Raw genomic sequence first — 108,382 nt, 5'->3', positions numbered from 1 at the left:
TCCCCAGCAACCTGTAAACCAGTAATTTGGTTGGGATTATTTGTCAACCTTTTCAAAAAGTTCACAAAAACAATACATATACAGTATAAATGTAGAAAGGATAGGCAATTATGTTAAAACTATTTGCATTCTAACACAACTATTCATCCAATGCCATTTCTTCCCTCTCATCCACTTCTTTCTTGTTACCAAGGACCCTATACCACTCATGGAATATCCAAATCTCCCATCCCTATTTTACCTATCCCCATCACATTAATTATCTTTAATGGACCTTCACAAACGCCACACAATTACTTAATCTTATTTCTTGCCCAATAATGCCACTCATATCCCATTCTCTCCGTCCACGTCAAACCTACCCACCATGCACATAAAACTTTATTTCACCTTTCCTTTTCACTCAGTGCTAAACAAATTCTATCTTTCTTTTCACAAAACATACTTTGGTACTACCAATTACTTCCCCTTTACTCTCATTTTGTACCACACCTCCACAACACTTAATGACCCAATTATTAGGATTCTGGCTAGCATTCTCCCAGACCCTCTTATCCATTGAGTTTTCCCCAGGAGAAAAAAATAAAAATGTATTATAGACTTTAAGTCCCCTTAACTTCCATCCCCTCTCAATTGCCTCCTAAAATATGCATAGGGACATGTTGATGACCATTCTTATTCTCCCCTAACCACACAAAAAACATTCACCATAAAACCCACCATCAGGAGGATTACAGAAGAGAGGCAAAGACACAGATGTGGTTAAAGAACCAGGGTCAAAGGGCCATGTAGTAGTGCAAATCATCCTCATTTTTTTTATGAAATAAAAGTTTTTGCTTTAGGCATAGGATGAACAAAGACTCTGGTCTGTAAGTCCCCATAAAGTCCCCTAAAGTGCATGATTGGCATTTCATCATTACCTGTCAATACCCCTAGGAAAGATAGTAATTATGGTAAAATTGCCTCATGCAAGGATACTAAAACCTCTTGAGATTTGTTTAAATATTGATATTAATGACTACATTTCTCAAGCCTGACAAAAATGTCAAACTATAAACATTCTATCTTTGATTGGTTCTGATTAGGACAAAGAACCACTTTCTAAAATGTTTAGAAAATGTGTATAAAGGTTTCAAGAAGATATTTGTTTGTATAAATTTATTATGTTCAGAGAGCAACAAACCTAGTACAGTAGGTAATTTCTATTTTTACATAGTGTGCGTGATGTGTAGGTTACGTTACTACATACAGTGAAGCTTTACAGCAATTATAAGAACATAAGAGCAAAAGAGAGAAAGGAAGACTGCATGAGACCATAAGGCCCACACTTGGCAGTTGGCTGCCTTTGAAAGACGAGACCACCTCTTTCAGCCTTCTTTTCCGCCTGTAGGATGCATCGGTCCAGCATCCAGGCATGGACCCTCGCGGCATCTTTTGATGTGGGGTCTTGTGATGTAACAGGTGTAAAAATCATGAGTTGAAGCACCGAGGGATGAGTACAGATTCTCAGGTGACTGGAGATCAAATATTGGTACACAGAGTGGAGATATAAGAGACATAATTGGGGTAGTACTTCGGAGGAATGGAGATGCGGAGTCAGGTGTGAAGAGGGGAAGGCCCTCTACTGTAGGTAGGTAGTATTGTAGTCCAAGTGCAATGTGGTCAGAGAAGAGCATCTGTTTGGGAAAGCACTTAACGTATGTCACTGCTAGACCAGATGTGATGATGTGGTTAAGCATGCCTCCTCTGGAGTATGTGGCACCCCCAGTGGGCCAGTGAGTGAGGAGGTGGCAGTGGATGTACTCGAGAAGAGGTAGCCCACTGCGGTTCGGGGAGGGAGAGACATCTAGTGCAGGGTGCCGAGCGTTGAAGTCCCCCCACCGTGGGACGTGGGTGGGGGGAGGGCAGAGAGATTGATTTTTCCTGGAGCAGAGTGAACATTGCAGAGTCTCAGTTTCCCATTGCCTATGGATATCTCAAACAGTTGAAATGTCATGTCATCATGGATAGAGCAGCGCAGGAGTTGATGGGGGATGGAAGAGTGAATGTAACTTAGAAGGCCATTCCTGACATGATGGACATACGAGACGTAGCCTGAGAGCGGAGGTGCCTCTGTCCCAGGATCGTGGTGGCCAACAAAAGCTTCTTGGATAAATATAACTTGTGGTTGGTGGCGGCCTACATAGGTCTTGAGGGAAGTAATTTTCGGATAACTGTTGATGCCATAAGCATTCCAGCCAATTCCAGCTAATTGTGGATCAAGTCTGAATGACTTGGTAATTTCAGCAAACCAGCGAAGTTTCATATCCACTGTCGGGTTCTCACGGAAGATGAGTTTAACATAAGCAGTTCTGGGGGCGAAAGCAGGAGAGGTATTGGTAACTAGGGGTCGGGGAGGTGAGCTGCGGGGGAGAGGGAGAGGGTGAGGGTGAGAGGAGGAGTTATCGGAAGCCGTGCATTGGGAGTACTCGTCGTGCCTGAACGACTTGAGGGCTGGAGAATAGGATCCACTTGTGTTGGAAGTGTGGTCCGCAGATCGTTTGGTGGCGGTGGTGTGGGTGTGGGTGGTGGCAACAGCTGCAACAGTGGCTGCAGTGGCAGCTGTTGTGGCAATAGTGGTGGTGGTAGGCTGGGTAGCTGAGAGCAGCGGCTGCCATGGTGTGCTACTAATGTGTTGCTCGTGCACTGGCAATGAAGGCCAATGTTGTTCAGCAATATCCTCTTCCATGTTTAGGGCAAGGTCAGCATCTATATCGGTGAGGGTGGCCGGTCCTGAATAAGCCATGTTGCCTCAGCAATATGGCAGAATGGGGACAAATGGTGTTAATGGGGCTGCAGTGACATGGGTATGACGTTAAGATACGTCATACTCCTCATACTGCGCATGCACACAAGGATGGAGCACTGGACAGAGGGGTTTTTATTAGCCAAGGATAGGATTGTCTTGTGGCAAATATTGACTAAGTTCTTTATTCCTCATAACTACTTATACCACAAAGACTGATGTCTGGTGCTTACTGCTGTGCTCAGCTAAGGCTGGAAGACAGTAGCTCGCTGGATCTTCTATAATTACTTAGAATTGTAGGTCAATTGCGGTTGTATTTACACTCACAGTCAGCAATGGCCAATCCAGAGAGTGAGAGATACAAACTTGCACATACCAAAAATCTTTTTTCCTTCATTAAATGGGGTGGCCAAGCCAAAGTTACACCCCTCAAAAACCCAAATACTGTCCCTCCATTTTAGGTCATTTCTGTCCCCTGCCACACTGCTTGGGTCAAAGACAATGCAGTTAGACACAGTACTTCCAATTCAGGTTTACTTCCACCTCTTCATTATATGGCAAACTCCCCGCACCACGCGCTCCTTGTCCACTTGAGAAATTTATTATCTATCTATACACCAAGGGTTTTTTCTCCCTTACATGGGAGGTAGCCAAGTTAAAGACATGCACCCACTACCATCCACCACCCATGTTTTTCTCTCATCTTAGCTCCTCGTGGATGATGGGTCATTCCTGTCTCCTGTCCACTGCCTGGGTTAGAGACAATGCAGCAAGACACAGCACATTCACAATAAGGCCATTTCATTTAATGACAAACCCTTTTCTAAATTCTCTCAAGCAGACATTACAGAAAACACACACTTAATCCCCACTTCCCCCATCCTCCCCCTTCTTTGCTTGACAGACATTACACAAGAAATTTATACAACAGACTAAACCTTCCCTTTGGGCTGCATCATTCCTTCATCTATCCACAACCACTCTCCATTCACTCCTATCTTTTATACTTTCTCTTCCCTGCCTGACAAGACATTCCTCTTACATCCAGTGTCCTCTTCATTTCCATTTTCCAGTCTTATTTACTAGTCTCCCCCACTCATTCCTACCATGTGCTTAAACCATTTCAGCACTCCATGACTAACCCAATCCACCAAAAAATAAAATGTAAAGAACCATGTCATGCTTATCTTAGGAACTCTAACAATACTGTTTTTTCATTTTGTATACTTCAATGCACTTATTCTATCCATGTGCCTAAACCATCTCAACACTCTCATCAACCCGATCTATCAAAAAATTAAATATAAATAATCATGTCATGCTTATCTTAGAAACTACAACAATACTGTTTTAATCATTCTGCTTGAATTCCAATGACAGCTACAAAAATGAAGGTAACAATAACAAACAAACAAATCTTCTATGTTATACCTTTCCCCAAACCCCTAATTTTTTACCTTATCTGGAATCCTACCTGGAATGATAAGACTGGATACTCCACCGTAGGCCCCTACCCCAAGAACATCTTCATAAGGGCAAAACTGAAGAGATGATATATAACCTTTTCCATTGTGATGCATGTATGGATCCAATGCTCCATCAGTAGTTATATCCTTATAGACCTGTGATTATCAAAGAACAAAAATGTGAATTACTATGGTATCACATATATTTTTGGATGCTTGCTGGCTGAGTGTTGCTATTTATGGCAGAGGTTGAGGTTTTGGCAGTTCCAACCCAGCTGCCAGTGAGTTGGACTAAGGGTATGATTTATTAAATACCACACTACAAAGTCTTCTGTAAAGGGTACTGTTCTAGCCTCTTGATTAGGGGAGTTTGTAATGTTAAACTAAATCATCACATACATTTGTGTTTTGAAGTAGCTGAGACATTAAGGGGGGACTGAACACATGAAATTTTCATCCAAAAATTGAATTTTAGATATGGGCAAATTTGAATCATATAAACATCCTAAAAGCAAAATATGAATGAATTTTTTTCCCCCTAGCATAATGGAGGGAGTTTAAAGGGCCCGGAAGGCATGTCAATTTAAATGGCTCACACATGAATAGGCCTTAAATATCTATATATGTCTTGTTTTCGCTTGCACAATTCCATGAAACAGCTATATTTTTGTACATCTGGCATCAGCGTGACTTCTTCTTCCATGTGGTGTGCACAGCACACCTCAAGCCAGTTATCCATCAAACATCAGAATAGACTGATGCATAAACACATCACTGACTATGGCAATATTGTGTTCCTGTGCCACTGTTTGCCTTATATCCTGGACATTACTACACTTACTAGATATCCAATCATCAACTACATCATGATGAAGAGGAAAAACCAAAGAAATTATGAAAAAATTGAGCCAAAATTGGAATGAAAGTTGTGCTAGAAGGAGAGCAAGCCATGAGAGGCCTGGAGGAAGGGACATCACTCCCTTGCTCGTCACCACCACCACCTCCACTGCCAACACTATCTCCACCACCAAATACCACCACACCTGACAACACAGCTGACAAAGTGCTTTCTTCCAGATGTAGAGAAGAAGATGAGGAAAATTCAGGAAGAGGAAGAGAAAATAGCTGGCGAAGGAGAAACATATGGGGCTGGGATTGCGCCTGTATAGGAAAAGCAAACATATTTGATTAGCTTTGTCATCTAGCATAGAGAAGGTGCTCATTGCTAGTAAAAATGAACCACTCAGCAATGATTTGAGAAAGTGATGACACCCCAGCAGTGAGGTTTCAAGTAAAAGCGCAAAATCTTCAATTATGAAAAACACTGCTTGGCAAGTAACAAAAACATTTTAATGTACAACCACTCCTCATTTAACGACGACAATTGGGACCAGTGCGCTGTCGTTAACCGAATTGGTCGTTAAGCAAAAGTGTATACATATATGTACATGTACTGTATGTACAATGTCCAGCAATACATGTGTCTTTATTTTCGTGTATTTTCCCTCTTTTATACAGTACATTAAAGCTTTGTTTACTGTTTATTTATGGTGGTTAGGTTCCTGAAATTACCGTATATGACCAAATCCGCGTATGCTGACATTCCATATTAAATACTGGGGTATTTTTTTTGTTTCGACCATGGGCGCAATATAGCAATAGAAAATTAATTATTAATTTTGTAAATTAAAATGTATCAACGTAATATGCAATTTTGTGGGCGGAAATGAAAGTAAAAAATACCATGCTACAAGAAAATATGCTAATAAACGAAGTCGGTAGCATAGGATTGGGACGCCATCTTGTCGTCTGCCAACGTCTCTCACGACGACGACAACGAGGACGAGCCGGATGACATTTAATTTGCAGGTAATGATTTATCAAACACAGGTTAGGTTAGTTTAGTTTAGGTTGGAGGAATTTATCATCCTTTTATTTCTTCGACATCGGCATCTATCATAACAAACATGGTGTACCATTCGTCCGACATGACTTCGTCACTTACGAAATTTGTTTTTAGCACCTTTTTTTTATTTCCGCTCACAAAATTGCATATTACTTTGATACATTATAATTTACAAAATTAATAATTAATTTTCTATTGCTATATTGCGCCCATGGTCGAAACTAAAAATTTACCACTACCGGTATATACTGTACCCCAGGTAGTTTTTGCAGCTTGCAGGATGGTAACGTAGACCTAAGCTTCAGAACATTTTACCTCACAGCTAATATCCACCATACAAGTTCAATTATAACATCATACAAATTTGCCTCAGCCAACTTAATTATCGTACACGACGCCGTAACTTCGGGAGATTTATGTTAAACAAATATTGGTCTGTCATAAGGCCCGTCGTAACTCCGCGTCATCGCTAACCGAGTAGGTCGTTAAACAAGGAGTGGTTGTAATGTATAGTAGATATATATATACACTCACTATCCGAATTACGACCTAGATTGGTTCCGACCAACCGGTCGTAAGTCGAAACGGTCGTAACTAGGGGGATCCCTTGGTATCCGCTGGTCGAGGCATAATTAATAAAAAGAGGTTGAAGTAATAAAGGCTTAATAACATTTAAAATAATTCCCTCAAATGTACATGAAAACAAGTACAAGATTCGCTTCTATGCACTGGGCTCAATTGTCGCCTCCCATGCGAAAACGTTTGGTCTCTCTTTCATCAAATAAATATTCTATGCATGGAATAGTACAGTGAGATATATTGTCTTATTGAATATAAGATATTATACTTCAGAACTCCAGGAATATCATAGACTTGGGTTAAAGCTATTTATATCCCTGTTCGTACACTACAGCTTTCGACTTTCGACCAATAGAGAACTCGAACCAGAATGAAAAGTACGAATGCAGGACTACTGTAAACCGACTCTCTGTCTTGGCTTTCGGGGAAGCGTGTATCACCGATCTGGCAAAACTGCTCTTTCTGACCATTCCCACCTGCCCTGATTATCGGTGGGAACTGGGAATCGAAATACGGTATAATATCAATTCCAATAAAATTATGGCATATGGTAGACATCGTATGGTAGATGGTAGACACACACTAAATTATGGTAGAAATACCATAATTATGGCAGACAGCGCAACCTTGGTGAGATGCTGTGCTGCCGTTACTGTCGTACGGGATGCTGGACGCCACGTGCAAACGTACAGTAAACCAGTAAACTCATAATATGTGCATGTAGGCATCTGCTGAATGTGGTCATAAGTACGGGTGGACGTAAGTCGCACAGGTCGTAACTCGGATATATATATATACATACATATATATATATATATATATATATATATATATATATATATATATATATTTTTTTTTTTTTTTTTTTTTTTTTTTTTTTATTCAACCACAAACAACTTTTAATTCCATGCCATCGCAATCGAAACTGAAGAATCGCTTGATGGAGACATTTTGTTGGAAATTGAAACGTGGACGAGCCGAGGATTCGAACCCAGCCAACCCGTAACAAAGTTACAGTGTCTTAAACCAATGCGCTAACAAGAGAGACATAGCGCATTGGTTTAAGTCACTGTAACTTTGTTACGGGTTAGCTGGGTTCGAATCTTCGGCTCATCTACCTTTTAATTTCCAACAAAATGTCGCCATCGAGCGATTCTTCAGTCTCGATTGCGATGGCATGGAATTAAAAGTTGTTTGTGGTTGAATAAAGATATCAATTGATCGTTGGGAACCATTCAGTGTAGATATATATATATATATATATATATATATATATATATATATATATATATATATATATATATATATATATATATAAATATTTACTGACAACTTATTCAATATACATTACATAATAATGTGTGTTAATATAATAAAAATCACACAATAAATAACAGATATACAATGCTGAAAACTATAAACGCTCGTATCTCAAAACCAAATATTTACATACATACATATACCAAGGCTTTTTCCCCCTTACAAGGGGGGTAGCAAAAAAGAAAATGGCATAAAATCATTCCCACCCATTCCATCCCTGAATACACTCCACACCACCCCTCCACCCTCCCTCTTATCTTAGCACCTCCTGAATGACGGGTCATCCCTGCACCTTGTCCACTGCCCTGGGTCAGAAGCAGTGTCGCAAGACACAGCACATCCACAGCAAGGCTGCTTCATTAAATCGGCAACCCTCCCTCTCCATCCCCCCATTGCATAAAAAGGAGAGGACGGGGAGAAATCCCTTCGGGCTGCGTCAAATTTTGCTCACACATACTACCTCACCCCTCATCCACCCGCCCATTCCACTTCATGCAATCACAACATCATCCATATACAACCATTCTCCATTCACCCGTCTTCTGTCCTCTCCCGTCCTTCCTCAACAGACATTCCCCTCTTCCCCAAAGCCTCCTTCACCCCATTCATCCACCTCATCCTAGGACGTCCCCTCATGTTCACTCCCTCCACATCTGCCTTCCATACCTCTTTTACTAGTCTTTCTTCACTCATTCTTTCCATGTGTCCAAACCATCCTAATATTCTTTCATCAACCCTATCTCCCAGCTCCTTTTCCACCCCTGTTCTCCTCCTCACCTCCTCATTTCTCACTCTATCTAGCCTAGTAACCCCCATCATACTTCTCAGACACCTCATCTCAAACACATTCAAAAACCTTCTCTCTTCTTCTCTTATGTTCCATGTTTCTGCCCCATACAGTGCTGTTGGCACAATCACTCCTTCATACAGTCTCCTCTTAGCATCCATTCCCAAATGTCTATTCCTCATTACACTCTTTAATCCACCAAGGCATTTACTCGCTTCTCTCAATCTACATTTTACCTCCACTTTCACTCCACCTTTCCCTGCCACATTTTGCACCCAAGTATCTAAAACTATCCACTTCCTCCAGTCGCTCTCCCTTAATGCTCACTTCCAGTCTACTGCCACTTTCACCCCTTGTACATCTCATCACCTTACTTTTACCCACATTTATCTTTAGCTTTCTTCTATCACATACTCTCCCAAACTCTGCCACCAACTTCCTCAATCCCTCCTCCGATCCTGCCACAAGCTCAGTGTCGTTCGCAAACAACAGTTGGCTCACCTCCCACTTTTCTCCATTTTCTTTAACCATCTCCAATCCCTTGCCCACTACCCTTGCATTTACCTCTCGCACCACCACATCCATGTATAAGTTGAACAGCCAGGGCGACATAACGCATCCTTGACGAAGTCCCACCTTTACCTCGAACCACTCACTCTCTCCATTTCCAATCCTGACACAAGCTCTTCTACTCTCATAAAAACTCTTGACAGCTCCCAGAGGCTTTCCTCCTATCCCGTATATCTGCATAACCTCCCACAGTGCCTTCCTGTCTACCCTATCATAAGCCTTTTCCAGATCCATAAAAGCCCAAAAAACATCCTTCCCCTTTCCTATAGCTTTCTCACATATCTGTCTTACCACAAAGATCTGATCTACACAACCTCTACCTGTCCTAAATCCACACTGTTCCTCACCAATTACTCCCTTCTGTTCCTCTCCTAATCCTCTCAACCAAGATCCTCCCATAAGCCTTCCCAACTACACTCAACAAGCTAATCCCTCTGAAACTACTACATTCACACTTGTCCCCTTTTCCCTTGTAAAAAGAAACTATAAAGGCACTCCTCCAGTCCTACAGCACTCTACCCTCTCTCCAACAAACATTAAATAATCTCACCAACCAGTCCACCATCACTGTACCTCCCTTTTTCAGACATTCTGCATGGCATCCATCCAACCCAGGTGCCTTACCTGCTTTCATCATCTCAACAACTGCCTTCACCTCATCCTTCCTTATTTCTCCTCCATTCTCCTCATTCATCACTCTCAATTTCTTCGCACTTCCCACTGCAGCAATCTTTCCTTCCCTATCCTCCTTCACATTTAGCAACTCCCTAAAATATTCTGCCCATCTTCCCCTTACTGCCTTCTCTTCCATTATCATCTCTCCATCTGCACCTTTTACCTTTTCTTCTCTACTTGATTCGCCTCCTCTTCCTCTCTTAACCCATATTGGACACGGAGCCGAGATATCGGTTTGTTCGACAGTGTCCTAATGACGATATTTCGGCTCCGTTTAAATTTCGCGCGGTTCTTAAAGATATTCGTCTTTGTTTACACTGAGCCGAGACTTGATGTATCTAGACCAACCATTGGCCTATCATTTCCACGAGGTGGTCCAGCCAACCAATCACAGGGTGGCTTATAAATTGAATCTTATCAGCAGTAGCGGCACATTCGCTTTCCTGATCAAAGTGCGTCGGAAACGTTTACATATTTTGCCCATTTTTTTTCTTGTGATTAGTGCCGTAATCAGAAAAATTTTTTTATAGAAAAATAGATAAGTATCTGAGGAACAATACTTATAATAGATATTGTTATACAGTGCGTAATACCTTTGAAATAGGCAAATATAAGACGGCCTCATTGCAAAAGTCATGGCGTCTGCGTGTTTTAGTGGTGAAGATGAAATTGTCTTTCAACTTTCTGATTCGTTTGAAGTGTTTCCAATGGATGAGTGCCTTACAAGTGAGGAAGAATCTAGTGATGATGAAGGTGATGCGAGTTGTGATACGCTTAGTGCAAGTGAATGTGAAAGTGATGGTGATGATAGAAGTGCAGTGTTGTCGAGTGGAGCAGATGAATGGATGCTTGTCCCAGGAAATGATCCAGGCCCTGCAACAGTGCCTTTTACAGGTGTTAGTGGGCTGAAGCATCCCCCTAAAACTGATGCCAAGCCTGTGGAGTATTTCAAACTTTTTTTCAACGAGCAATTCATGAATGGAATTGCTACGGAGACTAACAGGTATGCAGATCAGTGGGTTGAAAGTAACAAACAATATTTGAAGGATAAACCCAGGTCTCTTGTACATCTTTGGTTGAAGCAAGGTAAGACATTATATGCATTTCTGGCAGTTATTCTAAATATGGGGATTGTAAGAAAACCTACTATCAAATCCTACTGGAACACCTCAGATCTTTCTATGGCCACACCATGGTTTGGAACCAATTTTAGTAGGGGGCGTTTTGAACTTCTCCTGAAATTCTTGCACTTCAGTGATAATAGTAAGATGCCTGACCAGCAAGACCCTGCATACAAGTTGTATAAAGTGCAACCACTACTGGATCATTTTATAAAAGCATTCAAAGCCCATTATAATCCTGAGAGGGCCATCTCAATTGACGAAAGTATCATTGGGTATCGAGGTAAGACCCCTCACTTACGCCAGTATATGCCTAATAAGCGCCATGCTCGTTTTGGTCTGAAGTTATGGTGCTTGTGTGAGGCAGCAACAGGCTATACTGTGACATTTGAACTGTACAAAGGGTTCTCCAAGAGTGTACAAGGTGCAACATATGACCTAGTGATGCACCTACTGACCCAGGCAGACCTCCTGCATCATGGATATCATCTGGGCCTAGATAACTATTTCTCCTCCTCGCCCAAACTTTTTTTACATCTCTGGGAAAAGCAGACAACAGCAACAGGGACTGTCAGAACAAACAGGAAAGGCCTGCCACAGGAAGCAGTAAAGGAAAAATTAGAAAACCATCATGTATCACAGCGCAGGAAAGGACCTTTACTGTGTGTTGCCTATACAGATGGAAAAAAGACTCCTGTACTCCTGTCAACAGTTACCAAAGGTGGCGGCTACACTACTGTAAAGACAGAGAGGAAACCTGAAAAGGAGTTGCCTTGTATTGTTGCTCATTATAATCAAGTAATGGGTGGCGTCGATCTGAAGGATACCCAGCTCTACACCTATCTATCTTGCAGAGAGAAAGACCATCAAATGGACGACTAAAGCTGCCTTTTCTCTCTTTGGCACAGCTACTCTCAACAGCTATATTCTGTACAACAAGAATACATCCCAGAGACCTATTCTAACCAGGCTCCAGTTCATCAACTCTGTCATAAGGGACCTTGTTCAAAAAAATTCTCCTCCAAAATTCCTCAAGAGGCCACGTACTCAAGAGCAGATTCAGGAAAGCAGAAATATAACAACATCGATATCGTCTCCATCACATTCACTACGTGCAGTGAGTGTACACCAGCTCAAACAGGTGCCAGATGGTAAAGAGTGTGTGTGTGTAGGGGACCATAGCAAGCGTGTACGATCCCGCAGGTACTGTCCTAAATGTGACAGTGGATTTTGCATAGATTGCTTCTTCAAGCACCATGTATTTTCATCCAAGTAAAGTACAAACACTCTACAAGCCTCTAATCATCACTGCCTTCAAATAAATGTAAGTACTTTCCCTACAGTCAGTTACATAAAATGTACGTTTTCTTTTCCAGATTTAGTGTCGTATTTAATTTTTTTTTTTTTCTTTTCATTATCCATATCAATTTTTCTTGGTTTCCTTTTCATCAAAATAAAATAGACTCTAAGCTTTATTTTGATGTATAATCATCCATATTATGTTTGATAACAAGTACATTTGTAAATAAAATTAAAATGAGAGTCTATGGGCCATTGTATCCATTGTTTTTATGAACGCATAGCAAATCCTTTGTTTACATATGTGCTCCGGGCAATATTGGTTAATTTCTTTCCAAAACATCTTTTTATTACTTTCAAAATTTTCTATCAAACTCTTACCCCATTTCACATCTGCTCTCCTCTTTGCAACCTTTACCTTTTGCTTTACTTCTCTTTTCTTTTCTTTGTACCTCTCATATGACTCCCTCATCCTATTTTGTAACCAATCTGTGAAAGCTCGCTTCTTCTCTTCTACAACCTTCTTTGTTTCCTCATCCCACCATTCACTACCCTTTCTTCTATTTCCCCCTGTCCTTCTTGTTCCACACACCATCCTTGCACACTTTATGACTCCCTCCTTGAACCATCCCCATTCCTCCTCCACACCCAGCTCTACTCTACCCTTTACTCCCTCCCACTCCTTCAGCTTCTTTCCGTACTCCTCCTTTTCCTTCTCATTCAAAGAGTTCACTCTAAGAACCTCCCTACCTTCTGTCCCTTTCCTCTTCCTCCATCTATCCTCCACTTTCAACTTACCTTCCACCAAAAAATGATCTGATATTCCCCCACCCTCTCCCCTTAGCACATGTACATTCTTAACTCTTCCTATCATAATCCTATTTACCACTACATAATCCATTAGCGCTCTATCTACCACCCTTCCCTCCACCACCCTCTCCCATGTGTACTTATGCTTGACTTTCTTCCGAAACACTGTATTTGCTATCATCAACTCTCTAGACACATTTCCACTATCAACTCTCCACTACGATTCTTTCCTGGAACTCCACATTTCCCAACCACTCCATCAATTGGACCATTTCCCACCCTAGCATTAAGGTCTCCCAGTACTATCACATTGACATTTCTTCCCAAATCCTCTATGCACTCATTTAGATCTATCCAAAAGGCCTCCCTTTCTTCTACACTCTTCTCACTGCCAGGCCCATATGCACTTACAAAGACCCACATCTCCTTCCCCAGTTTCACCTTCATCCACATTATCCTTGAGGAAACCTCCTTCCACTCCACTACCCGTTTACCTATCTCTTCACTTACTAAAATAGCCACCCCTTCCCTCCCTCACCCTCTCTTCACTCCTGATAACCTCCCACTTACACTCCCAAACTTACACTCACCCTTCCCTTTCAACTTAGTTTCACTCAAAGCCAACACATCCATCTTTCTTCTCACAAACATACTACCTATCTCTTCCCTTTTACTCTCAAACTGTACCACATCCACACATATTAAAAGACCCAAACCTTAGGGTGCTGGTCCGAGGATTTCCAGCCCCTCTTATGCCTTCTTTTTTTCTTTTAGGAATTTCCCCTGTGGGGCTACAAGGAAAAGGATGCCTAGTCCCAATCCCCGTCCCTTTCTTCTCACCTCTTACGATCCAAGTGGGAATACTTGGTGGCAGTATTCTTTTCCCCCACCACAGGGAATTCCATCACAGAAAAGGAATACTCAGAGAAATGGTACAGTACAGCAACAAGGGGCTGGAGGACAGCATAAAGGAGGGAGAGTCGTAGTATAAAAGTGTCATCATTTCTCTATGAACAGAGTTTTCCTCTATCATAGACAAAATGCTGTGTGGCTCTGGTCCGTAGGGGCGCCCCATATAGACCCTAAAGTATCAACTGCATGCTACTTTGCCACAATAACAAGCAGCCAATACCACAGATGGGTACCAAATATTTGCAATTAAAAATATGCCAAAAAAATTTAATCAATTGTAGCAGCCTGAAAATGCTTCTCTTAGTGTATAATAGGTATATTTTTATTTCCATATCTGGTTTTTTTTTTTTTTTTTTTTTTTTTTTTTTTTTTTTTTTTTTTTTTTTTTTTTTATCTTGAAAAACAGCGATGGGCTCCATCTAAGTGGGAAAAAAACGAGGAAAAAAGGGGTGACGTAAGTGACCATACTTATGACACCTATATCTCACGTTCTATAGCAAAATTTTAAAAAAGCAGGCATGAAAGTGCTTATAGGATAAAAAAGTAGAAGTCTGTAGTGCAAAAAATACGACGTACGTATTCGATTACGCAAAAAAAAACAAAAAAAACGTTATGACGTCAAAACGTAGCAAGTTCTTGGGTTCACAATATATTTCTATCTATATTCTAAATAAGACCTGAAAGTTTCAAGTTGAAAGATCATAAACTTTTTTATGTGATTTTTTAAGGTGTTCAGTCCCCCCTTAAAATATATCTTTCCTTCTGACCTTCCTCCACATCTCCCTTAATATTCTTATTAGTGTTTTAAAGCCAAGAGGCTCCTCTTTCTATGAAGATATAGGTCATTACCTGCAAAGCAAGGTGACTATCATCTGTGTGCCCCAAAGAGTCCATTCAGGGTGACTTACATCGCACCAGATCAACCCTCTCTTTTTCTTTCTTATTTCCCATGTATGTGCTATTTTTCTTTTTTTTTTATATATATTCTGTATACAGTAGAGGATGCTCTACAGTATGAGTATCATTTTTAGGATTATAATAATGATTACCCACTCCATGCCACTTGTCTCACCAGTAAAACCTTGATATGGCAACATGGGGGAACAGCACTGTCACATGTCATCATTTATTCTAATGAAAATTCAAATTTCTAATCCTAAAAAATTATACTCATTGTACTATACAGTTTCCTTTACTATACATAGATAAATATACACACATACACAAGCACAATAGCAAAAATATGTGAAAAAGTTATCAAAAGTTGATGGGTTACATCTGGAAGAAAAAATATACTGAATCCAAATCAATTTGGATTTAGACAAGGAAGATCATGTACAACAAACTTGATCTGCTTCTACTCGAGACTAATAGAAATAATAAAAGAAAAGGATGGATGGGCGGACTGTACTTTTCTAGACCTACAAAAAGCATCTGATAAAGTACCACACAAAAACCTAATAAGAAAAATAGAATCAATAGGTGGCATCGAAGGAAAATTATTGGAATGGAGGATGAAGTGGCTGAACATCAGTTCTTGGTGGTGGGGGACTCCATGGTGTGAGACTATCCTACAGTAGAAGACTAAACGAAGTTGCAATCTTTATGTCAACTGGGCAGTGGGATCGCCGATTGTACCCAGACCATCAGGAAGCAAAGGCGGACAAACACGGTTACGATTGTTCATACGGAAAGTAAAGATATGGGTAGGGTGAGATCAGAGGAACTTGTTCAGAATTACAAAGTCCTTCTTCAGGATATAAAGGAGCATGGGAGTTGTCACGTAGTCTGTGGGATCCTTCCAAGGATCTAAGCAGGCTTGTGTCAGAACAGTAGAACCATAGGGATCAATGAGAGGATATCGTGATTGTGCACGCAACTGGGATACCACTTTCTTGATCCTTGGTATCTCTTTTCCAGGCGTCATCACCTTTACGCTTCTGATGGCATCCACCTTACAGAGGCAAAGATGTTCTTAAAACCTCATTGTGGGAGTTTGTAATAAACTCGTTCCTTTTTTGGGGTAGAAACTAGAAGGCAAGGGGAAATAGGGTGTATTGGGGAAACTAGAGTAGGGTATAGCAATAACGTAGAGCAATACGTCAGTGTAGGACAAAATATCAAGATGGGATGTAATAATAATGGAGGACAAAATATCACAATTGGATATAGTGGACAAAATATCATGACGGTATGGAATGTTAGTGGTGGACAAAATATCACTGTAGGATAATAGTAGACAAAATATCATGACGGTATGGAATGTTAGTGGAGGACAAAATATCACTGTAGGATATAATGTTAGTGGAGGGCAAAATATCACGATAGGATATAATGTAAGTGGAGGACAGAATATCATTTTAGGAAGGGATGCCAGACAGAATGTCAGTGAACAACAGGTGGCCGGTGTGGAACGCGGTAACATATGGGGGCAAGGTATATAAAGAGATTGAATGACCGTGAGGGACCAGATATCCGTGATGAGGCAAATGTCCATGAGATACTGAATTCCAATGAAGGACCAAATGTCAATATAGAGCAAGGTGTCAATAAAGAACAAAATTATAATGTAAGGCATGATGTTGAAATACAAATACCATGTACTTTAATACTCATAGTATTAGGAATAAATTTCAAGAAATACTGGTGTATGTCAAAAGGGAAAATCTTGATATGATAGGAATAACCGAGACATGGTTGAATGGTAAAGAGTTTGAAGCTGAATTTAATATTGCAGGATATAAACACTTTCATCAGGAGAGAAACCACAAGAAAGGTGGGGGTGTTCTGTTGTATGTTAAAAACAATGTCCATGCTTGTGTTTTAGAGAAAGTGAAACAGGATGCATATGATAGTTTGTGGGTAGAATTAATCCAAACAAATGGTGTAATGTATAAGCCAAGAACATTATCGTTAGCAGACGACAAACTGTTTCAAGAACTCTCTAGTTTCTGCAACCGGGACCTATTGATAATGTGTGATTTCAATTTTACTGACAATGATTGGATGACCCTTGAACATGGCCATATAGGTAGTCGCTTGATGGATTTTCTTGGCGACAATTACTTAGTTCAGCATGTAAAAGAGCCCATAAGACATGGAAACTTACTCAATCTATTGATCACTAGCCATGAAAGCACGATAACCGATGTAGAAGTTGGTGAAACTATTGCAAATAGCGATCACAACTTTGTTATATTCAAAGTGCTAAAAAAAAATTTAATAGATACTTGTGTACCTAAAATACCCAATTTTAGTAAAGCTCAGTTCATATGACTATGTCAGGAGCTTCAGCTTACAGATTGGAAGGTAAAATTAAGTGAAAGACCTGTAGATCAGATGTGGGAAATATTTCAAAATATACTTACTAAGATGATTCATACTTACATCCTATTTGAGGACAAACGTCCCCAAATCGGGCTTGCAAAAAATAGCTCAACAAAGAAACTGAAAAAAGTATTGATAAAAAGAGACTGGCTTATAAAAAATACAAGTGCTCGGGTTCACTTCATGACTATCAAACTTATGTAATAATACAGATTTAAAAAAGGCAATGAAATACGAAAATGACAATACAAAATGAATATTGCTAATAAATCCAACGATAATCCCAAAGAATTCTATAGTTACATTACAGATAAAAAGGTTATCAGGAGTCACATTGGCCCACTAATATCTGCTGAGTCAACTTGAATATTCAAATGAAGGAATGTGTAATATTTTAAATAACTATTTTAGCTCAGTATTCATAAACAAAACACCTCAAAGTGAACTCCAAACTGAAACCTGTGAAAAGTCTAGGGTAACCTTACTACAGTAAATATAACAAAAGAAAAAATTAAAAGGTGTATAGAAAAACTCAAAATTAATAAACCACGGGCCTGATGGTTGGCATCCATGAATCTTAAAGGAAATGAAAAATAAGTTGTTGTTCCATTAAAAGTTATTTTCAAGAACTCCATCATATCCGGAGATGTGCCAAGAGAATGGATGCTAGCTAGCATCATTCCGATATTCAAAACTGGTGACAAAAAGAAACCAAATAACTACAGGCCTATAAGCTTGACTTCAATCTAAGGAAACATTATGTAAACTATCATCAGAGATGCTATCGAACATCATTTAGAAAGTAACTGTTTGATAAATGATAGCCACCATGGATTCAGACAGAAACGTTCTTGCATGACTAACTTACTTGAATTCTACAACACAGTTATCTCAAATTATGGCAAAGTTTTTGATACTGTTCCCCACAAAAGACTACTTACTAAATTAGCTTCACACGGAGTAAGTGGTAGCCTATTAAGTTGGACTAGAAATTGGTTGAATGATTGAAAACAGAGTCGTTTTAAATGGCAAAACATCTAGCTGGAAAAATGTTACAAGTGGAGTTCCTAAGGGTTCCGTTCTTGGGCTACTTCTATTTATAGTATATATTAATGATATGGACCACAAACTAAAATCTAATGTCTCCAAATCTGCTGATGATACAAAATTGTGCGGAATGGCAAATGATCACTTAAATTAATTAGATATTCAAGATTTAGATAAATTACAGCAATGGTCTGAAAAGTGGATAATGAAATTTAACACAAGTAAATAAAAGGTTATGCACATAGATAAAAATAACAGTATGATTACAAGTTATTTGGCAATTCTTTAACAAAAGTGGATAGTGAAAAGGATCTCAGCATAATTATCAGTAACAATCTCAAATCATCTAAGCAGTGTATTTCAATCTCTAAGAAAGCAAATAAGATTCTAGGACTGATTGAGCGATCTTTTGACTTCAAAAGTTCATCTCTCATTAACAAGCTATATAAATTGTTAGTTCGTCCACATCTGGAATATGCTGCTTCCATATCATCACCAAATCTCATTTAAGACATCGACAGATTGGAAAAAGTACAACAGCCAGCCACAAAACTGATTCCAAATATCAAAAATAAATCTTATGAAAATTGACTAAAACACATTAATCTGTTTTCCCTAAAAAATGTAGACTCAGAGGACTTGATACAGGTCTTTAAGATTCTAAAGGGAATTGACAACATCAAAAGTGACAAAATTTTCACATTGAATGAGAATCCAACAAGAAATAATGGCCTCAAACTGTCAGGAAATAGATTTGATTTGGAAGTGGGTAGAAACAACTTCACCAACCATGTAGTTAAAGAATGGAACAAACTTTCTGCAGAGGCAGAGCAATGTAGTTCAGTTTGAAGCTTCAAGATTCATTTAAACACCTAAGCAAGATGCTGTAATGACTGCCATTTATTTTATATTGTTTATTTATTATTATTATTATTAATGCTAGGGTAGGAAACGAACCAATAGACGGAGTGATTGGGAAGTATGGAGTACCAGATAAAAATCGTAGTGGAGAAATGATGGTGGAGATGTGTCTAGAAAGAGAGTTGATGATAGCAAATACAGTGTTTATGAAGAAAGTCAAACATAAGTACATATGGGAGAGGGTGGTGGCTGGAAGGGTGGCAGATAGAGCATTAATGGACTATATAGTGGTGACCAGGAGTATGGTAGGAAGAGTTAAGGATGTACATGTTCTAAGGGGAGAGAGTGGGGGAATATCAGATCATTTTCTGGTGGAAGGTAAATTGAGAGTGGAGAATAGGTGGAGAAAGAGGAAAAGGGCAGAAGGTAGAGAAGTACTTAGAAACTGCTTAAATGAGAAGGAAACAGAGGAGTATAAGAAGCTGGGAGAGGAGTGGGAGGGAATGAAGGATAGAGTAGAACTAGGAGTGGAGGAGGAATGGGGATGGTTCAAGGAGGGAGTCATAAGGTGTGCAAAGATGGTATGTTGAACAAGTTGGGCAGGAGGAAATGGAAGGAAGGAGTGAATGGTGGGATGAGGAAGCAAAGAAGGGTGTAGAAGAGAAGAAGCAGGCTTTCATATATTGGCTACAAATTAGGACAAGGGAATCATATGAGAGGTACAAAGTAAAGAGAAGAGAAGTCATGTATAAGACAAAGGAGGCAAAGAAGAGAGCAGATGTGAAATGGGTTAAGAGTATGACAGAAAACTTTGAAAGTAATAAAAAGATGTTTTGGAAAGAAATTAAAAGAAGGAGAGGAGGCAAATCAAGTAGAGAAGAAAAGGTAAAAGGTGCAGATGGAGAGATGATAATGGAAGAGAAGGCAGTGAGAGGAAGGTGGGCAGAGTATTTTGGGGAGTTGCTAAATGTGAAGGAGGATAGGGAGGGAAAGGTAGTTGCAGTGAGAAGCACTAAGAAAATGAGAGAGATGAGTGAGGAAAATGTAGGAGAAATAGGGAAGGATGAAGTGAAAGCAGCTGTTAAGATGATGAGAGCAGGTAAGGCACCTGGGTTGGATGGATGCCAAGCAGAATGTCTGAAGAAAGGAGGTACAGTCATGATGGACTGGCTGGTGAGGTTATTTAATGTTTGTTTAAGAGAGGGTAGAGTGCCAGAGGACTGGAGGAGTGCCTGCATAGTTCCTCTTTACAAGGGAAAGGGGAACAAGTGTGAGTGTAGTAGTTTCAGAGGTATCAGTTTGTTGAGTGTAGTTGGGAAGGCTTATAGGAGGGTCTTGATTGAGATGATTAGGAGAGGAACAGAGGGAGTAATTGGTGAGGAACAGTGTGGTTTTAGGACAGGTAGGGGTTGTGTAGATCAGATTTTTGTGGTAAGACAGAGATGTGAGAAAGCTATAGGAAAAGGTAAGGATGTTTTGGGGGATTTTATGGACTTGGAAAAGGCTTACGACAGGGTAGACAGGAAGGCACTATAGGAGGAATCATAGATATATGGGATAGGAGGAAAGCTGTTAGGAGCAGTCAAAAGTTTTTACAAGAGTAGTAGAGCTTGTGTTAGGATTAGAAATGGAGAGAATGAATGGTTTGAAGTAAAGGTGGGACTTCGTTAGGGATGTGTTATATCGCCCTGGCTGTTCAATCTATATATGGATGGGGTGGTGCGAGAGGTGAAAGCAAAGGTAGTGGGTCAGGGGCTGGAAATGTTTAAAGAAAATGGAGAAAAGTGGGAAATAAGCCAGTTGTTGTTTGCTGATGACACTGCACTTGTAGCAGGATCAGAGAAGGGATTGAGGAAGTTAGTGACAGAGTTTGAGAGGGTATGTGAAAGAAGGAAGCTGAAGATAAATGTAGGCAAAAGTAAAGTGATGAGATGTACAAGGGGAGATGGTGGCAGCAGACTGGAATTATAAAGGGAGAGAGACTGGAGGAAGTGGATAGTTTTAGATACTTGGGTGCGAATGTGGCAGGAAAGGGAGGAGTACGGGTGGAGGTACAATGTAGATCAAGAAAGCGAGTAAATGTCTTGGTGGATTAAAAAGTGTAATGAGAAATAAACAACGGGGAATGGTGTGAGGCGGTGGACGATTTCTTTCCAATGTGAGGCGCTGGACGATTTCTTTCGCTCCAACATGAAGAGACAACAAAGAGGCCTCTCAGCTAAGCACAGGACAGCAAGAGCAGACCACTAGGCCCATATATCAGAGTGCCCGCAGGACATTCTAGACAAACTCGAAGCGACGCGCCAAGAACAGGGTCAAAGGTCATCGACAACTGTCTGCCCTTTTTGGCAATCTCAAGAGTGCCACCCTTCTCAATGTTTTTCATTGGGCACTCCTTTGTAGAGAACGCCCTTTTTGCCATGTATAATTTAGCTAGGAAAGTCTGGCAATCCTCAGAAGGTTTCTTCAGAGCTAGCCGGCAGCTGTTGTGAGAGATTAGACTAGCTAGGCAAAGAATAAAGACCAAAAAACCGAAATGCCTTTCGCTCCAACCCACCACACAACGCCAACAAAGTGGTGGCACCAAGTGGGATAGCGAAGCAAGACTAACTCTACAGCCATGGACATCGAAGAAGCAGTGCAATACTAATTAAGTTTACATCAACCAGCTAAACCATGCCAAAAAGCACCGATGCTCTAGCCCATCACCAACAACCCACGCCACACCGAAGAAAACATTCAACAACTTTGATCTTCGCTTCTCCATTAAGTCAACATACAGACATATTCTTCAGCGCCAATGGCGCCCTCCAACATCAAGACGAATCTCCAACAGAGAGTGCCACCAAGCCTTCAAGAGACCTATGTCACCAATGACGCGCTCCAACACCAAGACAAATCTCCAGGGAGCATCACCAAGCCTTCAAGAGAACTATGTCACCAAGGACGCCCTCCAACATCAAGACGAATCTCCAACAGAGAGCACCACCAATCCTTCAAGAGACCTACATCGCCAATGACGCCCTCCAACACCAAGATGAATCTCCACCAGAGAGTGCCCACCAAGCCTTCAAGAGACCTACGTTGCCAATGACGCCCTCCAACACCAAGATGAATCTCCAACAGAGGGACACAACCAAGCCTTCAAGAGACCTACATTGCCAACAAGCCCTCCTATACTCTCCTTTTTATTGTTGTGTTTTGTTTATATACCCACACATGCACACATATATGTATATAATCGTAATATTCTCTCCTCACACATTCTAAAACCAACATAGACACTAACCTTTCCCTACTAATTGCAGCAGTGCCCTTAAACACAAATTTCGACCGATGGAAACACCCCCTTCACTGCGACTCGCCATCACCCTTCCCTCCATATGTTAACCTGGTGCCCTTAACCGCAACTTGCCAACGGCACCCATCTCACGACGGAGATCACAACTCTCTATCACCCTTCCCTCCATACATCAACTTGGGTAAGTAGATATTTTTCCGTTTATTTAGCCACCTAGTAGCAACAAAGGATTACAAAGGATTACAAAGGCAAAGCATGCCGACAGGAGACCTTTTGATCCATATCTAGGTCGGATGCAAAAAAAAAAAAAAAAAAAAAAAAAAAAAAAAAAAAAAAAAATATATATATATATATATATATATTTATATATATACATACACATATATATATATATATATATATATATATATATATTAATAATAAATTAAAACTATAACAATGTAAATAATTAAAATACATAAATAAATGCATTGGTATAGTTGAATAACAAACAGGTAAATAGTAAATGATAATAAATTGACATATAACTAATAATAAATGAAAATCAGACAGACAAATTATAACAAAACAAAAACAAATAATATAACATAAATCATAATAATTACAGCATCTTACTTAGGTATTTATCTAAATGATTCTTAAAGCTTCGAACTGAACTACATTGCACTACCTGTGCAGGAAGTTTATTCCATTCATTAACTACACGGTTGGCAAAGTTGTTTCTACCTACTTCCAAATTGAATCTATTTCCGGACAGTTTGAGACCATTGTTTCTTGTCTGATTCTCATTCAATGTGAAAATTTGGTCACTTTTGATGTTGTCAATTCCCTTTAAAATCTTAAAGACCTGTATCAAGTCACCTCTGAGTCTACGCTTTTTTAGGGAAAACAGATTCATGTGCTTAAGTCGATTTTCGTATGATTTATTTTTGATATTTGGAATCAGTTTTGTGGCTCGCCGTTGTACTTTTTCCAGTCTGTCAATGTCTTTAATGAGATTCGGTGACCATACGGAAACAGCATATTCCAAATGTGGACGAACTAACGATTTATATAGCTTGTTAATGAGTGATGGACTTTTGAAATCAAAAGATCGCGCAATCAATCCCAGAATCTTATTTGCTTTCTCAGAGGCTGAAATACACTGCTTGGATGATTTGAGGTCGTTACTGATAATTACGCCGAGATCTTTTTCACTATCCACTTTTGTTAACGAATTTCCAAATAACTTGTAATCGTACTTGCTGTTATTTTTACCTATGTGCATTACCTTGCATTTACTTGTGTTAAATTTCATTAGCCACTTTTCAGACCATTGCTGTAATTTATCTAAATCTTCTTGAATATCTAATTGGTTTGAGTGATCATTTGCCACTCCGCACAGTTTTGTATCATCAGCAAATTTGGAAACAGTAGATTTTAGTCCATGGTGTATATCATTTATATATACTATGAATAGAAGTGGCCCAAGAACGGAACCCTGAGGAACTCCACTTGCAACACTTTTCCATCCAGAAGTTTTTCCATTTAAAACAACTCTCTGTTTTCGACCTTTCAACCAATTACTAGTCCAACCTAATAGGCTACCACTTATTCCATGCAAAGCTAATTTAGTAAGTAGTCTTTCGTGTGGGACGGTATCAAAAGCTTTTGCAAAGTCTAGATATATTAAATCTATATTGTTTCTTTTGTCATAATTCGAGACAACTGTGTTGTAGAATTCGAGTAAGTTAGTCACGCAAGAACGTTTCCGTCTGAAACCATGTTGGCTATCATTTATCAAACGGTTACTTTCTAAATGATATTCGATAGCATCTCTGATGATAGTTTCCATTATTTTTCCTACGATCGAAGTCAAACTAATAGGCCTATAGTTATTTGGTTTCTTTTTGTCACCTTTTTTGAATATGGGAGTAACGTTAGCTAGCTTCCATTCTCTTGGGACATCTCCGGATATGATGGATTTCTTGAAAATAATTTCTAATGGAACAACAATCTCATTTTTCATTTCCTTTAAGATTCTTGGATGCCAACCGTCAGGCCCTGGTGTTTTATTAACTTTGAGTTTGTCTATACACCTTTTAATTGTTTCTTTTGTTATATTTACCGTAGTAAGTTTACCCCAGACTTTTCACAGGTTTCAGTTTGGAATTCACTTTGAGGTGTTTCGTTTACGAATACCGAGCTAAAATAATTGTTTAAGAGATTACACATTCCTTCATTTGAATATTCAAGTTGACCGTCAGCAGATAATAGTGGACCAATGTGATTCCTAACAACCTTTTTATCTCTAATGTAACTATAGAATTCTTTGGGATTCTCTTTGGATTTCTCAGCGATGTTCATTTCGTATTGTCGTTTTCTTTTTCTTATTGTCTTTTTTAAATCTCTCTGTATTGATACATAACTTTCATAGTCATTAGATGCACCCGAGCACTTATATTTCTTATAAGCCTGTCTCTTTTTAGCAATACTTTTTTCAGTTTCTTTGTCGAGCCACTTTGGGCGAGCCTGATTTGGGGGACGTCTGTCCTTAAAAGGAATGTAAGTTTGAATCATCTTAGTGAGCGTATTTTGAAATATTTCCCACATCTGATCTACAGGCCTTTCGTTTAATTTTTCTCTTTAGTTTTTTTTAATGAATAGGACCGAACACCATTCTGACGTGACAGACCCATCACAAGAAGCCACTTTGCGTGAATGTCTGAGACACAGGACATGGCCACTCAGTAATCTAACAACTCATCACAAGGGGGAAACACATTGCAAAGCAACATGACTACCCAAAATCTAATTACAGTTATAAAGGACGAGATGACCTTGTCCCTTTTCAATGGTATGAACATCCCTGTACATAACTTCCTCATGGGGATCGGTGCCATCTGCGTAGAGCTGATGGCCAGGGGTAAATGCTGCTGTTTGGCCCCCAACTCTTGATATACAGACTCAACTCGACTCATTGACTATCATGAACAACACGCATAATCATACACATATCCCATACCAAGCCCTCTACACTCCCTCCTCTCCTGATATCACCTTTTGCTCCCCCTGCCTAACCCCAACAACATCATGGAGAGTGGTCGGAGCCCTTGGTTCTGACCACCTTCCAATCATCATCACCACCAAAACAAGATGCACCCCAGCTGGCCACAGACACACTTACACCAATTACAAGAGAGCTAACTGGGAAGCCTTTAATGAAGAGACAGAACAACATTTTGAAACACTTAACAGTACACCAATCACAAACATAAACAATGCTGTGCACGCTTTTAATACAATCATACAAAACGCAGACAAGAGATACATCCCTAGAGGCAACAGAAAATCACACAACCCCAACTTCACACCAGAAATCCAAGGCCTCATCAGACAACGTGACACACTTAAACACGATACCCCCACACCTATCCCTCAAAACATAGCAGACCAAATACAAACACTAAACACTGTGATTGCCAATAAAATACATGAACAAAAAACACAAAATTGGCAAAACTTTATCAATACACTTGATCACAAAACAAACACCAGCAAATTGTACAAAACACTCAACAGCATCACACTATCCAACACTAACACTACACGCTCTCACGCAGCAATAATCACAACAACAGATAATCTACCCTCAAACAGACAACAAGCAAACGCACTCATACGTCATTTTGCACAGACGAGCCATCTTACATCTCACCCTGACGACCGACGCACCATTCGACGTAAGAAAGACTTTCCCACAGACTCAGACTATACACCCTTCATAGACAGTCAGACAAAACTCATAATACATAGTCTCAAGCACTCATCTGCCTGTGGCCCTGATAACATAAGCAACATCCACCTAAAACACATTGGACCACAAGGTATACACGCACTCACAAACATTGCAAACTACAGCTATTCACACAACACTATACCCGACATCTGGAAGCATGGTAAAATAATCACCATCCCAAAACCGAACAAAGACCCAACAATCCCATCATCGCACCGCCCAATCACACTTCTCTGCACCCCCTCTAAAGTCATTGAACGCCTAATACTTAAACTTGTCACACCATATATTCCCCTTGCTGACTCACAACACGGTTTTAGGCCACTACACTCCACAAACACTCTTCTGACAAACCTCACACAAAGAATTTTTGATGGCATCAATTCAGATAGGCCCTACCACAGAACACTTCTTATAACATTGGACATTAGTAAAGCTTTTGATGCTATCCCCCGCCACAACCTAACAAATAAAATATATAACACAGACATGCACAATAACACCAAAAGATGGCTGGCCAATTATCTGGCAGGCAGGAATGCTCATGTGTCATATAATGGCCAATCATCGCACATCAGAAACATTAAGAACGGAGTACCGCAGGGCTCAGTTCTATCCCCCACATTATTTAATCTATACATGCATGACTTACCCACGCCAGACACCTCAGAAATACAAATCTCTTCTTACGCAGACGACATAACAATCACATGCACACATCGTAACACAGACAAAGCTGCAGAAATAATCCAGCCTTACCTTGACACACTCAACACATGGTTCATCACAAACAGACTCAAAATAGCTCCAACCAAATCTACAGCAACACTTCTCACCAACTGGACAAAAGAACACAAATACATACCTCATCTCTACATCAACAACACTCTAATACCACACACAAACACACCGAAAATTCTTGGTGTAACATACGATACATCCATGTCTTTCAAACAACACCTCACAAACATAAAAAACAAATGCACACCTAGACTTAACGCGCTTAAGTCAATCACTGGAACAACATTTGGACAAAACAAAGAAACTAATATAACAATATACAAACAATGTATACGCTCAGTGATGAATTATGCGAGTCCTGCATGGGCTCCTAATCTCAGTGAGACACACCACAACACCCTTCAAATCATACAAAACAAAGCCCTAAAAACAATTACAGGCTGCACAAATACATCACCTACAGACCATTTACACCATGAAACAAAAGTCCTCAAAGTCAAGGAACACCTCGACATGAGAGGCACACAAACACTTGCTGCAGCCACCACAACCACATCACACCCGTTACACTACATAGCAGAACACCCACACACACCAAGAAACATTAAAACTACACCCAAAGACCTTTATTACACAAAGATACTCTCTTCTCTTCCTCCACAACCACCAAATACCAGCCTCCGGAAACATATTCATAATCATATCACTCACCGCTCCATTAACACACTGAAAGACAACACACTGCTGCATGCCAGACCCCCTGATATCCACCCTTCTGAATCCTCTCTCCCACGTAAGGACAGAGTCCACTTGGCCAGACTGCGATGCGGTCACCACCCAGCACTTCTAAGCTACCAGAGGAGGCTGGACGACCGTGTTGTGAACAGCTGCCCAGGATGTAACACTTCACCCCATACCATACAACACATAATGGAAGACTGCATTATACACAATCATGCACGCAAACAACACAACATACACTCTATAAAGGATTTGTGGGAAAACCCAGTCTCGGCTGTGGCCTTCCTTGGGGAGACGGGACTGCTCGGACAGACAGTCTAGGGAACGACAACAACAACAACAACTTCCTCATGGAGGTTGAAGCAGAGATAACACGTAGAGGTGCCACTGATGACAAAACTAAAATATCCATTTTAACATCTAGGGGTGGTGCAAGAGGTGAATGCTAGGGTAGTGGGTCAGGGATTGGAGATGGTTAAAGGAAATGGAGAAAAGTGGGAGGTGAGCCAGCTGTTGTTTGCGAACGACACTGCACTTGTGGCAGGGTCGGAGGAGGGATTGAGGAAGCTGGTGGCAGTTTGGGAGAGTATGTGATAGAAGAAAGCTAAAGATAAATGTGGGTAAAAGTAAGGTGATGAGATGTACAAGGGGTGAAAGTGGCAGTTGACTGGAAGTGAGCATTAAGGGAGAGCGACTGGAGGAAGTGGATAGTTTTAGATACTTGGGTGCAAGTGTAGCAGGAAAAGGTGGAGTGAAGGTGGAGGTAGAATGTAGATTGCGAGAAGCGAGTAAATGCCTTGGTGGATTAAAGAGTGTAATGAGGAATAGACATTTAGGAATGGATGCGAAGAGGAGACTGTATGAAGGAGTGATTGTGCCAACAGCACTGTATGGGGCAGAAACGTGGAACATAAGAGAAGAAGAGAGAAGGAGTTTGAATGTGTTTGAGATGAGGTGTCTGAGAAGTATGGTGGGGGTTACTAGGCTGGATAGAGTGAGAAATGAGGAGGTGAGGAGGAGAACAGGGGTGAAAAAGGAGCTGGGAGATAGGGTTGATGAAAGAATATTAGGATGGTTTGGACACATGGAAAGAATGAGTGAAGAAAGACTAGTAAAAGAGGTGTGGAAGGCAGATGTGGAGGGAGTGAACATGAGGGGACGTCCTAGGATGAGGTGGATGGATGGGGTGAAGGGGGCTTTGGGGAAGAGGGGAATGTCTGTTGAGGAAGGAAGGGAGAGGACGGAAGACAGAGGTGAGTGGAGAATGGTTGTATATGGATGATGTTGTGATTGCATGAGGAGGGTGGGGGGTGGTTTAGTATGTGTGAGTAAATTTTGACGCAGCCCAAAGGGATTTCTCCCCGTCCTCTCCTTATATGCAAGGGGGGACGGAGAGGAGGGGTCGCCGATTAAATGAAGCGGCCTTGCTGTGGATGTGCTGTGTCTTGCGACACTGCTTCTGACCCAGGGCGGTGGGCAAGGTGCAGGGATGACCCGTCATCCAGGAGGTGCTCAGATGAGAGGGAGGGTGGGAGGGGTTTGGAGTGTATTTAGGGATGAAATGGGTGGGAGTGTTTTTATGCCTTTCCCTTTTTGGCTACCTCCCTTGAAAGGGGGAAAAAGCCTTGGTATATGTATGTAACATCTAGGATAAACACGACACCTTAGCTGGGGATATCATTCAGTCTGACGTCTTCTTGGAGACGGATATCTATGTGGATTTCATCACAGAATTGAAAAAAGCCTTTGCCATCTTTGAACCACTTGGAGCACTGTCCCTGTATACTCTCTTGTCAAGACTTTGAATCACGGGCCATACACCACTAAGGACAGAGCAGCTAAAATAGCATTCACATTCAAAAGTGAATTAAGAGAAAGCCTTAAGCAGTCAAAGTGAGTTGTTGACAAAAAGATTGCATTGGAACATGTAGTATCTATAATGGCGTATCTCCGATTCCTCTCTCAGTTGCACCCAGAAACATAACAAAGGGCCAGCACTCTAGCTCCCACACCAGATGACAAGGTAGCCAGATTTGCTAGGAAGCTGCAGGACTCTGACAAGGTGATCGCTCAAATACAGAGCCAGTCCATACCCATCACACCCAAACACACAGTAGCTCAGGTCACACAGGCATCTCCCCATAACATGAGATCGAGAAATACATCTCGCACCCTCTACCATTCACGCCACAGAACATGTAAGTTTTGCATATATTGCCAAAAACCAGGCCACATGGAAAGCACGTGCTACCACAAATACCCAACACAGCCAAACCATCACTGCAACTTCCACGGGACCTGTTTTCATTCTTCTGACAAATGTCGTATATTGCGCTCACAGACACAGAACAAATGAGGATCAACATTCCCTGCAAGGTACTCACATAACCCATCTACATATTCACGTCACACATCTCCGATGAGATGTGCACGTAACTCCTCCCCCTCAGGTCAGTCATGTGACCCCTTTCCCGCATGACTCCGTACTACGAAGTCTCAATGCCATTCAAGGTCAGTGAACCCTTACACTGATATACAGATGTCAACATTACCTGTATACACACTGAACATCCCAGACACATCTCCCCATACATTAACCTTCAACGCCAGGTCTGGAAACACCAACCTGTTTTTCTCAACACGGGTTCACCAGTGAACATCATGTCAGTGAAGTTTTCATAAATTCCTCACCCAAACAAAGCGAGTAGCCATTTTGGAACCCCCAGACCTAAATTTGTGCAATGTGGATTGAGTCCCTTTCCTTATCATTGGAAAATTCTCTTGACATTAGCTTCAAAGACAAGTGCATCCATTTCACTTTCCACTTACGTAGCTGATGTTCACTTCCCTGCTGATATCCTCAGGCTTAACATTGATGAAGCAACATAATATTATTATTTATCCTGTTCAACATGGCATCATTTATGCGAATCACTTCCTCCCTGCATTGCCATCCACAAATTCTCCTAAAGTCAACCACCTCAATGTGACCAAGCAGGTAGAGCCTGATTTAACGTCAAGTAATTCTAGCACAACTGTTCAAACTATCTACTTTCCGCCTATCCGTACAATTAAGTTTCCTCACATTATTCATATGTTCTGTTCTTGTATAATTCCCCTTACAGCACCTATATGATATACCCTTCATACCAAGGCCTTGAACAAGGACCTTGTTTGCATTTTCTCTCCTTTTCTTTTGTTTTCTATAAGTATAGAGTCACCGGGACGGTGACTGTAGCGTGGCCGAGCCAATGTGAGGCGGCGGACGATTTCTTTCCAATGTGATTTGACGGACGATTTCTTTCGCTCCAACATGTAGAGACAACAAAGAGGCCTCTCAGCCAAGCACGGGACAGCGAGAGCAGACCACTCTGGGCCCCCCATATACCAAAGCGCCCGCAGGACATTCTACACAAACTCGAAGCGACGCGCCAAGAGCAGAGTCAAAGGTCATCGACAATGGTCTTCACTTCGAAACCCATTTTTTTGGGAACACTCAAGAGTGCCACCCTTCTCAATGTTTTCCATTGGGCACTCCTTCGTAGGGAACGCCCCTTTTAATGTCCTTTTCTGCCATGTATAATTTAGCTAGGAAAGTCTGGCAATCCCCCAAAGGCTTCTTCGGAGCTGGCTGGCAAATGTTGTATCAGATTAGACTAGGCTAGATGAAGAATAAAGACAAAAAAACAAAACGCCTTTTGCTCCAACCTACCACACAACGCCAACAATGAAGCTAAGAGGAGGTTATATGAAGGAGTGATTGTGCCAACAGCACTGTACAGGGCAGAAACATGGAACATAAGACAGGAAGAGAGAAGGAGTTTGAATGTGTTTGAGATGAAATGTCTGAGAAGTATGATAGGGGGTTACTAGGCTAGAGTGAGAAATGAGGTGAGGAGGAGAACAGGGGACCTCAGAAAGGGAGTTGGGAGATAGGGTTGGTGCAAGAGTATTAGGATGGTTTGGACACATGGAAAGAATGAGTGAAGAAAGATTAGTATAAGAGGTGTGGAAGGCAGAGGTGGAAGGAGTGAATATGAGGGGGCAACCTAGGATGAGATGGATAGATGGGGTATAAGGGGCATTACAAAAGAGAGGAATGTCTCTTGGTATTAGTTCTCTGGCAATTCACTATTATTTACTGTTTATCAGTTTATTATTTAATTATACCTATGCATTTATTTATTTTTCTTTAATTTATTTATCATTATTACATTTTTTCCACATCCAACATAGCTATGGACCAAAAGGTCTTCTGTCGGCATGCTCCACCTTTGTAAAGACTTCTTGACTGGGAGGAAAATAAGGTTAATTAAAGACAAATACTCGACCTGGGAAGAAATTTTAAGTGGTGTCCCGCAAGGTTCAGTATTGGCCCCAATCATGTTTGCCATATATATAAATGACATGGATGAAGGAGTGGAATGTTATATGAATTTCTTTGCAGATGATGCAAAAATACTAAAGAAAGTAAGTACAGAGGAGGATTGTGAATCATTACAGATAGATCCTTGACAAAATCTGGAAAGGAGTCAAAAGTAGGAAGTAAACTTTAATATCAAGAAGTGTAGTATAATGGAGTTTGAAAAAGTAAAAATAGAATATAGAGAAATTATAAAATTGGTGAAGAAGTAAAAAACGTGAACTCGGAAAGAGACCTTGGAGTAATAATCAGCAAAGACAAACATATCAATAAAATAGTCGGAGAAACCTTCAACCTATGAAGGTAAATGAAAGGCATTTGACTATTAGGATGAGGAAATGATTTTAAAAATATTAATTACACTAATAAGACCAAAACTGGAGTACACAGTAACACTATGGACACCCAGTACTAAAAAGAATATAAAGAAATTAGAAAGAATACAAAGATGGCACCAACTCTCTCCAAATTAACATACGGACAAAGATTGTCCAAATTGGAACTACCAACTCTGGAACTAAGAAGAGAAAGAGGAGATCTACTGACTATAGAATCATGAAAGGAATGGAAATCCTAGAGATGATTTATTCAAATGGAACAATGGAAAAACATGAGGACATGAAAAGAAACTCAAAATGGATAATTATTGAAGAGATCTGAAAAAGAATAGCTTCCCACACAGTGGTGGATACCTGGAATAAATTAGATAAAGAAACAGTATGTGCAAACACTATTCAAAATTTTAAGAAAAAACTTGATGCTGAAAGATACAAAGACGGGTCACCATGAGCATAGCTGCCTTCCCATATAATACAACAGGGTAAATACAACTACATAAATACACACACACAGGCTACGATCTAGCAGTTTTGTCGCTGACACAAAGGAAACGACTAGTTGTTATTGTGCAGGATGTGTAGGCTATATTTCTCATATGACCGATAAGGTTAAATCCAGTTTTTGAAATAAGTATAGTTTGAACAATGGAGAAGGAAAAAGACGAAAAAATATTGAATGAACCAACAAAGAGAGGCCTAGATATAAGTAAGGCTGAGCCACCAAGAGGAGTAACTCCCAAGAAGACATGCTTAACCCCTTCCATACGGTGCCGCACACGTAGGCGTCATGGACTTAGATCTCGGTGGCAGCAGCCAATGCCAGCCGTACGACGTGTCGTAATAATACTCGCATCATAAAATATAGTCACCGCTTATATCGATCGTTCTCTCTTCACCCGTGAATTTTGATAACCATAGAAAATGCGATTACAAAAGAATTAGAAAGAATGTCATTATGGAGGGGCGACTACAATAAATATAATCAAGACGCCGATATGGCAGCCTCGCGAATACACTCGCTCCCCATGACGCCTACGTGTGCGGCACCGTATGGAAGGGGTTAATTGACACACCAAGAATAAATCAAACATGGGAGAACAACAGTTTTTCAAGTTTTCCAAGAAATCCAGGAGAATTAGGTAAAGGCTTAGATATAGATAGAGAAGTTAGATATAACAATGCATTAAGAAATTGTGAAGTAAACGAATTATTGGAAGAAATCAGATTTAAAATTGGACTACCGAGCTGCACTTAGGGAACTGATTACTTTGCATAAGAGTAATGAGCAAACGATTAAAGAATTGACCTAAAGAGCAAAATTGATATGCTCAAAAGTGCAGGATTGTACCCGCATATAATGAATAGGATTAGGAAACATTTTAACGATAGGTACCAATTACTTACGGTAGGCACAGGTCCCATAGATGAGGTAGGGGCCGGTAGGAGCAATCACGGAAAGCCGGTACGCAAAAGTGTAAGTCTGTTTAGTCATAATCGTCAACAATGTCTTACGTACCTGTCTCCGGATTGTCTCACCAGCGTCTTATGTGTCAAAGTTTAAGTAGTTAAGTATAAGTTCTTTTGATTGGCAATATCCTGCTACCGATCCGTTCTAGTCGGTGAGTGCTACCCAACTTACTATACTCGACTGACCGATCCGACCTGCTAATGCCGGGCTGTCGTCCGCGCGCTCTCTACGTCCGAAAGCGTCGTTCATTTGTTTCGTGTTTTTAGTAACGAGTTTAAATGACGTTACTGCACCCCTCCACCCTTAGTCAAAATATCTCTCCCTCCCTTTAGATGCAAAAATTTCCCCATTTAAAATACTCCCATCCCTTCCCTTCCCCCATTTTTAGTAACAAGTTACAAATCTAATTTCACAACAGGTCTCCTATCCCTAGAGGACCGTTGCAACTTAGGAGACGGGGAAGATATACTATTAGGTTTGACATTTTCTTGTCTAGATGGAGAAGGATGAGCTATCATAGTTGCTTCTGAAATAGGAAGTTTTGCAGGGGAACTAATTGAAGTAGTCACTGGTGAACTTTGTTCAGGTGGAGGAGTAATTGTTCTAGTTATAATTTGGTCTTGATGCCTCTTTACTATCTTACCAGAAGGGACTGAACACTGATAGGACAAAGGACCAGTTTGTTTTACGACTGTGGAAGGGATCCACTTAGAACCATCAGGGACATAGTTGCGAATCATCACTGGTGATTCAGGTGAGAGGTGTATGGATCGAGGAGCGTTAGTATGTTCTTTCTTTTGTGCTTGCTGTTTCTTAGATACTCTAGAAGACATACCATCTGCAGGCCATAAAAGGTCCAGACGCGAGCGGAGGCATCTGCCAAACATCAACTCGGCTGGTGAGACACCAGTCGTAGAATGCGGAGTTAATCTATAATTAAATAGAAATCTATCCAGAGTATCCTGAATAGCTGACTTAGAGGTACGTATGGCCTTCTTGGGTGTTTGTACCATTATCTCTGCCAAACCATTGGTAGAAGGTTTGTATACTGCTGTAGTGATGTGCCTAATACCTGAATTATTACAAAATTCTTTGAACTCCTGAGATAAAAAACATGGACCATTGTCCGATACAATTGACACTGGAAGTCCAAATCTAGAAAAGGAGTGTCGCAAGCACTTGATAGTTTCCTTACTTGTAGTACCAGAAGTAGGATAAATGTCTACCCACTTCGAGTGAGTGTCCACTATTACTATAAAATAGCGACCATCTACAGGACCTGCATAGTCAACATGAAGACGATGCCATGGGCGATCAGGCCATTCCCAAGGGTGTAGCTCTGCCTCAGAAGGCATAGTTCTGAGAACTAAACACACTTGACAAGAATTTGTCAATTCTTCTAAATCCTTATCCAAATTTGGCCACCACACATAGCTACGGGCAAGTTCCTTCATGCGTGATGAGCCTGAGTGACCCATGTGAAGTTCTTCCATTAGCCTAGTTCTCAATTTTGGAGGAACAACCACACGAGAACCCCACAAAACACAACCATCTTGGATAGAAAGTTCATCCCTTCTTCTGATAAAAGGAGTAAATTCCAAACTATTCAAAGTCTTAGTATTAGAAGGCCAACCTAATTCACAAAAGCGCATGACCTTCGATAGAGTAGGGTCTTTTCCGAGTATGTTCCTTGATATCTCCACTACCTATGGGTGAAGATTCTAGAAAATGTACTAAGTTAGTCCAATCAGCAGGCATTGGAGTAGAATCTGTAGTAGACATCAAAGGAAGACGACTAAGTGCGTCGGCGGTACCAAGGAGTGCACCCGACCGATGACATAATGTAAACTTATAAGCTTGGAGGAAGAGGAAGAGGAAAGGGACAAAAGGTAGGGAGGTTCTTAGAGTGAACTCTTTGAATGAGAAGGAAAAGGAGAAGGAGTACGGAAAGAAGCTGAAGGAGGAGTGGGAGGGAGTGTGAATGTAGTAGTTTCAGAGGGATTATCTTGTTGAATGTAGTTGGGAAGGCTTATGGTAGGATCTTGGTTGAGAGGATTAGGAGAGGAACAGAAGGAATAATTGGTGAGGAACAGTGTGGATTTAGGACAGGTAGAGGTTGTGTAGATCAGATCTTTGTGGTAAGACAGATATGTGAGAAAGCTATAGGAAAGGGGAAGGATGTTTTTTTGGCTTTTATGGATCTGGAAAAGGCTTATGATAGGGTAGACAGGAAGGCACTGTGGGAGGTTATGCAGATATATGGGATAGGAGGAAAGCTTCTGGGAGCTGTCAAGAGTTTTTATGAGAGTAGTAGAGCTTGTGTCAGGATTGGAAATGGAGAGAGTGAGTGGTTCGAGGTAAAGGTGGGACTTCGTCAGGGATGCATTATGTCGCCCTGGCTGTTCAACTTATACATGGATGTGGTGGTGCGAGAGGTAAATGCAAGGGTAGTGGGCAAGGGATTGGAGATGGTTAAAGAAAATGGAGAAAAGTGGGAGGTGAGCCAGCTGTTGTTTGCGGACGACACTGCGCTTGTGGCAGGATCGGAGGAGGGATTGAGGAAGTTGGTGGCAGAGTTTGGGAGAGTGTGATAGAAGAAAGCTAAAGATAAATGTGAGTAAAAGTAAGGTGATGAGATGTACAAGGGGTGAAAGTGGCAGTAGACTGGAAGTGAGCATTAAGGGAGAGCGACTGGAGGAAGTGGATAGTTTTAGATACTTGGGTGCAAATGTGGCAGGGAAAGGTGGAGTGAAAGTGGAGGTAGAATGTAGATTGAGAGAAGCGAGTAAATGCCTTGGTGGATTAAAGAGTGTAATGAGGAATAGACATTTGGGAATGGATGCTAAGAGGAGACTGTATGAAGGAGTGATTGTGCCAGCAGCACTGTATGGGGCAGAAACATGGATAAGAGAAGAAGAGAGGTTTTGAATGTGTTTGAGATGAGGTGTCTGAGAAGTATGATGGGGGTTACTAGGCTAGATAGAGTGAGAAATGAGGAGGTGAGGAGGAGAACAGGGGTGGAAAAGGAACTGGGAGATAGGGTTGATGAAAGAATATTAGGATGGTTTGGACACATGGAAAGAATGAGTGAAGAAAGACTAGTAAAAGAGGTGTGGAAGGCAGATGTGGAGGGAGTGAACATGAGGGGACGTCCTAGGATGAGGTGGATGGATGGGGTGAAGGGGGCTTTGAGGAAGAGGGGAATGTCTGTTGAGGAAGGACGGGAGAGGACAGAAGACAGGGGTGAATGGAAAATGTTTGTATATGGATGATGTTGTAATGCATGAGGTGGAATGGGGATGAGGTAGTATGTGTGAGCAAAATTTGACGCAGACCAAAGGGATTTCTCCCCGTCCTCTCCTTTTATGCAATGGGGGGACGGAGAGGGGGGGTCGCCGATTTAATGAAGCGGCCTTGCTGTGGATGTGCTGTGTCTTGCAACACTGCTTCTGACCCAGGGCAGTGGACAAGGTGCAGGGATGACCCGTCATTCAGGAGGTGCTAAGATAAGAGGGAGGGTGGAGGGGTGTGGAGTGTATTCAGGGATGGAATGGGTGGGAATGATTTTATGCCTTTTTATTTTTGGCTACCCCCCTTGTAAGGGGGAAAAAGCCTTGGTATATGTATGTAACATTGATAAAGTGATATTACATGTATCTGTTGATGCTAGCACCTTAGCCTATGGTGCAGTCAGTTATTTTACTGATGACAACCAATCGGTTATTTTGACCTCAAAGGCCAGGGTTGCTCCACTGAAGAACAAAACCACAATTACTTTACTGCAACTAGAATTGACAGCCCTACAACTGGGCACACAACTTGCATATAACCTACAGAATCTCTTAAGAGAACGTATTAAACAGGTGATTATCTGGTCTGATTCAGAAGCAGCCTTGCAATGGATCAGGAATGACAAAAGCAACATCCCATATGTGCAAAACAGAGTAGCGGACATCAGCAGTCTAGGGTCATCCTTCGGATATCGGCATGTACCCTCCAAGGAAAACCCAGCGGATTTAGTTACCAGAGGAATTAGCATCAGACAATTTAAGAAAGCCAAGATATGGACTGGAGGCCCGGAATGGCTACCCTTCAGAGAACACTGGCCTACACAGAGACCAATTGTGTTGGTGTGTGAAATAATCTCAAAGAGAACCCAAGAATTACCAGAGGTTACACCCTTATTTGACTATACAAAATACTCATCTCTTAATATGATGCTTAGGATAGCCAATTATATATTCAGGTTTATAAGAAAGTGTAATCCCAATATTTCATTACCAACGGCTAGTGTGTATTGGATGCAGATAGCTCAGAAGACTCATTATCCTAGTATTCATAATTTTCTGATGAATGGGAGGGATACTCTCAATAAGAATAATAGACAATTTATCAAAGACTTAGGTCTGTACAAAGAGGAGTATTCTGGTCTTATCCGCTCCAGAGGCCGTTTGAATTATGCTTCTATTGATCATGATACCAAGTTCTCTATCCTCATCCCAACTAAAAGTCACTTAGCATATTTGTTTATCACCCATGCACATGAAAGGTGCCTGCATGGAGGCACTCAGGAAACAATGTTACATGTTAGAATGTATTATTGGATGCCAAAGTGCCGTCAAACCATCAAGACCATACTGGGTCGTTGTGTGACTTGTAAGAGGGTTGAAGGTAGGAAAATTTAATACCCTGGTCCACCTCCATTGCCTGCTGAGCGTGTGACAATTGAGTGTCCTTTCCTTCACATAGGAATAGATTATTCAGGACCTATAACACTCACAAGGACGGAGGATGGAAACCCCCACAAATATTACATATGTTTATTCACATGCACAGCAACTAGACTGGTGCACTTAGAGTTAGCCTCAGATATGTCGGCTCTGACATTTCTGAACCTCTTTCGGAGATTTTGTGCAATGTATTCATTCCCGAGAACAGTAATTTCGGACAATGAGTCCAATTTTGTTGCTGGAGCCAAGTTCTTCAAGGAGATGTTAGACCATACTAACGTCTCTGAATATATGACAGGAAATAGCATAACATGGAAATTCATAGCCCCCAGAGCACCGTGGAAGGGAGGCTTTTATAAACGCATGATCAGTTTAACTAAGTCATGTCTGAAGAAGGTCTTGTATAAGAAGAGAGTGACTCGGGAGGAGTTGGAAACAATTCTGCGGGAAGTACAAACGTGGTTGAACAATCGCCCCTTAACCTACCTCAACGAAGAAGGACCCGTAGAATCCTTAACTCCTAATCACCCTTTGTATGGAAGAACCATAAACCCCTATCCACCACTGGTAACGCCGGACACATCCGACCCCGATTTCTTGGGACATACAGAATTAATTGCAAGACACAGCTGTCTATCATCAATAATTATCAAACATTTTGAAAGAATTTGGAAAAAGGATTATTTGACTTCCCTGAGAGAAAAACATTATGGCTCCTCGAAACCAATGCAAATGAAACCACCCAAGGTGGGAGAAGTGGTGATAGTGGAGAGACTTGGACCACAACATGAGTGGCCATTAGGACCTATTGTTAAGCTACACCCTGATGAAGAAGATAAAGTAGGCATTGCAGATGTGTTATGCAACGGGATGATTAGTAGAAGAACCCTGGACAAACTAGTTCCCTTGGAAATTCGTTCCCAAGGGCCAACACCCTTAACAGATGAAGAATCCATTGGTGGGGATGAGACACGTTCAGTACGTCCTATGAGACAAGCCGCCCGAAAAGCAATTCGATTAAGGCAATCCCTGATTGACAATGCTCAATTGTAATCAGATATGCACCTTAGCCGCCCAGAGGGTCTCGGGAATAAATCCCGACAGAGGCATTTTTTTGAGTAAATAAACTATTATTACAAATTAATTTAGTGAATTGATAGCTGTAGAATTAGGATTAAGTTTGAAATACAGCAAAAGCATATCAAGCTGTATGAAATTTGTATTCTAGAAACTTAGTATATGAAAACATGCATAACAAATTATACAGTCTCTTTCCATTTAGATAGAGTGGCCTATCATTTTTGTTTTTATATACGAAAAAATTATATAAAGCATTATGTAAGGACTCGACACCCTTAGTTAGCAAGCCGGTTGTTCTAACCCCTCTCAGGAATGTCGAGTTACCGATATGTCATTTTCATTATTAATCATTTTATTTACCACTTAGTGTCTTCTCTGTCGTGAGTATTGGTTCTGGTGCATTACCCATCTATAGTTCCTATGCATGGGGATTATATAATATGTATTGTGCAACATTTTCACTTCAGTTAATTAAGGTGAAGTTGTACTTCCCATAGACCCTTGGCAACGAGAGGTCAAAGGTCACTAGGCGTTCGGGACCAAGAGAGGCTCCTCTCGCCTATATACGCAGTTGAGTTCAAGTTGAATAGGAGTTGAGTACTAGTTGAGGACAAGACAAGTCCGAGACAAGAAATGTAATTGACCAAAGTGTTAGTGATTCGTGACTAGGGAATGATATGAATTCACACCAATCACAGACCTCATATATATCATGTGTGAAGTGCATATACGACGAAGTGTGTCTTAAACCAGTGAGGGTATTCTGTGAGAGAACCATTCCCCTCAACATACCTTTATCCTTTCCCATTCCCATACTCACCCTCCATGCCACGCCCGAAGTTCGTCGCGCACATCACCGCCATTAACCAGAACAAAGACGAAGAAGATTTCCAACTGGCCCCAAGGTAATGGTAAGTCATAAATTGAGTTACATGAAATATCCAAAACAATATGAATAATTGAAATAATTATATATTCATAAAGATACATGATGCTTTGTGATGCCATTATACGTTTCAGGGTTCGATGAGTTCCCTGCCGTTCACAGGTAAGTAGTTTTGTAGTGTTGAAAGTTGTATACAAGTTCACACAGAGTATCCCAGTATTAACTCGGTGGGACGGTCACCTAGATTAACTTACACCGTCAACATTCGTATTAAAAGAGATGGGAAATCTGTCGGAAGTCATAATATTCTCCACATCCTCTGTTTATCTGTTCTTTGGGTTGTAGCAAGTTATAATATTTCACAATATATTTACACATGTGTTTTTTCTTATACTGTTGATATCTATTTGAAGTATATTTAGTGTGTTTTTGTGCTGGGGCGTTTCTGAGAGTGCATTGATGTATAATAGTTGCAGCTCCAACTCTGTTTTGATAAATGTAGTGCATATAAGGTGGACCCATATATAGAATGTGTGCACTCAATAGATGTGCAAGAAATTGATTGGTTTTGTGTATATATGACATGTGTATGGGACTTTTGTTTTTTGTCTCCAGCTTGAGGAAGGCATGGGAGGGCAAGCACTGGAGTACCAGTCTCCTTATGTGAAAAAAACAGAAGTTAAAAATGAGAGTGGTCCTAGTTTCTGTCCCACACTGATACAACCTACAGAACAGTCAAAGATTTTTTCCAGAGATATATAGGAGGGCCCTCGGACTGTGGGTTTCCTGTTTGTCAAACTCAGGGCAACAATTATCAATCAAAATGGTACATACCTCTACCATGCTTCCATAGGAAACAGCAAGAAGTTTCTTCTGAGAAAATGCTAAATTTGAAGCTCCAGTACGAATTTTATATGAACTCAGACTTTCACCAAGGTTACGTGCATCCCATATTTTAAGCATTCGGTCAACTCCTGCTGTTGCCATGTACCTGTAGAAAATAAAAGTCATGCTTTATGAAATTCACTGAATTCAATTTGACTTCCCATTCCTGTCATCTTAACTGTAAAACCAATTTCTACAATTTCCAATATAATTATTATTCCAGGAGGAGCCAAGAAAAGAGGTAGGGAGGGATGGTGAATGGAAGTGGAGTAAGTGGGGATGAAATGGGTGGGAGTGGATTCATGCCTTTGACTTTGGCTACCTCCCTTGTAAGGGATATGTATATGTATATTATTATTCCATCTTATATGTCTTGAGCATAATCTCCTCCAAACAGTAAGAAAGTGTTCAGTCTTGAAGGTATATTACACAACTGTTGGTCTATCCTGAGGGATGACTGTTAGGGAAGTTGTACTTAACTCAACTCTTCTCATGACCCCTAACCCTGCACAATGTCCCAGGAGAGTTGCATGCTGCCCAGCCACATGAGCTGCATAAGCGATTCTTTGAGGAAGTGCATGTGCAATTCACCAGTCTAAGAGCAGACCCTGTTGGCTCCCGTGATGACTAACCTATGCCTTAGCCAGCTGCATCAGAACAGACATTGATTCTTTGAGGAATGCATGTGAAGTACCAAGTATATCTGCAGCCTGATAATGTACTGCTTCTGGCTTCTCAGGCATTGACACTTGCCCTTGAGCCAATTAAGGGCAAAGGTCATGACCTGACCTTGGTATATAAGCTGGATGGAATTGCCAAAGACTCATATTGCCTCAGATCATCACATTGCGAGTCTAGCTTGCTGACTCCGTAGCAGTCTCCTCCCCCATCCCCCTTCAATGAAGACCACCTTGGGACACAACTTGAAAAGCTCAGTCATCATCTCCCTCACCATCTCTCCCTGCCCCTCTTCTCACAATTAGAGCTAGCCATATTACTATTGGTGCCCAGCTTCCACTCTAATAAAACCCACTATTCTCCCAGAGTTTGCCTTCCAGCCAGTCCTGACATTGGGGTTCAGCGTGGGGCCCTGATCCCCAGCTCTGCCAACTCCCAGCTTGCCTGTCCACTAGCTTCATTGCCGCCACTGCCTGCCAAGTCTGCTGACTGCCATCTAGCCTGCCCACCAGCTTGACTGTTGCCACTTGCCTGCCACCAACTACCTTCCAGATCAACTGCCACCACTTGACTGCCAGTTCGACTGCTGCCGCTTGTCTGCCAGATCAACTGCCGCCATTTGCCTGCCAGATCAATTGCTGCTGCTTGACTATCAGCTCAACTGCTGCTGCTCCCTGCCAGATCTGTTGATTGCCAGCTCAACTGCCACAACCGCTTGCAAGGTTTGCCAACAGCCAACTAACCTGCCTACACTCCCGCCTACCACAGGCTTACCACCACCACCACTAGATCATCTAGCAAACTAGAGCTGTGAGCATCCCCACCTTGACCCACCTTCATGCTCAACAGGGATTACAAGGTCCTGCAACTTCACCTTGGTAAAGCTAATGACTAACAACCTTGACTGTCAAGGTCTACAATGCCCTGGGTGGCCTCATGCCCCACCCACTAACAACGACCATTCTCAAGTGTCTATCTTTTCAGGGAGGTGTTACACTCACACTACTGATGTCACCATACATGATCTTAGGATATATTCCAATTATAAGTTCTTTCCAGCAGCCTCCTGAGATCTACCAACCTCCTTGATGTCATCCAAGACATAGAGGTCAACTCCAGTGCTACAAGAGTAGCCGAGCACCCCGAGGCTTGCTACCCTGTGAGAAATGGACCACTACCTGCTACTGCTCCTCCAGTCTACTGGTCAGCTCCCTCCCCACCTTCAAGCACCGGCCCCATCATGTCTGGAATGAGGACAACTCCCTTGACAATTTCTTGTTGAGGCTCCACATGACTTCACTTCCAGCCTAGACTTCCATGGGGGCATGTTAGGAAGTAGTCCTCACCTCTTCTCATGACCCCTTGACCTGTAGGATGTCCCAGGTGAGTTGCAAGGCATCCAGCCATGTGAGCCGCACAAGCAGTTCTTTGAGGAAATGCACATGCATTTCACAAGCCTACGAATGAACCCTGTTGGCTCCCACAATGACTAACCTGTGCCTCTGCCAGCTGCATTGTGACAGGCAATGGTTCTTTAAGGAAAGCCATACATTCCAATACGGTAAAATCAAAAGCCTGAGAATGTACTTCATCTGGTTTTCCAGACATTGACACTTGCCCTTACACCAATAAAGGGCACCTAACCCAGGTATATAAGCTGGACGGAATCACCAAAGACTCAGATTGCCTCAGAGCATCATGCTGCATGCCTACTTCATTGCATTTGTTGCAGTCTCCTACTCCCTCCCCTCCCTCACTGGAGACCACCTTGGAACACGACTTGAAAACCACAGTCATCACCTTCCTCACCTTCCAGTTAGTCCTGACAATGATACACCCTTTATACCCCACCAAGGTGACTTAATCTGGTTTGATAAGGTTGTATGGAAGGTGAAGTACATGTGGAATGTTGAGCATTATAGAGTATTTGTGGTTATGAACAATATCTGAAACCAGTATAATCAGCTTGACCACACTGATAAGTGTTATACCTTCATAGACATCACTATATAATCCATCAATACACTTTTGCCTACCTTCCCACCAACTACCCAGGCCCATGTGCACTGCATACCTCTTTCTTCTTAAATAATGTATTCACTATCATCAGCTCTCTTTCAATAAACATCTCCAACATTGTTTTTTCATTTTTGTTACTGGCAAATCATACCTCTGTATTACTTATCCATTAGCTAATTTTCTACTTTTATTATTTAGAGCCCTCATGTCAAATTTAGATTCCTTCTGAAACTATCCACACACTCATACAAATCATTCCAAAGCTCTTCTCTCTTCTTATTTTTCTCATTATCACATCCATATACACTCAAAAACACCCATGATTCCCAACTTACTCTTAGTTTTTCATCAACAGTATCCTCTATGAAAAGACAAGGAATTTCTTTTTGTCTTCTTTTTTCATGAGGAAACAAGGGTTGTAGGTCACCATGTAAATTAAGTGGCTGACTTTGCTGTGGATGTGTTGTGTCTTGCAACATTGCCTCTGACCTGGGCAACAGGCAGGAGCTAAGGATGATCCTTCATCCATAAGGTGCTAAGATAAAAGTGAAATGGGTGATAGATGGGAGTGGAATGGGTGCATCCTTGATTAGCTACCTCCCTTATAATGAGGAAGAAGCCTATTGGTATGTTGACAAATAATCCTTAATGACACTTCCTTCAAACCACATGCACACATCTCATCACTCACCAACAAAGCCACTTCTTCCCTCCCTTCTCCTCTTTTCACTCAACACCCTACCTGCCACACTTCCAAATTCAAACTCACCTTTCTCTTTCACTTTTGGTTCACTCAATGCTAATGTATCCATTTTTTTTCTCACATACTACCAATAGCCTCCTTTTCATTCTCACTTGTTCCACACCCTTGTACAACAGTCCCTGGTTGAAACCTCCCTCTAAATCTAAGAACACATGAAAGAATATTACCTGCCAGATGGATCTATGGTGATAGCTTTGATAGGATGTGGGTGACACAGCATTGTTGCAACAGGCTCTTTGCTGTTTGGAGTCCACATTGTCACAGTACCTTTTGAATGACCACAACACAAAACTGCATTGTATGGATTTTGGCACATGGCTTCTATTCGACCTTTGTGAGTAGGGTATTGAATAATTTCCTCACCCAAAGTAATATCTAGCCAGCTCAGGAATCCTGTTTCATTCTACAAAATAAAACAAATATATATCCTATCTTTGTTTACATTTTAAAACATGGTGTGTCTGTGTGTATATGTATATATATATATATATATATATATATATATATATATATATATATATATATATATATATATATATATATATAAACAAATCACTAAAACGTGTGAATGTAAGAATTTGCAGAAAACCACTTGGGAAAAGACACTATGATCAGAACGTTTTAGTCTATTCAGACATTTTCAAGGAATACAGAATGATAAAAGGTGGGAACGAATATACAGAAAAGTAGTAGACAAGACAAGAATGTGAGGTCACACAAGACAATTTTTCAGAGTGTATCAAGGCAGGGACACACAGTGAGCTGCTACATAATAGCCAATATTACAAAGGATTATAAAGGCGGAGCATGCCGACAGGAGACCTTTTGATCCATATCTAGGTTGGATGCGAAAAAAATCATAATGATAAAATAACAAATAAAAACTATAATAATGTAAATAACAAATAATATACATAAATAAATGCATAGGTATAGTTAAATAATAAACAAACAGGTAAATAGTAAATAATAATAAATTGACATATAATAATAAGTGAAAATCAGACAGACAAAAGATAACAAAACAAAAACAAATAATATAATATAAATTATAATCATTACAGCATCTTACTTAGGTATTTATCTAAATGATTCTTAAAGCTTCGAACTGAACTACATTGCACTACCTGTGCAGGAAGTTTATTCCATTCATTAACTACACGGTTGGCAAAGTTGTTTCTACCTACTTCCAAATTGAATCTATTTCCGGACAGTTTGAGACCATTGTTTCTTGTCTGATTCTCATTCAATGTGAAAATTTGGTCACTTTTGATGTTGTCAATTCCCTTTAAAATCTTAAAGACCTGTATCAAGTCACCTCTGAGTCTACGCTTTTTTAGGGAAAACAGATTCATGTGTTTTAGTCGATTTTTGTATGATTTATTTTTGATATTTGGAATCAGTTTTGTGGCTCGCCGTTGTACTTTTTCCAGTCTGTCAATGTCTTTAATGAGATTCGGTGACCATACGGAAACAGCATATTCCAAATGTGGACGAACTAACGATTTATATAGCTTGTTAATGAGTGATGGACTTTTGAAATCAAAAGATCGCGCAATCAGTCCCAGAACCTTATTTGCTTTCTCAGAGGCTGAAATACACTGCTTGGATGATTTGAGGTTGTTACTGATAATTACGCCAAGATCTTTTTCACTATCCACTTTTGTTAAGGAATTACCAAATAACTTGTAATCATACTTACTGTTATTTTTACCTATGTGCATTACCTTGCATTTACTTAGTGTTAAATTTCATTAGCCACTTTTCAGACCATTGCTGTAATTTATCTAAATCTTCTTGAATATCTAATTGGTTTGAGTGATCATTTGCCACTCCGCACAGTTTTGTATCATCAGCAAATTTGGAAACAGCATGGTCTATATCATTTATATATACTATGAATAGAAGTGGCCCAAGAACGGAACCCTGAGGAACTCCACTTGCAACACTTTTCCATCCAGAAGTTTTTCCATTTAAAACAACTCTCTGTTTTCTACCATTCAACCAATTACTAGTCCAACCTAATAGGCTACCACTTATTCCATGCAAAGCTAATTTAGTAAGTAGTCTTTCGTGTGGGACTTGAAATTATCAAGTTTATATAAACCTAAATTTACATTCATAAAGTTATTAAAAGAATTTTAATCAAACTAGATTCAATAATGTTTCTATCTAGCAAAGAACTACAATAGACAATTTCTTCAGAATTATTCCAATCAATGGGATGGTTCCAATCTCTAACGTGTACAAAAATCCCACTGGACAATAGACCCGATCTCACACTATACCTGTGTTGATTGATTCTGGTAATTAACTCATTTCTAATTTGACCAATGTAGTATTTATCACACTTGTGACACGGAATGCTATAAACACAGCCTACCCCATCCTTGAAAATGTCTGAATAGATGAAAACGTTCGGATCAGTGTCTTATTTCCCAAGTGGTTTTCTGTGAATATATATATATATATGTATATATATACATACATATATATATATATATATATATATATGTATATCTATATATATTTGTGTGTATATATATATACCCCATCTTGGGTATTAGCTGCATGTTATTGTGGCAAAGTAGCATGCAGTTGATACTTTAGGGTCTATATGGGGTGCCCCTACAGACCAGAGCCACACATCATTTTGTCTGTAATAGAGGAAAACTCTGTTCATAGAGAAATTATGACACTTTTATACTACGACTATCCCTCCATTATGCTGTACCCCAACCCCTTGTTACTGTCCTGTACCATTTCTCTGAATATTCATTTCATTTTTTCGCCAACCCTGTGGTGGGGGAAGAGAACGCTACCACCAAGTCTTTCCACTTGAGTCATAAAAGGCGACAAAAAACGGGACGGGGGATGGGATTAGGAGTCCTCCTACCTGTAGCCCCAAAAGGGGACATTCCTAAAAAAAAGAAGTAAAAGGCATAAGAGAGTCTGGGAGTTTTTTAACCAGTACCCTAAGGTTTGGGTCTTTTAATGTGCATGGATGTGGTACAGATGAGAGTAAAAGGGAAGAGATAGGCAGTATGTTTGTGAGAAGATGGATGTGCTGGCTTTGAGTGAAACTAAAATGAAAGGAAAGGGCAACTGTGAGTTTGGGAGTGTAGCTGGGAGGTACTTAGGAGTGAAGAGGGGACGAGGGTGAGAAGGGGTGGCTATACTAGTGAGTGAAGAGATGAGTAAGCGAGTAGTGGAGTGGAAAGAGGTTTCATCAAGGTTGATGTGGATGAAGGTGAAGCTGGGAAAGGAGATGTGGGTGTTTTTGTAAGTGCATATGGACCTGGTAGTGAGAAGAGTGTAGAGGAAAGGGAGGCTTTTTGGGTAGATATAAATGAGTGCTTAGAGGGATTAGGGAGGAACGTCAATGTAGTAGTGTTGGGAGACCTTAATGCTAGGGTAGGAAATGAACTAATAAATGGAGTGGTTGGGAAATGTGCAGTTCCAGGAAAGAATTGTGGTGGAGAGTTGATGGTGGAGATATGTCTACAAAGGGAGTTGATGATAGCAAATACAGTGTTTTGGAAGAAAGTCGAGCATAAGTAAACATGGTACAGGGTGGTGGATGGAGCAATAATGGACTATGTAGTGTTAGATAGGAGTATAATAGGAAGAGTTAAGGATGTACATGTGCTAAGGGGAGAGAGTGGGGTAATATCAGATCATTTTCTGGAAGGTAAGTTGAAAGTGGAGGATAGATGGAGAAAGAGGAAAAGGGCAGAAGATAGGGAGGTGCTTAGAGTGAACTCTTTAAATGAAAAGGAAAAGGAGATGTAGTACAAGAACAAGCTCAGGAACTGAAGGGAGTGAAGGATAGAGTAGAACGGGAGTGGAGGAGGAATGGGGATGGTTCAAGGAGGGAGTCATAAGATGTGCAAAGATGGTGTATGGAACAAGAAGGATAGGAGGAAATAGAGGGAAGGGTAGTGAGTGGTGGGATGAGGAATCAAAGAAGGTTGTAGAAGAGAAGCGAGTTTTCATAGATTGGTCACAAAATAGGACGAGGGAATCATATGAGAGGTACAAAGTAAAGAGAAGTAAAGCATAAGTTAAAGGAGGCAAAGAGGAGAACAGATGTGAAATGGGGTAAGAGTATGACATAAAATTTTGAAAGTAATGAAAAGTTGTTTTGGAAAGAAATTAAGAGAGGAAGAGGAGGCAAATCAAGTACAGAAGAAAAGGAAAAAGGTGCAGATGGAGAGATAATAATGGAAGAGAAGGCAGTAAGGGGAAGATGGGCAGAGTATTTTAAGGAGTTGCTAAATGTGAAAGAGGATAAGGAGGGAAAGATAGTTGCAGAGGGAAGTGCTGAGAAAATAACCGTGATTAGTGAGGAAAATGGAGAAAAAAGGATGGATGAAGTGAAGGCAGTTAAGATGATGAGAGCAGGTAAGGCACCTGGTCTGGATGGATGCCATGCAGAATGTCTAAAAAAAAAAAAGGAAGGTACAGTGATGGTGGACTGGCTGGTGAGGTTATTTAATGTTTGCTGGAGAAAGGGTAGAGTGGGGGAGTACCTGTATAGTTTCACTTTACAAGGGAAAGTGGGACAAGTGTGAGTGTAGTTTCAGAGGGATTAGTTTGTTGAGTGTAGTTGGGAAGGCTTATAGGAGGATCTTGATTGAGAGGATTAGAAGAGGAACAGAAGGAGTAATTGGAGAGGAACAGTGTGGGTTTAGGACAAGTAGAGGTTGAGTAGATATGATTTTTGTGGTAGGGGAAATATGTGAGAAAGCTATAGGAAAAGGTAAAGGTGTTTTTTGGGCTTTTATGGATCTGGAAAAGGCTTATGACAGGGTAGACAAGAAGGCACTGTGGGAGGTATTGCAAATGTACGGGATAGGAGGAAAGCTTCTAGGACCTGTCAAGAGTTTTTACAAGAGTAGTAGAGCATGTGTCAGCATTAGAAATGGAGCGAGTGAGTGGCTCAAGGTAAAGGTGGGACTTCGTCAGGGATGTGTTTTGTCACTCCTGGCTGTTCAAATTATACATAGATGGGGTGGTACGAGAGGTAAATGCAAGAGTGGTGGGTCAGGGATTGGAGATGTTTAAAGAAAATGGAGGGATTGAGGAAGCTGGTGACAGAATTTGGGAGTGTGAAAGAAGAAAGTTCAAGATAAATGTGGGTAAATGTAAGGTGATGAGATGTACAAGGGGTGAAAGTGGTAGTAGACTGGAAGTGAGCATAAAGGGTAAGTGACAGGGGGAAGTGGACAGTTTTAGATACTTTTTTGTGAATGTGGCAGAAGAGGGTGGAGTGGAGGTACAATGTAGATTGAGAGAAGTGAGTAAATGCCTTGGTGGATTAAAAAGTGTAATGAAGAATAGACATTTGGAAATGATGAGGATGTCTTCCGTGTCTTGTAGTAGATGACGAGGTCAATTTTTAAAGCCGGGTCGGTGGGTGTGACATTCTTGTAGATTGTATTGTATTCCCTCAGGAATATAATCTACAAGAATGTCACACCCACCGACCCGGCTTTAAAAATTGACCTCGTCATCTACTACAAGACACGGAAGACATCCAACTTGGTCATAAAGAACAGCTGCCTACCCAAGACAAGTGATATGCAAGAGGTGAATACCGTGTACGAACACACATGCTCCAGTGGCAACTGCAGTCGCCCTAACTCCAAGTACATCGGCGTAACCACCACAACACTGTCGAAGAGGATCTCAGCCCATTTGCAGGACGGCGCCATAAGGAGGCATTACCTGTACGAACATGGGCTCGTACTCAAAAGGCACCACATGGAAAACAACACCACCACCATCATCGAGAGAAACAACGACACCAGACGACTAAGAATGACAGAAGCGGTGCTCATTTTCAACCAAAAACCCGCTATCAACATCCAGCAACAGCCCGAAATGTCTTTACCAACCAGAAGGCAGAGAATGATTCCCGTGCGCTGATTGGCTGACTCCACCGCCCCGGGCACTGCCCGGTGATCCACTCCCCACCGCTATATACCGTCCCATAGCCACTTCGATTCATTCTCCGTCATCAATTTGACCAGCCCACACCTCCTGAAGATGGCCAGTTAAGGCCGAAAGACGTCTCGAGAGATATACACCATGGACTTCAGCAATCTGCTTAAGAACCTGCTTCCAGACGACCGCACGTTGGTGCGCAACTTAGAAAAGCATTTCTACAAGCATAATAATGCTATCGCAGCTGTTGACTTCAACAACGCATGCATCATAAATGGCCTCCTTCCAAAATATATATATATATATATATACATATATACATATACATATACAGTACATATATCATATACACATATATATATATATATATTATATATATATATATATATGTAAATATGTAAATATATATATGTAAATATATATATATATAATATATATATATATATATATATATATATATATATATATACAGACGCTCCTCTACTTACGTTCATTCGTTTTACGTTTTTTTTCGATTTTACGTTTGGACTGTAAAAAAAAAAAAACATTTCGAGTGAATTTTTTAGTTTAGCGCACTCTCCGTAGTTCAAACGATACTTACGCATGATGCTGCGTCCATTGTTTACATGGCACAAACAACAGACTGAATGTGCCTTGCCTCCTCCTCCTCCTCCCCCTCCTCCACCATCTCAATTTATGTTGCTTGAATTTAATTTATTTGAAATTAATGTTGTTATTCTACAATGTTATGTTTATAATTAATGATTTAGGGGTGTTTTATAAGATACGGTAATAGAATTTATGGATGTATAGTAAAGTAACAACTTACGTTCATTTTCACGTTACGTACGGCCGTTCGGAACCTAACTAAAACGTAAATTGAGGAGCGTCTGTATATATATATATAATATATATATGTATATGTATATATATATATATATAGATATAGATATATATATATATATATATACAGACGCTCCTCAACTAACGTTTTAGTTACGTTCCGAACGGCCGAACGTAAGTTGTTACTCTACGTTCTAGTAATGTATGACCGTTCATACTGTACTATACATCCGTAAATTCTGTTACCGTATCTTATAAAACACCCCTAAATCATTAATTATACACATAACATTGTAAAATACAGTAAACTTCCACTTATCCGAACTCCAAGGGGGATTAGAAATGTCCGATTAACCGAAATGTTCGGTTAATCCGACTTTGTGTGTTTCATTCCCGTAGAGTTTGTGCGGTAACGTCCGCTGCAATATTCTTTCTTGTAAACTTAACATACGCATGGAAATGCTTATAATAGTTCATAAACATATTCTATAGAGTATAAACAGCCGATCAGGTGTAAACATGGAGTGTGCTGCCACCGTGTGAGCACTTGGTGAAGCTTGCGGGGGTGGCGGAAGAGGCGGCGGGGTGTTTGAATGTTCGGTTGAGATCCAAATAAGTTCGGTTGAAGTGATGGCTACCGTATTGAGAAAATGTTCGGTTAATGCGATTATTCGGTTAAAACGCTTTTGGATAAGCGCGAGTTTACTGTAACATTAATTTCAAATAAATTAAATTCAAGCAACATAAATTGAAATGGTGGAGGAGGAGGCAAGGCATATTCAGTCTGTCGTTTGTGTCATGTAAACAATGGACGCAGCGTCATGCGTAAGTATCATTTGAACTACGGAGAGTGCGCTAAACAAAAAAATTCATTAAAAAAAAAAAAAAATCATTTTTTTTTACAGTCAGTTCAAACGTAAAATCGAAAAAACGTAAAACAAATGAACGTAAGTAGAGGAGCATCTGTATATATATATGTATACATATGTATGTGTATATATATATGTATGTGTATATATATGTATATGTATATATATATATATGTACAGGTAGTCGACTTACGACCTAGGCGACTTACGACTGATCGACTTTACGACCACGAGATTGTGTAATAATATCTAACATTTAATAGAGTAATAGAATTGCAATGTTATGCCTGGCAATGCAGTACAATTACTTTGCACGCCACGAGACGCGAGTACGATAGTTTTGGCAGGTTACTGGCAGCGTCAGCTTCCCTCTCATTCAGGAGCATGTGGTATTTCTGACTTCATTCATGACAAGGATTATATCTTTAATTTTTTTGTGCTTGAAACCCCCATGAAGATGTCTAAAAGAAAATTATCTTTAGATATTTCCAAGCCTGCCAAGAAACAAAGAAAGGTTATTGAACTTGACACGAAAATGAAAGTGATAAAACATTATGAAGGAAGGAAGAAAGTTATGTGATAGCACGTGAACTTCAGTTATCACATTCTAGTGTCGATAATTTTAAAAGACAAAGAGAGGATCTCAATTTTGCCTTGGATTTTATATTTTAATATGTTTTGCAATTAATAAAATGTAACAGTAAAACTTTTTTATGCCTAGTCTGTTGTCGATAACAATATGTTCAGTACAGCATTTTGTATTTTTATGTTTTGCAATATTTTTGGTATAGTACGTAAACGAAAACAATGTTTTGAAATATTTTTTTCCTAATTTTGCCTTGCATTATGTATTTTTATGTTTTGCAATTAATAAAATGTAACAGTAAACTTTGTTAGCCTAGTCTGTTGTCGATAACAATATTTTCGGTACAGTACGTAAATGAAAAGAATGTGTTTTGAAATATTTTTTTCCTAATTTTGCCTTGCATTTAGTATTTTTAATTTTTTGCAATTAATAAGATGTAAATTATACAGTACAATGATTTTAATTTAACCAACAAAAAAGTATTTGTAGGTCAAAGATGACAGGGCTTTATTCAGTATGCGTAGGCCTAGGCTACGTTTCCTAACGACAATTATAAAAAGAATAATAAATATTAAACAATGTAGCTCAAAGATGATAACATTTTATTCAGTATGCATACGTTTCCTAAAGAAAATCTGATGATAGAATAATAAAAATTTTAAAAAATATAGTATTAAATATCATGGGTCAAAGATGATAGGATTTTATTCAGTATGCTACGTTTCTCAAAGAAAATCAGATAAAATTATAAAAAAGGTTTAAAAAATACTATACAACATAGTTGAAAGATGCTAAGATTATTTCAGTATGCTAAATATAGAATATACATGTATACAGTAACAAAAATAATATTTAAAGGGTAATATATACCGTATATATATAAATTCCGACTTGCGTCCAGATCGACTTACGACCTGTCTGTCGGAACCGAACTCAGTCGTAAGGCTTTTTCCCCCTTACAAGGGAGGTAGCCAAAAAGGAAAGGCATAAAATCATTCCCACCCATTTCATCCTTGAATACATTCCACACCCCTCCACCCTCCCTCTTACCTTTGCACCTCCTGGATGACGGGTCATCCCTGCACCTTGTCCACTACCCTGGGTCAGAAGCAGTGTCGCAAGACACAGCACATCCACAGCAAGGCCGCTTCATTAGATCGGCGACCCCCGTCTCCGTCCCCCCATGTATAAAAGGAGAAGACGGGGAGAAATCCCTTCGGGCTGCGTCAAATTTTGCTCACACATACTACCTCACCCCCCATCCCCCCGCCCATTCCACCTCATGCATCACAACATCATCCATATACAACCATTCTCCATTCACCCCTGTCTTCTGTCCTCTCCCATCCTTCCTCAACAGACATTCCCCTCTTCCCCAAAGCCCCCTTTACCCCATCCATCCACCTCATCCTAGGACGTCTCCTCATGTTCACTCCCCCCACATCTGCCTTCCACACCTCTTTTACTAGTCTTTCTTCTCTTATTCTTTCCATGTGTCCAAACCATCCTAATACTCTTTCATCAACCCTATCTCCCAACTCCCTTTCCACCCCCGTTCTTCTCCTCATTTCTCACTCTATCCAGCCTAGTAACCCCCATCATACTTCTCAGACACCTCATCTCAAACTCCTTCTCTCTTCCTCTCTCATGTTCCATGTTTCTGCCCCATACAGTGCTGTTGGCACAATCACTCCTTCATATAGTCTCCTCTTAGCATCCATTCCCAAATTTCTATTCCTCATTACACTCTTCAATCCACCAAAGCATTTACTCGCTTCTCTCAATCTACATTCTACCTCCACCTTCACTCCACCTTTTCCTGCCACAATTGCACCCAAGTATCTAAAACTATCCACTTCCTCCAGTCGCTCTCCCTTAATGCTCACTTCCAGTCTACTACCACTTTCACCCCTTGTACATCTCATCACCTTACTTTTACCCACATTTATCTTTAGTTTTCTTCTATCACATACTCTCCCAAACCCTGTCACCAACTTCCTCAATCCCTCCTCTGATCATGCCACAAGTGCAGTGTCGTCCGCAAACAACAGTTGGCTCACCTCCCACTTTCCTCCATTTTCTTTAACCATCTCCAATCCCTAACCCACTACCCTTGCATTTACCTCTCGCACTACCCCATCCATGTATAAGTTGAACAGCCAGGGCAACATAACGCATCCTTGACAAAGTCCCACTCACTCTCTCCATTTCTAATCCTGACACAAGCTCTACTACTCTCATAAAAACTCTTGACAGCTCCTAGAAGCTTTCCTCCTATCCCGTATATCTGCATAACCTCCCACAGTGCCTTTCTGTCTACCCTATCGTAAGCCTTTTCCAGATCCATAAAAGCCCAAAAAACATCCTTCCCCTTTCCTATAGCTTTCTCACATATTTGTCTTACCACAAAGATCTGATCTACACAACCTCTACCCGTCCTAAATCCACACTGTTCCTCACCAATTACTCCCTCTGTTCCTCTCCTAATCCTCTCAATCAAGATCCTCCCATAAGCCTTCCCAACTACACTTATGGGGATTGTCCATTAGAAAATTGAACTTTTTTAGTTTGGGATGAAAGTGGCTGAGATTTTTTCCTAGTAACTGTCTTGTCTCAGAGAAGATACCACCGAGTTTTTTTACATTGTGATTTTTTTTTTTTTTTTTTTTCGAGGGGTAATTTTTGAAAATTTTGAAATTGATTCAGAGGATAGACCTTTGACTGGATATTGATTTTTTTTTTTTCTTTATAATGGGCTAGGATAGATGAAGAAACAGGCAGAATTATGATGTTCTGATCATTCTGTTATGATAAAAAAAATGCAAAGTTGATGAAAAAAGCAAAAAAAAAAAGAAAAAAAAAATTATGAAAAAATCCGACTAGTCCTTGACAGGACATAAATCTGCCTCCAAATGTTCTCCCAATTATGCTGAATCCGAAAAGGATTTGCAGTTAAAAATCAGTGAAGGCGTTTTGGATATGAATCAAGTTAAATGTGCAAAAATCAAGTTTTTCAGGAATGAGTGTCATAGTTTTTTTGTTCATGGTTACTGGTCCCCTTTCATCATTTAGGATGTTATGGTGTTGAAAGGGTATCATAGGCACAACCCTACTCTTTGTTGCCAGCTTTTGATTAATTACAGGTTTATATGATGAATCCAGTTAGTATCCACCAGGGTTATATTGCACTTTTCCCTTTCTTGGCGCGATGCATCTTTGGCGACAGACGATCTTTATCTGCCATCCTAAGCTGTTTTATGGCATCACTGGTTGTTGTCCCTCTTGCTGATGGCATATATGCAAGTTCATAACCAAAGATGTGGTTCAGAACTGCAACTTGAGCACAGAATTGAACTATAGCTGCTGATGCAAACTTCCTCTTTGAACTCAAAGCCCAGATCTTTGCATGGAAGCTTTCATTTTGGTTTTGTGTCCTTCCCTTGAGGCATTTCTCTAAAAGCTCTGTAGAGGTGAGGTCTTGATATATTGCCAGGATGGATTTCCGCTTCTCAGTGGGAATCTTCGCCAGGAACGGCTTCTTGACTCTGTGAGACTCGGGTTCCTCTTGCCTGGCTAGTGCTCTCTGCAAAAAAACACCACGAGTCTTCTCCCTTAGGACAGTAAGAATGCAATGACTTCTCATCTGTGCTGACAGATGGCAGGTAGGAGGCCATAATAGCTTTACGCATTGTCTGAACGTCAGTATTCACACAATCACATATTGCCTTCCCATAATACTGTGTCAACTGTCACAGCATCTGTCAACATATTAGCTCATATGCTATTATTTATCATACAAAAGCATAAATATTGTGCAAAAAACAAAGCTTCTTTTGTTAGCAAATATATGTAACAACAGAAAACATAATATGTAGTACGCAGCGCACACGATCCAGCCACAGTAGGGTGGGGGGGTACTGTATTATTTTTTTTTTTATAGTAAAAATCAAGATACAGCTTCCATACTCAGCCACGAGATAGCTTATGAGCAACACTTTTAGAGGAAATATTTTCAGAATTTCGTTTTTTTTTTTTTTTTTCGTGATTTTCTGATGGACGACCCCCTTAACAAGCTAATCCCTCTGAAACTACTACATTCACACTTGTCCCCTTTTCCCTTGTAAAGTGCAACTATACAGGCACTCCTCCAGTCCTCCGGCACTCTACCCTCTCTCCAGCAAACATTAAATAACCTCACCAACCAGTCCACCATCACTGTACCTCCTTTTTTTAGACATTCTGCATGGCATCCATCCAGACCAGGTGTCTTACCTGCTTTCATCATCTTAACAACTGCCTTCACTTCATCCTTCCTTATTTCTCCTCCATTTTCCTCACTCATCACTCTCATTTTCTTAGCATTTGCCACTGCAATTATCTTTCCCTCCCTATCCTCCTTTACATTTAGCAACTCCCTAAAATATTCTGCCCATCTTCCCATTACTGCCTTCTCTTCCATTATCATCTCTCCTTCTGCACCTTTTACCTTTTCTTCTCTACCTGATTCGCCTCCTCTTCCTCTCTTAATTTCTTTCCAAAACATCTTTTTATTACTTTCAAAAATTTCTGTCATACTCTTACCCCACTTCACATCTGCTCTCCTCTTTGCCTCCTTTACCTTTTGCTTTACTTCTCTTTTCTTTTCTTTGTACCTCTCATATGACTCCCTCATCCTATTTTGTAACCAAAGGCTTTTCCCCCAACACGGGGGTGGGGGTGGGGGGTGTTAGCCAAAAAGAAAAAGGCACAGAAACCACTCCCACCCATTCCATTTCCTATATATTCCACTCCCCTCCACCCTCCTTCTTATCTTGGCACCTCTTAGATGACGAGTCATCCCTGCATCCTGTCCACTGCCCTGGGTCAGAAGCAGTGTCGCAAGACACAGTACATCCACAGCAAGGCCGCTTCAGAAATTTGGCGATCCCCCCTCTCCGTCCCCTCATGCAGAAAAGAAGACGGGGAGAAATCCCTTTGGGCTGCGTTAAATTTTTCTCATACATACTTCCTCACCCCCCCATCCCCCACCCACTCCCCCTCATGCATCACAGCATCATCTATACACAACCACTCTCCATTCACCCCTATCTTCTGTCCTCTCCTGTCCTTCCTCCACAGACATTCCTCTCTTTTGTAATGCCCCTTTCACCCCATCCATCCATCTCATCCTAGGACGCCCCCTCATATTCACTCATTCCACCTCTGCCTTCCACACTTCTTTTACTAATCTTTCTTTACTCATTCTTCCCATGTGTCCAAATCATCCTAATAATCTTTCATCAACCCTATCTCCCAGTTCCCTTTCCACCCCTATTCTACTCCTCACCTCCTCATTTCTCACACTATCTAGTCTAGTAACCCCTATCATACTTCTCAGACATTTCATCTCAAACACATTCAAACTCCTTCTCTCTTCCTCTCTCATGTTCCATGTTTCTCCCATGTACAGTGCTGTTGGCACAATCACTCCTTCATATAACCTCCTCTTAGCATCCATTCCTAGATGTCTATTTCTCATTACACTTTTAAATCTACCAAGGCATTTACTTGCTTCTCTCAATCTACATTCTACCTCCACCACCACTTCTCCCTTTCCTGCCACATTCCCACCCAAATATCTAAAACTATCCACTTCCTCCGGTCTTTCACCCTTAATGCTCACTTCCAGCCTGCTGTCACTCTCTCCCCTTGTACATCTCATCACCTTACTTTTACCAACATCTATCTTCAGCTTCCTTCTTTCACACACCTTCTCAAACTCTGTCACTAACTTCCTCAATCCCTCCTCTGATCCTGCTACAAGCGCAGTGTCGTCAGCAAACAACAACTGGCTCACCAACCACTTTTCTCCATTTTCTTTAATCATCTCCAACCCCTAACCCACTACCCTTGCATTCACCTTTCGCACCACCCTATCCATGTAAAGATTGAACAGCCAGGGTGACATAACACATCCCTGACGAAGTCCCACCATTTCTAATCCTGACACAAGCTCTACAACACTCGTAAAAACTCTTGACTGCTCTTAACAGCTTTCCTCCTATCCCATATATCTGCAGTACCTCCCACAGTGCCTTCCTGTCTACCCTGTCATAAGCCTTTTACAGATCCATAAAAGCCCAAAAGACATCCTTACCTTTTCCTATAGCTTTCTCTCATATCTGTCCTATCACAAAAATCTGATCTACACAACCCCTACCCTTCCTAAACCCACACTGTTCCTCACCAATTACTCCTTCTGTTCCTCTCCTGATCCTCTCAATCATGACCCTCCTATAAGCCTTCCCAACTACACTCAACAAGCTAATCCCTCTGAAACTACTATACTCACACTTGTCCCCCTTTCCCTTGTAAAGCGGAACTATACAGGCACTCCTCCAATCCTCCAGCACTCTACCATCTCTTAAACAAACATTAAGTAACCTCACCAGCCAGTCCACCATCACTGTACCTCCTTTTTTTAGACATTCTGCATGGCATCCATCCAGACCAGGTGCCTTACCTGCTGTCATCATCTTAACCCCTTCCATACAGTGCCGCATACGTACGCGGCATGAGGAGCAATTGGATATGCGAGGCTGCCATATCGGTGTCTTGATTATATTTATTGTAGTTGCCCCTGCATAATGACATACTCTCTAAACTGTCTTCATCACATTTTCTATGGTTATCAAAATTCACGGGAGAAAGAGAGAACGATCGATATAAGCGGTGATTATATTTTATGATGCGAGTATTATTACGACACATTACGTCTGGCAGATAATGCTGCCCGCGAGATTTTGGCCCGTACTGAAGAGGTTAACAGCTGCTTTCACTTCATCCTTCCCTATTTCTCCTCCATTTTCCTCACTCATCACTCTCAATTTCTTTGCACTTCCCACTGCAACTACCTTTCCCTCCCTATCCTCCTTCACAATTAGCAACTCCCTAAAATACTCTGCCCATCTTCCTCTCACTGCCTTCTCTTCCATTATCATCTCTCAATCTGCACCTTTTACCTTTTCTTCTCTACTTGATTTGCCTCCTCTTTCTCTTTTAATATCCTTCCAAAACATCTTTTTATTGCTTTCAAAATTTTCTGTCATACTCTTACCCCATTTCACATTTGCTCTCCCCTTTGCTTCCTTTATCTTATGCTTAACTTCCCTTATCTTTACTTTGTATCTCTCATATGATTCCCTCGTCCTAATTTGCAGCCAATCTATGAATGTCTGCTTCTTCTCTTCTACACATTTCTTTGCTTCCTCATTCCACCACTCACTACCCTTCCATCTATTTCCTCCTGCCCTCCTTGTTCCACATACCATCTTTGCACACCTTATAACTCCCTCTCTGAACCATCCCCATTCCACCTCCACTCCTAGTTCTACTCTATCCTTTACTCCCTCCCACTCCTCTTTCAGCTTCTTCTTATACTCACTCTCCTTTTTTTCCTCATTTAAGCAGTTCACTCTAAGAACCTCCTTACCTTCTGCCCTTTTCCTCTTTCTCCACCTATTCTCCACTCTCAATTTACCTTCCACTAGGAAATGATCTGATATTACCCCACTCTCTCCCCTTAGAACATGTACATCCTTAACTCTTCCTACCATACTCCTGGTCACCACTATATAGTCCATTAACGCTCTGCCACTCTTCCATCCACCACCCTCTCCCATGTGTACTTATGCTTGACCTTCTTCCTAATCACTGTACCGTATATACTCGTCTATAGGTCGATCTCGTGTAAAGATCGACCCCCCATTTTTGGCCAAAAAATCTGAAATTTTCCATATACCTCATGTATAGGTCGAGTGGCTTGTTTTTGTTTTGGTGCTGTGAGCATTCCACTGTCTTTATGCTTTGAAGTGGCATGGCTTGCCTGGTATAGCAATTGATTATCATGGTTTTTTCACTTCATTAATTCTGATGTATTTTGGCTTATGTTTTTTCCAAGTTCACTGATTTTAATATTCAATAAGTTTCGCTGAAGTTGCCATTTCAGCAGAGTGAAAAACTTGAACAGATTACAAAGATTTTTTTCATGAAAGTAGCAGTTACCGACAAGACTGACGAGTTAAATACCATATGAGGACGGAGCCTTTATTGTACGACGTTTCGCTTATTTTGTTCAATAGTGTTCATTCCTTGAATGATCACTGCTTCTAAACACTTCCTGCGGATTTTGTCTGATTCTCGTATCAGCAGCTTGCATTTTTTCATGCCTGATGTCGTAACGGTGTTCATGTATTCTTGTATTCAGGTCGCGTGACGTTTCTCCGATGTAAACTTTATCACGTCCTGAACATGGAATACGATAAACACCAGCTTTTGTGCCCGGTGTTTGGTTGTTGTGTATTTTCGTCTTCGTGGTGTCTTTTATTGTCCTGCTTGTCTGGCACACTACTTCCAAATTGGTGGTTCTTAAGATTTGTGTCATGTTGGTGACAACGTCGCTGGTTGGCAACACGAGACGTCTTGTTGTGCAGCAGGACAGCACAACAAGACGTCTCGTGTTGCATTGTTTTGGTAATGGTAACAATAATATATACCATATAGAAAGCTAAATTTGAGAATATCACAGCATTTTATTATTTTCTAAACAACTATGGGTACTATAATAGTACACATGATATAATAATCTTGCCTGTGCTAAGAATTTTAACAAACAGGTAAAACCACAGTATGGGGTTACCGTATCTAGAAGGAATTTCACATGTTTTGGTACGTACCGTGTATTTTATGTCCCCATTGTTTACTGGTAGTAACTAGTAGGTAAATATTTTGATTTTTGAACCTAAAGAAAAGGTAAGAGTTCTTCTTAGCCTTTCTTGTCATGTCTGGATTTCAACCTAACAAGATTATTACTTGTGTATAGGTCGACCCCTAGGTTTTGGCCTAAAAAATGTTCCTTAAGATTTTGACCTATAGATGAGTATATACGGTATTTGCTATCATCAACTCTCTTTCAAGACACATCTCCATCATCATTTCTCCAGTACAATTTTTACTCCGTCTATTGGTTCATTTCCTACCCTAGCATTTAGGTCTCCCAATACAACTACATTGACATTTCTCCCTAATCCCTCTATGCACTCATTTATATCTACCCAAAAAGCCTCTCTTTCCTCTACGCTCTTCTCACTACCAGGTCCATATGCACTTACAAAAACCCACATCTCCTTTCCCAGCTTCACCTTCATCCACATCAACCTTAATGAAACCTCCTTCCACTCCACTACCCGCTTACTTATCTCTTCACTTACTAGTATAGCCACCCCTTCTCACCCTCGTCCCCTCTTCACTCCTGAGTACCTCCCAGCTACACTCCCAAACTCACAGTTGCCCTTTCCTTTCATTTTAGTTTCACTCAAAGCCAGCACATTCATCTTTCTTCTCAAACATACTGCCTATCTATTTACTTTTACTCTCATCTGTACCACATCCACGCACATTAAAAAGCCCAAACCTTAGGGTACTGGTTGGAAAACTCCCAGACCCTCTTATGCTTTTTTTTTGGGGGGGGGGGGGGATGTCCCCTTTTGGGGCTACAGGTTGTAGGACTCCTAATCCTATCCCCGTCCCGTTTTTTGTCGCCTTTTAAGACTCAAGTGGAAAGACTTGGTGGTAGCATTCTCTTCCCCCACCACAGGGTTCGCAAAAAAAGGAAATGAATATTCAGAGAGATGGTACAGGACAGTAACAAGGGGTTGGGGGACAGCATAATGGAGGGATAGTCGTAGTATAAAAATGTCATCATTTCTCTATGAACAGAGTTTTCCTCTCACAGACAAAATGATGCATGGCTCTGGTCTGTAGGGGCACCCCATAATATACCCTAAAGTATCAACTACATGCTACTTTGCCACAATAACATGCAGCCAATACCCCAGATGGGGTATATATATATACATATAGTAAGAGGCTTCCTCTCCCTAATAAGGGGGATGTTGGTTAAAGACTATTAGTAAAATGTGAAAGAAGCCAAGATTTAATAAATATATAGAAGGAAGATTGTTCAAGGTAATAAATGACAAAGTCTTGTGTAACACAGCATGCATTTTCAATTAAAGTGCATCAGAAAAAGACTACTTCCACAACAACTTCTATGCACAGCTACATGCTGTCTGGAAAAGGCCTAAGTAGATCAAAATACTTACTGCAGAACACAAGAGAAAATGATATGGCAGGAATTCTAGTTTCAATACATTGTCCATTCTCTTCAAGCAATGAAGCTCAATTCCTTGGTTGTCATATATATACGTCCACTTTTTCTGGGCTACTGCAATCATCTGTTCAGTATGAAGCCAGCAAATGTCATGTATAGATTCCATAACATTGATTTCAAAGTGAAGATTCTTTGTAAGCCAGTCAAATGCAGCAAGGTGACCCTTCTTACCACCAATAAGTAAATGTCGACCATTTCGGGTATACTGATGCCTGCAGAGAAATGGGGATTAAAAATTATTGAATATTGCATAGACAAATACAGCAGCAAGTATGCTCATAACTTTGTTTCATCGTACAAGACTACCATCTTTTCACAATTCATTCTATACATAGGCAAGACAAAGGAGAAATTTGCCAATAACTAATTGGACCCATGTTCATGAGAGACAGACTTCCCAAAAAAGCACCCCTAAGTAGAGTGGACACCCACCACCAGATCTCCAACCAAAGCCCCATCACCTACCTCACCTCCACCAAAGATGCGACTTTAAGAACCTGAGACCTAATCCTCCAGAATGAGCCCATGATCAAATTTCATAACCTACACCTACTATCCCCGTCTGGGGTATTGGCTGCATGTTACTGTGGCAAAGTAGCATGCAGTTGATACTTTAGGGTCTATATGGGGCACCCCTACGGACCAGAGCCAAATATAATTTTGTCTGTGATAAAAGTGGGCTCTGTTCACAGAGAAATTATGACACTTTCGATATACTGTGACTGTCCCTCCATTATGCTTTCCCCCACCCCCTTGTACCATTTCTATGAATATTCATTTCCTTTTTTTGCCTACCCTGTGGTGGGGGATAGAATGCTGCCACCAAGTCTTCCCACTTGAATCATAAGAGATGAGAAAAACAAGATGGGGATTAGGACTAGGCATCCTTCTCCCAGTAGCCCCCACAGGGGACATTCCTAAAAAAAAAGTAAAGGCATAAGATGGTCTAAGAGTTTTCCAACCAGCACCCTAAGGTTTGGGTCTTTTAATGTGCATGGATGTAGTACAGATGAGAGTAAAAGGGAAGAGATAGGTAGTATGTTTGTGAGAAGAATGATGGATGTGTTGGCTTTGAGTGAAATTAAGTTGAGAGGGAGGGGCGAATGTGAGTTTGGGAGTGTAATTGGGAGGTTCTCAGGAGTGAAGAGAGGGCAAGTGAAAGAAGGGGTGGCTATACTAGTAAGTAAAATTTTAGGGATGGATACCGCACAGAATGTCAATGAAGGCCAAAATATCATGATAGGATCTAATGTCGCTAGAGGACGAAATGTCACATTAGGATGTAATGTCATAGGACAAAATGTCGCAATGGGATGTAATGACAGTGGAGGACAAAAGATCACGATGGGAAGTAATGATAGTGGAGAACTAAATATCACGATAGGATGTAATGATAATGGAGGAGAAAATATCACGGTAGGATATAATGTCAGTGAAGGACAAAATATAATTTTAGGAAGGGATACCGGACAAAATATCAATGAAGGCCAAAATATCAGGATAGGATGTAATAACAGTGGAAGACAAAAGATCACGATGGGATGTAATTATAGTGGAGGAAAAAATATCATGGTAGGATATAATGTAACTGGAGGACAAAATATAATTTTAGAAAGGGATGTCGGACATAATGTCACTGAACGACAGGAGGCCGGCGTGAATCACGGTGACGTAGGGGGACAAAATGTACAAAAGAGATCGGATGACCGTGATCGACCAGATGTCCGTGATGGGTGAAATGTTAATTTTGATAGAAGAAATGTTAATGAGGCATTGAATGTCAATGAAGGACCAAATAATAATATAGAGCAAGGTATAAATAAAAAACAAAATGATAATATAAGACATGATATTGAAACTCAAAATGTGTCAAAAAGAAATAATCACAAGTTTATTAAAACCATGTACTTTAATGCTCGTAGTATTAGGAACAAATTTCAAGAAATACAAGCGTATGTCAAAAGTGAAAATCTCTAAATGATAGGAATAACTGAGACATGGTTAAATGGTACAGAGTTCTAAGCTGAATTTAATATTGCGGGATTTAAACACTTTCATCAGGATAGAAACCACAAGAAAGGTGGGGGTGTTCTGTTGTACGTTAAAAATAATGTTCATGCTTGTGTTTTAGAGAAAATGAAACAGGATGCATATGATAGTTTGTGGGTTGAGTTAACCCAAACAAATGGACAAAAAATGAATATAGGTGTAATATATAGGCCAAAGACATTATCATTAGCAGACGACAAACTGTTATTTCAAGAACTGTCTAGTTTCTGCAACCGGGATTTATTGATAATGGGTGATTTCAATTTTACTGACATTGATTGGATGACCCTTGAACATGGCCATATAGGTAGTCGCTTGATTGATTTTCTTGGTGACAATTACTTAATTCAGCATGTAAAAGAGCCCACAAGATATGGAAACTTACTCGATCTTTTGATCACTAGCCGCGAAAGCATGGTAACTGATGTAGAAGTCGGTGAATCTGTTGCAAATAACGATCACAACTTAGTTAGATTCAAACTCCTAAACAATTTTAGAATAGATACTTGTGTTTCTAAAATACCTGATTTCAGTAAAGCTCAGTTCATAGGACTATGTCAGGAGCTTCAGCTTACAGATTGGGAGGCAAAATTAAACGAAAGACCTGTAGATCAGATGTGGGAAATATTTCAAAATACGCTCACTAAGATGATTCAAACTTACATTCCTTTTAAGGACAGACGTCCCCCAAATCAGGCTCGCCCAAAGTGGCTCGACAAAGAAACTGAAAAAAGTATAGCTAAAAAGAGACAGGCTTATAAAAAAATATAAGTGCTCGGGTGCATCTAATGACTATGAAAGTTATGTATCAATACAGAGAGATTTAAAAAAGACAATAACAAAAAGAAAACGACAATACGAAATGAACATCGCTGAGAAATCCAAAGAGAATCCCAAAGAATTCTATAGTTACATTAGAGATAAAAAGGTTGTTAGGAATCACATTGGTCCACTATTATCTGCTGACGGTCAACTTGAATATTCAAATGAAGGAATGTATAATATCTTAAACAATTATTTTAGCTCGGTATTTGTAAACGAAACACCTCAAAGTGAACTCCAAACTGAAACCTGTGAAAAGTCTGGGGTAAACTTACTCACTATGGTAAATATAACAAAAGAAAAAATTAAAAGGTGTATAGACAAACTCAAAGTTAATAAAACACCAGGGCCTGACAGTTGGCATCCAAGAATTTTAAAGGAAATTAAAAATGAGATTGTTGTTCCATTAGAAATTATTTTCAAGAAATCCATCATATCCGGAGATGTCCCAAGAGAATGGAAGCTAGCTAACGTTACTCCCATATTCAAAAAAGGTGACAAAAAGAAACCAAATAACTATAGGCCTATAAGTTTGACTTCAATCGTAGGAAAAATAATGGAAACATCATCAGAGATGCTATCGAACATCATTTAGAAAGTAACCATTTGATAAATGATAGCCAGCATGGTTTCAGACGGAAAAGTTCTTGCGTGACTAACTTACTCGAATTCTACAACACAGTTATCTCGAATTATGACAAAAGAAACAATATAGATTTAATATATCTAGACTTTGCAAAAGCTTTTGATACCGTCCCACACGAAAGACTACTTACTAAATTAGTTTTGCATGGAATAAGTGGTAGCCTATTAGGTTGGACTAGTAATTGGTTGAATGGTAGAAAACAGAGAGTTGTTTTAAATGGAAAAACTTCTGGATGGAAAAGTGTTGCAAATGGAGTTCCTCAGGGTTCCGTTCTTGGGCCACTTCTATTCATAGTATATATAAATGATATAGACCATGGACTAAAGTCTACTGTTTCCAAATTTGCTGATGATACAAAACTGTGCGGAGTGGCTAATGATCACTCAAACCAATTAGTTATTCAAGAAGATTTAGATAAATTTCAGCAATGGTCTGAAAAGTGGCTAATGAAATTTAACACAAGTAAATGCAAGGTAATGCACATGGGTAAAAATAACAGTAAGTACGATTACAAGTTATTTGGAAATTCCTTAACGAAAGTGGATAGTGAAAAAGATCTCGGCGTAATTATCAGTAACGACCTCAAATCATCCAATCAGTGTATTTCAGCCTCTGAGAAAGCAAATAAGATTCTGGGACTGATTGCGCGATCTTTTGATTTCAAAAGTCCATCACTCATTAACAAGCTATATAAATCGTTAGTTCGTCCACATGTGGAATATGCTGTTTCCGTATGGTCACCGAATCTCATTAAAGACATTGACAGACTGGAAAAAGTACAATGGCGAGCCACAAAACTGATTCCAAATATCAAAAATAAATCATACGAAAATCGACTAAAACACATGAATCTGTTTTCCCTAAAAAAGCGTAGACTCAGAGGTGACTTGATACAGGTCTTTAAGATTTTAACCCCTTCCATACGGTGCCGCACACGTAGGCGTCATGGACTTGGATCTCGGTGGCAGCAGCCAATGCCAGCCGTACGACGTGTCATAATAATACTCGCATCATAAAATATAGTCACCGCTTATATCGATCGTTCTCTCTTCACCCGTGAATTTTGATAACCATAGAAAATGCGATTACAAAAGAATTAGAAAGAATGTCATTATGGAGGGGCGACTACAATAAATATAATCAAGACGCCGATATGGCAGCCTCGCGAATACACTCGCTCCCCATGACGCCTACGTGTGCGGCACCGTATGGAAGGGGTTAAAGGGAATTGACAACATCAAAAGTGACCAAATTTTCACATTGAATGAGAATCAGACAAGAAACAATGGTCTCAAACTGTCCGGAAATAGATTCAATTTGGAAGTAGGTAGAAACAACTTGTGCCAACCGTGTAGTTAATGAATGGAATAAACTTCCTGCACAGGTAGTGCAATGTAGTTCAGTTCGAAGCTTTAAGAATCATTTAGATAAATACCTAAGTAAGATGCTGTAATGATTATAATTTATCTTAAATTATTTGTTTTTGTTTTGTTATAATTTGTCTGTCTGATTTTAATTTATTATTAGTTATATGTCAATTTATTGTTATTTACTATTTACCTGTTTGTTTATTATTTAACTATACCTATGCATTTATTTATGTATTTTATTTGTTATTTACATTATTATTGTTTTTTTATGATTTTTTTTTTGCATCCGACCTAGATATGGACCAAAAGGTCTCCTGTCGGTATGCTCCGCCTTTGTAATCCTTTGTAAAGTGATAGGTAAATGTGTAGTGGAGTGGAAGGAGGTTTCTTTACTGTTTATGTGGATGAAGGTGAAACTGGGAAAGGAGATGTGGGTCTTTGTAAGTGCATATGGGCCTGGTATTGAGAAGAGTGTAGAAGAAAGGGAGGCTTTTTGGATAGATTTAAATGAGTGCATGGAGGGATTAGGGAGAAACATCAATGTAGTAGTATTGGGAGACCTTAATGCTAGGGTAGGAAATGAACCAATAAACGGAGTGGTTGGGAAATATGGAGCGCAAGGAAATAATCACAGTAGAGTTGATGGTGGAGATGTGTCTAGAGAGTTGATGATAGCAAATACAGTGTTTTGGAAGAAAGACAAACATAAGTACACATGGGAGAGGGTGGTAGATAATGTTAATGGACTAAATAATGTTAATGGATTATGTAGTGGAAAGAAATGTTTTGGAAAGAAATTACAAGAGGAAGAGGAGGCAAATTAAGTAGAGAAGAAAAGGTAAAAGGTGCAGATGGAGAGATAATAATGGAAGAGAAGGCAGTAAGGGGAAGATGGGCAGAATATTTTAGGGAGTTGCTAAATGTGAAGGAGGATAGGGAGGGAAAGATAATTGCAGTGGCAAATGCTAAGAAAATGAGAGAGATGCGTGAGGAAAATGGAGGAAAAATAAGGAAAGATGAAGTGAAGGCAGTTGTTAACCCCTTCCATACGGTGCCGCACACGTAGGCGTCATGAGGAGCAAGTGGATTCGCGACGCTGCCATATCGGCGTCTTGATTATATTTATTGTAGTCGCCCCTGTGTTTTTACATTCTCCCAAATGCGCCCTTAATCCCATTCTCTGTGGTTTTCAAAATTCGCGGGTGAAAGAGAGAACGATCGATATAAGCGGCGACTATATTTTATGATGCGAATATTATTTCGTTACGTCGTACGGCTGGCATTGGCTGCTGCCCGCGAGATTTAAGTCCCGTATTGAAGTGGTTAAGATGATGAAAGCAGGTAAGGCACCTGGTCTGGATGGATGCCATGCAGAATGTCTGAAAAAAGGAGGTACACTGATGGTGGACTAGCTAGTGAGGTCAAGGTGACGCCTACGTAGGCGGCATGAGGAGCAATTGGGTACTCGATGATGCCGACGTCACCATCTTGATTATATTTATTGTAGTCGTATCTACGTAACCTCCATTCTCTCTAAACTGGTTTCATTATATTTTCTATGGTTATCAAAATTCACGGGTGAAAGAGAACGAACGATTGAGCACTGACTTTATTTTTTATAATGTGATTATTATGACACAACATCGCACGTCGGGCAGCTAATGCTGCCACACGTGCGATGTGCCCCGGAGTGAAGAGGTTAAATACTGTCCTGTACCACTTTTCTGAACATTCTTTTCCTTTTTTTGCCAAACCCTGTGGTAGGGGAGAAAGGATACTGCCACCTAGTATTTACCTAGTTGTATCTTATAGGAAGAGGAGCTACACTCATGGTGTCCCATCTCTGTATCTCACCATGTCTAATTTGCTCTTAAAATCAGGGCATTATAGGACTAGACATCCTACTCTCTGTAGCCCCAAAGAGAGAAAAAAAATCAGAACTCTAACGTTTGGGTCTTTTAATGTAAATGGATGAGGTACAGATGAGAGTAAAAGGGGGGATAGGCAGTATGTTTGTGAAAAGAAAATGTGTTCCCATTGAGTGAAACTAAGTTGAAAGGGAGGGGCAAGGTTGAGTTTGGGAGTGTGGTTGGGAGGGTGTCAGGGGTGAAGAGAGGATGAGGGAGAGAAGGGGTGGTTATACTTGTAAGTGAAGAGTGTGGAATGGAAGGAGGTTTCTTCAAGGTTAATATGGATGAAGGTGAAACTGGGAAGGGAGATGTGGGTTTTTAAGTGTAGGCCTGGTAGTGAGAAGTGTACAGGAAATGGAGGTTTTTGGATATATTTAAATGAATGCATAGAGGGCTTAGGGATAAATGTCAATGTAGTGGTATTGGGAAATCTCAATGCTAGGGTAGGAGACAAACCAAAAGAGTGGTTGGGAAGTGTGTCAAGAGAGTTGATGATAGTAAATACAGTGTTTAGGAAGAAAGTCAAGCATAAGTACACATGGAAGAGGGTGGTGGATGGAAGGGTGGTAGATAGGGCATTAATGGGATAGTGGTAACCAGATAAGAGTAGGAAGAATTTTGGATGTACATGTTCTAAGGGGAAAGAGTGGGAGAATATCAGATCATTTTTTGGTGGAAGGTAAATTGAGAGTGGAGGATAGATGGAGGAGGAAAGGGACAGAAGGTAGGAAGATATTTAGAGTAAACTACTTAAATGAAAAAGAGGAGTACAAGAAGCTGAGAGAAGAGTGGGAGGGAGTGAAGGATAGAGTAGAACTAGGAATGGAGGAGGAATGGGATGTTTCAAGGAGGGAGTTGCAAGGTGTGCAAAGATAGTGTGTGGAACAAGGAGAGGAGGAAATAGAAGCAAGAGTAGTGATTGGTGGGATGAAGCAAAGAAGGTTGTAGAAGAGAAGAAATGAGCATTCGTAGATTGGTTACAAAAAAATGAAGCAGATGAGAGGTACAAAGAAAAGAGAAGTAAAGCATAAGATAAAGAAGGCAAAAAGAAAAGCAGATATGAAATGGGGTACAAGTAGAAGAATGATCAAAAACAGATAGTTATTTTAGATGGAAAAGCTTCTAGCTGGAAAAATGTTACAAGTGGAGTTCATCAAGATTCCATTCTTTGGCCACTTCTATTCATAGTATATATGAAATAGACCACGGACTAAAATCTATTGTTTCAAAATCTGCTGATGTTACACAACTGTGCAGAATGACAAATGACCACTTATACCAATTTGTTATTCAAGAAGATTTAAATAAATTACAGCAATGGTCTGAAAAGTGGCTAATGAAATTTAACACAAGTAAATGCACGGTAATGCATATAGGTAAAAATAACAGTATGATTACAAGTTATTTGGAAATTCATTAGCAAAAGTGAACAGTGAAAAGGATCTTGGCATAATTATCAGTAATGATCTCAAATCATCTAAGCAGTGTATTTCAGCCTCTGAGAAAGCAAATAAGATTCTAGGACAGATTGCGCGATCTTTTGACTTCAAAAGTCCATCACTCATTAACAAGCTATATAAATCGTTAGTTCGTCCACATTTGGAATATGCTGTTTCTGTATGGTTACCAAATCTTATCAAAGACACTGACAGAATAGAAAAAGTACAACGGTGAGCCACAAAACCGATTCCAAATATAAAAAATAAATCATACGAAAATTGACTAAAACATATGAAACTATTTTCCCTAAAAAAGCATAGATTCAGAGGTGACTTGATACAGGTTATTAAGACTCTAAAGGGAAATGATAACATCAAAAGTGACAAAATTTTCACACTGAGTGGGTAGAAACAACTTCGGCAACCATGTAGTTAATGAATGGAATAAACTTCCTGCAGATGCAGTGCAATGTAGTTCAGTTCAAAGCTTTATCATTTAGATAAGCACCTAAGCAAGATGCTGTAATGACTGTCATTTATTTTATATTATTTGTTTGTTTTGCTATGTAATCTAGTCTAACCACACCAACCACACACGTGATCCACAGACATGCAACATGGCATTCATCCAGAGCGAGACTTGCCTCATTTGCCGACTTTGCTCTCCCAGAACAAGCACTTTAACTCAGCACTAATTCAGACAAACAGGATATCGCCACACGAAGATGCCTAATGTCACCAGAGAAACCCATTAAACCCCATTTATTATAACACCCCTATTATATTACCCATAAGCTAACATATACATAACATGTCTAACCACACCCACCAATCGGCTGTGGCATTCCTTGAGGAGACAGGACTGCTCGGACAGACAGTCTAGGGAACGACAACAACAACCATACAATTAACCCCTATACATAAAACTAACTCCAATGCTTAACAATGGCAAAACTAACACCTTTACTTACGACAACCCACTAACCCCTTTTATATGAGAATGTTTTGTAACCAAGACAGCAGAGCTGGGCAGGTCAAGCGCCTGCCAGCCAGAGCTGGCCAAGTCAAGTACCTGCCAGACGCAGGTGTGCCCGAGGTCAAGGCCTAGCACTTACTGTATTTTGCCCAAAGGGCCTATTGATAATTTGTTGTTTGAAGACCCAGATTTATTGTTAATAAACAGAAGAAACTCCGGCTTGGACTTTATTTTGCCCACATTAAGTCCCCCTTATGTAGCTACTCAAAACAAAGGCTACAGTTATCATTTGTCTGTTTGTTGTGAATTTATTGTCATTCATTATTTACCTGTTTGTTTATTATTTAACTATACCTATGCATTTATTTTATTATTTTATTTTTTATATTCTTTATTTATTCATTTGTTTATTTATTTATTTATCATTATTATCATTTTTTTCCATCCAACCTTGATATGAACCAAAAGGTCTCCTGATGGCATGTTCTGCCTTTGTAATCCTTTGAAAAGAAGAGGAAGAAGAAAAAGAAGATATGAAATCGGATAAGAGTATGACAGAAAATTTTAAGTAATAAAAAGATGTTTTGGAAGGAAATCAATAGATGAAGAGGAGGTAAATCAAGTAGAGAAAAGGTAAAAGGTGCAGATGGAGAGATAATAATGTAAGAGAAGGTAGTAAGAGGATGATGGGCAATTTTAGAAAGTTGCAAATGTGAAGAAAGACAGGTAGGGAAAGGTAGTTGCAGTGGGAAGCTCCAAGAAAATGACAGTGATAAATGAATAAATTGGAGGAGAAATAAGGAAAGATGGGTTGAAAGCAGTTATTAAAATGATGAGAGCAGGTAAGCCAGCTGGGTTAGATGGATGTCATGAAGTTTCTAAAAAAGGGAGATACAGTGATGATAGGCTGACCGGTGAGGTTGTTTAATATTTGTCTAAAAGAGGGTAAAATGCTGGAGGACTGGAGGAGTGCCTGTATAGTTCCAGTTTACAAGAGAAAAGGAAACACATGCAAGTCTAGTGGTTTCAGAAGGATCAGTTTGTTAAGTGTAGTTGGATAGCCTTATGGGAGGGTTTTAACTGAGAGGATTAGGAGAGGAACAGGAGTAATTGGTGAGGAACAGTGTGGGTTTAGGAAAGGTAGGGGTTGCGTGGATCAGATTTTTGTGGTAAGACATATATGAGAAAGCTTTAGGGAAATGTAAGGATGTTTGTTGGGCCTTTATGGATTTGGAAAAGGCTTATGACAGGGTAGACAGGAAGGCACTGTGGGAGGTAATACAGATATATGGGATAGAGGAAAGCTGTTAAGAGCAGTCATAAGTTTTTACAAGAGTAGTAGAACCTGTTTTAGAATTTGAAATGGAGAGAGTGAGTGGTCTGAGGTAAAGGTGGCACTTCACCAGGGATGTGTTATGTCACCTTGGTAAATACAAGGGTAATGGGCCAGGGATTGGTGATGGTTAAAGAAAATGGAGAAAAATGGGAGTTAATCCAGTTGCTGTTTGCCGATGACACTCCACTTGTAGCAGGATCAGAGGAGGGATAAGGAAGTTAGTGACAGAGTTTGGGAAGGTGTGCAAAAGAAGGAAGTTGAAGATAAATGTGGGTAAAAGTATGGTGACAAGATGTACAAGGGGATGGCAGCAAATTGGAAGTATAAATGGAGAGACACTGGAGGATGTGGATAACTTTAGATACTTGGGGGTAAATGTGGTGGGAAAGGGAGGAGTGGAGATGGAGGTAGAATGCAGATCTATAGAAGCAAGTAAATGCCTTGGGGGATTAAAAAGTGTCATGAGAAACACATTTGGTAATGGATGCTAAGGAGTTTGTATTTACCTAGTTGTATTATATGGAAAAGGGAGCTATGTTCTTATATTCTTGTATGGTGCTTGCATACTATTGTTTCATCCAATTTGTTCCAGACATCCACCACTCTGTGTGGAAAGCTGTTTTTTTCCAGATTTTTTCTATAACTGTCCTTTTTTTAGTTTCTTTTCATGTCCCCTTGTTTTTCTTCTATCCCACTTTAATAGGTCTTCTCTCTCAAGGACTTCCTTGCCTTTCATGATTCTGTAAATGGCCAATAGATTGCCTCTTTCTCTTCTTTGTTCCAGGGTTGGAAGCTCCAGTTTGGACAATCTTTGCGTATATGTCAATTTTGAAAGTGTTGGGGCCATCTTTGTCGTTCCTCTTTGGATTCTTTCTATATACATACATATATCAAAGGCTTTTTCCCCCTTACAAGGGGCATAAAACAAAGGCATAAAAACCAATCCAACCAATTCCATCCCTAACATACTCCACTCCCCTCCACCCTCTTATCTTGGCACCTCCTGGAAGACATGTCAGTGATTGCACGCACTAAACAACAGCACCAAAAACACAGCGAAAACACCACAAACACAGCTAATTAACGTCCGTTAATGAGAGGTCTCACTGTATCTAGCCCACTATCCTGGGTCAGAAACAGGGTCGCAAGACACAGCACATCTATGGCAAGGCTACTTCATTAAATTGGCGACCTCCTTCTCCATCCCCTCATGCAGAAAAGGAGATGGGGAGAAATCCCTTCGGGCTGCATCAATTTATTTCTCACACACACTCCCTCACCCCCTATCCTCTACTCATTCCCCCTCATGCATCACAGCATCATCTATACACAACCCCTCTCCATTCACCCCTATCTTCTGTCCTCTCCCGTCCTTTCTCAACAGACCTTCCCCTCTTTCCCAATGCCCCTTTTACCCCATCTATCCATCTCATCACTCCTTCCACCTCTGCCTTCCACACCTCTTTTACTAGTCTTTCTTCATTCACTCTTTCCATGTGTCCTAACCATCCCAATACTCTTTCATCATCCCTACCTCCCAACTTCCTTTTCACCCCTGTTCTCCTCCTCACCTCCTCATTTCTCACTCTATCCAGCCTAGTGACCCCTACCATACTCCTCAGGGACCTCATCTCAAACACACTCAAACTCCTCTCTTACATTCCATGTTTCTGCCCCATACAGTGCTGATAAGACTAAGATTGGAGTACACTGCGACATTATGGACATCCAGTACAAAAAAGAATATAAAGAAGTTAGAAAGAATCCAAAGAGCAACGACAAAGATGGCACCAACACTGTACTGACATACAAACAAAGATTATCCAAACTGGATGAGTAAGGAAAAATGGAGGAGAAATAGGGAGGGATGAAGTGAAAGCAGCTGTTAAGATGATGAGAGCAGGTAAGGCACCTGGGTTGGATGTATGCCATGCACAATGTCTGAAGAAAGGAGGTACAGTTATGGTGGACTGGCTGGTGAGGTTATTTAATGTTTGTTTAAGAGATGGTAGAGTGCTGGAGGTCTGGAGGAGTGCCTGTATAGTTCCGTTTTACAAGGGAAAGGGGGACAAGTGTGAGTTTAGTAGTTTCAGAGGGATTAGCTTGTTCAGTGTAGTTGGGAAAGCTTATGGGAGGGTCTTGAATGAGAGGATTAGGAGAGGAACAGAGGGAGTAATTGGTGAGGAACAGTGTGGGTTTAGGACAGGTAGGGGTGGTGTAGATCAGATTTTTGTGGTAAGACAGATATGTGAGAAAGCTATAGGAAAAGGTAAGGATGTTTTTTGGGCTTTTATGGAAAGATTAGTAAAAGATTTGTAAAAGAAGATTAGTAAAAGAAGTGTGGAAGGTGGAGGTGGAAGGAGTGAATATGAGGAGGCGTCCTAGGATGAGATGGATGGATGGGGTGAAAGGGGCATTACAAAAGAGAGGAATGTCTGTGGAGGAAGGACGGGAGAAGACAGAAGATAGGGGTGAATGGAGAAGGGTTGTGTATAGATGAGGCTGTGATGCATGAGGGGGAGTGGGTGGGGGATGGGGGGTGAGGAAGTATGTATGGAAAAAAAAAAAAAAAAAAAATTGACACAGCCCATAGGGATTTCTCCCCACCTTCTCCTTTTCTGCATGAGGGGACAGAGAGGGGGGGTCGCCGAATTTATGAAGCGGCCTTGCTGTGGATGTGCTGTGTCTTGCAACACTGCTTCTGACCCAGGGCGGTGGACAGGATGCAGGGATGACCCATCATCCAGGAGGTGCCAAGATAGGAGAGAGGGAGGAGGGTGGAGGGGAGTGGAATATATGGGAAATGAAATGGGTGGGAGTGATTTCTATGCCTTTTTCTTTTTGGCTACCCCCCGTGTAAGGGGGAAAAAGCCTTTGGTATATGTATGTATGTATGGATCTGGAAAAGGCTTACGACAGGGTAGACAGGAAGGCACTGTGGGAGGTACTGCAGATATATGGGATAGGAAGAAAGCTGTTAAGAGCAGTCAAGAGTTTTTACGAGAGTAGTAGAGCTTGTGTTAGGATTAGAAATGGAGAGAGTGAATGGTTTGAGGTAAAGGTGGGACTTCATCACGGATGTGTTATGTCACCCTGGCTGTTCAATCTTTACATGGATGGGGTGGTGCGAGAAACAGACATCTGGGAATGGAGGCTAGGAGGAAGTTATATGAAGGAGTGATTGTGCCAACAGCAATGTACAGGGCAGAGACATGGAACATGAGAGATGAATAGAGGAGTTTCAATGTGTTTGAGATGAAATGTCTGAGAAGTATGATAGGGGTTACTAGGCTAGATAGTGTGAGAAATGAGGAGGTGAGGAGGAGAACAGGGGTGGAAAGGGAGCTGGGAGATAGGGTTGATGAAAGAGTATTGGGATGGTTTGGACACATGGGAAGAATGAGTGGGTGAATATGAGGGGGGATGAGATGGATGGATGGGGTGAAAAGGGCATTACAAAAGAGAGGAATATCTTTGGAGGAAGGATGGGAGAGGACAGAAGATAGGGGTGAATGGAAAGGGATTGTGTATGGATGATGCTGTGATCCATGAGGGGGAGTGAGTGGGGGATGGGGGGTGAGGAAGTATGTATGAGAAAAAAATCTGACGCAGCCGAAAGGGATTTCTCCCAGTCTTCTCCTTTTCTGCATGGGGGGACGGAGAGGGGGGTTGCCGAATTTCTGAAGCGGCCTTGCTGTGGATGTGCTGTGTCTTGCGACACTGCTTCTGACCCAGGGCAGTGGACAGGATGCAGGGATGACCTGTCATCCAGGAGGTCCCAAGATAAGAGGGAGGGAGGAGGGTGGAGAGGAGTGGAATATATAGGAAATGGAATGGGTGGGAGTGTTTTCTATGCCTTTTTCTTTTTTGGCTACCCCCCCATGTAAGGGGGAAAAAGCTTTTGGTATGTGTATGTATGTATGTATGGAACTACCAACCATGGAATAAAGAGAAAGAGGAGATCTACTCACCATTTACAGAATTATGAAAGGGATGGAGTCCTCGACAGAGATTTATTAAAGGGGGATAAAAAAGAGTACATGAAAAGAAACTCAAAAAGGATAGTTATAGAAGAGATTTGAAGAAGAATAGTTTCCCACACAAATTAGAAGAGAAAAGTGTGTACAAAAACTATAAAAGAACATAAGAACAAACTTGATGCTGAAAGATACAAGGACGGGTCACTACTAGCATAGCTCTCTTCCCATTTAATACATACATTCATATACCAAAGGCTCTTCCCCCTTAAACAGGGGGTAGTCAATAAGAAAAAGGCATAGAAATCACTCCCACCCATTCCATCTCCTACATATTCCACTCCCTTCCACCCTCCTCCCTCCCTCTCATCTCCTGGATGATGGGTCATCCCTGCATCCTGTCCACTGCCCTGGGTCAGAAGCAGTGTCGCAAAACACAACACCTCTACACCAAGGCCGCTTCATTAATTCGGCGACCCCCCATCCCTGTTCCCTCATGCAGAAAAGGAGAAGACAGGGAGAAATCCCCTCGGTCTGCATCAAATTATTTCTCATACTGACTTCCTCACCCCCCCATCCCCCACCCACTCCCACTTTATGTATCACAGCCTCATCCATACACAACCCCTCTCCATTCACCCCTATCTTCTTTCCTCTGTTTTGTAATGCCCCTTTTACCCCATCCATCCATATCATCCTAGGATGCCCCCTCATATTCACTCTTTCCACCTCTGCCTTCCACATCTCTTTTACTAATCTTTCTTCACTCATTCTTTCCATGTGTCCAAATCACCCTAAAACTCTTTCATCAACCCTATCTCCCATCTCCCTTTCCACCCCTCCTTATTTCTCACTCTATCTACCCTAGTAACATCTATCATATTTCTCAGACATTTCATCTCAAACACATTCAAACTCCTTCTCTCTTCCTCTCTCATGTTCCATGTTTCTCCCATGTACAGTGCTGTTGGCACAATCACTCCTCCATATAACCTCCTCTTAGCCTCCATTCCCAGATGTCTATTTTTCATTATACTTTTTAATCCACCAAGGCATTTACTCGCTTCTCTCAATCTACATTCTACCTCCACCCCCACTCCTCCCTTTCCTGCCACATTCGCACCCAAGTATCTAACATTATCCCTTTACTCCAGTCTTTCACCCTTAATGCTCACTTCCAGTCTGCTATCACTCTCTCCCCTTGTACATCTCATCACCTTACTTTTGCCCACATTTATTCTCAGTTTCCCTCTTTCACATACTTTTTCAAACTCTGCCACTAACTTCCTCAATCCCTCCTCTGATCCTGCTACAAGGGTCAGCAAAAAACAACTGGCTTATTTCCCTCTTTTTTCCATTTTCTTTAACCATCTCCAACCCCTGACCCACCACCTTTTCATTCACCTCTCGCACCACCCCATCCATGTATAGATTGAACAGCCAGGCGACATAACACATCACTGACGAAATCCCACCTTTACCTCAAACAATTCACTCTCTCCATTTCTAATCCTAACACAAGCTCTACTACTCTCATAAAAACTCTTGTTTCTTTTGCATTTTCCTGCATCTGTTGTTGTACTATTTCTTTAAAATCTATTTCTTTGTTTTCTTTATTTTCATTCTTTTTCTTAATCTTCTACAAATTTTCCTCACCTAAGTTTTCTTCAATTCTTTCAGACATTGCCTGTATTTTGTGATTTACCTCTTTTTTTTAAGCTTTCACTATTGATTTTCATCTTTTCATTTTCACATTTAACCTCCATTATATATAATTTTTTTAATCCCTTTCTCTATCCTTCACTCCCTCCCACTCCTCCTTTAGCTTCCTCTTGTACTCCTTCTCCTTTTCCTCTTCGTTTAAAGAGTTCACTCTAGGCACCTCCATACCATTTGTCCCTTTCCTCTTCCTCCACTCTCAACTCACCTTCCACCAGAAAATGATCTGATATTCCCCCACCCTCTCCCCTTAGCACATGTACATCCTTAACTCTTCCTATCATAATCCTATTTACCACTACATAGTCCATTAAAGCTCTATCTACCACCTTTCCCATGTGTACTTATGCTTGACTTTCTTCCGAAACACTGTATTTGCTATCATCAACTCTCTTTCTAGACACATTTCCACCATCAACTCTCCACTACGATTCTTTCCTGGAACTCCACATTTCCCAACCACTCCATCAATTGGCTCCTTTCCTACCCTAGCATTAAGATCTCCCAGTATTATTACATTTACACTTCTCCCTAAACCCTCTATGCACTCATTTAAATCTATCCAAAAGGCCTCCCTTCTACATTCTGTGGAGGAGGAATGGGGATGGTTCAAGGAGGGAGTCACAAAGTGTGCAAAGATGGTGTGTGGAACAAGAAGGACAGGAGGAAATAGGAAGGGTAGTGAATGGTGGGATGAGGAATTGAAGAAGGTTGTAGAAGAGAAGAAGCGAGCTTACACAGATTGGTTACAAAATAGGACGAGGGAGTCATATGAGACATACAGGGAAAAGAAAAGAGAAGTAAAGAAAAAGGTAAAGGAGGCAAAGAGGAGAGCAGATGTAAAATGGGGTAAGAGTATGACAGAAAATTTTGAAAGTAATAAAAAGATGTTTTGGAAAGAAATTAAAAGAGGAAGAGGAGGCGAATCAAGTAGAGAAGAAAAGGTAAAAGGTGCAGATGGAGAGATGATAATGGAGGAGAAGGCAGTAAGGGGAAGATGAGCAGAATATTTTAGGGAGTTGCTTAATGTGAAGGAGGAGAGGGAGGGAAAGATAGCTGCAGTGGGAAATGCTAAGAAAATGACCGTAATGAGTGAGGAAAATGGAGGAGAAATAAGGAAGGATGAGATGAAGGCAGCAGTTAAGATGATGAAAGCAGGTAAGCCACCTGGTCTGGATGGATGCCATGCAGAATGTCTTAAAAAAAGGAGGTATAGTGATGGTGGACTGGCTGGTGAGGTTATTTAATGTTTGCTGGAGAGAGGGTAGAGTGCCAGAGGACTGGAGGAGTGCTTGTATAGTTCCACTTTACAAGGGAAAGGGGGACAAGTGTGTCTGTAGCAGTTTCAGAGGGATTAGCTTGTTAAGTGTAGTTGGGAAGGCTTATGGGAGGATCTTGATTGAGAGGATTAGGAGAGGAACAGAGGGAGTAATTGGTGAGGAACAGTGTGGGTTTAGGACAGGTAGAGGTTGTGTAGATCAGATTTTAGTGGTAAGACAGATATGTGAGAAAGCTATAGGAAAGGGGAAGGATGTTTTCTGGGCCTTTATGGATCTGGAAAAGGCTTACGACAGGATAGACAGAAAGGCACTGTGGGAGGTTATGCGGATATATGGGATAGGAGGAAAGCTTCTCGGAGCTGTCAAGAGTTTTTATGAGAGTAGTAGAGCTTGTGTCAGGATTAGAAATGGAGAGAGTGAGTGGTTTGAGGTAAAGGTGGGACTTCGTCAGGGATGCGTTATGTCACCCTGGCTGTTCAACTTATACAGACGCTCCTCTACTTACGTTCATTCGTTTTACGTTTTTTCGATTTTACATTTGAACTGACTGTAAAAAAAAAATGGTAAATTTTTTTTGAGTGAATTTTTTAGTTTAGCGCGCTCTCCATAGTTCAAACGATACTTACGCATGATGCTGCGTCCATTGTTTACATGATACAAACGACAGACTGAACGTGCCTTGCCTCCTCCTCCACCACCATCTAAATTTATGTTGCTTGAATTTAATATTACATTAAACTCGCACTTATCCGAACGCATTTTAACCGAATAATCGCATTAACCGAATATTTTCTCAATACGGTAGCCATCACTTCAACTGAATGTATTTGGATCTCAACCGAGCATTCAAACACCCCGCCGCCTCTTCCGCCACCCGCAAGCTTCACTAAGTGCTCACACGGTGGCAGCACACTCCATGTTTACACCTAATCGGCTGTATATACTCTATAGAATATGTTTATGAACTATTATAAGCATTTCCATGTGTATGTTAAGTTTACAGGTATATTGCATACATTACCACATAAAAATCTACGGGAATGAAACATACAAAGTCGGATTAACAGAACATTTCGGTTAATCGGACATTTCTAATCCCCCTTGGAGTTCGGATAAGTGGAAGTTTACTGTATTTTACAAAGTTATGTGTATAATTAATTATTTAGGGGTGTTTTATAAGATACGGTAATAGAATTTACAGATGTATAGTACAGTAACAACTTACGTTCATTTTCAACTTACGTTCGGCCGTTCGGAACGCAGCTAAAACGTAAGTTGAGGAGCGTCTGTACATGGATGGGGTGGTGCGAGAGGTGAATGCAAGGGTAGTGGGTCAGGGATTGGAGATGGTTAAAGAAAATGGAGAAAAGTGGGAGGTGAGCCAGCTGTTGTTTGCGGACGACACTGCGCTTGTGGCAGGTTCGGAGGAGGGATTGAGGAAGTTGGTGACAGAGTTTGGGAGAGTGTGTGATAGAAGAAAGCTGAAGATAAATGTGGGTAAAAGTAAGGTGATGAGATGTACAAGGGGTGAAAGTGGCAGTAATCTGGAAGTGAGCATTATGGGAGAGCAACTGGAGGAAGTGGATAGTTTTAGATACTTGGGTGCAAATGTGGCAGGAAAAGGTGGAGTGAAGGTGGAGGTAGAATGTAGATTGAGAGAAGCGAGTAAATGCCTTGGTGGTTTAAAAAGTGTAATGAGGAATAGAAATTTGGGAATGGATGCTAAGAGGAGACTGTATGAAGGAGTGATTGTGCCAACAGCACTGTGTGGAGCAGAAACATGGAACATAAGAGAGGTAGAGAGAAGGAACTTGAATGTGTTTGAGATGAGGTGTCTGAGAAGTATGATGGGGGTTACTAGGCTTGATAGAGTGAGAAATGAGGAGGTGAAGAGGAGAACAGGGGTGGAAAGGGAGTTGGGAGATAGGGTTGATGAAAGAGTATTAGGATGGTTTGGACACATGGAAAGAATGAGTGAAGAAAGACTAGTAAAGGAGGTATGGAAGGCAGATGTGGAGGGAGTGAACATGAGGGGACGTCCTAGGATGAGATGGATGGATGGGGTGAAGAGGGCTTTGGGGAAGAGGGGAATGTCTGTTGAGGAAGGACGGGAGAGGACAGAAGACAGGGGTGAATGGAGAACGGTTGTACATGGAAAATGTTGTGATGCATGAGGTGGAATGGATGGGGGAATGGGGGGGTGAGGTAGTGTGTGTGAGCAAAAATTTTGATGCAGCCCAAAAGGATTTCTCCCCATCCTCTCCTCTATATGGGGGGACGGAGAGGGGGGTCGCCGATTTAATGAAGCGGCCTTGCTATGGATGTGCTGTGTCCTGCGACACTGCTTCTGACCCAGGGCAGTGGACAGGGTGCAGGGATGACCCGTCATCTAGGAGGTGCTAAGATGGGAGGGAGGGTGGAGGGGTGTGGAGTGTTTTCGGGGATGGAATGGGTGGGAATGATTTTATGCCTTGTCCTTTTTGGCTACCTCCCTGGTAAGGGGGAAAAAGCTTTGGTATATGTATGTATGTATGTTAATCCCTTTAGCTCTTTATTTAGTTTGAAATTTATTTTCTTTAGTTCACATATCTCGTTAGCTTCAAAAAGACCTTTTGTTAAATCCACAATCTCCTTCCTTAGTTCTATGAATTCTTTCTCCCATAATTTTCTATTAATACTCATCTCCCTTTCCATGTCTGAGCTTCAACTCAATTTTTTTCTTTCGTACTTACCAAAACCAGAAAAGGTGTCTTTGTTATAAAATCTAATCATCCCTTTTGGTGTCTCCAGGCTTCTGTTTACATTAACTTTCAGTGTAGCCCCTTCAGAGGGCTCTGCGTTTGAGTAGACATTCAGCTCAAAATCATTGTTTTTATTTTCTTTCATTAGATCAATTTAACACTACAGAGAAATCATTTTGGGTAACCACAAGTGCTCCCTCTCCCATTCAATACAAACCATGCCTCTTGTTTTCCTTGCACTATTGAGAATTTTAATCTTATTCAGCAGCCTTCGAAGCTCTAGTTGAGAGGTGTTGACAGCTTGGAAGCTCGGAAGTGTTTGACATAAAGTGTTTGACATGAACTGTCTAAGAAGTATATCATCACCCTCGTAAAGAAATTGCCTAAGTAATTCTTCATCAATTTCTGGATTTTTTTTTTTTCTAATTAATTTTTCATTGCTCCTTGTGGTACAATTCCCAATGTTTTATTTAGTGTCTGAGTAGGTTAAAACTACATTAGGAGGAACATTATGTACATTTACAAAATAGAATTTTTTTTTTTTTTTCGATTTCCTGAAAAGTTGGACAAATGACTCAGGCACTTTCTTTATGAGGCTGGCGAATGGTAAAGTTTACAAGGTTGGAAAGAGTGAGAAACGAGGTGAGGAGGTGAGTAGGAGAGCAGTGATGGAAAAGGAGCTGGCAGATGGAACTGATGAAAAATTATATGGATGGGTTGGACATATGAGTGAAGAAAGATTACCAAAAGAGGTGTGGAAAGCAGAGATGGATGGAGTACTTGAGGGGACAACTGAGGATGAGATGGATGGGTGGGGTGAAAGAGGCTTTCAGCAAGTGGGGAATGTCTTATTGAGCAAGGGAGAATGCAGAGGATTGGGGCAAGTGAAGGATGATTATGTATGAATGATATTTTGATGAAGCCTGAAGGGATTTCTCCCTATCTTCTCAATTTTCCACATGAGGGGATAGGAAGGGGAACCACCATGTAAGTGAAGCTGCCCTGCTGTGGATGTGCTGTGTCTTGCTACATTGCTTCCTACCCAGAGAGTGGGCAGGAGACAGGGATGACCCTTTATTCAAAAGGAGCTAAGATATACAGGAAACAAGGGTGTTCAAATGGGCGGGAATGGGTGCGTGCCTTTGACTTGACTACCTCACTTATAAGGGGGAAGAAGCCCTTGGTAAATAGATAGAATAGAGCTTGTGTTAGGATTGAGAATGATAAGTGAGAGTGGTTTGAGGAGAAGGTAGGGATGTGCCACAGCTGTGTAAGGTTAACATGGTTGTTCAATGTGTACATGGAAGGGATGGCATGGAAGGTAATTTGAGGGTGATGGGCTGGGTATTAGAGATGGTTTGTGAGAGTAGAGGTAAGTGGGAGGTGAAACAGTTGTTTGCTGATGACAATGCTTTTGGCTGGGTCAGGGGATGGTCTAAGGCAGTTAGTGATGGAATTTGGGAAGGCATGTGATAATAGGAAGCTGAAGGTAATTTTGGGTAAAAGTATAGTGAAAAGATGTACAAGGGATGAGAATGGCAGTGAGCTAGAGATGAGTCTGAAAGAGTGGCTTAAGGAGGAGGATAGTTTTAATTATTTTGGATCACATGGAACAAGGAATGGATAAGTGAGGGAAGCAAGTAAATGCCTAGTGGGAATGAAGTGTCATGTGAAGAAGTATGGTAGGAGTTATAAAGATGGATATAGTGAGAAATAAGATGAGAAGAGCAGAGGTGGAAAGGGAGCTGGCCCATAGGGTTGATAAAAGAATACTGTAAGGGTCTGAGCATATGAAAAGACTGAATGAAGAAAGACTAGCGCAACAAAAAAAAAAGAAAAAAAAAAAAGTGGAAGGCTGATGTGGATGGAGTGAACTTGGGGGAAGTTGTGGGTTCCCTGCAAGAGAGACCTGAAGCAATGCACTGATTCATTTATAATCTGGCTATTTTCTTTGTTGTAGTCCATGTATGTCTTTTTGTGGGTGGGTTTATTTTTCTCTGCAAAATCTATGGTGGGAAGATGTCAACCTTTGGGAAGTTATCAGAGAAGAGATAATGAATTTTGTGTTACCTGTGAATAAACTGAGGGTGAACACATTGTAATGTGAGGATATTGCTTCTTGGTTGTGTTAACCCTTTTCTATATTCCAAATCATAAAACTCATTTTCAGAGATAATCAAAGATAATGCTCTAGATTATTTATCTATACACCAAGGGTCGTTTTCCCCTTACCAGGGAGGTAGCCAAAGTCAAAAGGCATATATGCACGCTATCCCATTTCACTTCCATCCACCACCCTTTCCTCCCTCTCATCTTAACTCCTCATGGGTGACAGATCATCCCTGTATCTCACCCACTATCCTGAGTCAGAAGCAATGCAGCAAGACACAGCACATACACAGCAAGGCTGCTTCATTTAACTGGCAACCCCCCTTCTCCGCCCCCTCACACAGAAAAATAGCAGACTACCGCACTATAAATTTTACCCACATGTTCTTCAGTCTCAATTCCTTTCTACAGACCATATTTAAAGTTCCTGTAATAATTCTCCATAGAAATATAGTAAAAGTACATACTTGTAAGGTCCAAATTCATGAAGTGTGAGGTCAAATGATTTAGCTGCTGTTGTGATATCAACAGCTTCTCGAATTTCCTGCTGAGTGATACGAGAAGAATAGGTCCCTTCCTCAGCTTCTAGATGACCACTTGATTCTATGGAATAAAGTACTCATAACTATATGACAAAAATATTTGTATACATGTACAACAGCCACCAGAATCAGGCATGGAGAAATGACACAGTTGAATAGATTTTTTTATGGGAGTAGGGTAGAAAAGATATCAAAATATCAAGATCAAAATTCTGATCAAGAATCAAAGATCATGGAAATAAAAAACAGTTAAATGAAGTAATCTCTCTTAATATAAACCAGAAAAATTATATGTAGCACTTAATAATTAAAGAAGAAACCATAAAGATATAAATTCAAGCTGTTTTGTGGTGTTTGCCAAACTACTATCCAGTCCATTTCAACTATTACCTTAAAATGGAATTGGAAAGTATCAAATCAAACTATTCCCCCCTTGTCTCTCTTGCAGAAGACCCTTGGCCTTCAGGTAACCAGCAATTGCCACTTATATACAGTATATGAAAAAATATATACATATCAATTACTTGCTTCATACCTGTCAAAAGAATTTCTGTTCGAGCCGTGTCCTTCTCTCCTGCTTTGATCATGGCTTCTTTCCTCTTCATTTTGTAACGCTTTACAGGGTTCTTAAATTTTTTCACCTGCAGGCCAAAAATAATCTAATTACTACTATGACAATTTTAATGTTAGGACTCCAAAGAAACCCATTACTAAGTGGAACTGTCTCAGCATGCTTTATACATACACATGTGTTAAATGGAGAGTAAGAGACAGGACCCCATAAGAGTTGTTCCTTTCCTGTATATTACAATTAGGCAAACACACACACACACACACACGATCGTCGAATTGACAACGAAGATTGGAACTCAGGAAAAAACACAATTTTCATGGAATTCAATGAGGAGGGAGTACCTGTGTTGTATTAGTAGGGAAAGGGAAAGCTCATGGTGTAGTGGAAAGGTGAAGAAAAAGAAGGGGAGGGATTATTGAGGAAAACAGAAGAAAATGAGGAAGGGGACAAATGGGCCCTGGATGCCAGAAGGAATGTAAGCAAGAGATGTGCAGACGACATAGGTGAGGTCGAATAAATCAGTAAGGGCATAAAAATTAGAAATATAGATAAGAGCAGCACAACAGAAAGTGGAGACAATTATTTCTATGGATTTAATGAGGGAGGAGATGACAACTGCCCAGATTAGCAAGTCTACAGGAAAACCTAACAAAAATTAACAAATCATGGGAGCTTATGTTCAGTCAATTTGTGCTGATAACACAAAGAGTTGATAAATTGGAAGAACTAAAGAAGGAGAATCAAAACCTAAATAAAGAAATAGAAGAATTAAAAAGACAGTTAAAAGAAGTAAAGGATGAGAATGAGGAATTAAAGAGGAATAATAAAGAGAATAAAGAGTCCATAGCAAAAGAGGTAAGTGGTTGGAAAAAGGTTCAGGAGAATAGCAAAACTGAATTTAGAGATATAGTGAAACAACAGATGAAGGAACACACTAAGGACACAGTTATTAAAGTGATGAGAGAGAAGGAGAATATAGTAAGAGACTTAGCAGATAAAAAGAAATGTATAATTATATTAGGAATGGAAGAGAAACATAATCCAAATAGGACTACAGGAGTAAGAGAAGAAAAAGAGTGAACAAGGTACTAAAAATATTTCAAGAAGGTGAACAGGAAATAGGGAAAGAAATTGAATATATAGACTAGGTAAATACAGTATAGACAAGACCAGACCAATTGAGATTAAATTCAGGTCACAAATGACAGCAGAGAATGTCTTATCAAAAACAGGAATAGCAGAAAGTGATCAGTACAAACAGGTATGGATAAAAAGAGAGATGAATTAAGAGGAAAGAGAGGAAGAGAAAACAAAAAGAATTGAAGGTAAGGAAAAAAACGAGAAAAGAACAGAGTCAAAGAGAAATTCTATGGATGAGTAGTGGCTATGAAAGTGAGGAAATGGTTCATAGGAGAAAAAATGGAAGGGAAACAGAAAACAGGATGGAGATAACAGAAAATTAAAAATGTCCTTCACAAATATGGCTTGAATGAACTGAATGATTCCCTGATGGAAAAGGAACCCGACATAATGGGAATTGTGGAGACAAAATTGAAAAGTCCATTACCACCCAACAGTGTAGGACATGGTGTATATAATTATTGGATTAGAAACAGAGAAGTAAAACAAGGTGGTGGAGTTATGTTCCTGACTAAGGATATAAATGTGAGGAATGTTACATATGGAAAGAATAGAGTGGAAATTATGATGGAAATAGAGGACAGGGAAAGAACAGGAAGTTTGTGGTAAATTATGTGCCTCCTAAAACAGCTTTGTGGGAAAAGAGAGAACACAAGAATATGTTAGAAGACACAAGGATAACACAAAATAAAATAATGGAAGATGGAGGCAGAATAGTTACAATGGGTGACTTTAATTGTAAAGAAATGACAGTGAAGGGTGTAGACGACCTATGGGGAAATGTACTTCTTGATTTGATTATAGAACATACAATGACACAATGAAGAAATACCATAGAGACTAGATCTAATAATCACATCTGATCCTGAAATAATGGAAAAGATTGAATATAAGACACCACTAATAAAAGTGACCACAAATTAGCAGAACTGGAGCTAAATGAAGAAAAATACATGAGAAAAAACGAACAATATAGAAAGGAAAGAATGATGTATGGGAAAAAAATCAAAAGATGAGAAAAAAATATATAAAAAAAACAGACTGGAAAGGATATACAAAGAGGAAACAACAGTAGAAATGGAAAATTTTGACAAAAATTTATAAAAGAGTGGAAAAGTATGTTCCAAGACAAAAACAAGAAAAAGGATATGTAGAATGTTGGTACAACTAAAGATGTAGAGAGTTAAAAGATAAACGGGATAAAGCTTGGACAAAATGGAGGAAAAACAAAAAACCTGAAAAATGGAAAATATATACTGATTATAGAAATGAATATGTACAGGTGCACAGTGAAGAAAAGAGAAAATACAAAAAGGATGTTATAGAAAAATGTAAAGAGCAACCAAAACTATTTTATAGATTTGTAAACAAATTGAAAAACAAATAAGAATTAGTGAAACTATGACAAGGAGGAATAGAATACACAGAGGAAATAGAAATGGCAGAAATTATGAACAAGCATTTAAAATCAGTTTTTACAAGGGAGAACATACAACTTAGAGATGTCGAGTGGGAGGAGAAAGTCCCCCCTATGAAAGAGATAGAAGTAACAAGGAAAGAAATAATGAATCACTTGAGTAATCTCAATGTTTGAAAATCACATGGACCAGATGAAATGGCAAACTGGACTAACAGACAAAAATGCATAGTCTAATAAGCAGTTCATTGAAAGAAGGAAAAGTTCCAGAAGATTGGAAAAGAGCAAATATAGTACCAATATATAAAGGGGGAAACAAGGAAGACCCTACTAACTATAGACTAGTCTCTCTTACAAGTACAGTAGCTAAAATTTGGGTAAAGCATTTGGAAAAAAATAATGTACTAAATCCAAGGCAATTTGGATTTAGACAAGGAAGATCATGTATTTACCTAGTTGTATTTACCTAGTTGTAATATACGGGAGGGGAGCTATGCTCGTGGTGACCCGTCTTTGTATCTCTCCGCATCAAGTTTTATCTTAAAATCTTGTAGTGTTAGCACATACTGTTTTGTTGTCTAATTTGTTCCATGTATTTATCACTCTGTGTGGGAAACGGTTCCTTTTCAAGTTTTTTCTATAACTATCCTTTTTCAATTTTTTTCCGTGTCCTCTTGTTTTACCGTTGTCACACATTAATAGGTCGTTCCTGTCTAAAACTTCCATTCCTTTCATTATTCTGTAGATAGTTAGCAAATCTCCTCTTTCTCTTCTTTGTTCCAGAGTTGGTAGGTTCAATTTGGATAGTCTTTGCTCATATGTTAGTTCGGCGAGTGTCGGTGCTAGTTTTGTTGTCGCTCTTTGTAATCTTTCTAGTTTCTTAATATTCTTTTTGGTACTGGGTGTCCAAAGTGATGCTGCGTACTCGAGTTTTGGTCTTATTAGTGTAGTAATTATTTTCCATATCATTTCTTCGTCCATATAGGTAAATGCCACTTTGATTGCTCTCAATAAGTTGTAGGTTTCTCCGAACATCTTGTTTATATGCTTATCTGGTTTCATGTCCTTTCCAATCATCACTCCAAGATCTTTTTCATAGTTTGTTTTATTTATTTTTTCTTCCCCAATTCAGTAATCTTTTGATATTCGTTTTACTCTTTCCAAATTCCATTATGCTGCATTTCTTAATATTGAATTTTACTTCCCATTTTTTAGTCCAATTCCATATTGTGTCCAGATCTTGTTGCAATGAGTTGCAGTCCTCTTCCGTTTTTACCTTCTTAAGTAATTTTGCATCATCTGCAAAAAAATATATATAGCACTCCACGCCTTCATTCATGTCATTAATGTATACAGCGAACATGATCGGTGCCAGTACTGATCCTTGCGGGACCCCGCTTTTTACTTCTTCCCAGTTGGAGAATTTTTCTCTAATTACAACTCTCATTTTCCTCCCAATCAGAAAGTCTTTCATCCATTCCAATAATTTTCCTCTGATGCCACCTTTTGACTCTATCTTATTTATTAGTTTCCTATGAGGTACCTTATCGAATGCCTTTTGCAGGTCCAGAAAAGCACAGTCTGCCCATCCATCTCTTTCTTCTATTATGTCTACTAATCTTGAGTAAAAGCAAATCAGATTTGTTGTACAGGATCTCCCTTGTCTAAATCCAAATTGATTTGGGTTCAGTATAGATTTTTCTTCCAGGTACTTAACCCATCTGTTTTTGATCACTCTTTCACAAATTTTTGCTATTGTGCTTGTTAGTGAGACCGGTCTGTAGTTAGATGGATCTTCCTTATCACCTCCCTTATAAATTGGTACAATGTTTGCTTTTTTCCAGTCCAATGGTACTTTTCCTTCTTTAATTGATGATTTAATTATATCATATATTTTGTCAGTTAATTCTTCCATGCATGTGTTCGTATTCAAGACTCATAGATGTAATACAAGAAAGAGATGGATGGGCTGATTGTGCATTTCTAGACCTGAAAAAAGCTTTTGATAAGGTGCCACATAAGAAATTAGATGAAAATGTGGTGTGTGCAAAAATGATACATGAATCTAAAAACAGGTTTGATAAAATGAGATATGAAGACGGGACACTACGAGCATAGCTCCCCTTCCTGTAAAATACAACTAGGTAAATACACACATTACACGAGCAGCAATTAAAGCAAGATGTATTGAAAACATGCTCCAGACCACTAGCTAGTGATTCACCAACGGATAAATTTGGAACCAACCAACACCTACCTACTTGTTCACACAAAACGAGAAGGGAGATATGTAATTCAAGTATCTAACAATGTAACTGTCTTTGTATCTTTATTCTTTTTCATGATCAGTTACTAAAAATGGAAGGAAAAATGAAGGACATAGGGACAAGGAACCAGCAAAAAGATGCCTACACATGAGTACAATCGAGTCGTTGCTTGGGGTTATACAGAAAAGGACGTGCCTGAACAAGACATCAAAGACAAACCAAAGGTTTGAAAGGAATGTATTTTCGGAATTTGATAGGGATAATAATAATATGTATAGAGAACCCAGGTTTAAAAATATAATAAGAAATAGGGAAATCAACGAATTGTTAGATGAAATAATCAAACTTAAAAGTAAATGCATAAGTATATACAAAGAAGTAGCCCTATTAAAAAAGGCCAATGAAAAAAATAACAGGGAAATAGATGAGTTGAAAATGGAACTAATTAGGATAAAGGGAGAAAATGAAAGATTGAAAAATGAAGATATGAATAGGAATGAGGCATTAAAGAAAGAGCTGAAGGATCAAATACAGGCAATGATCGAGAAAGTGGAAGAAAATATGAAAGAAAATGACTTCCAAGAAATAATGAAACAGTGGAAAGTAGAACAGGAAAGCAAAAATTATCTTTTAAAGAAATAGTGGAACAGCAGGTCAGGGAGAATGCTACAGAAATGGTAATCCAAGTGATTAAAGAGAAAGGTAATTTGGTTAGGGACACAGTGGACAAAAAAAGATGCATTGTAATCTATGGCATCAAAGAAAAGCATAATGTTCCTAGATATCAGAGAAAAAGAGGAAAAAGAGATTGCTAAAGAAATTCTGAGATTCAAGAGGAGGGACAAAGTTTAGATAAAGAAACTGAAACATAGAGAATAGGTAGATACTCAAAAGAAAAAATATAGGCCACTAAAAGTAAAATTTAGGTCACAAATTAGGAAATGGAATGGGTGGGAGTAGTTTCTATGCCTTTTTCTTTTTGGCTACCCCCCATGTAGGGGGAAAAAGCCTTTGATATATGTATGTACAAATTATTGCAGAGGAAGTACTATCTAGAAACACAAAACTAGCAAATAGTGAACAACACAAAAATTTATGGATGAAAAAAATAAATGAGCAATGAAGAAAAAGGAAAGGAACTTAGAAATGAAGCAAATGAAAAAAAAAAAACTGAGACTGAAAAGAATGATTTTTTTTTCTTTTCTTTTTTGATAGAAGAACTGGGGCTGAGAAAATGGTATATCAGGAAAAAGGAAACAAAGTAGACAGAAAAAGACAACAAATAAAAAAATTAAAGGTAACCTATACCAACATAGATGGAATGATTTCAGGATTGAATGAACTAAATGACTATCTGGCATTAGAAAAACCAGACATAATGGGAATAGTAGAAACTAAATTAAAAAGTAATCTACCACCAAACACTGTGGGACAAGGTCTATACAACTGTTGGACGAAGAATAGAAAGGAAAAACAGGGTGGGGAAGTATTATTTTTGACTAGGAAATACTTAAATGTGACAAAAATAACAGAGGGAAAAAACAATATAGAATCACTTATGATGAAAGTTGAAAGCAAGCACATGAAAAGTAGAAAATTTATAGTAGTGTATGTGCCCCCCAAAACACAGTCCTGTACAAAAAGCAATCATTCCAAACTGTTGGAAGATACTAAGTCTGAACCAACTGATATACCGAAGGAAAGGGAAAATATAGTAATTATGGGTGATTTTAATTCAAAAGAAATATGTTGGGAAGAAATGACAGTAAAGGATGGAGAAGACATCTGGGGCAACATGCTGCTCGATATGACCACTGAATACACGATGACTCAGTGGATAAAGGAAAATACTAGATACAGAAACTATGAGGAACCATCAAGACTGGATTTAATACTTACGTCACAGCCTGAAATTGTGGACAGAATAGATTACAAAACACCAATAGGAAAAAGTGACCATGTACTAATAGAATTCAAACTAAAAGAGCAAATAGGCCTAAAAAGAAATGAGGAACATAGAATAGGAAGACCAATGTACAACAAAACGAATTTCGAGAAACTTAAAAAAAAAATCATAATGCAAACTGGGAAAAATTCCTAAAGGAAGAAACAAGGATGGAAGAGAAATGGAATATACCAAAAGAAATTTATAATTAGGGAGTGAACAAATATGTACCACAACAAAAGCAAGAAAGAGTATACATATAGAACTGGTACAACAAAAAATGTAGTGAAGCTAAGGATAAAAGAGACAAAGCTTGGAAAAAATGGAAAAAAAGAGCAAATTGCATACATCAATCTAAGAAATGATTATGTAAAAATATGCAGAGATGAAAAGAGAAACTATGAAAAAGAAATAATAGAAAAATGCAAGGAACCTAAACTATTTTACTGATATGTGAATGGTAAATTAAAAAACAAACAATAAATAGAAAACCTGCACCAGGGAAATTATGAATATACAGAACAACAAGAAATGGCAGAAATTATGAGCAATAATTTCAAATCGGTATTCACAATTGAGAGCTCACCTAACTGTGAGCGAATAGACAGAAATCCTCCCCCAATGAAGGAAATAACTGTAATTCAGAAGGAAATCAGTGACCAAATAAAAAACCTTGATGTCAGAAAATCGCATGGTCCAGATGGAATTGCAAATTGGATACTAAAAGAATGCATAAAGGAGTTAACAGATAAAATATACAATATAATCAAATGCTCCCTCAAAGAAGGAAAGGTACCACAAAATGCAAATATTGTACCAATATATAGAGGAGGAAACAAGGAAAATCCAACTAAATACAGACCGGTCTCCCTTACAAGCACAATAGCAAAAATGTGAAAAAGTTATCAAAAGTAGATGGAAGAAAAAACCATACTGAATCCAAATCAATTTGGATTTAGACAAGGAAGATTGTGTACAACAAACCTGATCTGCTTCTATTCAAGACTAATAGAAATAATACAAGAGAGGGATGGATGGGCAGACTGTGCCTATCCAGACCTACAAAAAGCATTTGATAAGGTACCACACAAGAAATTAATAAGAAAAATAGAATCAATAGGTGGCATCAGAGGAAAATCATTGGAGTGGATGGAAGACTTCCTGACTGGGAGAAAAATGAGGGTAGTAATTATAGATAAATACTCGAAACGGGAAATGATAAGTGGTGTCCCGCAAGGTTTGGTGATGGCTCCAATCGTGTTTGCCATATATATAAATGACATGGATGAAGGAGTAGAGTGTTATATGAATTTCTTTGCAGATGACACAAAAATACTAAAGAAAGTAAGAACAGAGGAGGATTGTGAATCATTACAGTCAAACCTGGACAAAATCTAGAAATGGACTCAAAAATGAGAAGTGAACTTCAATATCAAGAAATGTAGTATAATGAAGTTTGGAAAAAGTAAAAACAGAATATCAAATAATTATAAAATTGGTGAAGAAGTCAAAAAAATGAACTTGGAAAGAGACTTTGGAGTAATAATCAGCAAAGACATGACTCCGGACAAACATATCAATAAAATAGTCGGAAAAACCTTCAACCAATTAAGGTCAATGAAAGTGGCATTTGACTACTTGGATGAAGAAATTATTTTTAAAAAATACTAGTTACATTAATAAGACCAAAATGGAATATGCAGCAACATTATGGACACCCAGTACTAAAAAAGAATATAAAGAAATTAGAAAGAATACAAAGAGCAACAACAAAGTTGGCACCAGCTCTTTCCAAATAAACAAAGATTATCCAAATTGGAATTACCAACACCAGAGCAGAGAAGAGAAAGAGGAGATCTATCTATAAAATCATGAAAGGAATGGAAATTCTTGATAGGAATGATTTACTAAAATGAGACAATGGAAAAACAAGAGGACACAAAAAGAAACTCAAAAAAGGATAATTATAGATCTGAAAAAAAAAGTTTCCCACACAGAGTGCTGGATACTTGGAATAATTTTGATAAAGAAACAGTGTGTGCAAACACTTTTCAAGATTTTAAGAAAAACCTCAATGCTGAAAGATACAAAGATGGGTCACCACGAGCATAGCTCCTTTCCCGTATATTACAACTAGGTAAATACACACACACCAGATATAGAAACAATGAAGAACTGTTAAGACTAGACCTATTATTCACATCTAAGCCTGAAATCGTGGACAAAATGAATTATAAGACACCAATTGGGAAGAGTGACCACGCACTAAAAGAGTTCAAACTTAAATAACAAAATGTAAGAAGAAATGAGAAACACAGAGAAGGAAGATTAATATACAACAAAACGGACTTTGCAAAACTTAGAAAAAAAATTCAAAATACAAACTGGGAAAAATTTTCAAATGAAGAAACAAAGATGGAAGAGTGGTACATATTTAAAGAAAAATATAAGAGGGGAACAGATAAACATGTACCAAAGAAGAAACAAAAAGTGTAGTGACATTAAAGACAGAAGAGACAAAGCCTGGAAAAAATGGAAAAAAGACAAAAAAAATTACCGAATGGCAAACATACATCAAACTGAGAAATGAATATGTGGATATACACAGGGAGAAAAAAAGAAACTACAAAAAAAGATATAATAGATAAATGCAAGGACCAACCTAACCTATCTTACATATATGTAAATTATAAACTAAAATACACACACGAAAAAATGAAACTGTGTGAAGGAAATAAAGAATATATAGATGATGTAGAAATGGCTAAAGTAATGACCAGGCATTTTAGGTCTGTATTTACAATTGAAAGCTCACAAATTTGGGATGAAGGACAACAAGGGAGATCTCCCAAAATGAAAGAAATAATGGTGATAAAGAAAGAGATAAGGGACCAAATAAAAAACCTTGATGTTAGAAAATCAAACAGGCCTAATGGAATTGTAAACTGGACATAATACACAAGATAATTGACTTCTCACTCAAAGAAGAAAAGGTACCATAAGATTAGAAAAATGCAAATATTGTACCAATATACAAAGGAGACAAAGAAAATCCAACAAACTATAAACTGGTATCCCTTACAAGCACAATAGCAAAAAAGTTATTAAAAATAAATGGATTAAACACTTGGAAGAGAACAATATACTAATTCCTAAACAATCTGGTTTTACTCATGATTAATAGAAATAATACAAGAAAGAGACAGATGGGCATATTGTGCTTTCTTGGATTTACAAAAGGCTTTTGACAAAGTACCACACAAAAAGCTATTATTTTTTTTTTTTTAATAATAGGTAGAATACAAGGAATATTATTGGAATGGATGAAAGATTTCTTGAACAAAAGAAAAATGGGGTTGGTACTTTGAGACAAGAACTCAAATTGGGAAGATATGATAAGCAGAGTCCCCCAAGGGTCAGTATTGGCTCAAAAAAATGTTTGCTATTTAAATAAATGATATGGATGAAGGCATGGAATGTTATATGAACTTCCTTGCAGATGATGCGAAACTATTGAAGAGAGTAAGTAGAGGAATACTGCAAATCTTTTCAAGAAGACTTGGACAAAGTCTGGAAATGGAGTCAAAAAAGTGAAGTGAACCTCAACATTAAGAAATATAGTATAATGGAATTTGGTAAAAGCAAAAATAGAATCTTGGGTCAATATAAAATTGGTACAAAGTTAAAAAAGTAAACTCTGAAAGGGACCTAGGAGCAACTATCTCAAATGACATGACACCAGACAAACATGTCAACAAATTAGTTGAAGAAACTTTTAACTTATTAAGATCAATGAAAGTAGCCTTTGATTACACGGATGAAGAAATGGTAAAGAAAATACTAGTTACACTGATAAGACCAAAATTGGAATATGTAGCATCACTAAGGACACCTAGTACAAAAAAAATAATAATAATAATAATAATAACAATAAAAAAATAAAAAAAAATTGGAAAGAATTCAAAGAGCAATGACAAAGATGGCACCAACACTTTGCAATTTGACATACAAAGATTGGATAAACTAAATTTAACAAACCTGGAACAAAGAACAGAAAGAGGTGATTTGATAACCATTATAGTATTATGAAAGGGATGGAAATTCTTGATAGGGATGACCTACTAAAATGGGACAGAAGGAATACAAGAGGAGATGAGAAGAAACTTAAGAAAGACAGGTACAGAAGACATCTGAAAAAGAATAGTTTCCCACACAGAGTGATAGATATCTGGAACAAACTGAAAGAGGAAACAGTGAGTGCTAAAATTATACATGACTTTAAGAAAAAACTGGATGTGGAAAGATACAATAGCAGACCACTACATGCATAGCTCTTCCCACAAAATACAACTAGGTAAATACACACACACAAACCTGACCCTTGAAATTTGTGGGGGTTAAAGGGCATACAATCATTGCTAAGCCAAGCTTATACACAAAGAAATAATCACCTGAAGGCACATTAATAAATTTCAATACCTCTAATGCCAAAACCATAAAAAACACTCCCAATTGAACACAAAATAACCAATGAAAAAAATATGAATGAAGAACTCGAGAATGTTGGGTGTATGATGGCAGGGTAAATAATGAAAAAACATATACACACACACACAATGAGCTTTTCCCCGCTTACAAGGGAGGTAGCCAAAGTCAAATGACATAAATTCACTCCTACCCATTTCATCCCCACCCACTCCACTACCATTCACTATCCCTTCCTCCCCCTTTTCTTGGCTCCTCCTGGATGAGGGTTCATCCCTGTATCTCCCCCATTGCCCTGGGTCAGAAGCAATGCAGCAAGATACAGCACATCAACAGCAAGGCCACTTCATTTAATCAGTGACTCCCCCTCTCCATCCCCCTCATGCAGAATACGAGAAGATAGGGAGAAATTCCTTCAGGCTGTGTCAAAATATCATTCACGCATAACAATTCCCTAAGCCCCCATCCCCTACCCACTCCATGCATCACAGCATCAACTGTACACAACCATTCTCCACTCACCCTTATCTTATTTCTTCTACCTTCCTCAACAGACATCACCATCTTGCTCAATACCCCTTTTGCCCCATCCATCCATCTCATCCTCGGCCGTCCCCTCAAGTTCACTCCATCCACCTCTGCCATCTACACCTCTTTTACTAATTTTTCTTTACTCATTATTTCCATGGGTTCAAACCATCACAATACTCTTTCATCAGCCCTATCTCCCAACTCCTTTCCCACCTCTCTCCTTCTCACCTCCTCATTTCTCACTTTATCCAGCCTAGTAACCCCTATCATACTTCTCAGACATTTCATCTCAAACACATTCAAACTCTTCCTCTCTTATGTTCCATGTTTCTGCCCCATACAGTGCACAGATGAAAAAAACAGAAAAAATGGGAGATAGAGGAAACAGATGACTGAAAAGAGATACAGTGAGTGAAGACAGAGAGATATACACACAACACTGTCAAGGAACTCATATCGTACTTACTCTGACTCCTTCACCTTTTGTGTACTTCTCAACCAATTTGGGATCTACTGGTTTCCTTCCAGGGAAAAGTTTCTTTTTTTTCTTCACACCACCCGGTCTTTTCATATCATCATTGTTAATCTCCATTTCTTTTATTTTAACACCATCAGCATTTGTAAAACTTTGGGGCACTTTCTTACCACCCTGTTTGGAAGGCAATTTGCCCCTCTTGTGGGGTTTGTTTCCTTTAACTGGTGCTGAAGGCTTCCCCATTTCTGAATCTGAGGATAAATACAAATCAGAAATGAATAAATTAATCAAATAAAAGTAAATGAAAAATATTCCACTGAAAGTAGTATGTCTGCTTCTGCCTGAGGTCATTTTATTCAGTCATGGGGAAGACATATGAAAAAAATGTGGTCTGCACCAATGATGATAATGGTGGGGTCTGGATGAAGTTGGAAGTGTACTAGGAAGGAAAGCAACCTTTGTTAGAACTCACATTGACATCCCACAAGAACAGAAAGCACTAAGATAGAATCAGTTGTTAACTGATTAACTGAATCTTCATTCCTTATTAATATTTCTGTTGTATATAACATCACACAATCACAAGGTATTATCTAATCTCGAAACTGCCTTTATTAGGCAATTCTGCTATACTCTCTGTTTTTTTAGCATTACACAGTATATGCTTATATGTTTTCAACATGCAAATAAATATTCCTTTCTACATTAATATTTCTATTTTTTTGTGACATGCTAGTCAATCACAGGGATATATTTCACTATAAAACTGGGGGTCTGACTCCTTAGCAACAACCTCAGTTTTCACCCACATTAGGTTATGTTAAGTTAGCTCAGCTTAAGTATGGTTAGGTTAGGTTAATCTACAGCACTTACGTTAGGTTGAGTTAATATTATTTGATTAATTACATTGGGTTCTATTAACCTATTTTTCTTCATTTCATTTTTTAATCTACATTTTCCCTGATCATTACAGCCCTTCCATCTACCATGGAGAACAGTGGGGGGTTGCAGTGTCAATATTGTCATGCTCTTATATCAACAAACTATAAGTTCAATAGAAAGCTACAAAACTGGTTCTGGAATTGGCTGAAAAATCACAAGAAAAGAGGCTGACCCATACTTACTACACTGGAAGAGAGATTACATTGACATGATTAGGTAGGTCAAACACCACCAGAGGCGCTACCGTCGATGAGCTAATAAATTTATCGTGCGGGCAACTGACCATAATGAACCAAAACTACAAATATCGTGGATTATTCTAATACCAAAATAAAGTCAGTATGTTACGGTAGAGCTGAGAAATTGGTTGTTTAAATTAGTTTTTTTTTTCTATCGGGTCGGATTATCGGATAACAACATCAACATCCATCCCGCCATCTTATCTATCACTGGTGATATGGACCAAACTTCACTCTATTAAGTTTCTTACTATTATGTTATTAGTGTAATAGACTTATAGTTGAATTATTTTAAATATTTCCTTTAAAATGTGTGATTTTCATGTAATTTGATCGAAGAGAAGTTACGTTTTCATCCTCCGTAATATTACGGACCACAGCTACGATTCGTCCTGCCCGCTATCTATGATCACTGGTGGTATGGATCAAACTACACTATTAAGTTTGTTACTATTGGGTTATTAGCGTAATACCTTGCATATAATTGAATTATTCAAATTATTTTCTTTAAAATGTGTGATTTTCATGTAATTTTACGGTATTCGTAGCTGTGGTGGGTAATTTTGCAGAGGATAAAAACGTAATTATATGATCAAATTACATGGAAATCACACATCTTATAGAAAATAGGTCAAATAATGCAACCATATGCTAATTTTTTATATAAAATTGTGCCTGTCAGTAAAAACCGTCATTGTTTACGTTTGATCGGCGATCAGTCAGACCGCACGTTTCGGCCCGATTTCCTCGGACAAAATAGGCCCAATTTAATTCCATTCAAAATGCAATATCTCGAGAACTAGGACAGCTAGATGGATAAATCAAATTGCATTATACTCATAGCGACTTTTTCCATCCCATGAGAACTACTTCAGCTCAAATATCAGGAATTCCATTTTCATATTGACCTAGCTAACATGATTCTGGTTTATAAGATAATGCATAGTATTGACACAGTCAAGCACAATAACCCTTTATACCTTGCAATAAGAGGATCACCTGAACACCAGAGGGGACTGCCTAAATCTTACAAAACCTAGCCACACAACCATGAAGAGGCTGGTTGGAATTTTCAAATATCAGGATAGTAAATCAATGGAGTAGACTGCCACAAGCAGTCATGAGCAGAAATGTGATTTTTTTTAAGACTAATTTTGAAAAGTATATTATATAAAATTACATCATCATGTAAACATGGATATCTAACATGATATTCAAAATGTCTAATACCTCCTAATGTAATATATCCTAATGCAACCATTCCACAGGAAGTATATATCTTTGAAATGGGAAAAAACGAGATAAGTGATAAATGTGTTTGCATGGTACTGGAATAATACCATATATTGAGACTGAAAAATAGAGAGGCAACATATGTTGTGCCTCCACAGAGCAGTGGGTAATGGTCCTGCCTCAGAACACGGAAGGCCCAGGTTTGATCCCTGGTAAGTGCAAAAATATTTTCACAGCTTTCCAACCCCCCTCCACAATGGCAAACTCCAGAGATGCAACATATTATAGTAAATTTTAAGAAGTGCATAACTATGCAATATAGTAATAGAAAATTAAATAATGATAATTTTGTAAATTATAATACATCAATATAATATAAATTATTCTTGGCAGAAATTAATAATAGAAACAGTTGCTAAAAGCTATAAACAAACAAAACCACTTTGACTACTTGAGATGCCATCTTTGTTTTGGTAAAGGCGGAAGTCAAAGAAATTAATGTATGCTAAATTCATCTATTCTAACCCAACCTAACCTGCATCTAATAATGGATATTGTCAGGCCATCATCTTCATCTCCATCCTCCAAATCTATCAAAACAAAGATGGGATCTAAAGAAGTCTACACAACTTCATTCATTTCTCCATAGGTTTTAGCAAATTTTTTTGATGATGCTTTCCATCAAGAAAAATATCTATTACCTAATACATTAATGTATTATAATTTATAAAAATAATATTTAATCTTCTAATGCTATACTTCAGTGTGCACTTCTAAAAAAAATACCCAGATTAGTGTTGCATACAAATGTTAGAACCTAATCAGTACGATTGAGCTGATTACACTGTTTGGTATTTAGTTGTGCACACCTATGCAATATAGCATTAGAAAATTAAATATTAATTTTGTAAATTATAATACATGAACGTGATATTCAAATTTCATGGTGGAAATAAATAACAAAAAATACTTGCCACAAGCAAATCTATTAAAGAACAAAGCCGCTAGGATACAGTCCAGACACCATGTTGTCATCTGTCCAGTCCAGTCACTGTCAATTAGACAATGGCTTTCATGTTGTGGACCAGGTGTTCTCCAACTACAGGTGACATTAATAAGCCCGGTTACAAAGACAATACGGTTTCCTTGGACTTTTTGAAAGAACACTGGGTTCTGCTGTCATCTGTTAACCTCTTCATTCCGGGGCACATCGCACGTCTGGCAGCATTAGCTGCCCGACGTGCGATGTTGCGTCATAATAATCGCATTATAAAAAATAAAGTCAGTGCTCAATTGTTCGTTCTCTTTCACCCATGTATTTTGATAACCATAGAAAATATGATGAAGCCAGTTTAGAGAGAATGGAGGTTACGTAGGTACGACTACAATAAATATAATCAAGATGCCGACGTCGGCATCATCGAGTACCCACTTGCTCCTCATGCCGCCTACGTAGGCGTCACCATATGGAAGTGGTTAATTACCCAAGGTACAATAATAATCAAGCTGTCACCATCAGTAAATTTTGACGCAGCCCGAAGGGATTTCTCCCCATCCTCTCCTTATATGCAAGGGGGGACGGAGAGGGGGGTCGCCGATTAAATGAAGCGGCCTTGCTATGGATGTGCTGTGTCTTGCGACACTGCTTCTGACCCAGGGCCGTGGGCAAGGTGCAGGGATGACCCGTCATCCAGGAGGTGCTCAGATGAGAGGGAGGGTGGGAGGGGTGTGGAGTTTTTTTAGGGATGAAATGGGTGGGAGTGTTTTTATGCCTTTCCCTTTTTGGCTACCTCCCTTGGAAGGGGGAAAAAGCCTTGGTATATGTATGTATGTCACCATCCATGACGACAACGACCTGGATGATCTTTAGAATTTGAGGTACCGAATTACTAAATATAGGTTAGGTTACATAGTTTAGTTAGGTTAGAAGAAATGAATTTATCCTTTTATTTCTTCGACCTCAGCATCTATCAAAACAAACATGGCGTATCATTCAACCGCCGTGACTTCATTCCTTAATAAATCATTTTAACCACTTCCATACGGTGACACCTATGTAGGCGTCATGAGGAGCAAGCAGGTATGCGATGATGCCGACGTCGGCATCTTGATTATATTTATTGTAGTCGTACCTGCGTGACCCTCATTCTCTCTAAACTGGCTTCATCATATTTTCTATGGTTATCAAAATTCACAGATGAAAGAGAACGAGCAATTGAGCAGTGACTTTATTTTTCATAATGCGATTATTATGACACAACATCGCACATCTGGCAGATAATGCTGCCAGACGTGTGATGTGCCCCGTAGTGAGAGGGTTAAAAACTTTTTTATTATTGATTTCCACCAAGAAAGTGGCATATTACAATATATATAATTATAATTAACAAAATTAATCATTAATTTTCTATTGCTATATCACATAGGTGTGCACTTCTAAAAATTGACCCACTGCTTTCAGACTTCATTCACAACACAGCCATTCCAACATACAAAAAATAAAATCAGACAATTTATAGTTTCACCCAACCATAGAATTTGATATGTGGCTTATGTGTTTCTGGTGAGAAATGTTGAGATATGAATGATGGTGTACATCATTTCCGTTGCAAATGCGTACTTTTGAAGTAATTAAATATTGAAGTTATGCACTTATGCCAACATCTCACATATCACATATGCACTTTTCACCATGAATACAACCTTACAAGCAGGATTAAGCCACCGTGGTGAGGTACAGAGGCTACATTGTCCCTCATGGGTCCTCACTGGTAGGTAGGTCAAACACCACCAGAGGCGCCGCCGTCGATGTCGAGCACAATAGCGCGTCATTTTATGTGCACACCATGCAAACGGCCAAATTTACATACCGCGGGAAATTTCATTCATACAAATGTTATGCGAGTGTATTTACTATGATTGTAGTAAATTTCAAACAATTACATCATCAGTTACATGTCGGTACATAAAAACATAAGATAAACATGGCAGTAAATCGAAAATTGGTTATGTTTCAGCGTAAAAAATGAGCTAAATAAATTCAGTGTTTTGGCAACTGACCAAAATAAACAAAAACTACTAGTCTCGCGGATTATTCTAATAACAAAATAAAGGCAGCGTGTTACGGTAGAGCTGAGAAATCGGTGGTACTAATTAGTTTTTTTCTATTGGGTCGGATTATCGGATAACAACAACATCAACATCCATCCCGCCATCTTATCTATCCCTGGTGGTATGGATCAAACTTCACTCTATTAAGTTTCTTACTATTATGTTATTAGTGTAATAGACTTATAGTTGAATTATTTGAACTATTTTCTTTAAAATGTGTGATTTTCATGTAATTTGATCAAAGAGGTTACATTTTTATCCTCCGTAATATTACGGACCACAGCTATGATTCGTCCTGCCAGCTATCTATGATCACTGGTGGTATGGATCAAACTACACTATTAAGTTTGTTACTATTGTGTTATTAGTGTAATAGATTGTATATAAATTTAGTTGAATTATTCAAACTATTTTCTTTAAAATGTGTGATTTTCATGTAATTTGACAGTATTTGTAGCTGTGGTGGGTAATTTTGCAGAGGATAAAAACGTAATTCTTTTATCAAATTACATGGAAATCACACATCTTAAAGAAAATAGGTCAAGTAATGCAACCATAAGCTAATTTTTTTATATAAAATTGTGCCTGTCAGTAAAAACCGTCATTGTTTACGTTTGATCTGCGATTAGTCAGACCGCACGTTTCGGTCCGATTTCCTGGGACAAAATAGGCCCGATTTAATTCCATTCAAAATGCAATATCTCGAGAACTAGGACAGCTAGATGGATAATTCAAATTGCATTGTACTCATAGCGACTTTTTGCATCCCATGAGAACAACTTCAGCTCAAATATTAGGAATTCCATTTTCGTGTTGACCTAGCTATCACTGGAGATCCATCTCAGCTGCGTCTAAAATAATAGTCGAAATAACTTCAATCATTCAAACATTTACATAAATTCATAGACATAGTCATAGTCACATAGATTAGTCATTAGAAGCACTGACTCCCATGTCTCGTAACTAAGTTTAACTATTAAAGTACCACTCGCAACTAGTTACTAGGGCATTGCCATAAGTTTGGAAATACGTTTCCTGGTGGTCCCATCACCCATGTTTCTGGATAGGACCACTTGGAACTATACCTTGAAACTGGTTCTATATAATTATTATTACTCATTCCCACGGCAAATGATGCTTCGGAACAATGATAAAAGCAAATGGACGAAATATTATAACACTTTCAAATGAAAGAAAACATGATAACATCCTCACATTTGAGAAATAGTAATAAAGGGAATATTCACATTTATATTTCTCCCTTTCCTTTTGGTGATGAAGTGTATTTTTCAATAAAAATCTAGTCTGAAACAATGTGCTTATTTAACTTCTACATTTAGTTTCCTCTTCTCCACGTTTGTTTACACTACAGTCGTCACGTGTAATAAATATGGACGGTTTACATGTTTTTCTACGATAGTTTTGCCTTCCTATCGCTGTATATAAAAAATATATAAATTTCTGTGTTTTTATTATTATTATTATTATCATTATTATTATCATTATCATTATCATTATCATTATCATTATCATTATCATTATTATTATTATTATTATTATTATTATTAATTATTATTATTAATTATTATTATTATTATTATTATTATTGGCATTCTTTTCAGTTTTTTTTTACCTTCCTTCTGGTTTATTTTTTCTTTTCTCATTATTTTCTTATTTTTGCGTTTCTTGCGAACAACCCGGGCTCCTTCGAACGGCTCCGGACAGTGTCGTTCAAATACAACATCTAAGATTCGCCAAGCCCAGTAGCAACGACAAAGATGGTATGAGTGAACAAAAACACACGATCTTCCTTGGTCACTTATATCAATTCAGGGCAAACAAATTGGGTATTCCTCTACACAATGAAAATATACACATTCACGTAATTATAAATAGCACAATTCAACTGTTCCAGTTCGTATGCAGGTAATGTAACAAGATTATCAATAGTGGGCAAAGGGGGTGCAAGAATCCACCGGCTTGAGACGATGTCTACAACAGTCTAACGACACAGTTCGGTTAAGCTACAAGCACGATCTGATTTCTGATTTCCTAGGAAAGACCACTCGCTTGCGAGGAATCGGTTTTTGTGGGAGGGGAAGAATGTCTGTGAGAAAATGAAAAGATAGTAGTGTTTAAGAAAAAAAAAAAAAAAAGAGGGCTATTGTCACCGGGCGATTAAGCGAGCGTTCAGGGACTGCTGGTGGTCGTGGCTCGGGAGAAATGGACAGGGAACTCGGACGGCGGCGCCGACGCCGGGATCAAAATCACCAAAAGTTCAGAAAATGGTAGGAGGCGTAGTAGTAGAGAAAGGCGGGAAAACGGAAAAATCTTTAGTGGGAGGTAATCTGAAATGAGAAGATGTAGTATAAGAGAAAGTTAGAAAGGAAGCGAATTTTAGTCGAAGAAAAAGTAAGAGTAGATGTTTGTGCGTGGGTCGTGGCTATGTTTGTGAGAGGTCTGTGTATGTATCTTACGGGAAGTGAGTAGAGTTCACTTCCCGCGTGTAGAGCGCGTTCCTGTTTAGCCCCAGGTAAGGCCTGAGCTGTTCCTGCTTTTCCCCAGGTTGGGTTTGAGAGTCTGTAGAGTTGATTCAGTGGCGGTGCGAGGGGGGGGGGGGGCAGGCGGGCAGGTGTTGTACTATCTCTCTCCTTCCAATCACAACTCTGAAAGCAGAGAATTACGTGATTGGGAATTGTGTGTAAATGTCAGAAGTGTAAACTCGCTCGCCAGCGTCAGCGAAGAGACCAGCGTTAGGTGGCGGGCCGGTTGGACAAAGAGGCTCCCCAATTCCCCTCCGTCGACCAGCCGGCGATTAGATAAGGGTTCTGATTAAGAGTTGGGTTGGGCCTCTGCTAAGCCAGCGAGCAAATGTGCGTGTGCCTCTTTTCTTCCAAGCACTACTCTGAAAACAGAGAATTACGTGACTTGGGAAATGTGTGTATTTGTCTTGGTGTAAACCCGCCTGCCGTCGTCAACGAAGAGTTCGGCCTGTGCCAGACCGGCAGCACCAAAGGAGATATATCTCCTCGCCACTACCGGCCGGCGAAGATTGCTGGGTGCTTGTTGAGTGAGCTGGAGTGGAGAGACGTCCGACCTCTAGGAGTGCTGTGTTGATTCTCAGCATTGAACCTCTTAAAGCACGATCTGACTGTCCCACTGTATTTTGGTTACGACATCGCCTCTTCTCCACCACCTCCTCCTCCTTGTCTGCCTGCCTAACTACCTCTGCTAATCATAAACTACCCGAACTATGTTGTTTACGAGAAGCACTTTTACGTGTTCGTAACACTATGTTACTTGGAAATCTCGGCGAACTCGCCGACCTCCTTATCTACAGGAACTGCCACTGCT

At 39.6% G+C, this 108,382-nt stretch overlaps 1 protein-coding gene across 3 annotated transcripts; it reads right to left on the bottom strand.

Moving 5' to 3' along the window:
• Positions 1-4,221: 4,221 nt before the first annotated feature.
• On the bottom strand, positions 4,222-106,432 carry LOC143041776 (WD repeat-containing protein 46-like). Of its 3 annotated transcripts, none has more exons than XM_076213826.1 (8): positions 106,276-106,432; positions 99,495-99,754; positions 87,205-87,310; positions 86,595-86,730; positions 63,686-63,965; positions 45,464-45,699; positions 41,786-41,942; positions 4,222-4,407 (listed from the first exon to the last, which is right to left on the bottom strand). In XM_076213826.1, the coding sequence occupies exons 2-8, from the start codon at positions 99,744-99,746 to the stop codon at positions 4,231-4,233; spliced, it is 1,344 nt and encodes a 447-aa protein (XP_076069941.1). In that variant the 5' UTR covers positions 99,747-99,754; positions 106,276-106,432; the 3' UTR covers positions 4,222-4,230. The 3 variants fall into 3 exon arrangements, with proteins under 3 accessions (XP_076069941.1, XP_076069939.1, XP_076069938.1); XM_076213824.1 differs by having other exon boundaries at positions 106,244-106,427; XM_076213823.1 differs by lacking the exon at positions 106,276-106,432 and adding an exon at positions 102,892-102,967.
• Positions 106,433-108,382: the final 1,950 nt, after the last annotated feature.

This window comes from Oratosquilla oratoria, chromosome 32 (assembly GCF_046742065.1).
Source record: "Oratosquilla oratoria isolate Oo_2021 chromosome 32, ASM4674206v1, whole genome shotgun sequence".
Taxonomy (NCBI): Eukaryota; Metazoa; Arthropoda; class Malacostraca; order Stomatopoda; family Squillidae; genus Oratosquilla; species Oratosquilla oratoria.
The sequence above is the reverse complement of the archived record's forward strand: the minus strand, read 5'-3'. Positions and strand labels throughout refer to the sequence as shown.

Excerpts from the sequence above, each read along its gene's own strand:
- LOC143041776 (XM_076213823.1), bottom strand. The coding sequence starts at position 102,952 with ATGACAACATGGTGTCTGGACTGTATCCTAGCGGCTTTGTTCTTTAAT. Across the intron at positions 99,755-102,891 it reads CTTTAATAGATTTGCTTGTG|ATTCAGAAATGGGGAAGCCT; the intron begins GCAAGTATTTTT and ends ATTTATCCTCAG. Across the intron at positions 87,311-99,494 it reads CAAAAGGTGAAGGAGTCAGA|GTGAAAAAATTTAAGAACCC; the intron begins GTAAGTACGATA and ends TTTGGCCTGCAG.